This window comes from Gordionus sp. m RMFG-2023, chromosome 1, assembly GCF_954871325.1.
Source record: "Gordionus sp. m RMFG-2023 chromosome 1, tfGorSpeb1-WG-v2, whole genome shotgun sequence".
In the NCBI taxonomy this organism is placed as follows: domain Eukaryota; kingdom Metazoa; phylum Nematomorpha; class Gordioida; order Chordodea; family Parachordodidae; genus Gordionus; species Gordionus sp. m RMFG-2023.
The window spans coordinates 72100115-72204846 of NC_088775.1; the positions used below are offsets into that span (position 1 = coordinate 72100115).

General features: G+C 27.3%; 2 protein-coding genes across 2 annotated transcripts; one reads left to right on the plus strand and one right to left on the minus strand.

Annotated features, from left to right (window-relative positions):
- Positions 1-23246: 23246 nt before the first annotated feature.
- Positions 23247-76977, plus strand: LOC135929493 (homeobox-like protein HDP1). Its single transcript, XM_065466103.1, has 23 exons — positions 23247-23253; positions 24887-25266; positions 27853-28098; positions 28143-28225; positions 28351-28560; positions 28604-28894; positions 35289-35410; positions 35462-35544; positions 36026-36409; positions 37255-37316; positions 37406-37526; positions 37891-37999; positions 66443-67095; positions 67295-67665; positions 67831-67951; positions 68407-68543; positions 68647-68761; positions 69007-69255; positions 70801-70914; positions 71074-71207; positions 71376-71529; positions 76282-76401; positions 76534-76977. Exons 1-23 carry the CDS (start codon positions 23247-23249, stop codon positions 76600-76602), a joined length of 4335 nt encoding a protein of 1444 aa, XP_065322175.1. The 3' UTR covers positions 76603-76977.
- A 7920-nt stretch (positions 76978-84897) lies between these two features.
- On the minus strand, positions 84898-103855 carry LOC135931842 (corepressor interacting with RBPJ 1-like). The gene is made up of 7 exons (XM_065469150.1): positions 103737-103855; positions 103600-103694; positions 103280-103507; positions 102797-102960; positions 91286-91392; positions 89465-89580; positions 84898-85331 (listed from the first exon to the last, which is right to left on the minus strand). Exons 1-7 carry the CDS (start codon positions 103806-103808, stop codon positions 85055-85057), a joined length of 1059 nt encoding a protein of 352 aa, XP_065325222.1. The 5' UTR covers positions 103809-103855; the 3' UTR covers positions 84898-85054.
- Between the last annotated feature and the right edge of the window lie 877 nt (positions 103856-104732).

Sequence of the window (104732 nt, forward strand, 5' to 3'; positions counted from 1 at the left end):
GGTTCCAATTTAAAACGACATTTGATTTTAATAATTATTATTTGATTTTATATGATATAACTAAGTTAAATCATTAAATTTGAAGAAATAATGCATTTGGGATATTTGACCCCAACAAACCGATAGTTATTTTAAAATTAAAAAAATTAGCCTCAAATATGGTCAACCATTTATAGACGACGTATAAATGGGATTAATAAAAGGTATTTAACCTATTACTCTCAATTAATTACATATATTTTATTTTTTTTTAAGATTTGAACATATATATAAGGATCAATATGTTCTTTCTGCAATTATACATCCAGCATTCAAACTTAAATGGCCATGGATAAAACTTCCACAGAACGAACCTATTAAAGATAAAACTTATAGCGTTATTGAAAAAAATGCTTTGAAAACCCTAGAGAACTGTTAATTTCGAGATATCCTTTTTTTTATCGAGAGTAGAGAATGGATTGGAGGAGTATAACTTATCTCAATTTTTTGCAAATAACAAAACAATATATTTTAATTAATTCTCTACGTTAAAAGAGCTGTTTATTAAGTATAATACCGCAATCCCCTCACTGCCCCTGTAGAGCGCGTTTTTATTATAGCTAATGCCGTATTAGCTGCCAAGTGTTCCTGTCTATCAGATAAATATTTTGAAAACAATTGTTATTAAAATTTAATAAGAAAAATTTTTTTTAAATAAAAATATTTTTTTATTCGCTATATTATATTTTATTTATAATTATATTATCATAATAAAACTATATTATTTTTTAACATGCCTAAAATATATTGTATTAAAAAATATAAGTTTATTTATATTAAATTAAATTTAAAAAAATTTTATCATAAAATTTTGTACGGTTTTATGAACGTGAACGCGTTACTTTTTTTGAACATGAACTTGAGCGCGTTCGATTTTTGTCAATGAACGTTGAACGCGTTCGATTTTTTTATAAATGTTTACAGCACTATATATCATATTTTGCATTATTTATTTTTAAATATTTAATAAATAGTGTTCTTTTGATCATAATTTATAAGTGCTTGATTTATATTTAGTTTTAGGAAGAAAACTGCTAAAATGAAATTCACATTATTAATATTTTGTAAAAATATTAAATAAAATTACAATACCATATATTAGCTTTTATTAATAAGACAAAATTTTTTTTTTTTAAATTTGTCTTAACAACATTTTGATTATAAAAGTAAAATACTAGTTTCTTTACGAATGAAATTTTATTGAAATCAAAATAGAAGATGATTAATATAATTTTAGTACATTTTCTACTTTATAATTTTAATTTAGGTTTATATTAAAATACAAAGATTAAGATTTCCTGTGATACATTATTTTAAGAAAATTAACTTGGAAATATTTTTAAAACCCCAATATAAATATTTTGATTAAGCTATAAAATTGGATTAATAACTAAAAAGAATCCAAAAACTTTCAATTCACGTACCTGTAGTTCTTTAACTAAGATCAAATTTTGTATTTAAAAAATAATCTTGTACACCTATTAGTTTACAATAAATGAAGTACTTTTTTGCAACAAATTCTATTCAGTATTTAAGTATAAAAAAAATATGTATATACAAATAAAGATAAATATCTATTTAACATGGACATGATATGTATAATCTTTAATAATTATGTGATACACATTATTTGCAACTTTCTAACATCATGGGAAAATTTTTTTTGACTGGAATAAAAGATATCTCCTTGGTTATAGTTTCTACCAATGCATTGTAGTATCTTATATTTTAAATGTTGTTCAAAAATGTTAATAAGGCCTTATTATTCCTTAACTTGAGTATAGCTTTCTTTATCTCCAATGTAGTAAAATTTGAATCAGAGGGGGTTTTATTGTTCCTCATAGATGGTACCAGGTATTCGGAGTTGAACATTGTAGAATAGTGATCGAGCCATAGTTTCATTTATTCTTCTGGGTCACGGATAATATTATTATCTATTTTAAGTTTGGGAAGGCATTTAAAATTCCAAGATTTACAGATTTCCGTCTATCAGACGCTAGGAGCCTTTGTATAGTTTTTCTGACTCTTTACCATTAGTTTTGCTATCTTGGGTTCCGTGATCGGGGAAATTCATTCCTTAAGGGGAATGCCTCTGACTCTTGTATAGTTTTTACAATTAGATAATAATTGCTTAAAATCGCTCCAACACTTTTCCATAGTTGAGTTCCGATTTGTTTGTAGAATTGATTTATATCCAAGGAAAGCCTGATAGAGACCGCATTCTTAACCAGAGGGCATTAAAGATGTTAAGATTTTCTTTAAAGTTGGGTTGACTAAGCGATTTTCTCGTGTCGTACAAAATGTATTTTTATTTCTCCACATGTCACTTTTAATCATTACGTGCCCCTTAACCATTTGATGGTCCGAAATATTGACGGTAGTAATCGCTTTTACGTCATAAAACCAATTATGGATATTGATAATATAAAGTCAATCTACGAAAAATATTTATTTCTGTAGAGATTTTTATGTTGAAAGAACTTATTTTTAACCTTAAGGTTTTTATTTTTACATAGTTCTAGTAAAGCAAGAATATCTGAACCATTCGGGCAAGACACAGTAGCGTTACCAATATATTATTCTTTAAATAAGATTCGTCTCTTTCAATTTTAGTATTGAAGTCTCCTAAAATTATCAGGCTGTACCTCTTGGGTAAATATCAAAGACATTTTCCAACTCATTAAAAATAGCATTCTCTCTCTTAGTGTTGGGGGTGCATATACATTTAAGAGAATCATTGGTTTATAGGCTGTATTAATATACAGGGCATACATTCTTTCTGATATAGAAACAAATTTCCTAACAAATTGGTAAATATTATTTTTTATTAGAAAGGCAGTGACTGACCTATTTGTTTATTACCTTAATTTAGTAATGTATCTCTGAAAACTGCTTTCAAATCATTGATCATGTCCTGCAGGGCAATTATGTCTATATCTTCATTGGAGAGTAGTTTGGTAAGGATAGGTATTTTATTATAAAGACCATTAATGTTAGAGGTAGATACATATAAAGATCCCTTACATATTTGGGAAATAGAGTATTTTATGGAAATGAGTACTTAATATAATTTGGGACAAAAGCTTAAGAACAAAAATTTTATCGCAAAATTATAAAGAAAACGTTTAATTTATGATAAGTAATAATAAGAAGGAAGAGGAATTACTGAAAGATAATGAATGCATTAAAATAAATAAAATAAGATAGTTATTTCAGGATAATCAACCGGTCATAAAACCACAACTCACGAAAAATATTATTAAATCAAGGTTAAGAATTATTATTACATTAACAAATTAAGAATTAAATTTTTATAAAAATAAAACATGGAAGAAAAAATCAAAATAATTTAAAAGAAACTTCTCTCTCGTGCTTATTATTTCCGTTTCTTACTTAATTTTAAAATATTTCTCAAAAACAATTAATTTTTAATTCTATTGATATTAAGAGAAATTTTGTTTATGATTATCGAGTTTTCTTATTTACTTTTCATAATTTTTATTATATTAATAAATAAAAGTTCATCTAAATAAAATGTCCTCCCCAAAAGAATATAATAAAATAAAATGTCCGCCTTAAAAGAAAAGAATAAAATAAAATGGCCACCATAATGGTTTCTAAAAAATTAATTTAATTGCCATCATAAAATTGAAATATCAAGTTAGTAGCTAGGTAATTAAGTACTTTATTAAAGGAGAATCTCTTGTCCATCAATTCCTTTGCAATTCAGTGGGAGAAATTTACAATAGTACATTATTCTAAGATATGACATTAAAAGAAATACAATCTGGTAAGTTTAAGAAAGTATCTATGTGTGAAGCACAAAGTATACATAACATTTAAATTACTAAAGGAGAGTGAAAAAAAGAAACTTTGAAGCTAGAGAGTTTAGCATATTAACATTTTAAATTTAAAAAGTCCTTCAAATATTTTTGAGTTTAAGGAAATCTACAAGTCTAAACTTCCAATGCTTAAACTGAACATGACTACTGATACTAATGTTCTTTTATATATTAAATTCCTTTACATAAGTTTGCATCTAAAAGCATATTAAACATATAACCAAAATAAATGATAACCTCAATCTCGATTTTCATCTTTCATTAATGATTAGCCAAATTCATATCAATAATCAAAAATACCATTTATATACAAAATCATTACACCATAATCAATTTGTTCTCCCATACATTGAAAGTCCATTTATCAACATGACTAGTGATACTAATGTTCTTTTATATATTACATTCATTTACACAATGTTGCATCTAAAAGCATAAATATATAGCCAAAATAAATGATAACCTTAATCTTGATTTCCATCTTTCATCTAAAAAACATATGAAAATAACCTAACCAATAAACTACTCAATATTTCTCAACACGATGCGCTTTTGTCCAATTTTTCCTAAGTCAGAGACAATTTGAATATATTATTTCTCCACTTCACGAGTTAGTAAGTCGCCTTGAAGATAAGATGAAAGAACACCAAAGATAAGAGTAGTGTTGATAAATGAGTCGAATGTTAATTCTCTATAAAACAATTCTCTATAATTGTTTTCTCTATAAATGTTTCTCTATTTTCTAAGATCTCTCTTTAATGGAATTAACTTAATCTCTTTCATCTTACTCACTTTTTTAGACTTGACAATTTTTGATTATATTTTATTTAAAAGAAAGGTATCAACATTTATCATTCAAATTCATTATATATTTTTTTTTATTCTGTTAGGTAAGAAAAAAAAACCGATTATACATATCTATGACATCTATATTCACATAACTTATGATAAAATTGCAAATATCATTAATTGCACAGTTTGACAAAACATTATAAAACATAATTTTATGCATGATATATATTTTTTTATAAAGAAGTTAATGAAAATAAAATATATCACTAAAATAAAGTTAATTGAAAAAAATATAATTGACCTTTAATTAAAATCCATTTAGTTTTTTTTAACTAAAAATAACATTTAAACTTCAAACGAAATTAACCTTTTAACAACCTTTAATAAATTAACCTTGTAAAAATATTATTCAACATTTCCTTCTTTTTTTTTCTTTTTAGGTTTTCCCCATAGTTTTGTACATTGCTGATTGTTCTGCTTGTTAGTTGAATCTTTATTTGTTGATAGTTCGCTGCTTGATTGTGATCATTCTAAATTTCCATTATTCTTTAATTCGTTGACCATATTTCGTCAATTGCTATCCATGATCAAATATTCAATATTTCGTCACTTTCTAAAAATTTCTTACATATGTATTATATATATATAATATATATAAAATTATTTTGTATTTATTTATAAAAATATCTAGGTCGTAGATAATGTTTTCGATCTTGAACTTGATTTTGAATTTGATCATGATTTTATATTTGTTTTCCACTACTTCCCCCTCTAAAAACTTGCGTGTTTGTTGTTTTTATCGTTATGTATCATAATTTGTTTCTTTCAGATGTGTTGCCATATTTTTATTTGGAATAATGTTCATTGATCTCTTTTTTATCTGGACTAGAAATCTTCTAATAATGCTATTTCCAGTATTTATTTTGTATGATAAGTTCCCATCTGTATGTGTTACGATTCCTTTGTCTATAAATTTTCTTTGAAAGTTTTGTACCAAACGTTATCACCTATTTCGATATTTCTATTTGTTGATACTTTGCGATTTAATTCATTATCTTTGTCTTCAGCCGGTTTAATTAAGTTTAATCTGGTTCTAACTGTTTTCGAAAACATTAATTTTCTTGGTATCATGTTAGTTGTAGCGTTCAGAGTGTATAATTCAAAAAGATTATTTCTAAAGCTTCTAAGTCTATTTTCTTGTTATTTACATTTATCTTTTCATGTTCATTTTCATAGTTCTTACCATACGTTCACATTGATCATTAGATTATTGGTGATGAGGAGCGGTTAGTATATGTTTAATTTTGTGATCTTCACAAAACTTCTTGAACAGGTAGCTAGTAAAGTTAGTTCCGTTATCAGTTATTATCTTTTGTGGTATTCCAAATAAGCTAAATATTTTCATCAATTCTTTGATACTTGTTTCTGTTATGTTTCTCATTCTTTTAATTATAGGGAACTTGCTGTATGCGTATACGAATATCATCCAATTATTTTCTTCAAATTGAGCAAAATCTATGTGTACGCGTTCAAAAATTTTTGTTGTTATTCCCCATGGATTTTGTATATTGTGTGGAATATCTGCATATTTATTACATGAATCACAATTTTTTATTTCCTGATCTATTTCCGCGTTTATACCAGGCCATTATAAGTAATCTCTTGCTAACAACTTAGTTTTACCTGCGCCTAGATGTCCTTTATGTAACTCTTGTAACATCTCATTTCTCATATTTCGTGGTATATTGATCCTATTTTCCTTAAAAAGACAATCTTTTACCAGGCTCAATTCCATTTCCATATTTGAATTGCTATAAACTACGAATTGCCATGACTAAACTACGAATTGCCGTATTTAATGTTAAAATATAATGACTTAGCTACGAATTGCCATATTTAATGTTAAATTATAATGACTAAACTACGAATTGCGGTAATTTATAATGACTAAACTACGAATTGCCATATTTAATGTTAAAATAAAGTGACTAAACTACGAATTGCCGTTTTAATGTTAAATTATAATGACTAAATTACGAATTGCGGTAATTAATGTTAAATTATAATTATTAAACTACGAATTGCCATATTTAATTATAAAATAACTTAACTTTGCCGTATCTAATGTTAAAATATAATGACTTAGCTACGAATTGCCATATTTAATGTTAAATTATAATGACTAAACTACGAATTGCGGTAATTAATGATAAATTATAATGACTAAACTACGAATTGTCGTATTTAATGTTTAAATAAAGCGACCAAACTACGAATTCCGGTAATTAATGTTAAATTAAAATGACTAAACTACGAATTACCGTATTTAATGTTAAAATAAAATGACTAAACTACGAATTGCGGTAATTAATGTTAAATTATAATGACTAAACTACGAATTGTCGTATTTAATGTTAAAATAAAATGACTAAACTACGAATTGCGGTAATTAATGTTAAATTATAATGATTAAACTGCGAATTGCCATATATAATGTTAAATTATAATGATAAACTACGAATTGCGGTAATTAATGTTAAATTAAAATTACTAAACTACGAATTCCCGTTTTTAATGTTAATGACTAAACTACGAATTGTCGTATTTAATGTTAAAATAAAATGACTTAACTACGAATTGCCGTATTTAAAGTTAAAATAAAGTGACTAAACTACGAATTGCCATATTTAATGATAAAATATAATGACTAAACTACGAATTACCATATTTAATGTTAAATTATAATGACTAAACTACGAATTGCGATAATTAATGTTAAATTATAATGACTAAACTGATAAACTACCAATTTCGGTAATTAGTGTTAAATTAAAATGACTAAACTACGAATTGCCGTTTTTAATGTTAATGACTAAACTACGAATTGCCGTTTTAATGTTAAATTATAATGACTAAACTACGAATTGCCATATTAATGTTAAAATAAAATGACTAAACTACGAATTGTCGTATTTAATGTTAAAAAAAAATGACTAAACTACGAATTGCTGTAATTAATGATAAATTTCATAACTACGAATTGTCATATTTAATGTTAAATTAAATTGTCTAAGCAAAATATGTATATTTTGTAAATTTATGAACTAAATAAATTATTTATAATAAATATTGAAATTAAATAAGATTAGTCAAAAATTATAATATTTTCTAAATATATTTATATTTTTTTGATTCATATATTATGAAATTGTAAAATAAAATACATCTTTAATATGTTATTTTTAATAATGTTAATTTTTAGGAAGATATAGAGAGGATTATGTTTATAAACAATAATAATTGTAACAAATTTTATAAATAAAATAGGAAATATATTATATACTTTATAATAGGTGTTAATGTTTAAATTTTGTTTTGAGGCAAAGTATAGTATGAATGTAGGGTAATAGTTGATAAAATCTAATATTTTTGACTAATTAAAACGATTAGCAGTTTAGTGATTATGATCATTTTTTTCTATCAAAGTTATGTTATCTCAATGTAATGTTAATTAAGGCAATTCGTAGTTTAGTCATTTTATTTTAAATTAAACACGGCAATTCGTAGTTTAGTCATTTTATTTTAACATTAATTACGGCAATTCGTAGTTTAGTCATTTTATTTTAACATTAATTACGGCAATTCGTAATTTAGTCATTATAATTTAACATTTATTACCGCAATTCGTAGTTTAGTCATTTTATTTTAACATTAAATACAGCAATTCTTAGTTTAGTCATTTTATTTTAATATTAAATCGGCAATTCGTAGTTTAGTCATTTTATTTTTACATTAAATACGGCAATTCATAGTTTAGTTATTTTATTTTAACATTAAATACGGCAATTCGTAGTTTAGTCATTTTATTTTAACATTAAATACGGCAATTCTTAGTTTAGTCATTATATTTTAACATTAAATACGGCAATTCGTAGTTTAGTCACTTTATTTTAACATTAAATACGGCAATTCGTAGTGTAGTCACTAAATTTTAAGATTAAAACGGCAATTCGTAGTTTAGTCTTCCTATTTTACAGCATTTTATCATAATTTATCATTATATAGGGCAATTCGTAGTTTAGTATGGCAATTCGCAATTTACCTGGCAATTCGTAGTTTTTAGCAATTCGTATTTTAGTTATAGCCGTTTTGTTCTTTATAGGTTCACCATTTCTAATGTAGTCTATGATTTCCATCAATTGGTCGTCAAGACCAGTTTCTTTCATTATCCTTTTGAAATTTACTGGTATATCCCATAAATTATTATCAACTTTTTTTCTATCTATGTTTGTATCATCTCTTCTGTATTCGTCTGTGGTAATCTCGACAAACAATCTGGTACTATATCTCGTTTTCCAGGTCTGTGGATTATCGTGAAATCATGAGCTCCCATCGCCAAATTCCATTTTTGAAGTAACATTGATATGAAAGTGTTTTCTTTGAGCCTTTTGTAAAAATAAATACAAGTGGTTTATGGTCTGTAATTATTGTAAATTTTGTAACAATGAGATATTCTTGAAATTTCTTTATTGCATATACTATAGACAAGGCTTCTCTTTCAATAATTTATTTCTTATTTTAATAAAGTTTTTGAAGCGAACAATATGAAATAAAACGGCATTCAAACCTTTTTTTCGCAGCGTCAATAGCAATGTCTATAGGTAAATCTGGGTTGTAAAAATTTAACGTTGACGGACTACTTATTAACTTCTTCAAATCATCAAAGCTATTCTGATGTGTATCTTCCCATACAAATTTTTCTTTGTCAACTATTTTATTAAAGGATCTGCTAAGTTTGCAAAGTTACATAAAAATTTTCTATAATGTTGATATCTCGGATTGTAATTATTTTGATACCTATGGTTAAAATGATTTCCTTGATAGCTGTATCTCTGATAGTTGCTGAATCTTGGTGCTCATTGATGTTTGTTATGGCAATTTGTTGGTATATATGAATCCTTGTTATGGTTGTCGTATTTCACCATCTGTCTGTTTGAGCCCCCTTTTTTGTTCTTTCGCACATCTATCTGTTTTATCGACGAATTTTCACCTTCTATTTTTATATTTTCAAATTTTTTCACGAATATCATTATTTATAGATGATATTATTACTTTTTCTATCGCTCTACTATAAGTTGGATTTATATTTATTGTTTAGCATACATATTATACGTACCCAGTTGCCAAATGTCTCACTTTTATTTTGAAAAGCAGCATTGAACTCCTTTAAGGATGCTTCGTGTGATTTACCAGGGTGTAGTAGTTTGAATCTTTCAAGCAAGATTGTAAGATTGCTGAATTCTATCGGTGTGCATATTACTTCTAGATTCATATACTCCTCATCGAATAACCTTGTTGTGAAAGTGTAAGCTTTTTCGATGTCGGTGATTTGAGAATCTTTAATATATCTAAACAGGAGACTCAATTAAATTATTTTTATATTAATTAAAGGTTTTGAAGAAAACAAGTTATATTTTGTTTTAAATTAAATTTTATTTCTACTTTTAAAAAATCAAATAATAATAATGATAATATGTATAACAATCAACTGGTATATATACTAAAACATTTCAATAGATATTCAAATTAATACTCAATTAACATTAAAATAAATTATTTCAACTGATCACAAATTTAAATAAACAACACAATTAACATTTACCTCTTCGACAAAGTATCAAGTTGCTCCTCGGTGGGCGCATAAGTCTGTTTGAGTCGCGTGAGTCCATACGTTTTCGTAGGTTTGTTAAAATCGTTGTACGTTATCATTATCATAAGGAATAATTGATCAAATTTGAATATATGGAATACGGAATAAAATTTTAAATTTAAAAAAAAGAATTTGGAATAAAAATTTTGGAATATGGAATGATAAATATGTAGAATTATGTAAGAATGATTCTATAATATTTTGCGATTTAGAATAAAAATTTTGGAATATGGAATGATAAATATGTAGAATTCCGTAAGAATGATAATATAATATTTTGCGTTTTTTTTAAATTTTGCATTTTATATATTTTATTTTAATAATTTAAGTTGCGTTTTAATATTTTATTTTATTAATTTAAGTTGCGTTTTAATATTTAATTTATTTATATTTATTTTCAATCTCCGAGGTTAAAATATGCAAATAAAATATTATTCACATTTCCCTCTCTTTAAATAAAAAATTTAAATTTCACACCCTAGTTTTTATTCAAAAAGTGTTATTTTTAATAAAAATTCTTCATAAGATAATTTTTAGAAAATGATCTCATCACATCATTTAAATACTTATCTAAAATAAAGATGTTACATAACTTGTCTTCAAAAGCTTTATTTCAAAAACATTTTTATCATATTAAGTATTACTTATAAGGGTTATTTAAATCAATCATGTGGTTTAAACCTTTTAATTCATGTTTTAATTACATTTTAATATATTTAAAATTAAAGTTTTATCTTCTTGTTTAGGATTTTTAATGGTTTATTTTTAATTATATCTAAAAATTCATCTTTAGGTTTAGTTAATTCACTAAGAAATTAAGTAAATAATTTTTTAAGGCTTTTTATGTGTTCAAATATGTCCATTATTGATTTACATTTAAGTTATTTTAATAAGTAAATTTATAACATGCCTTTATCACGGCATAAAATTTTAATTTATAATAACTTTTCTTCTTACATGGATTAGAATAATAAGTAATCATCATTGGTCTCACAATATAGAATTCATAACCTAACGTCCAACTTCTATATCGGTTCTTTCTAGGTTGTCACATTAGATTAGGTGTTGGTCATCATATTCCAGTCCAACAGCCAGAGCCAGGACACCCTGAAGAAAGAAGCTTTTTGCATGAAAGAACGTGCTAAGGTTTGATTCTTGGTCATCTCAATAGATTAGGTAGTCATCTCAATAGATTAGGCATTGGTCTTATCAATAGATTAGGTAGTCATCTTAATAGATTAGGCATTGGTCATATCAATAGATTATAGTCATCTCAACAGGTAGTCATCTCAATAGATTAGGCATTGGTCATATCAATAGATTAGGTAGTCATCTCAATAGATTAGGCATTGGTCATATCAATAGATTAGGTAATCATCTCAATAGATTAGGCATTGATCATGTCAATAGATTAGGTAGTCATCTCAATAGGTTAAGCAGTCATCTCAATAGATTAGGCATTGATCATTTCAATAGATTAGGTAGTCATCTCAATAGATTAGGTAGTCATCTCAATAGGTTCGGTAGTCATCTCAATAGGTAAGGCATTGGTCATATCAATAGATTAGGTAGTCATCTCAATAGATTAGGTAGTCATCTCAATAGATTAGGCAGTCATATCAATAGATAAGGTAGTCATCTCAATAGATTAGGCAGTCATATCAATTCGAATTTAATTTTTACTTTTTTTTTTAATTTTAGGCAAATTTTATATATGTTATTTTTTTTTTACAAAAACGTACCGGGGCGCCATGAAAGAAAACAAGTTATTTTTGTGTTTTAAATTAACTTTATTTCTACTTTTAAAAAATTAAATAATAATAATGATAATATGTATAACAATCAACTGGTATATATACTAAAACATTTCACTAGATATTCAAATTAATACTCAATTAACAATAAAATAAATTATTTCAACTGATCACAAATTTAAATAAACAACACAATTAACAGGTTTCATTCAGAATTATTTTATTATTTAAATATTTATAACATCATAAATTTATAATATATGATAAGAAAAAAAAATATACAATACAACTTTAGTATTTTTATATCCTTTTGCCTTTATAATAAATAATTTTCCTTGACTGTCCATGCATTCTTTGCCTTGTATAAGCCTGTACGCAGTCAACATATCGTCCAATCTATCATAGTAAAAATGAATTCTTCTTGTCCTTGACATGTGAAAGTGTAATCACATTTAGTGTCATCATATATGCATGCGTCTAATCTAGTGTCTTATTGGTAATTTACGATTATTAAATATCTATGTCATGTTTAAGTAGCAAAAGTTCGCTGCCATCATAATATTTACTGAAGGCAAAGGAATCTATTAATCAAAATTTTCAAGTAATTTATATTAAATTTTAATAAAAGTTTATTTTCAAATCATTTATATATATGTCTTCTTTCTTTAACAATTTCGTCGACACATATGTAGAGTTAAAGAAAATAAAATATAAAAAGAAACCTAACTAAAATAAAGTAAATGAAAAAATATAATTTATCATTAAGTAAAATTCATTTAGTTTTTTAACTAAAAATAACATTTAAACTTTTTAAACGAAATTGGCCTTTTAAAACTTTTAATAAATAATAGTTTTATAAGTATCGGATTCTTAGATATTAAAATTCGTTGGTTTTTTTAAATTTTAAAAAAAATCAAGATGAGTAATTATAAATTAATTCATATTCTATTAAGTATGGATAATTAAGTATATATATATATGGTATAATTGAACTCTATAAAACAATGTTTCTTCTTGTTCTTCAGAAAGGTTGAGTTGTATATCATTATTATTTATTAATTAGAATGATATTATAATATTATTTCTATTAATTAGACATTACTAATATAATAAACACATTTGTAGAATATAAATTAATATTATTATTAATTTAATATATAATTGATATAGTTTGCTAAAGCAATAAATGTATTATTCCCTTGACCTACCCCCTTTGAATACAGGCCCCCTATCCCTCATAGAAAAATGGGAAGCAAACTGATCCACCCCCCTCACTCTGTAGACGCTGACTTGGACCACAAAGTTTATTATTAAAGCATATCTTAACCTCGTCTTGGATATAATTATAAATAGTTCAGTTAAAAATCAAAATCTCATTTATGTTAATATTCTCCAGTTTAAATCTTAACTTGTAGATAATTATAAATAATCTTAGAATTAAACAAATCTAAAATATTATATAGATAGTCAATTTAAGCAAAAATTTTAAAAAATATTTAAGCACATCTTGAAAAAATCAAATAATTTTTTGTTTGTTTTCTATTTTGCTTGTTTTCTTATTTTTTTTATATTTCTTTAATAGGCTTGAAACCTTACATAATATTTTGGCACAAAAATTTATATGCAATATTTAATTATTCTAGTAAATATAAATTTATATTTTATCGCCCGTAAAACGTGATACGTGATATATAGCTCTTTTGCCCTCTAGCATTGAAGGTTCAACAGAGCTACGCTAGGTTTTCCTCATATACATCTAATTGAAACTAATTTAATTTGGGTGTAAAAAATATAAGCCGCACTTACTTGTAGGCGCAACATTTCGAAAAATGTTACTTAAACCTCTATAGTTTTATTAAAAAGGAGTGGGACAGAAAAGAGCCTTACCCGAGAACTACAGTATAATTTGATTATAAGGGTGAGTGATGGCTGATTTTAAGTTTAAATTCTTTAGTGTAAGTCTAAAATGAGATTTAATGTTCTCAGAATCTGTAAATAAAGATTGATATATTTTGTAGCCTATCTCTTATGTATTTTTATAATTTAATATTTATTTCGTTTTCTCTAAAGATTTTTTTAGACACATTTAAATTCTTTATTTTTCTATTTTCGATAAAAACAAAAAAATTACAATTCTATACAAAAAAGTTAACTATAAAAAAAATTTCTTTTTTAATAATTCCTACGCGAAAAAAAAAATCAATATATTAAAAATAAATGATCTAGTTTTCCACTTTTTCATATAAAAATAAATTACAACCTTTACATTTTCTCTTTTACATATAAAAATACAATATATCCTTGATAACATTGCAATAACAATCAATTAACATAAAAATAATAAACATAATATTACAACACGCCCCCTTTTATTAGGAACAAAAATCCTGGGCAAAATTATTTATTTTTTCATCACTTTACAAAAAAAACAATCAGCGTATAAGCCTTCAATAAATGATTCACATATTTTTTAAGCATTATTTTTATGTTTGTATTTCTTCTTTATCGCTTCATACACTCGCTCAGATCTTCAGTGATAGTCATCTCAGTATTGTTTTAATTGAATAGGACCATTCTAACGTTGCTATCCTCCGTTCTTTAAGGCGATTTTTGTAGTAGCCGTTTTAATGTCGTTCCTCTTTTACGTTGGACATACGGTGTTCGTGGACAGTGGTTGCTTCTTGATTACACGATTATTTACACCATTGAAATCTACGTCTTTATTAACCCAAAACTTTCTTTAAATATTTTCCTTTTTACAATTTCCTCTTTCAACCATTTCTGTGCAACTCTCTTCCATAAGTGATCTGTGAGCCTGACCCCTTCACTGTTATCATCAAATTTTACCCTATTTAATTTGTTTCCCAAATTTTCTATTACTACACCTTTCTCCCATTTTTTTGCTTCCATATAATTAATCCACACTAACTGTCCAACCGCATATTCCAATTCCCTTCCATCGACCTCTATAGCCGGTTTACTAGGTACTAACATATCCAAAAACATCCTTACTTCCGGCCTATCATTTTTTCTGCCGGGGACAAGCCATCTTTTCCCATCGCATTATTATAATATAAATGTTTCACCCATATTTCTCCTTTTCCTCTTTTCGTCTTCTTCAACCATCCTTTAACCGTCGGTAGCGTTACCATCCGTTCCACTAGTTCATTGGAACTGGGATGATACGATGGCGCTACCATATGATACACAGCCGTTTTCTCACAGAACCTTTTGAATTCCCCACCGATAAAAGCTGGTCCTCCATCTGATACAACAGTTTTCGAAATACCAAACTTCGATCATATTTTCTTAAAATGTTTAATCACAATATTCGCAGTTAACCCATGAATTTCTTCAAATTCTATCCATTTGGAGAATGTATCTACACTTAATATATACTTTTTTCCTTCATATTAAAAAAAAACAACATGAATTCTCTTTCCTGGTTCTATAACTTTTGGTCATGCTCCATTTGTATCCTTACGGGGCATGTCGGACCATGTATTGCAAATCTCACATTCCTTTTCCAACTTAGCAATATCCTCGTTCATTTTCGGCCACCATACGTATTCTCTTCCCCATTGCTTCATACGAGTAACTCCTTGATTATCCGCATGTATAACATTTAAAAAAAATTTCCCTCAACCGTCGGGATATAACAGCTCGTGTCCCCTCATGAAACAATCGTCCACTACCGTTAATTCTGTTTCAATATTTTTGAAAACTTTATCATAATCTTTTCATGACCTTTTTCCCATTAGACATAATTTAACTACCGCTAATTCTCTATCTTTCCTTCTATTTGTATATCTTCCCATGTCGTTGGGCTATCTTTTATACCTCGCATTACCACACGTACCAGACATTCTTCCCGATTATCATATTTCAATTCATCAGATTTATCCACACTTTCCCCCTCTCCTAATCTCGATAAATTATCAGGTAATTGATTCTCCCTTCCCCTTCGATATTTTAAGTCCAAATCAAAACTTCCTACTAATAACAACCATCGCTGAAGTCGAGGCGACAGTATCAATTCTTTATTATCTTTTTTAAATATATGTATTGATGGCTTATGATCTGTAAAAACAACAAACTTCCCAACCTATAAGGTATTCGCGACACTTTGTTAACCCAAAAATCACAGCCAAAGCCTCTTGTTATATCACTGAATATCGTTTTTCTACCTCTCTAAATACTCTCGAGAAAAATAAAACAGGTCTTTCTATCCCATCTATTAAATGCAACATCGCCCCACCTACTCCTCTATTACATGCGTCTACAGCCAAAATTACTTCCAAATCACTACTAAAACATACCAGAATTCGCTCTTTTCCAATTCTCTCCTTTAATGTTCTGAACGCAATCTCTTGTTCCTCTTCCCATTCAAAATGTACTCCTTTTCTTAATAATTCATATAAAGGAGCAGCTAATTCCTCAAAATTCGATATAAACCGATGGTAATAATTCACCATTCCCATAAACAACCAAACCTCTACCTTACTGGTTTGCCTATTTGAATTCGCAATACTCAACTAATTTTTATAAAACGGTTTTACTTCCATTCCATTAATTTTATGACCCAAATATGTCACTTCAGTTACTCCCAACACATTCTTTTCACGACTAGCCTTTAATCCTTTATTTCCAATCCTAATAAACACTTATTGCCTATCACCATGCTGTTTATTCCTTATTCCAACAACCAAAACATCATCCATATAATAAAAAACACTCTCTAAACCTTGGAAAACAGCAGCCATTGTACACTGAAAAATAGGGGCTGATTACTTAACCCAAACGGTAACCGACAAAAAGTAAACAATTTCTTGAAAGTTGTTATCGTCAACAACTTCCGAGTCGTTTTTGCCATCGGATTGCAAATAAGCTTACGAAAAATCAATCTTGGAAAAATATTTTTCTCCTTTCAAACTGGCCAAAATTTTTTCTATTCGCGGTGACGGATATTTTACCTCTACAAACCAAGGATTCAATGTCACCCTAAAATCTGCGCACAACCTCAACCTTCCATTGGCCTTTCGCACCGGAACCAATGGAGTTGCCCATTCACTGTAACTAATAGGACAAATAATTCCTTCTCCCACCCAGTTATCCAACTCTTTTTCCATTTCCTCCCTCCATTTAATTGGAATTCTTCGCACCGGACAATAGCGGTATAAAGCCTTCTTTTAAAAGGAGATCAACTTCATCACTAAACTCCATTTATCCTCAAAAATTTCACTATAATTTTTAAAAATTGCCACGGCACTTAGCTAATTCTCCAAATTTGGCAATTGTTCCTTACCTTCCCCTACATTACACTCTCCACTTTTTTATCAATAATCCACAAATTTAAATAATCAACTATATCACAAACGGTATTTCACTTTTTCCTAAAACCTTTATTTCCGATCCATCAAACTGTCTAACTATCATCTCCTCTTCAATTATACTCTCTTCCGGCCAATATTCACAATAATTTTTATATCTTACAATCGATATTGCAGCACCTGTATCCAACGAAGATATTTCTCTTCTTCCTACAACTATTTCCACACGAGGACATTTATCCTTCTCGCTTTTGACCTCTAATTAAAATTGGAATTCTATAATTTTTCATATTTTCATCATTTACTAAATTTATATTTCTCTTATTTACTAAATTTCCTTTAATTTCTTTATCTCTACCCACTGGAAATCTCATGTCAATCTTTGATGTAATAACTCCCACTTTACTATTTTCTCTATCATTTAGTCACCTCTCCGGACATTCCATCGCCCGATGTCCTCCATTCCTGCATTTAAAACATATAATCATTCATCTTTACCTTCGTCCCCCTTCACAACATCATTATTTTGTACCATTCTTACATTGGATACTGCTGCTAAATATTTCCCTGCCGGAAATGCTCTCCCATTTATTGGTTCTTTTACATAACAATAGAATGTCCCATTTTTCCATATCTTTCACATTGACATGTCTTTTGATTATTTCCATTACTACGATACGTCGGAACAAAATATTTTCCCCTGCTATGCCCTACTCCTCCACATCTATTACATTTAATCGGCTGCTTGTTAAACGTTGCACAATTCTGAGCACAATTTCTACTTATATGCCCCAATTCCCCACATGCATAATATCTCACATCTTGCATATTCATCTTTTGTCGATTAAATTCGTCTCGAAAAAAATTCTCTCTTTCCCAATTTTCCTTTTCATTTCTCTATAAGCTCATTGGATTGGCGTATTATACTCGTTAAAATGATCGTATTCCCTATTATTCATTCGATCCTGTCTTCTGAAATCCTTTTCATACCTTCTCCCATAATTCTCTCCATGACTATCAGTATTTCGTTTATTACCTCTCATTCCTTGTTCATCTTTAATATCTATTTCTCTTTTATTATTAATACCTTTTCGTTCGTTCCCCGCCCTAACAATATTAACACTTTTTCTCATTCCATATATCATATTTTCATTTAAAATTATCCATATTTTATCTTTTAAATTTATCATTTCTGTTACAAGTCCGAACTTAACTTAGGGTGTTAATGTTGTATTGGGAGAGCTAATTAGGAATCAAAGGTATATTAAATAAAATAAAGGATTAATTTTAATAATAACGATTGCTAACCACTTACTTTTGAGCACACCTAAAATAATATAATGTAAACTCTTTTAAATAATTCCAATTTATTAAATTGTCGTATTACTTTTCTCTATTCAGAAATATTTAGAATCTCCCTGTCTATAATTAATTTCAGATACTATAATTAATGTAAAACAAATTTTTCCTTTTTTATAAAAATCCACTCTAACTAACTTTATTGAAAATTGAATCATATATATATACATAATTATTTGCATATTAAATATGATAATTTTTCGAAGAATAAAAATATAAAATTAAAATATTATCATTTAAATATAAAAATGTAAAATCTAGTACAACTATTACTAATTTTTCGCAGAATAAACATATAAAATTAAACTATTATTATTCAAATATAAAAATGTTAAATTTCGTACAATATTAAATTTACATAATACCACATCTCCCTCCTTCAGTTCTCCCTTACCCCCATTGTGTTCGCCGCTTCTACCATGTTCCTGCTCGGTACACTTGAATTATTATTCGTTGTTAACTCCAAGCAGGGACAAAACCGTAATTTATGTTCTCCACCACAGGCCCAACAATATAATCTCCTTCTTGCACCATATGGGGTTGTTCTTCGATCCCCTCTTGTTCTAGTCGGAACTTCTTGTAACCACTCCCCGTATCTTCGTCTGGCTTCATTCCTTGCCGCTTCTACCCATCTGTTTGATTCTTCTGAACCGTCAACGTCTCTTATCTCGATCCTCATTATCTTGTTACCAACTCTAACATATGAGGCCATCTAAATAAAATACTTTATAAACATATATATATATATATTCTTCGAACTCTTATTTCTCTATACTAGGTTAAAATTTCTTCTCTAACTCTTTAAGTCTATCATCCCTTTTATTTCCTTCAATTATGATTCTCCTACTTTGTATATCATCAATTTATTCCTTTCTAAATTATGAATCTCTTAATTATGTCTCATCGGTAAATTTGATTCTCATAATTACATCTTTCATCAATTTATTTCTTATAATCCTTCGTATATTTCTTATTTCTCTCTAAGGCCCTAAGCTTCTAAGCCTTACTTGCTTCAGGTGCCTTGTGAAAACTCCTTCTTGTCCTTCAATCTTTACTTCTACTTTTTTTTTCCCTATATTTTTGCTTATTACACCCTTCCCCCATTTAATAGGCCCATCAAACAACAATACCCACACCAAACTTCCTACTGGAAATCTTTCAATCTCTACTTGTTCTCTCCTTATCACTTTTTCCTTTAAAAAATCTAATTCTGATCTCGTCTTTCTTCCTAAAAATATTTCAGCTGGTGACTTTCCTTTTGCTGTTTCCGTACTGTTGTATGCTAACAATGATAACCACCATTTACCTTCTCCATATTTTTCCTTTTTCAACCAACTCTATACTAACGCTACCATTCGCTCAGCTTGTCCATTGCTTCTTGGGTAATAAGGTGGTATAATAAATGTCTAATATTCCACCTATCACAAAATTTATCAAATGTTCTACCTTTAAACGCTGGACCTCTATCTGATACTATCGTCTTCATTAATCCATATTTGCCTACAAAATCCTTTATCTTATCTAAAGCTACTCTTGTTGATAAACCTGAAACTTGTTGGCAATCTATCCATTTTGAACCTGCATCTACCATGATAAAATATCTTTTCTTCTCATATTCTAAAAAATCTACATGTATTCTTTGGCATGGAATGTCTGTCTTTGGCCATTTATTTTCCTTATTCTTTGCTGGAACATTAGCCCACATGTTACAGGTTTCAAAGCTCCTCGCTAACTCTTCTATTTCCTTATTCATCTTAGGCCACCACATATATTCTCTTGCTCTATTTTTCATTCTTTCTATGCCTTGATTACCTGAATGTATTACATTTAAGGTTTCCTTTCTTAATTTATTCGGTATCACTAATCTATATCCTCTCAATAAACAATTGTCTTCTATATTTAATTCACTCTTAACTTTTTTAAACGCTTTATCTTCATTTTTTCTACTATATCTCCTTTTAAACAAGCTTTAATTCTTATTAATTCTTCATCTTGTTGGGAGATCTTTTCTACTATTTCAAATGTTATAGGTTTTTCTCTTGTATCTATTCTCACGGCTCTTATAATATTACTATTTACATTTTCTTCTTCTTCTATATATTCTAAACTATTGATTACTGGCTCTTTGCCTTCAATATCTTATTAAACAATCTTGATAAAATGTCCGGTAAGCAATTTTGCTTACCTCCTCTAAAATTTATCTCAAAATCGAAATTACCAACTAAAATTAGTCATCTTTGCAGCCTAGGTGAAATCATAATTTCCTTATTTTCCTTCTTAAATAAATCTACCAACGGCTTATGGTCCATATACAATAAAAACCTTTTTCCTATCAGATATTCCGTGCATTTCGTAAGTCCAAATTTCACTGCTAAAGCCTCTCTTTCTATCGTGGAATAATTTTTCTCAGAGCTATTAAATCGTCTCAATAAAAACAAAATAGGTTTCTCAACATTATCTATCATCTGTAATAAAACTCCTCCTATACCTTCATTAGAAGCATCGACTGCTAAAATAATATTTAAATTCTCATTAAAACAACTTAAAATAGGCTTCTCTACCATCTTTATTTTCAAATTTTCGAAACTTTTCTCCTGTGCTTCTCCCCATTCAAACTTTTTATTTTTCTTTAATAAATCATACAACGGTGTAGCAATTTCTGCAAAATTTTGAACAAACCGATGATAATAATTTGTTGCTCCTAAAAACGCTTGTACCTCCGCTTTATTATTCGGGGCTCTCATATTCATGATCTTATCAATATTCTTTACAATTGGCGTAATCTCATTTCCCTTTATAACATGTCCTAAATACTTTATTTCTTTTACTCCAAAAACGCTCTTCTTCAAATTAGCTTTTAAACCATTTTCTAATATAATATCTAACACTTTAACTAATCTCGAATTGTGTTCTTCTTCTGTTCTACCAGATATCAAAACATCATCTAAATAATACATTATTCCTTTTATTCCTTGAAATAACGCCGTCATCGTTCTTTGAAATATTGGCGCTGATATTTTCAAACCAAAGGTAGTCGGCAGAATGCAAACAAACCTCTATGCGTTGTAATCGTTAGTATCTTACTTGTCTTTTCACTCACCTTAATTTGCAAATAAGCATTCGAAAAATCAATCTTTGAAAACAGGGTGTCTCCTCTTAAATTCGCTAGCAGTTGTTCTATTCTAGGTAGTGGATACTTTTCATTTATTACGAACTTATTAACTGTTACTCTATAATCTATACACAATCTTAAACTGTTATCTGGTTTTCTTATGGGCACTAAAGGTGTTGACCATTCACTATGCACTATTGGTTTTATTATTCCGTCTTTTAACCATTTATCTAATTCTTTATCTATCTCTTCTATCCACGAAAACGGTAATCTTCTTATGCCGCAAAACTTAGGTTTATAATTTTCTTCTAATCGTATATCTACTTCAAAATTTTTCAGAGTACCTAATTCTTCTTTAAAGATATCCTTATACCTATTCAAAATAATCTTTATTTCTTTTTCAAAAATATCCTCAACAACATTCTGGTCTACCATATTATTAATTTCTTGTTTAATTTCGACTGAATTTACCTCTATTGTCTTTATATCTCTTGTTTTCTTATTTTCTTCTAAGTTGCTTCTATATTTAATCAAAAATTCTGGTGTTCGATTTTTAAGTTCATCTAGAACTATCTCTTGATTGACTCTTAAACAAGGTAACTCATTCTTCTCTTTATCCTCACTTCTTATTATCTCTTTAGTTGTTTTGTTGTTCTCTTGTATATTTTCAAATAAAGACCACCACTTATAATCAGGACCTATCTTCTTAATGTCATTCCAACCTAAAATTGGTTCCATATTTAGTGTTTTTATCCATAACTTTATTTCCTTCTTTATATCTATCAATTTTATTATATAAAAACCAAGAATTTTAATCATGCTCCCATCTACCTGTCTCACTTTTATTTTCTTTGTGATGAATCTATCTTTTGAAAAATATTTATTAAATTCTTTTACACTCATTAAACTAATCTCGGCTCCTGTATCTAATAAAAAGCTAATTTCCATTTCACCTATCTTTATTTTAATCCTAGGACATCTATTTTTCCTTATAATATTTTCCAAATCAATCTTGCATATGTTTTCTGTCTCAAAATTTTTTTTATCATTTATCTTATATTTATTCGAATATTCTAAATCATTTATATTATTATCATTTATTCCTAATTTACAATTAAAATTATAAAAATCAGATATACTATTACTATTATAATTTATATACTTATTCTCTCTTTTATATAGTCATCTGTTACATGTTTCCTGAACATGTCCTTTTAGTCCACATTTTAAACATATTAAACTATTATCTGATAAACTTCTACAATTTGTTACTAAATGGCCTTTCCGTCCACATCTCGTGCAATTTAAATGTCCAGTTAAATCACATTGCCTCGAAATGTGTCCAAACTTTCCACAACTGTAATATTTAATTGTCCCTACATTATTTATTTGACTTATCTTACTTTCCTTTCTTATAGCGTTCTTTATTCTTTCTAAATCTTTATTTTCCAATCTTATTACCGAAGTATTTCTACCTATGATTAATCCTACCGAGAAACTTAAAATTAATAACAAAATTATAATTATACCTATATATTCAAAAACTAAACTTAATAAATTAATCTGTGTAATATACATTATAAAGTACTCAATAACCACTTAATTAATAAAATTTTAAATAATTTAAAAAAATTGCATACATATCTACTATAATAACTAAAAGTACTAATAATTTATATAACATAAAAATAAATTTGTTTTTACCTTTGAATTCCTAAGTGAATATCTAACAGGCCCTGATTTACTTCGGTCCAAATTGTTACAAGTCCGAACTTAACTCAGGGTATTAATGTTGTATTGGGAGAGCTAATTAGGAATCAAAGGTATATTAAATCTATATAAATAAAATAAAGGATTAATTTTAATAATAACGATTGCTAACCACTTACTTTTGAGCACACCTAAAATAATATAATGTAAACTCTTTTAAATAATTCCAATTTATTAAATTATCGTATTACTTTTCTCTATTTAGAAATATTTAGAATCTCCCTGTCTACAATTAATTTCAGATACTATAATTAATGTAAAACAAATTTTTCCTTTTTTATAAAAATCCACTCTAACTAACTTTATTGAAAATTGAATCATGTATATAAACATAATTATTTGCATATTAAATATGATAATTTTTCGAAGAATAAAAATATAAAATTAAAATATTATCATTTAAATATAAAAATGTAAAATCTAGTACAACTATTACTAATTTTTCGCAGAATAAACATATAAAATTAAACTATTATTATAAAAATGTTAAATTTCGTACAATATTAAATTTACATAATACCACAATTTCTTCCGTTATTTTTTCATTTTCATTTAAGTTTTTTAATTCTATTTCATTTTTTTCTTTTTTAATTTAATTGTTGCATGTGCGCTATTATATATTTAAATACTTAAATAATTTATATTTAAAATTCAGTTAAACTATTATATATTTAAATACTTAAATAATTTATATTTAAAATTCAGTTAAACTATTATATATTAAAATACTTAAATAATTTATATTTAAAGTTCAGTGAAATTTATTTGCATATCTCAAGGCAACAAAATATATATATAAATTAATATATATTTTCATTTTGCATCACTTGTTTTTCTTGTATGATAATAACTTGTTGTTTTCTTATTTTTAAATAAATTATAAAAAACATATTGGGAATTCCTCCGTAACTTCAATTTATTCTATTCTATTCGTATTCTTATATTATACTTTACAAAACCGGACACACTTGAGTCTTCCAGAGAGTATTTCGATAGACTGAAAGGGTATGGTTCGGGGCTCAATCCTGAATTTTTGTAGGTGCATTTTTTGTTGAATTGTCGTAATGAAAAGCTAAAAACAAGGTTGATTGAAGAAAATACTACAGAGATTAATATTATATAGGACATTGTTGTCAAATTTCAATCGTTGGAGATCAATAATAATAAAACATATGTAGAGAAAGATTCTTGGAGAAGAGAGGATAGAATCTATTGGCAAGGCTATTCGTCTTGGAAAGAGAACAAGCAGACTTTTAAGGCCAACACCAACAACATCAATTACAACAACAACAGTAGCAACAACAACAACGGCAGCAGCAACAACAACAACAGTAATTACAACAATTTCAAAAAGACGGAGATGATACAAACCCCTTATAACTTAAGGCCAAGAAATAAAATTAATTTTATTAATGATATTATGATTGATTTTCAAGTTAATAATTATGATTTTTCTTTTATGATAGATACTGGTTCTCCGGGGTCATCCTTGCCCATGAAAGAGTTTGAAAAGCTTACGAAGGATGAAGTTGTTAATACTAAAGAGATAAGAGATAGGGTTAATTTTTTAACTTTTTATAATCCGTTATCGCTTCGAATAGGAATCGGTTGATTGTTCAATGACAATGACTTTGATTATAACCTTAAATTTAAAAGAAATGACAATGACTTTGATTTACTACCTTAATTTTAAAAGAATTAAATTTTGAGAATTAACTTTACGCAACTCCGTTTTTTTTTTCAAAGTGAGCATCAATCAATTTGGCGTGGGGGTATTGTCACTGAGAGGATCAGTAATGTCATTTAAAATTCAAATTTTCTAAGGTCAAAATTATTCATTTAGATCATAATGGTTCATTAATTATAATTGTTTTCTATGATAATACGCTTTTCTTATATTTTTTTTTATCACCATCTCCAAATTTTATCATAAATTTTAATGATTATTTTTTCTTTTTTCATTAAATAATTTTCTTTATTATATAAATTTTATTCCAAATATATTTATTGTTTATTGGCCACCTATAGTGTGAATTGTACCTATTGATAGTGTAATTTATACCTTTTGTAAGGGTAATTACATAAAAAACTATCATGTACAACTATGGTGCCAATTCCCCTTTATACATATATTTTCATTCTTAAAAATAAATATAAATTACCTTGCATGCCAAACGAGTTATTTCCTTCCCCACATTTTAGTACAATGTTGTGTTTTCAAGTTTTAAAATTTTTTTTATATATATTTTTTTTTTGGAGGGAGTGCATGAAATTATTCATTTAGATCATAATGGTTCTTTAATTATAATTGTTTTCTATGATAATACGCTTTTCTTATATTTTTCATCTCCAAATTTTATCATATATTTTAATGATTATTTTTTTTTTGATTAAATAATTTTCTTCATTATATAAATTTTATTCCAAATATATTTATTGTTTATTGGCCACCTATAGTGTGAATTGTACATAGTGTAATTTATACCTTTTGTAAGGGTAATTACATAAAAAACTATCATGTACAACTATGGTGCCAATTCCCCTTTATACATATATTTTCATTCTTAAAAATAAATATAAATTACCTCTCGCATGCCAAACGAGTTCTTTCCTTCCCCATATTTTTGTACAATGTTGTGTTTTCAAGTTTTAAAATTTTTTTTATATATATATTTTTTTTTTTGGAGGGAGTGCATGTTGCATGTGCGCTGTTATATATTTAAATACTTAAATAATTTATATTTAAAATTCAGTTAAACTATTATATATTTAAATACTTAAATAATTTATATTTAAAGTTCAGTGAAGTTTATTTGTATATCTCAAGGCAACAAAATATATATTTAAATTAATATATATTTTCATTTTGCATCACTTGTTTTTCTTGTATGATAATAACTTGTTGTTTTCTTATTTTTAAATAAATTATAAAAAACATATTGGGAATTCCTCCGTAACTTCAATTTATTCTATTCTATTCGTATTCTTATATTATACTTTATTAATTATTTTTAATTTCAATTTCTTCCGTGATTTTTATTCTTTTTCTTTCTATAACTCTTTTCATTTTTCCCCGATGCAACAGTATACCCATTTAAAGATAACACTACTACACCTATAATATAATTATTTCTCTGTGGAACGATTTCCACATAGCTCTGCGTTTTAATATTTTTTTTATAATTAAACATTAATTCTTTATTCAAAAAAAATTTACAAAAAATTTATTAAAACTTTTATTAGAAATATTTTAATACTACTAAAGGTTAGAAAATATAGTTTACCTATTATTATAACACATATAAAAAAACACATAATTAAATATTTTTATAATTATTTTATTTTACCTTTTATTTAAAATTTTTTATTTATTTTTAATACGGTTTTATTCTCCTTATTTTTGCGTTGTGTCTCTGGTTTATTAGCAATAGGATTGTAGGCACCAACTTTTGTAATATAACTTATGTATTTTTATAACTTAATCTTCTCTAAAAAAATTTTTTAGACACATTTAAATTCTTTATTTTTCTATTTTCGATAAAAACAAAAAATTTACTATTCTATGCAAAAAAGTTAATAATAAAAAAATAAATTCTTTTTTAATAATTCCTATGCGAAAAAAAAATTAATATATCAAAAATAAACGATCTAGTTTTCCTCTCTTTCATATAAAAAAATTACATCCTTGACATTTTCTCTTTTATTCATAAAAATACAATATATCCTTGATAACATTGCAATAACAATCAACATAAAAATAATAAAAGAAAGAAAGAAAGAAAGAAAGAAAGAAAGAAAGAAAGAAAGAAAGAAAGAAAGAAAGAAAGAAAGAAAGAAAGAAAGAAAGAAAGAAAGGAAAGGAAAGGAAAAGAAAGGAACCTTCCTTCCTTCCTTCCTATACAAATACAGTACTATCATTTATTCTTCCAAAGATTTTTACACAGGATGAACCGCACCTCCGACCAGTTTTTTATTTAAAACTCAGGATTAATATCAGAATATAAAAATAAAGATAATTTTATGAATAAATATAATTTAATGAATCTCGTGAGAAATCAATATACTCCAATTCGAACACCATTTTATGGTTTATGCAGCTATTCATTTAAAAGCAGCTGATATATTTTTTTCGATAGATTTTAAGATGGGGACAAATACACAAAAAACATCTTTAGCCGAATCATTATCAGATTTAAATTCCTACGTCAATATCGAAGAAAATCTTAAAGGGAAAAGTGTAACTTTGATTCTAAATTCAGCTGCTAAAATATTTAATCAAGCTAAAGATTTTAATAGCAAAGGAGAGCTTGAACTTGCCTACATATCATTTATGAAATTTTTTCAATGTATTAAAGTGGTTCAAGATTCAAAAGAATATAGAAAAGAAAAAGTAAGTTATTTTAATGTTGTTTAATTTATATAATATTTATTTAGGTTTTCTATGATCAATTACTGGGTCATCAACAAATTGAATCTATCAAAAAGGCAGAGGAACTTTCAGAATATCTTAAAAGGGAGTAAAAAATTATTTTTTTATATAATTTTAATTATTTTATAATAAACTTTTTTAATATTAACTATAATAATAATACGTTAATTTTTTAAAAAATTACAATCTGATTCTAATTCCATTTATGTAAAGCTATGAAAAGCAAAGGAAGGAAAAGTTATCAAACATAAAGAAATTATCAAATATAGTATTGGATTTTAAAGATGCTAATTATTCAGATAAAAATGATCCTATATCTCCTAAAATTGCTCTAACTAACAAAGAGCCACAATATTACCTTACTGTGGATAATAATCATACACTAAATACATCTGATGAAACATTGTTGTCTGAGAATGATAAGTATGAATATAATGAACAAACATTCAATATAATAATTATTTAGTAATTGTAATATAAATGAATTTACAAATACTCAAAGGATGACAATTAATTGTAAGACCCAATTAGAAGTCATAGAATTACACAAATTATTTGATCTTTATGCATTATGTCCTCAAGATCCTGTAGCTTTATTTTATAAGCATAAAATACTTAATGTTAAAGATTATAATTTAAATGATACATTGGCTGATTATTTATTAATTATTGATGTTAGATCCTTCAAGGATTACAACATTTCTAGAGTTTTACACCCATTTTCTATCAATATACCACCGGAAATTTTAAATCAAAGGTTATTATATATAATATAATTTATATATCTTAGGCATAATAGCTTAGCTGATACTTTCAATTTTTACCTATACTAACTATTTTTAATATAGAAGTTGGAAATGTTCTTCAAAATAAAAAATTCCTTAAGATTTATGATCTCTAAAGATCAAAAAATGAAGATTTGAGAATGCTCAAGCAGGATTCATAATCAGATCTGACCTTCAAAAACTTTTTTGTAAAAAATGATTTAAAATTTAATCTGATGAATTCACAATTTTTTTTAAATTTAGATTTTTTTTTTCAATTTTGTGAAAATGCTTGAAGAAAAAATCTTCATTTGTCTTTCTTCAAATATAAATAATAATTTAGTTTCAAATAATTTGAATATTTATGAAATATAGCCCTAGAGCTTGAAATATATACAATGCCATAAAATATAAAATTCATTGATTTTATCTTGAAAGTTTTAAAAAATTCTTGTATTTTCTGCAAAATGATTACAAAGGTAAATATCTCTAGAAGAAAATACATGCAAATGATAATTAAAATTTTTTACAAAAATGTAGTTGGTACCAGAGTTGTTAAAGTAGCACACAAACTTTTTTGGTAGCTATAGCTAATAGCGGCTACTTTTTTTGTAATTATTTAATTTTTTAGCGTGCTACTTTTTTTGAATGTAGCTAAGTAGCCGCTATTTTGCTACTTTTAAAAAATATAATGAAAGTAAGTTTAAACATGAAAATTTACATATAATATCATAATTAATTATAATTTTTATGATTTATTATTTAATTTTGAAATTAAAATATAATTTCAATTTGTAATTTATACTTTCATTTGTATTATAAACCTAAATCACGTGTTAATAATTTAAAATGTCATCGCCTATGGATATCCAAATCGTTGAAAGTGATTCAGACAATATTAATGAAATGGAAGATACCAGGGAAGAAAATGTTCTTAAGAGTTATAATACAAATTTCCCATTCCCTAGATTTGAAATTTTTTTAAATAAATATAAAACCAAAACTGGTTTCAAATTTATTTGTTTAAAATGTAAAAAAAAATATTTCCTCAAATCATTCCAGTAGCTATAACCTCAAGAAACACCTAAAGGTAAATTGTCATTTTTACATTCTAATAATATTTAAAACATCTAAATAATTTTGGTATAGGCGACTCTACATCCAAAAAGACTAATTCAATTCAAACCAAATTAATTAATAATGCAAATGACAATATTTCTCAGAAATTGGCTGATAAAGTTATTGTTGATTTTCAGCCAATGTACTTAGTTGATAATCCATCATTTAACATGATTAAAACTATCCCTGGTACAAAAATTTAATGCCGTCAGACACTAATGAATAAAATAGCAGATAACTTTAAAATGATGAAAGATGCTCTAATAGTAGAGTTATCAGAGATATCATATATATGTGCCACAGGAGATAGTTGAACACATAACAGAAGGTAAAAACTTATTTATATTTATAAATTGATCTGATTAAATATTTTTGAGCTTATTTGGGAATCACAGGCTATTGGCTAGACCCTAGAACTTTAAAAAGAAGATCTGTGGCATTAGCCCTCAGAATGATAATAGGGATGCTAGACATACTATGTACTTGCAAATAAAATTATTGATAATCTATCTTATATTAAAAATATGTATATAAGATTAAATATGCCCTTACCTCAAGTGCTAGTGTCGAGAGATTATTTAATAAGGCAAAACTTATACTTTCTGATTGTCGCTCTAGTCTTGGAAATGATAATATTGAAATGATTTTATTATTAAAATGCAACAAATTACCATAAATATTTATTTTTATTACATAAAATTTTTTATAATCAAAACTAACTATATTTTAATATTTATAAATGTTGATTTTTATATATTTACTATACAATAACATTATAAGCAAAAAATTTGTTTGTAAATTTTTTTTTTTAAAGTAGCTTAAAAAGTAGCTTAGCTAATAGTGAGCTACTTTTTTTGACAAATAGTGATAGCCGTAGCCCGCTACTTTTTTTAACAAATAGCAATAGCGGTAGCGCGCTACTTTTAAAAGTAGCGTTTAACAACTCTGGTTGGCACATAAGAATATAAATATAAAATAGAAGATAATATAATGAAACAACAATGTAGTAGGGGTCTATTTTACAAAAATCTAACTACTAAGTGTTCCAAATGTAAAACCTATGTGTGGAAAATAAAACAAGATAAAAGGTTACATTATATCCAAAATGTGTGGAAACTGATTGAAAATTTTTTATTTTAAAATTAGATTGATTATCAATTTTTGTTTATAATTCAATAAAAATTCTTTGATGTTGAAATATATATTTTTTTATAAAATATACAAATTAGGTCTTAAATATTTTCAAAAATCATATTATTGTTAAAAAATACTGTCAATTGACTATTTTGGTGGTTTTAGGTTGAGCAAAATTTTTAGTATACTTCTACTAAAAGTCAACAATGATTGGTTTTAATTTAACTTAGAATTAAAAGTAAAATTTATACCAAAATTAAAATTTACATTTTATATAACTGCAGGAATTAATCTTCTTATTATAAAGTTACTGAATGCCAATATTGAAGTCAATATATGAATCATACAAATTCTTCTTCAAAATATAAACAATTAGTTAAAAACATTTTTATAGGAAACTTGATTAACCTTAGAAAAATATTTATAATAATTTAATTTAGCAACTAATTGCAACCTATGAAGTAGTGTTGTTAAACGGCTCGTTTTGAGCCGATTTTTAAAAACGGCTAATTCAACATTTCATCCAGAAAAATATTACGCAAGCCTAAAAATTTTGTTCATAGAAGGAACAAAGGTATAGACATATATTATCGAAATCTAGAGGCTTAGATAATATTTTTCTGGCTAAAAAATTGAGTTAGCCGTTTTAAAAAATCGGCTCAAAACGAGCCATTTAACAACAGTACCTATAAGCTATGTGTATAAAATCATTTTATTAACAAATAATTATATATTTGTAATTAAAAAGGAAGATTAATTTAAATTTTGATTTTTATTTAAAAAAATTAATTTTAATCATGAATTTAAATTAATTTGATTAAATCATGCCAAAGCCATACTAGCAGTGTCCAAAAATGTGTAAAATATAGTAGGATTTTATTCCAGGCCCTCAATGTATTAACTCTAATATGGGGAAAGTCATATAATGGAACATTGAATATTATATTAGTCTTCATAATTTCAATTTTTAGTCAAAATTATTCAAAATAATGAAATTTTAAAATTTTAAGCTGGTGTAGTATTGTGGAATCACTATTATAAAAACACTGCTTTAGTAATTCTACAATAGAAACTTAAATTTTTACAAATAATCACAAAATTTAAATTCATTATCTTTAAACTAAAAGAGGATTTTTGATGTTGTAAGACATTAGTACATTTAATTAAAAATATATTATTAATTTCTCAATAAATTATATATTTTCTAAAGCTAGGACAAAGTGGTTTCATTGGTGTTGTAAGATATTGGTACATTTAAATAAAAGGATATATTTAATGAAATCTACTACAAATACATTTTTAACAAATAGTTTTATTTTTATGAAATTATAGAACACATTATTTTGCTTGAAATAAAAGATGAAATACTATTTATTTCTTAATTGCTCAGCGCGTACCCAGAAATTTGCTATGGGGGGGGGATAATAATTTTTTTTTGGAATATTAATAATTTATTAGAACTAATCAATATAAATGGCTGCCAATTTAAAGCGATGAAATCTATAATGAATAAATTTTTTTACAAATCTAAAATGACTTCCAATATATTTGAAGGGATAAATATAAAACATAATTTTTTTTTAAATATCTAATATACAGCCTCAAATATATTCGAAGAGATGAATTTATGAAATAAATTTTTTTAAATCAGCAGGCTTACCTTTATCGAATCCCGATCACGTTCTTTTCAAAAAAGGGACGAAATATAAGATCGAACTTTTTTAAAAAAAAGAATCGTGATTGCGATCACAATCCCTTTCTTGTTTTATAAATTTCAGAAGAAAATTTATTGCCAAATTAAATAAATTAAATATAGTGTAAATTATTTTATAATAGAATAATATAACAATATTATATATTTATTTATAATCAAAATTAGCCATTAAATAATAAAAAAAAATTCTAAATTATTATCATTCAAACATCCACTTCTTTCATTAAGAACTTATTTAGCTTTACTAAACAAGCTCTCCAAGGACGTTATATTTTAATATTATTTTTCTTAATTTATTTCAGTATATTAAAAATATTAATTGAATCATTTAAATAAAAAATAATTAAGGGAAAGCGCATTTTGCGAAGAATTTTTCTAACATAAAATTTCAGTTTTATCTATACAATCATTTGAATAAGCGTAAGTATGTGATTGATCCTGCATGTTTTCCAAATGGGTAATTAACTTTTTTACCAACAGATTTTGCGGCAGATTGATACAAGGACAAATATGCTTAAATTTTGGGCAAATTATTGCTGTTTATATGCTACTGTCCTCACAGAGTGGTGAAGGAAATACATATTTTGTGAAATGATTTTACAATTATTATACGGAGCTGAGGAAAAGGAATGGATCTCATTTATATCTGTCACTTCAATAGCTATTTGTTTTATCTTTTAGATCCATATTAGATAAAGAATACTAAAAATAATTTATTTTATTTTTAATTCAATAAATTAAACTTGTAGATTGTAAATCATATTCATAAATGTTGTCTTGATAAAATTTATGAGAAAAAAATAAAATATGGTATAGGATGCTAAAATATGACGGAGATAGATTTTTCAAAAGCAATAATATTCTATTTAAAATTTTTTGCATTTTATTTATATACATTTTAAGTACAAAAATAATTTTTGAAAGGATCGAAGGATCAAATACTTAACAAAATGATCTCGATCACGATCCTCAATTTAAAGGAAAATCATAAATCCGGACGAATTGCCAAAATTAGGATCGAATCCAGGATCGTCGATCTTTTGATCTCGATCTTTTGATCTCGATCTTTTAACAACTCTGAATACCAGTAATATTCTATAGATATTATGGGTTAATTCATTTTTAAGAATATCATAAAATAGAACATGAAATAGAAAAAACAGTGTACAAATATGTAAAAATTATATAAAAAATACAAAATTATTCTAATAATTAGATCTCTTAAATATCACTACAGTAGTGATTCTACAATAGCAAAATATCACTACGGTATTGATTCTACAATGGATCGGGATTTCACAATCCTACACTGGGCCAAAAATCATCAAAAATAAAAGTGCGAGCCTGACAAATCCCTGGCTGGGCTTGAAAATAAATAAAAATTTAAATCCTGATTGGACCTAAATTTTGGTCTCTGCACATCTCTGCATATTAAAAACTTAAATTTTCTCAAAAAAATTTCTTATGAACAATATTGCAAAGGGAAAATAAGGGGAAGAAATTAAGATGATAAGGATCATTCCTAAGGCAGCAGGATTCAGTAAGCTTATAGTTTGCTTTGGAAATGGCTATAGTTAGCTTCTATCATGAGAAGAAGCCTTCTCGGGGTTTATTTAGCTTGCAGATGAAACCCCAGGTCCTTGAAAAAGGATAAGGCAAATTCACAAAATATGATGAATGTAGTGGATGGATGAAGGAATGAAAACGTAACATTCCTATATTTGCAAATATTTTACTAATTCCTTCTGCTCTAATAGGTTAATGTTTGGTTAGAGAAACCCAGTAAATTGATAAAAAAATAGCCCCAACCAAGAAATTGGGCACTTCTACATGGATTTCAATTATTCCACTGGAAAGCTTTTTATCTCTGAAAAGTCTTGATGGCTCTAGTAATATGGGTATTTGGGCAGATTTCAGGTCTCGTCGATAACAATCGCATGGTTATACCTAAGTATTCAGCTTTTACTCGACTTTAGCAGATAGGAGGTAAAGGGGGTCCTGCAGCAGATACCAATGGCATGAGATCCTACCTGAAAGCGGTATCGAGATCAATATACTTCATTCGCATTTATCTTTAATAAACTGGCCTTTTCCTTTGGTAAATCCGCAAACTCATATGAGACTCTCGAGAAGTTTTCTTCTCACAAAAGCGGCTCACATCATCGAAGCAAAATATACCCTACAATTGCAATCTGCTTTCCAGAGAGCCTTTATATATTTTCCTTACCAGCTAATTTTCTTCTCCTTACATTTTTATGTATTTTTCTTCATCAATATACACTATAATATAAAAAAATTTTTATTATGTAAATACTGGTGGTATTAGGTATCAGTATCAGTTAAACGTTGTAGCAGCAGTGCTGTATTATATTAGGAATTTCTATTTGCTTTATTATTATTTATTTATTTTAAATACCTAGTTTTAGTTCTGGAGATGTAAATGATTGGTACCAAAGAATTTATTCCAATAGAAATGAGGCCAAATTTTGGGATGCACTTAGCTGCTTTGATAATATAATCATTTTAGATGAATTTGGAAACGGTAAATTTTATTTTTTTAATGATTGATTACTTTTTTTATATTCATGAATAGAAAAGGAAACTCAATATGGTTCAGTAGCAAATCTTTCCCAAAAATTAGATCCAATAAAGCGCATTGTTGACATATTGTGGCCGGTAATATTTAAAATTTATAATGATATAATAAATTATATTATATATTTTTTTTTTCACCCATGCGCATTATATTATATTATAATGTAAATTAAAAATTTAATAGACCAAATTGGGAAGCATTTACATGCTTTTATGCCGTATGACCAAAATATTATAGGTGGTTCTATATCCTTTGTGTTAAAAAAAATCTTATTTCCTTTCCCCACTCGCCTTATTAAAAATAAAAGTATACTTTCTCTACCTGTTTTGCTTTTTTTGTGGTCTGGCTTTTGTTCAGAAATTCTTTAGACTAAAACATTAGTTTGTCCACACTTTTATATAAAAAAGTGTGGTAGTTATCTAATGCAGCAACCTTAATTACCACGAGACTTACATAATTTTTAAAGAACCTGGCTATACCAATATTAATTATTAAAGTTTTTAATAAAATTATACACGCATCGCAATTAAATCCAATATTTACTTTATTTCTAATGCCCAGATAAAAAAGGCTTATCAGAATCTGTATTATCTTAAAGGCGGGTTTAAAGCTTGGTCACGACAATATCCGATGTTAACTACACATGTTCCTAGCATAGCCGATGCGAAGGACATGAAAATGACCAATAATATAGAGAGTTCCCAATCCTCGGAATGTTCCTCAAAAATTTTTCCCGCAAATTTAAGGAAAGAAGGTCTATTTCACAAAAACAAGGACAATTGCGGGTTACCCAAGTCAAATATCTTACCCCCGAAAAAGCGATTGCCACAAAGTTTTGACAAAAATTTAGATAAAAACAATATGTTGGCGAAAAAGGAAGATAAAAAATTATACCCCGACACAGATGAACTGCTAGAATTCGCGTCGCAAAAGCAATACGTAAAAGTAATATATTTCTCTAATTTTCTTTAAATATGACATGATGTATTTACGATCAACATAAAATTGAGAAAATATGAAGTGATTGTGAGCCTAATTACATGTAATGCCTCCGCAAACCGCTCCGAGCGATGAAAACGATAGCATAGTTGTATAATTTAACATACTCATCCTTGAGTGACATCGAGATATTTCGCGCTACTATAAATGAGGTCTTAGGTAGGCCAAAAACGAATGAAAGGCGAGTGATTATTGGTATTTGATTAGGCTAAACGAAAGGAATGATTTATTTTTCATGCTAAAAATAAAAATTATTATTCATTATCGATATCAATATTTAAATTAAATAATTTGTAACTAAGAGAATTTTATAATATATTATATTTTAGTTAATAATTTATAAGAGGACTTTAAATATTGTTTGAGTTATAAATAAAAATCACTAAAGTAGGAATAAATTCAAAAAAGTTGATAAGCAGTTCTAACAAAAATGCCAATTTCCTTAAGTGAGGAAAGGATATTATGAAAATGAACAATAATAAAATATCGCAATTTTTAAAAAAATATAATTATGAATTTTTATTGTTATTTAATCAAACCCCAATTATATTCGAATAATTTATTATGCCTATATGTACTATTCGATTTGTTTTTGAATAAACCTTATATATTAAGTAAAAAAAAAGCATTAAACAGCATTCAAATTTTACTAATCAATATGCAATTTTATATTTTTACTTATTCTTGCCTAAGTATTTTATAAAACGAAGATAGATTTAGATTCGAATGATGGGCATCTAATATTTAGCTTATCAATTCTCTAAACATTTTATCATTAAATTATTTATTAGGCTAACAGAAAGCGATCATCACCGAGAACCAATACTAGATCAAATACGGACCATCCAAAAATGTTTGGATAGTAATATACATATTATATTTGTCTAAATTTATTCTAATATTTATAGTTAGATATATATCTTTCTAAATATTTATAATTAGGTCAATTCAAACTATCAGCGAGATGCCACATAACTCTTTTAAGGATGGTTATATGCAAAAATTAAAAACAAGTCAAATAGATGTAATCGATTCTAACCCTAAAACTACTATGTCAGTAAAGGTTAAATTTTTTATTTTTTTGAATATTTATCAGTAGTTGCTCGAATTATTAAATGACCTTAATTGCGATTTTTCGAATTTTTGATTTATTGATAAGATAAGGAATCAAGACTGTTTTATTAAAAGAAATTAAATTTGAATTTTTTTATTTCCAAACATCAATTTTTATCTTTAAGCATCAACTATTTCAAAATTCTGAAAAATGTTTATTATGACATTAAAAGTAGGCTTAATTCGTTTATAAAAAAAATTAGAATTTAAATAAAATAAAATAAAATAAGAGTATATTCTAACAATGGCATTTGATAGTATATTAATAATATATGGCACAAAATGTATATTTTTGTTGATTTTTAATTTTTAAGGATATCAGAGATCAAGATTTTTTATCAAAACACGGCGTTGAATCTTCCTTTACATCAATTCATCCTGAATCCTTGGCGATTCCTTTATCGGCTAACAAGAATCTAACAAGTTAATTTAATATCTAGACAAATTCATACATAATAAGGAGCGCATAATTGAACTCATTTAAAACGATCTCTCTTTTTCAGAATTTTATTTGAAGGTCAGGAATGGAGTAGAAGCTTACGACTACTGACTTTGACAAAGAAGCCATAAAATAACAAGATTTTGTTCCTCTACCACCCCCCCCCTTCCCCTCATCCCCCGCCGTTTTAGGCAACGAGTATGTTTATTTGATATTTGTTTTAAATGTTTTACTAAGAATAAAATATATTTCTATTTCACTGTCCAAAATTTTGTTGCCATTTGGATACGGAAGAATCAGGCTGAGCTCGAGTCTATAAAAAATATAGAAAATAAATGTTTTATCATTCAGGGAACATAAAAAAATGACTTAAAATAAGACATTTTTCATTCATTTATTATTATACTTCAATATACACACATTCATAATTTACAAATAAAAAATTTAAAAATGAAATAATTTATATTTTAAATGTTTTATTCAATCGCAAAATCATATTATCTTCTAAAATATCATCCTTGAGATTTCCACGTAAATTAGACAATATATATTTAAAACATGAAAATCGTTCTATTCTTACCTAAAATAGATAGTTATCTTTAAAATATATAAATTATTCTACTTGTGTCGCCGGTACAGCCATGACGATTCTAGACAAGATATATAATTCTGGATATATTGAAAAATTTTCTTCCCAGAATTTTAAAATATTTGTCTTATTTATTCTCTTAACTTCTGATTTCTATTAAAAATGCAAAAGGCATTTTTGATCCTCCTTTCTATCTGATGATAATTTGTTTTTTTTTCTCTATCTAAAAGTAAAATTTCAAGATCATCAATAGTGCTATCATTATCATTATTATCACTACAACCAGTAGATATTATTGTCGTAGCCTTCAATATATTGTAAATAATGGAGTTTTGTATATGCCATAAATCCTTATGGTCTTTAGCCATTTGGGTTTGCTCAATACTCAATAAAACTTCGAGAGTCTAAATATATAAAAGCATATACTACACTATTTTGTAAATATTGTTGCTATCGAATTTTCATGATTTCTAATATTTCGTATGAAAAAGGACTAGTTAATCTTTCTAAATCTAATCCATATGCCATAAAAATCAGATAAATATATTTGTTCTGATTGTAATCTTATTGTTGTTATTTTTAAAGGAACTAATACATTAGTAAGGTTCTTTATTTGGCACTACGACAAAATGACTTCACATGCTCCTTTAATAAAATCATTACAGAAATCTTTACAAACTTAATAATCGTTCTAGCATTATACAAATTGAAAATAACGTGTTGTGCTATCGTATGTTGCCATTTACCTTTTCATTGATTTTAATATTTTTACAATTCTGGGAGTTCTTAAATATTTTGCAACATTTCTTTATCAAGTTTTATAAAGTGATTATTTTTTGGGCTTTTATTCCTTGGATCCTTTACTTTTAAAAAGGGTCCGGGTTCGGGTACAGCCAGGGTTCAGCGGGTTCGGGTTCACATCCCTGCTTTATACTGGGTATATAAAAAATAATATTTGGGATTTTTTTATTTTTAATATCACTCAAACGAATATTCTATATTCTATATTTATAGTTTATTATATATTAAAATACTATCAAACAATATTAAATATTTCTAATAAAAATTTATATTACATTTGGATATATACAAAACAATCAGAGATGCACCAATACCAATATCGACCTATACTACCAATCAGGGACCTGCAAAATTAAAATTTTTCAGCCTAAAATTCGTCCGCGACCCGCTGGCAAATTTTTTTAAGATTTAGTCCTAAATCCGTTGCCTCTTGAATTTTGAAAATAAAATAAAAGAAATAAACGCAGAATATTTATTTTATTAGTAGGAATAAGAAGGAAATATAACATTGATATTTTTTGGCCCATGGACAGGGCCTATATTTTAGAGATGATGCTATCGTGCCCCAGCTCACGAACCGGCCCTGCAGGTCTCTACATTTTATACCCTTATAAGAATACCAAAATTAATAATGTGTATATTTATTGAAAGAAAACAAAGATAATTTATCAATTATCATTTTTTTTATATGCATATATATCATTTATAATTACAATTAATTTACATTGAAAGCAAAAATAGGAAAAAATAATGAACAGTACCTTCTTTTGATCTTATCAGCTCAGAAATTTTTATATAATAAATTTGTAGTAAGGAAAAAATTTTTAATTTAAGAATGTTACTTATTATTCTTGGTTATCTGTTAAAATTGAAAGCATAGGCGCATCTCTACAACCAGTATTAATATAAATAATTTTAAAGTGAGTATTTTGCTTATAAAATGTGAAAAGTTTTTAAAACGATTTCCCGCATAATTAAAATAACATACTCAAGTATAAAATTTCAGTCAACACAAAATTTATGTCTAATCGACCTATATTAAGTGACGCTAATTACCTTAAAAAAACTATACAAAATGCAAAGCGAGAAAATAAAGATAAACTTTTCTTAAGTAAATAAACTATAATGGAAGGCGAAGATGTTCCAACTATACCTTCAAAAACAACTGTTAATTTAAGTCATTTAAATTTATACCCCAAAAAAATCGAGTCAAAATAATACTAAGTAATCAGTGTAATCTCTTTATGATGGGGGAGTTATATAAAGAATTTTTGCTTAGGGGATGACAGAGTTGGGCAGTAACGCGAATATTTGTATTTAAAATACTATAATATTTATTTGAATATTTTAGAAGGTATTTAATATTTCAAGAAAAGGTATAGATCTTTTTAATTTCATACAAATACAAATACTTGTACTATTTTCTATTTATTAATTAAATTTTAATTGCAAATCAACGATTTATTAATTTAAATATTAAACATTTGACCCGAGTTAGCTAAATAATATCTCATCTCATCCTATTGATGGGTGAAAATTTTGGCTGTGCCGATCCATATATTTTCCACCGATCCGATCCGATATTGGTTTAAACCCGATCCGATATTTATATTGATTTTTCATCACCCCCCTTCGAACCAAATTTAATTAAGAAATCAATATTTTTTATGCAAAAAATCGAATTATGCAATTAATTTAATTTTTTTATTTCTAAAATAATTTAAAACAACGGATATTAGTAGTATTAAATGACTTTTTCATTATTCCTCCCCGTGAATTAGAATTCCGCAGAAACGCATTTTGCAAAATTATCTTTGTCTTTTGAAATATTTCCATAATTCAGATAACATATTTTAAAAAATTCTTTTATTTACAGGGTTGCATGTGTTTTATTTGGTGATATAATAAAAACAAAAACTATTAAGTGGTATAATAATAAGTTTGAAGTGTTTAAAAAAACAGAAATACCACATTTATATATTAGGAAAAAAATAGTTTAAGTGAATATTTTTTCAAATTTTTACAATAATTTTTTAAAAAAAAGTAACATAAGAATTTACCTATGAAATGTTTCTAGAATATCGTATGTAATTTGAAATTAATTTTTTGGAAGATTTGGAGATATAAGTGGTAATACTGTATTGTATAAATCATCAACAAAAAATAATACTATGTATTTAATGATCTTTATTTCAGTTCTATGAACCTTAAATCTCAATATTGATCATAAAATAAAGACTTACACTAAAGAATTTAAACTTAAAATCAGCCATCACCCACCTTTAAAGTAATTAACTTATATTGCAGATAAATGTGTTCTTTTTTTTCTATAGAAAGGCGCTTAGAAGAACGAAATATAAAAATTATCAACCAAAGAATATTTTGTATACATATATTATAAAAATCTATAATTACAAATACAAACACATAATGATTTAATTTTGTAAGAAAATATTATATTTTAAAATTGCATTCTCGTTTAGTTTTGAGTGTTCCGAAATTGGCATCTTTATTTTTATATAAATAGAGAAAAGATAAAAATATATTTAAAATATATAAATTTATATTACCTTTAATTGATTGGTTGTCCCCGAAAACCAAGTTCCAAAAAATCATGCATATGATTATAAAAGTTTGTAAAATCATACGGAATGTACTGATTTAATATCGAATTAACATTATTTATGATTTGACCTCTATTGTTTGGCCTTGGTATAGACCTATATTTGTTTTTCGTGACCCCGAAAAAGTTTTCAATAGGATTTAATTGAGGTGAATGTGGCGGAAGATATTCAATTCGATTTTTATAGCTGTCAATAAGATGCTTGTGTATTGCGGCATTATCCATAATGTCAAGGAAAAGCAACCCATTAAAGGGCCCTTTAATAATTCGATAGGTTATAAGGCCACCAATTCCTATTGTACATAAAATACTAAAATTCTTGCCTTTGGAAGGTGGAATAGGGGGCCCAAGCATACATAGGTACAACATGGTTTATGCCTGTTTAATCCAGGAAGAACATTTTTCCCATAGGAATGTTTAGTATTTTAAGGTAATAAGCCTGGCGAATGCGAATTGCTCCTGGTCTATTTCGTCGATCGAGCTCTAATCCAGCCATTTTTTTAGACCATCCTATTTTAAATATATTTTCGGATGGTCCCCTCATTTTTTGGGAAACCTGGAGGCAAATTTTCTATGATATCTTTGATAGTCGAGGTGTTGTTATCCATTAAAATATTTATAACCTTTCTTCCGATTTCGGATGTGTCTTTTTTTTGCATCCCTTTTTTTGAATTTGATTTTGCTTCAATGGCCCCTCTATTAACTCTGGAAAAGTTTCTTGCCTTAATTTGTTAACCGAGGCTATTGACATATCAATATGTTTGGCAATGTCCTTTATTTTCATTCTTTCCATTTCCGGCTGGGATAACAATTTGGTTACTATGTCAATTTTCTCTTTATTCCGGCAATTATATTTTCTTTTTGGGTTTTGAATTGCCGGTGAATTTATAGGGTTTATTATAGTAGAATTAGCACTTATAGCAGATTGCGAAAATGATGTGGAAAAGTAATGATTAGATAAGAAGGAATTATTATTATATAAAGAAGAATTTCTAAAACTATTATTGGATAAATTATTATTATTATTAAACATTTTAAATTTAAAAAATTATTTTTTGGTAATTAAAAATGAAAATTTTTTATTAATTGTTAAATTTTTTTCTTAATACATAAACGTGGTATTTCTGTTTTTTTAAACACTTCAAACTTATTATTATACCACTTAATAGTTTTTGTTTTTATTATATCACCATATAAAACACATGCAACCCTGGTATAAATAATAAAATTGGCATTATTTAAAAAGATTTAAAATGGTGTTCCTTTCTATTTTTATAAAAAAAACTTGTAAAATAATACTATAAATCTATTTTAAAAAATAAATAAAATTTAAGAGGTGTTGTGCATTTACATTGTTTAAAAAAAATTATTTAGAAAATATTATTAATGTAAAATAAATATATATAAAATAACAAAAAAAGAAAAGTAAAAAGATCGGATCAGGGTTTTTACAGGTATCGGCCCGATCCGATATTTTTGGAAAACTCGAGATATCGGTGCCGACCCGATCCGATATTTAATATCGGCACAACCCTACAAAATATAGATTAGTTCGGATAGTTTATTTTTATAAAGCTATTATATTTATAATTATAATATTTATCTTTACGGGAAATTGGCGAATAAAATATAGATTCGGCTGAGTTTTTTTTATTTAATATTAATTTTTACAGGAAATCTGTTACAACATCCTCTTCCAAATGTAATTTAACCATCATAGATATATTATTTAGAATCTCAAATAGTATATTGAACGCTAAATGTAATTTATGCTCAACTAAAATAATAAATTTAGCTCATTCATTCTCCAGCATAGTCTTGTTAAATGGCTCTATTTAAGCCTATTTTTTAAAATGGCTAACTTATTTTAGCCAAAAAATATTGCCTAGATTTAGCAAATAGATGTCCAAACCTTAATGCCATCTATGAGCAAAATTTTCAGGCTTGCGTTTTACTTTTTTAGATAAAATATTCAGTTAGCCGTTTTTAAAAATCTACTCAAATCGAACCGTTTAACAATAGCACTCCAGGAATTTCATTACCCATTTAAAAGTATCTAAATAACTATATATATCATACATGTATCTATTTTTCCTCCTAATTACTTTCCCATTTATTTTATTAATCAAGTTTAAGTTATGTAATAATGAAGACTGAGTCATATAAATAAATATGAATAAATTTTTATATTAATCAAGACAGGTGATTTTAGATTACTTATTGTTGTTAATATATCATTTTACTTACATTATTATGACTTTATATGGGGACAATTTTCCCTTAAATTTCCTGGCTAAAGGCTTTTTTAAAATGTCAGAACCAAGCATAGTTCCATTAGACAACCATGAAGGTAAATCCTCGTCTTAATTTTTATTCTTAATTCTGATTAGACGATGATAATTTGCATAAAATTTTATAAAATGGTAAATAATAAAAAAATCATTATTGATACTATAAAAATCGACTGACAGAAAGTATTCATCAAAGTATTTATATTTAAATACCTTATTTGAAATTTTTTTTGTGGGTATTTAGTATTTATATTTTAAATGCATTTGTTCAAATAATATTTTTATGTATATTCAAATACTTTTTTGTGTGTTTATATTAGAATACACATTTTTGAAAATTTGCCCAACCCTGGACGAAGGTCGAAAAATAAAAGAAAGAAAATTATAAAGACAACTTTATCTTAGGTTTTTTCGAAAAACATGAAATGCAGCTGAAAAATATAAAAGCGAAATCATTTGATGGGTCGGAAATCATATATGGACTGATTTTTTTGGGATTATAAGCTTACATAAAACTAGAAGTTGTCTTGCTTAATGTATTTGTAATAATATCGAAATAAATATTTTTGAATTATTTTTAGACTATTACTGTTTTAAGTTTACCCCCCTTCCCTCCCTCATGTGAGCTGATTTGAAATTCGTTATTGGGGGAAATAGCTGTTGACACATATGTTATAAACATGTTTAATTTTGGGCTACAAAATAAAGAATATATATGAAACTTGGGGAATTGCCTTCTAGTACATATAACTAGCCTGTCCCTATGGCACGCTTAAAATTACAAAAATTTAACTTATCTGGAAAAAGAGTATATTGCTAATTAAAAATTTTATACCACAATGCTTATAAAGAAATACAATTACTATTAATTTTTTTTGAAAATACTTTATTTGTATTAAGGTTATCATTATATGGTTTAAAAAATAATAAAATGCCTTATCAACCAAGGTTATTATATAAATTATTTTTTTATAGATATGATTTTGGTTTTACAATATTTCTTAATTTTTGGTCATTATCAATGGTCGTCTACCTTGGTTATCTATGAGCTATAGTTTGAAGCTGCAAGACATACTTCTTCTATACTTGGAGGAGTAGACAGGATTTATCTGCGCAAATTTTTTTTGGTGGGGTTTCATTGGCGGAACAATTGGAATAACTAATTATAAAATGTATGCCAATATTTTGTGCTTTATTAGTGCCTAGTGCATTAACCAGTAGCGTAGCCAATATATAGCAAAAAATTATTAGCAACAAAATTTTAGTCAACCTTATTAAAAATGGCTGAATGCATTTATTCTAAAAATTTCATTATATATTAATTTGATCTGTTTTGGTAGATAGTATAAGTAAAAACAGATATTAGCAAAAAAGAAAAATTGGCATTAAGCCAGAATAGAAAATATAGAATAACTAAATATTTAGTTTGCGCTATTATGGAGTACCTGACTAGTATTTATTAATTCCTCAAACATTAAGTATTTCTTATTTAGTCTATTTTATTGATTTAATCTGTTTTGTAGCTGATTTTAAGGGAAAATTATTGGTAAAATAAGAACAAATTGGCATCATGCCAGAAAGGAGAATGTAGAAGTTCTTAATATCTGTTGTTAATATTTAGGGCCTTATTTTTTAATTATTTTCTCCAACCACAAAAAAGTAATGAAATTATTAGCCAAATAATAACTATAATATCACGTTAGCATGAAGTCAGCCAAATTTTTGAAAGCATAAATTTTGAAATTAATTTTTATCTATAATTAGTGTATTTTAGTACTTCAACCCATTTTATAGATAGTTTATAGGAAAAACGCTATTGACAAAATAAGAAAAAATTGTTAAGATTGGCATTATGCCAGAACAAATATAGAAATGGGTGTGCCAATATATAATATGTAATGTAGAGATCTGCAAAAGTAGGCCCGGCCCTAAGGGGTTTCGGGCCGGGCCTATTTTTTAAAAAAAATTTGGGTTCGGGCTGGGTCGTGTCTAATATTTTTTTAAAAAATTCGGGGCGGGTCGGGTCCGGCCTTGAAATTTTTGTTAAATATATCTAAATTTATCAATTTTATGTTGAATTTTTTTATGTGAAATAAAAATATTTGATTTTATTTATAGAAACTAGAAGCCATATAACATATATCTTTTATTTTGAGTAATTATAAAAATGAATTTCGGCAAATTTTTTTATTTTGGGCTCGGGCCGGGTCGGCAAAACATTTTTAAAATAATTTCGGTCCTGGCCCGAAAAATTACGTCCGATGCAGATTACTAATGTAATGCATGATTAGTACTCCACCAGTCTTTCCAGTCAATAAACAGTAACCATTTATAAGCGAAACAAAAGCTATAACGGCGTGCCTTAGGCTAAATATATAATAAAGCGCGAATGAATAAAAAATAATAAAATAGCACAAAAATGGTTAAAGGGAAGGCTAATGCGAAATTTATTATCTAAACTTTATACCCCCCCCCCCCCATTAAATTAAAATTAGTAAATCAAAACTACTCTTTTAGTTCAATCTCAATTTCACCTAACCATTACGATATTTATAAAACAAATGATTTAGTTTTTAAAATGGGCCCTTATATAACCAATGATTTTTGCTTAGAAGAAACTGGAAGAGGCCGATATTTTTTGAAAATTTTTATTCATAAACAAATTCTTAAAATCAAAAGTACTAAATTAATTCTAAGCATTTCATATATTTTTCAGAGCGATTCATTTTTTAATCTAAGCGTTTTGTTTCAGATATCTGAGAAATAATAATTTTTTCTAGATATTTCAGTTTTTTATCAAAACATTGAAAAATAATTCTAAGCATTCAATATTTTTTTCTGAAAATTGAGTAGGGGGGGGGGTCATCGCCACGCCCCTCGTTTTGACTAGGCATGTGTCTTAGGATTAATGAATTTTTCCCCCATAAACTAAAGATAATATATTATAATTTAAGAACCTCCTTACCTTTTTTTCTTAATTATTAAATTAATTTTTTCATTATAGTATTAATTATGTAGAATTTTGATTGACATTTCTTTAAATAGAATCGTATATATATTTTTTTTAACTTTTATAATAACATGGAATTCTAACGCTATATTTATTGTAGCATAGATATGAATATCCTATTAAGCTTGTTGGTCATAAGTTTGAAATTAATATTGATAAAAAAAATTTAAATTTCCTGGGACTTTCTTATCCTAGAGGTAATTTTCTTAAATATTATTCAATTATACGAAATCTTTTCACCAAATATTTCATTTTATTTGTATATTTTTATATTTTTTTTTTAGTATGTTTATAAATTATAGATTTGCAGAGATCAAAATTTTAGGCCCGGCTAGGCCGGACTAATATGTGAGTACTAGGCCCGAACTAGAGGTCTGCAACGGACGGGCTAAAATTTTTTAAAGAACGAGAGGCCAGCGGGTTAAAAATTATTTAAACAATGGGCGGGCGGGTTAAAAAATTTTCAACTTTTATTATTTAAAATCATTTAAGTAAACATTAAAAGAGATATGCTCCATAAAATTTCAACATTTTTAATACCAAAGTTACGACAACTGAGGATGTTGTCGTCGGAAGAAATTAATTAAGTAAAATAATGTATCGAAACATGTTGGTTTTGATTTGCATGGAAGAATATAACATCGACGTGGATGAAAATCTGATTTTACTCGTTTCCCTAAAGGAAAAAGAACTCATTTAAAGGTTATTAAATTAAAAATGCAATGCTTGAAATAGATAGCATTCACGTCAAAATTAAGCCACAACAGATGGGAGGATAGAGGACCTTACTTACCTAATTACATAAAAAAAATTTTAAAGTAATGAGTTTGATTTGTATAATTTCGATAGATTTTAGGCTACTAAGTTTAATTTCGAATTTTTAATCAATTTAAATTAATTTAAAAAAATTTATTATTAATGGTTTCACTTTTTATTAAAATATCTTATTTGAGGAAGAGAATATGCTTCAACCGGATATTCTACTTTGGTGGGCACAACAAAAAAAGATTTATCAAAGCTGTAAAAATTAGCTAAAAAATATTGGCAATGCCAGCAAATAGTGCTCCTTTTGAACAAGGAATTAACATTGCTTGAGGATTTTTAGAACAATGAAGAACTTGTTTGAATCCAGAATATGTATATTCATTATTATTTTGCATTATAATAACAAATAATACCAATAAATCTTATTTTATATTTTTTTTCATAAATATTTTATTTAGAGACCTACAGAAATACTTTTTGCACGACCCGGCCCTGATTTTTTTTTATTAAAAAAAACTATCACGGCCCTTTTTTTTATTAAAAAAAATATTCAGGCCCGGCCCGTATTTTTTTAGAATATATTATTTTTCATTTTTAGCTAATGGTGATATTTAGTTTTAAAATATACAGCCCAGACTGCGTATTTTTTTTAAAAAAAATTCAGGTCCGACCCAGGTATTAATTTTTTTTGGGTATTTAAAATACTGCCTAGCCAAGCTTAGGGCCGGGTCTGCAGGTCTATGATTTTATTGAATTAAATAAATTCTATATCAGTAATTTTAATTTAATATTTTTTTATGCTTAATATACTAATTTCCTAAATTATAAAACTTTTTTATAGGGATATAGTTCTGAAACTGAATTTTTTTTAGATGCTTTAAAAAATTGAAAGAATGAAGAATGAGCATGTTTAAATTTTATATGGGCGAGCGTGGCTTAAATTTATTTTGTTGACTAAAAATCTACCCATAATAGACCTCTAGTCCGAACGTCTCACATAAATTAATATAATTTTTAAAAATATATTGTTATATATATATTAAATTAGTTATAAATTTCGGGTAAAGTCAGGATTTGAGAAACAATTTTTTTTGTATTTTTTTAAAAAAAAATAATGATATTAAAAAAACTTTTAAATAAAAAACATATTTTAGGGTTTTTAGAGCCCTATAGTTCAGAATTAAATGTACATATAATTTAATTATTAAAGTATTTCACCTGAACCTCGTAGTTTGGTAAAAACGAAAAAATCTTATTAACTACTTCGCTGCTCATTAGTCCAAAGCAGTAGCGTCACTAGGGGGCTCGCAGGGGTCGAGCCCCCTGAAAAATTTGAATAGCAGCTCCCTGAAGCGAAGAAATTTTTTTTAATGGCTCCCTAATATCCCCCTGAACTAAAAATAAATTTTTTTGAAAGCCCTCTGAACGATTTCTTTTATAATTCTATTAAGTATTATAAATAGATTTGATTTTATTATAAAAATAATTAAGACTATCTAAATTTTTAATTTTTATTAAATGAAGTGCTATTTTAATTATTAGATTAGATTAATATTAAACATATAGATTATATTTTCACTATGTCAGTTTGCATTTAAATTCTATTAAAAATGTAAATCATAATGTCTAAATATCAATTTAGCATTAACATTTGAAGCTTAATTGATTTTTAAATTATTTTATAACCCTAATTAAATAAATAAAATCATTTATTAATTGAAAATTAACAAATTTAATGTTGTAATTATCCGAGTTCAAAATCATTAATCCATTTTTAAATTTAATTATCATGCCTCTTTCTAAAAATATTTCCAAGATCCAAACAATTATAAGATATTTCTTTAATAAAAAGTATGCAGACATATAGTTGATAATCCTCTATTTTAATAGAATTGGTTACAAAATATTAGGTAAAATACCACTTTTACAGACATATTTGATAGTTATATGAATATATTACAATATTTTAGTGTTGTAAAAGAAGCGTTCAAAATGAACGCGTTCGTGAACGAAGTTCGTTTTTTTGAAAAAAATAATGAACGGCGGTTCCTTTTATTTTTGACGAACTTTGAACCTGAACGCGTTCCTTTTTTATGACGAACGCGTTCGAATTTAACGTTCGTTTCAATTTTAAAAATATTTTTATTTTTATTTATTTGAAAAATTTAATATTTCCGAATTTTTTTAAAAAATGTATTATTTATATTTTTAATCGGCTGTGTATTTCCTTTCACATTTCAATTTTTGTAACACATAGTTTATTAATTTGAATATTATTGTTTATATTTTAATTTAATAGATTAGCATAAGCATGGATATTATTATTTAATCCTCATCATCTGATTCTGAAAATCCATAATCAGATGAATTATCATTTTGGCCAAATATGATAAATGTTTTACATTAACATCCTATATTGAAGGAACTACCAAGTGTAAAATGTGACCAAAAAGTATTATATTGTCAAATTCTTCAGGTTCCAATTTAAAACGACATTTGATTTTATATGATATAACTAAGTTAAATCATTAAATTTGAAGAAATAATGCATTTGAGATATTTGACCCCAACAAACCGATAGTTATTTTAAAATTAAAAAAATTAGTGGCCTTAAATATGGTCAACCATTGATAGACGCCGTATAAATGGAATTAATAAATATTAAACCTATCACTCTCAATTAATTACATATATTTTATTTTTTTAAAGATTTGAACATATATATAAGGATCAATATGTTCTTTCTGCAATTATACATCCAGCATTCAAACTTCAATGGCCATGGATTAAACTTCCATAGAACGAACCTATTAAAGATTTATAGCGTTATTGAAAAAAATGCTTTGAAAACCCTAGAGAACTGTTTTAATTTCGAGATATCCTTTTTTTTCTCGAGAGTAGAGAATGGATTGGAGGAGGATAACTTATCTCAATTTTTTGCAAATAACAAAACAATATGTTTTTAATTAATTCTCCACGTTAAAAGAACTGTTTATTAAGTATAAAACCGCAATCCCCTCATCTGCCCCTGTAGAGCGCGTTTTTAGTTTAGCTAATGCCGTATTAACTGCCAAGTGTTCCTGTCTATCAGATAGATATTTTGAAAACAATTGTTATTAAAATTTAATAAGAAACATTTTTTATAAATAAAAATATCTTTTTATTCGCTATATTATATTATATTATCAAAATAAAACTATATTATTTTTTACATGGCTAAAATATATTGTATTAAAAAATATAAGTTTATTTATATTAAATTTAATTTAAAAAAAATTTATCATAAAATTTTGAACGGTTTTATGAACGTGAACGCGTTCCTTTTTTTTGAACATGAACTTGTACGTGAACGCGTTCGATTTTTGTTAATGAACGTTGAACGCGAACGCATTCGATTTTTTTAGAAATGTTTACAGCAGTACAATATTTTAATAAACTTTACTAAATGCTTTTCATGATAAATAATTAAAAAAATATTGTTAAAAATTAAACATCTTATTATTCATCCCTTAATGGTTGTAATCTTATTAGCTTCTCTTTTTTTATGTGTTATTAGGACAGCTATTTTTCCTTCTTTGTAAAACAGTTTTGAGTTAAATTTTTAATACGAGTATATTTTTGATATTATTACAAACTACTATTATTTTAAGATATAATGTACAACTAGAGGTGGGCGACAATAATATAAAATCTTAATTGCTTTCATCATATCACTCTAGTCCTTATTTTATAGTTGCAAAATGATTAATTTCTAATTGGCATTCTTACCGTGTAAATAACTCAAGGCTGCAATATATTTGTATAATTATTTCTTCTAAAAATTTTTAGTGTTTTTGTTTTATCAATTTATATAACATAATAAATTCTGATATGAGTTTACATCGTGAGTGTCATGGCTATGATTGCAAATTAATCAGCATCTATTATTTGTGTGGCTATGTAATTTAAGATTATTGCCCCTGCTGCTTAGAGCATTTGATTGCATAATTTAGATGAGCAATAACTGTCTAGTCGTTTATATATCATTAAAAATGGAAGATAATCTTTTAGAAATTTAATATCTGACAATAATTTCTCGATTACTTATCTAGCTTCCATACTGTCATCTAGGTCTAACCACAATATAGTTTTAGATTTGATTAGTCGTTTATATTCTCTTCTTCTAAAATTATTGATTTGGTTAGGCCTACAGATTTTTCCTTATTACAATTATATAAAACATTCTCTAAAATGAACGTTATATTAGTTTAATGACCTTTTGTCAATGTTGGTTGCTAAGAATTATATTGTCTTGTGTGGTTTTAAAACCATTAAATTCTTTCTACAAAATTTTTTTTTATATCTGCAATTAATATTGTAATAAATGGATAAATATTTTGTATTAAAAAATATTATCTTTGCAAATGCCTTGTATTGTTTTACCTTCTTATTTGTATGCATAATAAATGACTAATATGAAATTCAGAATAATTGTTAAGAGTTTGCAGATTTCTATTAAAAAATATAACATATTAATATAAAACCCGGCCAAGGCCGGGCAAAAGTAAGCCAAAGGCCCACAATATAGGGAGTATGGGGGCGAAACTCCCCATAATTTTTTTTAGTTGAGCCCACTGAGATTGCAAATACTAGTGACGGCCCTGGCCCAAAGTATCATTAGATTTTACCAAATGTAGTGGGTTTGGTGTTTAATAAAATGAGTATTTCTCCATATCTAATATAGACACCCATCTTTATTGCATAGGCTTAAGCTAACCCCTAATGTGTCCACAAGCTTATAAGACCTTAACCTATTCCTATTTTAAATTATAATATGGATTCTGATTTTATTTAGCATTTTTACACGACACTATTTATTTAAGGGACACATTAGGAGACTTCTATATAGTATAAATAGGATTTCTTAATAATAAGCAGGAAAGGATTTATACATTTAATCATTATAATTAGATAAGATATTATTGGATAATTGGCTCTTTTTTACTTGATTCTATTAGGTATTATAGAGGAACCTGATAATTTGACGATTTTAATCTGTGAATCTTTTTGGCAGAGATAAAAACTTGTCCGATCCTTCTCTGTCTTTTTTTAAAATATGAGCAACTATTTCGGTGAATAAATTTATAAATTGATCAAAAGCTTGGTTACTTTGTGAAATAAAAATGTACTAGTATTAATCAACATAATTTTAATAACTTATTTTAAATTGTTTAAAATTTTTAAATTTATTGTGCAATGAAAAATGTAAACATATTTTTCGAGATCGTCTGCTATCATCATATGTAAAATCGTGATTCTATATTATATGAATTTTTTTTAAATTGATATTGATATATATTAAAACAACTATATAAAAATATGTAAAAATTTTGATATTGATATATATTAAAACAACTATATAAAAATATGTAAAAATTTATAAAATGACTAAATAAAAATATATATTAAAAGTATCGAAGGCTCTAAAAAGAGCTTAATTTTATGATGAAAATGTACCTAAAAAGCAAGTATAATTGTGTTTAAAAATTTCTAATTGAAGTTTTTGTTTAAGAAATAAAGATTCGCGGTTTTCGTTTGTTATGCTAAAAAAATTTCGAGATAAAGTTTTTAAAAAAATATATGTAGACTGTGAAAAATTGCGGTTAGTTGAAATGACTATTGCCTGAAATATAAAGTTATTTAATTTTGAATATTTATTAATTTTTTTATTTTCCACACAAGTAAGAGGGTTTGTGTTAATTGATGAAGGAAAAGATGATACGCAGGTTACATCCCAAATAAGGGATTTCCCATTGGACCAAGGGGTACAGGTTAAGCCGTCGGGTCTAAGGCCGTCTTGTAATGAGAGGTTGGTAGGTTCAAGTATGTTGGGAATTTTATCCTTATTAAAAGGGTTATGTATGATTTTATTAATTGCTTTATGCCGGAGATGGCATCCTTGGCTACGGGTGCAGTTTAGACCGTGTCTGGCGTTAGGTTGAACGGGTAGGCTACATTGGTGGCAAGAGTGTGAATGTGTAAGCGAGCATCCTAGTCTAAAGCCTATAGTAACTCTCAGTTGGTCATAGGTTAAGAGATTATATAAGGTTTGGCTTGGAAGTGCTTCGAGCCATTCATGCCCGCCGTATTTATCGTTGTTTTGTAATAGTTGTATATCGCTGATTTCGGTAGGGTTAATACTATTTTGTAATTTTTTTATTAGGGGGTCGATGATATTGTTAGAGATTTCGGTAGGAAATGTATAACCGAATGGGGTTAAAAGATTCCATCTTTCTATTGCTGCTGAAAGAAGATCATCATGGGGAATTATCAATGAACAGATCGCAGAATTGAACGATAGGCGATTTGATATAAATAGAGAAAGGGAAAGTAGTTCTAAGGAATCAAGTCGATACCACCTAGTTTAGCGGGTAATTGGGCTAGGTGCCAATTAAAGTCTGATAATGATAGGTCGAGGATTCTTTCTATAAAGGACTTTAAGCGGATATTGTGTTGAATGAAAAATTTTGAAGAGGTAAATGATGAGGATGAGTGGAAGAGATGTGAGATTTTGGGAAGATATAAACACTTTTTTAATAAGTAAAAAAGCTGGTGCGATGGAATGTGGTTGATAAACTTTTCCAAGTTTTGATCTCAGAAAAAGTTTTATCGATATTTTTTTCTGATATATTATTATTAATTAATGGGGAGCCCAATAGTTGGATATCATCTTTTTCGATGATTGTGTATTCTTTAAATAAATATAAGGGAATCTCGGGGTTGAGAAAGCAAATTTCAGTTTTAGTTTTATTTAATTCTAAACCTATTTTAGGGCATTCTCTTTCAAGGTAGTTAAGGGCTTTGCGTATTTCATGTGGATTACCTCAAAGGGTGCCATCATCAAGGTACCATAGGTTTAGGTCGAGATCAAAATCAGATTTAAGATCTTTCATCATATTATGGATAGCTAAGCAGAAAAGAATAGGTCCGAGGGGGGTCGCCCTGTTGTACTCCCTCTTCAGAGTATATAACGCTATCATTAAAGATGTGGGGGGGGGGTGCTATTGTTATAGCAGATGAAGCGCGAATATTGGGGGAAATTATCGAAAAAAGATTCGAGTGCCAAAGAACGTGATATTGTATTGAAAGCGTTCTTAAAATCAATTTTACATAAAACGGAGTTTTAGTGGATGTTGGAGGTAGATTCGAAGGCAGTGAGAGTCTATATCTACGCCTCCTTTTGTTTCGCATCCTAATTGGTATTTGCCAAGCAGGGAATGAGTATTGGATTTTATTTTTTTTGCTATAATTTTTGCTATCAGGCGTCTGAAAAATGAAACGATTGCAATTGGGCGGATTCCACCATTAGGTTTTTCAAAAGCTATCAAGTTAGCTCCAAATATAATTTGATGAGCTAATGTGGGAATATCTTTAGTAGTTATATTATTAAGGAAGGTGGTAGGTGAGTTAAAAAAATTATTGGAATTATGAGATTTTAAAAATGTTTGGAAGTAAGAAGGTCTATAGCCATCCGGGCCTGCTGCTGAAAATTTATTAAATTCACTTATTGTATCGCGAATATCTTGGTTTGTAATTATGAATGGTGGGATATTGAGTGGTGGGTTTGGTAAGCCAGTTTAAGAGGCACGAGGATGAAGGGATTTTAGGTTTTTAAGGGTCTCGTCATTAGATGGGGCAAGTTTTGTTTGTGAAGAGATTAATTTTTATGCACCACAAATGTCACCTTCATTTATTTTTTGGAAATTTGCAGGTATTACTAAAACTTTCATTAGAATTATTGGGAGTGTTAAATTTTCCAAATTTTTAAGTCTGTCTTTAATTAGGTTAGGTAGTGAGGTAGATTTGTTATCTTTTGGGATTGAGAGGCATTTGAAAGGGAATGTGAAGAGATTATTCCAATGGTTTAAATTTGACAAATCTTTGTTAATATTATCAAATAATTTAGTTAGATCATTGATTTGTTAATTAACACTAGATGGGATGTGTTTTATTGTTGGTATTTTTTTAATAAAGATAATTTCTTCTAGTGATTTGTTATTTACTTGTATGTGTTTGGTATAGATTGGGGGTTCAATTAGTTTTGTGCAAAATGTATTAGAACCTGAGCAAGGGAGGGGAGGGCCATGTTTGTATAGATGGTCATCTTTTTTTAAATTAATAAGTTTGTGACAGGTTGGGCAGATTCCTTTCATGCTAATGATGAGAAGGTGGTTTAATACCTGAGAAGTTTGTTACTTTGAGTCTAAGGCAAAAACATTGGAGTTAAGTTATTTGCTGGCAAGTTGTTATATATGGGTTTTGATGTAGATAAGATCAGAATAATTAATTTATATAGTACATATGAGGGTTATATTTTTACCTCCAAGATAATGTGTTCCTAGAAGTTTCAATTGAAAGTGAACTTGTTATTAACTCTGAAATTATAGGTGCAGGTGGCATGGGAAAAATTATATTTCAATCCTTAATATAAGTATTGTCAAAACTTGTTCTGAGTTGAGTTAGTGTTTTTTGGGAATTGGTTGAACTTTTAGATAGTTTTTAACTGATTGCATATTCTTTAATACAAAAAATAGCTAACATTTTTAACCGAACTTATTTTTTAATCATAGCTTTGTTTAATTAAATAGTTATAATCAGAGACACAAAGGCTCATTCCAAAGCCTGACCTGATTGATCATTTATACATTCATGCCACTTCTTATGATTTCGACCGTTGAAAAGTTAAAACTCGAGCCAGGCTGAAAAATTAAAATTTGAAACCCAGGTCTGACCTGAAAATGTAACGAATAAAAATTATCGGAGTTGTTAAAATATAGTTTTTTAAATAGATTAAACTGATACAGAAATGTTTATTATACTTATATAAGGTGTACATAATGCCTAATTTAGGATTCTTTTGTTAAAATTCAAATTTTGAAGTGAGCTAAAAAATTTTATGGGTTGATATCTCATTATAAATATAATAATTAAATGATAAATAATAATTGTTAGATTTTAATAATAAATTTATAAAATATATAATTAAATTTTTATAAATAATAATTGTTGAACATTTTCAAAATTTTCTTCACATCCCCGTTTATCTGTTAAGAAAGTTTTAGCATTACTAATCATTATACTGGGGTACTTGACGACAGTATGGTATATGAATAACAATTTTATATTGAGATAATCTTTAAATATACAAGAATCTCGACACTCATTTTGGGAAAAATTATTCATAATTTGATGAGTGTCAAAATTTTTATCATTATTCATAATAATATCTTCTATAGGGTGCTAAAAAACGCTTAATAAGTAGGGGAGATCGGGGTTATATTGTCCATAAAAAATTGAAGTGCTATAAAAAATAGACAAAGCAAATTTTCTAAAATGTTTAAACGTAATTTTATTCTTTACATATATCTCTACGTTAAGAAAAAAATCATTTAGTTTTTAATTAATGCGATAAAAAAATGAAAATTTAAATTTTATGAGAAACACCCGGGGTAGCTACTATCCTTTCACGTTACTTGTCATATGCATATCGCTTCTTTATTTTTAGATTTTAAAAAAAAATTTATATAAAAGTTTGATTCTAAGTAAATAAATAAAAATAAATTGTCGAATATGTTAAATTTTTTAGGGTTCATCTATATCACATATGTCATCCGGAAGACTTGTTGTCACTTAAATCTGTTATATAATTATAAAAAAAGTCAATCATCTTCATATTGTCACTAGTGGTCCTAGACAAACTAGTGGCTTCTAATGTTTTTATAAATTTAGTTGGATTTTTTTTATTCAAAATAATCCCTGCTTAAAAATGGCTAATACGCACCCCGCCAAAACCTGTTCCAGATCTTCACAATTAATAAAATATAATTTTAAAATATTAAGTTACCATAAATTATTTCAATATTTTTATATATGATAAAATATATATTTCTTTATCATTTAGAATTAATATTAAGTCCAATCAACGTTTATAAAAAAAGTTATTAGTGAAAATGTAAAATTTTAAAAAGTTACTTTGGGTATGTTGAAATTTAAATTTGCATTAAAATTTTTCATGAGCAATTTTGTCAGAAACATTTTTGGACCTACTTAAGCACCTTATTAAATACATATTTGGCTTAAATTTCAAAATTTAAACTTTATTAATTTTTAAATTATCCGAGAAGGAAATACCTACCCCGGGAATACACTATCCCCGGTCTCCCTTTATTTGATTTTTTTTTAAAGTTATAGTTGTGATATTTAAATTTTCTTCTATTTGTATCTAAGTCCAATCAAGTTAGAAATAAATCATTTTAAAATAGGTTTTAATTTAGGGTGGTGGGGAACAACTTTCCTTCTTATATATATTAATCGGGCTTTACCTTTAGTGCATACAAATTTATATTTTACACAACTCTTTATTCAATTCCACAATTTAAAAAAAATACAATTTTTAAACGAAATAAAGAAAATGCAAATGCAATTTTTTTTTCTCGATATTTATGTCTTTTTCTTTTTACAATGATTTAATACGAAAACATTTATTTATTACTATATTATTTTTTTATTTACAATGATTTAAGCTTTGTCCTAAATGTTTTGAAATAAAACCTCAAAATTCATAAATTTTTGAATATTAATATAATTATTAAACATGTCCTTTTATTATTTTTTTTTACAAAAAAAACAAAAAAAAAATAGCGGTTTGACTAAACTCAAATGCCAAGGTAAACTGCAAATGCTTAGGTAAAAATAGGTAAAAAATTTTGTTATATTCTCTCTTAATTGGAGCGAGGTTCATTTTCTTATTCTATAAAAAACATAAAAAATTATATTTTTAGATATATTCAATAATAAATGAATAGACATTAATAGTTGTATTTCCTTTTATCTCATAATAAAGAGTTTAAATCCTTTAGTATATTTTTTTTTGTTGTAATTATATCTTTATTACGTATATTATCTTATTTAATTTACATAAAACCTAATTAAAAATATTATAATTTATAAATTTATAATTAAAAATAAAATTCTATAATTGAGTCCCCAAAAAGGAACCATAATTGTGTCTAAAAATTTCTATTTGAATTTTTTGCCGAATAAAAAGGAATTCTCTTAGTTCATTTGTAAAAAGTCATATTTTATTAGCAAGATTTTTTAAAAACAAAAATGTTGAAGGCGATAAATGCCCGTTAGTAGAAGTTACTACTGGAGTGAATAAAAAGTTTTTAAAATTTTTGTATTTGTTTATCTTTTTAATTTCAGCCTGTGTTATTAAATTGAAATTTATGTTTGAAGGAAATGATGAGACACACGTGTAGTCCCATATGAGTGATTTGCCGAGGGCCCAAGGTATGGTTGTCATACCATCAGGTCTTAAACCATCTACTTGAGATAAATTTGATGGTTCGAGATTGTTTGGAATGTGTGCAGCTGTTAAGCTTCTATTTATTATATGGTTTACAGCTGAGTGGTGTTGATGTCGCCCTTGACTAAAAATGCAATTTAAGCCATGTCTACCCTTTGAATCAACGGGTGATTTTCATTTGATGCAGGCATGAGGCTGTACTATATCGCAACCTAGACGTAAATCAATGGTTACTCTCAGTTGTTCATCTGATAAGAGATTACCAAGGTTGCGACTAGGGAGTGATTCTAACCATTCATAACCACCAAGTCTGTCAGATAATTGGAGGAGTTGAATGCAATCTAAAGGTGGATTGACTGATATATCTCTCTGGTATTTAGAGATTAAAGGTGTGAAAAATTTTTTGTGTGTGATGATTGATGGTAATACGGTGTTAATAGGTGTGTTTGCCTTCCATTTGTCAATAGCATCATCTAATAAACGATCGGTAGGGCATATGAAGCCAGGAATCATAGAATTGTTAGATAATCTAGATGATACGAATGGTGATAAGGATAAAAGATTGAGTGGAAAAAAATCTAAACCGCCTAATTTAGAAGGTAGCTGAGCAAGTGACCAATTTAATGAGTTTAAATTTATGTTTAAAATTTTTTCCAGAAATATTTTAAATTTATCCTGAATTTTAAATATGAATTCATTGTTTTTGAAAAAAGATGATGATCGAAAAATGTGCATAAATTTAGGTATGTACAGGCATTTGCGAATTAAAAATAAAGATTGATGAGCTGGTAGGAGACTTAGAATGTGCTCCATACTGTAAACGCTTTTAAAAATTTTGTGGAGAAAATCTTCCGACTTGGTCGCATTAGCTAATGGGGACCCAAGTAAAGTTAAGCTGTCAGGAGCAATGATTTTGTAGCCTTCCAACTTTTGTGGCTTATTGTTTAAGCAACATAATTCTGTTTTATTTATGTTGAGTACCAGGCCGATAGCTTGGGAATTGATTTCCAGGTGTTTTAAGGCGCTTAGTACATTAGCTGAAGGGCCACAGATGGTCCCATCGTCTAAATACCATAGATTAAGATCTAGGTTGAAATTTTGTTTAATTTGGTAGATGAGATGATGGATTCCAAAACAAAAAAGAAGAGGTCCTGATGGAGCCCTCTTGGGATAAAATCTGATAAGATCCATATGTCAAAGGCGTCTGAAAACTATATGAGGATTCAATAAATTTAGAATAACAGGGAAAAGTTTCATAGAAGAATTTTGCGTCTGAAAACTATATGAGGATTCAAAAAATTTAGAATAACAGGGAAAAGTTTCATAGAAGAATTTTAAAAATGAGGTACAATGTAGGCTATTGAAGGCATTTTTGAAATCTAGTTTACATATTACAGAATCAGGTGGTGGGTTTTCTAAGTAAATTCTTAAGGTATGAGCCGCTATTTCACAGCCACCCTTGATCCCAAAACCTAGTTGATAAGGATTTAATATGTTGACAGCATCATGTTTGATGTGTTCGATGTTGGCTAATAATCTTCTGAAAAAGGAGCCTACTGCAATGGGACACCAAAAAGGTGAGTTTGTATTGGAATATCATCATTTATTATGTTATTACAAAAAGTTTTTAAAGCCTTGATGACAGAACTATGGGAAGAATTTTTTGAATTAATTAAGTATTGAAAATAGGAGGGTCTGAAACCATCAAGACTACCTGCTGAGTTTTTATTGAAAGAATTGATAGCATTGACTATTTCATCACTGTTAAAAATTACAGTGGTAGATTATCTGTAGAAGCTTCAGGATGTAGTTGTTTCAATAGTTGTAATGTTTCTTTATTGATAGGAGAAAGATGGTTATCTGAGGATATGAGTTTAATTGCACCACTTATGTCACCTTGATCTATTTTATTTGATATTATTTTGCATTTGTGTGTTATATCATCTTACTTGCTTTTTAACATTATGATTGTAGTTAATCATTTTAATAGTGTCAAAATTATCAATGTTTGATTTTATTTGTTCATGTAATGGGGTCTCTTTGTTAGCGGGACGTATAAGACATTTGTGAGAGAAGGTTAATAAGTCTTCCCATGATTTTAAACAATTTAAGTTATCATTAACTTTTGTGATAAGTTTAATAACAAAATTTAAAATTAGGTTTCTAAATTTATTTGGTAGATGTGTTAAAGTGGGTCCTTTTTTCCATTCAAAAAATCTTTCAAGAAAATCTGTGTTAATAGGGGGAGGATGAGGCTCAATAATATTTAATAAGGGTTTGGGTATTGTTATAATTTCATTGGTTGGAGATTTTTGAGAGGAAGGACATGTTGACCCTTTGTAACTATGTTTATATAAAAGATTGCCCTTTGTCACTTTAATTAGTTTAGCACAGATGTTGCAAATTGTTGACATTGTTTTATATTATTTTTTAACATAAGAATATTTGTATTATAAAAATTAAAATTTCTTAGCAAAACTATGTATATAGGATTATGAATATTTAAATTGATGTTACAAAATTGCTTGTTACAAGTTTGAGGGTTTGTGTAATGTGCAAGAAAACTATGAGAGGTATTGTTTGTAATTTTGATCCTGCACCTCTAGGCAATGATGGGCCAAAGAGACTGTAATGATTTTCACGTTTGTCGGCAAGTAATTGGATTAATTTTATGAATGATAAAAATAATTAAAAGCAAATTAAAAAATTAATATTTTCGTTTCATGGATAGATGATAAAAATTAAATAATAATACGCCAACTAGCCGATTTTATATTAATACTTTTTTTAAGATAATTATATTAATAGATTTAAACTATTTATTATGAGATAAAAGAAAATACAACTATTAATGTCTATTCATTTATTATTGATTAAATCTAATAATATAATTTTTATATGATATTCATATCATAAGAAAATGAACTCACTCCAATTAATAGAGAATATGTCAAAAATTTTTACCTAAGCATTTGCAATTTACCTTGGCATTTGCAGTTTAGTCAAACACCTTTTTAAATAATAATATAATATGATTTTAAAATATACTAAAACAAAGAAAATTTTTAATTTATTTCTATTAATAGATTTAAACTATTTATTATGAGATAAAAGGAAATGTAACTATTAATATCTATTCATTTTCTATTGATTACATCTAATAATATAATTTTTATAAGTTATACATATCATAAGAAAATGAATCTTACCCCAATTAATAGAATATATATCAAAATTTTTTACCTAGGCATTGGCATTTGCAGTTTACCTTACCATTTGCAGTTTAGTCAAACCCAAAAAATAGCGGTAATAAAATCGAAAAATAACATACTTTAATATTATTTATTAGTTTTTTCATAAAAATTACCCAAATAAATATTCATATTGTTTTTGAAAAAAATTTTAAATGGCGAAAAATGATTTAAAACAATGTTTTATTTTAACATAAAATAACATGTTATTTTTTATTAAAAATTAATGGCCCCTTAAAGTTTTTTCTTCTTTTTTTAAAACTAAATTAAATTATAAATTAACATTTGTCAGTTGTATTTGGAAGACTTTAATCAGTATTTTTCTAAATCAAATTATTTACTATAATGGTACTGGGTTAGTTCCACTCATAAATTTAGTTTCATCTGGGTTAAAGGTTTGTCGGTATCCTGAGAAAAAAACTGGCATAATTATATGAAAGATAGGCCTTCATATAATTTACGTTCGCTTTTGGCAGGTCTATGACCAACGTGCAAGATAAGATAAGAGATTTTTTAGATTTAGGACACAGCCTTAACGTTAACACAAATGTCTTTATTTATTACTATTATTTATTTATTAATAGTCACGTTTTTTTACTTATAACATGTCCCACTAACATAACTCCTATGTACCCCCCCCCTCCCACAGGCTCTCGAATATCTCCTCTAAATATAATCGGTCGGACCATCCTCCAAATTTCCTCATTCAAATCAATTTCCATTGTCTACAACCTCTATGGTTAGCCCGCTATCTATCTTAGCTGATTCTTCGGCTACATCCTCATCTCCCGTTAAGTCTATCTGCAAACTATTCGATTCTATACCACTTGCAACGATTGTCCCTGTAATTCCAATCTCTTCTCAAGGATAAACTGGCCCATAATTATTCCCGCGCATCTGCCACAGGCCTCCGATTGGTACCTGCTACAAAGTGCATGGGTGACCCTCTTCGGCTTTGACGTCGTCCCAAATCTTCGCTTGCCTTTCGGGGCATCAGTTCACTGTGTCGGTGGGAGTTACATCTAAAATATATCCTGTGGTTCACCGACAGGTGGACTATAAACTTCAGAAAATCCCATCTAGTCGTGGACAAATTCTCTTTCGAATCTCTATATCACTCATATGCCACACTTTATGAGTCGTCATTAACTGAGAATAAGTATATTATCACTATTTCTGCTATTTTTATTCCCGGTACTGTTCTACCTCTTGGGTATACTAACTTACTCGTCATCCATCGATGATAACTTTTTCCTTCATTCTCCTCTCATAGTTCTAGCTCTATTACTGATATATTAATATCGTGGGCTCCTTAGTTCCCTAAGTCTGTTCATTTTTGTCCGTTTGTAGCCGCAGATAAGCTTTGCGTCGGTGTTGGTAATAACCATATCCATAACTTGGGCCAATATTAAGCTTATTCATATTAGGTCGCTCCATTAGATTCCCCCTCCCCCAATCATTAGCAAATTCTTTAATACTTACGATGGTTAAAAGTCAGTACCTGGAACCGATCTCAATCTTCTGGGATTACCCTCTTACGTATTTGGTCCCGGTGCGTAACTCCTCCATCGGCATATCTCACCCGACATAATTTTCCAATATTCTCAACACCCTAGACACCAATTTCTTAGTTCTTCCAAATATCCTTGCCCACACCGTCTGTTTTACCATGAATTCCGACGTCTTAGCTGTCTACCGCTTAATCCAGAGTTTTTTTCAGTGAATCAAATAAAATTCGGGTTTGCTGCCCAGTGAATTTTTTCTCTGAGGACTGTTTTTCTCCCTTCCGACTATTTTTTGAATAAGCTACTGCTACCCAAATCTCTCTTTCACCACACTACGCCTTTCGAAACCAATTTTTGACCATTGCCACCATTCTCTCCGCCTGACCATTCGAGTTCGGGTGATATGGCGGGGCTAAAATTAGTCTGTCCCAGTTTCTGCACAAAATACTTTGAGATGCCTAATTACGAAGGCTGCACCCCTTGTCCCATACAATTATTACCACCACGAACCGGGTCCATAGATTCTTTAATGTTTTTACTATCACTTGAGTCTCCAATCCCCTCACTTCTTCATACTCTTCCCATTAGCGTCCAAAATCAAAAAGGTCTACGTGTATTCGCTCCCGTGGCTGTATAGCTCTCGATCATGCACTTTTTTGTCTTTATGCGGCATATTTGCCCATGAATTACACATGTAAGAGGTAGAATAGTACCGGAAATAAAAATAGGAGAAATATTGAGAATATACTCTCAAATTAATGACGGTATATGAATGATATAGAGATTCGAATAAGCATTGGTTCGCCACAAGGGGTTATTATAAGGATGCGCGGTCAAAGAGCCGGAGAACCACATGAAGAGAGACGGCGAATTAGATGTTATAGATGTAACTCCCTCTGACGTAGGGTAAACTGATGTCCAGAAAGGCAAGCGGAAGGTCACCCATACATAGCAGCTAACAATCAAAGATCTATAGCAGAAATGCGCGGGAATAATTAAGGGTCAGTTGCACCTGGAGAAGAGATTGGAATAACCGGGACAACCGTTACAAGGAGAATAAAATCAAATAGTTTGCACATAATCAACTTAACAAGAGATGAGAATGTAGCTGGATCCGTCAATGAAACCGAGATAGATAGCCGGCTAATTATCAAGCCAAACGGTTGGGATAGAGAGCTCAGGGAAGTAATGACAGAAAATGAAGAGGTCGGAGAGATAATGGAATTGGATCAGAAGGAATTTTCGAAGACTAGTTGGAATGTTGTCTGACCAATTCGGATTTGGAGGAGATGTTCAGGAGTCTGGGAGATGCTTAGGAGTTATTTTGGTGGGACACGTTATAAGTAAGAAAAAAACCTGACTATTAAATGAATCGTAATAAATAAATAATTGTATTTTTATTATTTTTTTCGTTTATAAATTGTATTTTTTTTTAAGTTGTGGGATTGAATTAAGAGTCGTTTAAAATAAATAAATTTGTATCCACTATAAATAAAAATTCCATTATGATTTAATTTAATAAGAAGGAAAGTATATTATTTGTTAATAGCCAGGTTTTTTTTCTCTTACTTATAATAATTGGCTTTATAAATTGGCCAAGGAAATTCAATCTTTGAACCCAAATTATATTAAAGTGTATTTAAAAATGGATATAACTCATACAAATACTTTTTATCAAAGTGTATCTAGCACAGATACCACATTTTTGTATCTAGATACTTTGACAACTCTGGAAATTATGAACACACGAATAATATTTTATTCCATTTTAAGATCAACATAATATATTGTATTATAAAAAGATAATAATATAATAAATTTTGGATTTGACCGCATCAATAACTTATTTTGATCGGTTATTTTTATTGCATTTATATTATTTTATCCTTCATTTCACTATAATTTCGGATGGATGCTGCAAAATAAATAAATTTTTTAATAGTTTTGCTTTTATGCCAGTAAATTTATATATATGTTGAATTTATTAAAGGTATATAATAATATATAAGATCAAAAATAGTTATACATTTCCTTACACATAAACAATAGCCATTAAAATGAGCTTTAAAAAATATTATACGATAAATTTTTATTTTTTACTTTGCTCTAAATATTCTCCATATTATATTATGTATTTTTAAGATCCTTTTTTTTATAATTTATGATAATATATTGGTTTTATAAAGGTCATTTTACTTCTCTATATATTTTTCAAAAATATATTTATAATAAATATTAATAAAAGATTTCCCAAATATCCCCCCATTAAACGATATCCATATAAATGAAGCGAGTAGCTATCAAATGCCATATAATGTTCCGATCCAGTCCGCACCTTATCTTCTCAATAACGACGCCAAAATTTCACAATACACTTATCACGCTAGTCCCTACGTAAATAGCCAGGCGGTTCCTTACAAATATGATCCCTATTTAACTAATATTAATTATTTTAGTCCCAATTATAATACAGATGTTCTTGACCGCAGACGCGATAATAACTTAAACTCATCTAATTACGCGCAACCGGAAATACCCATATCAAATCCTCATTACAACACTTTTGGGAACGAGAATAATTCTATCAACTCTCAATTCAACACTGCTTATCATATAAACTACCAAAATCATAACCCCAATTATACTCGTTTTTCCTATCCTACCAACAACTCGCCATTTTGCAGAACCAGATCTAATCCCGATTTGCTTAACACTTGCCATTCAATAGTACTCCCCAATTCGTTATTGGGGACGGATGATTTCGATTGTGGGAGTAGGCCCCAGCAGATTTCCAACTTAGATGCCGGCATAAAATATTTTAACAAATTGAAAATCTCCTTGGGTCATGATCAGAATGAATGTATTAAGGATGATAATCATCCAGTCAAACATACCAAAGTTAATTTAATGAAATGATACTACGTCTTTTTTTTCACGCTAGATTATTTTAAATAATGAAGGTAACCAGAGCGGTTTAGACCGCTCCACAATCCTAATTTTTTTAATGAAAAAATCGGCTAACCTTCACTGGTTTTAAATCTAATATGAATTTTATTAACATTATACATTTTTTATTGAACACGCATTCTACTTCTAGAACGGACATTCGTTGTTTTCACCAGATTATCAGCCGAAATATAAAGCGGTGAATATTCAAGATTATTCCTCCTCTTCTACCCTCTCTAATTTTCCGAAAATTGACCGGTCCCTAAAGCCTTATAAACCTTCCAATTCCTCTCTTAAATTGTCGACAAATACCCTCGTGGGTGGAAATCGATATTACGACTCCGTAAACGACCAACACAAAGACCCGGAAAACGTAAATACTGGTTACTTAATAAATCGCGCATCGTCATCCGAAGAGGATTCCCCTTTGAAGTACAAGAATTACCCACCGTTAGAAGCGGATAATGAAGCCACTGAATCTGATCGGCACAAAGATCACGCGGCAGAAGAAATTAATTCGAGGTATATGTTTCTAATTAAATACTAGGTGATCATAATATTTTAAGTTGCATATATGCTTAATTATTTATTTATCAAACTCTTTTAACTTGAGAGGGGAAATGAATATTTTAAAAAAACGATATTCTTTGATAACAAAATGTTATACACACTTTTTTCCCCTCAAAGATCATATTCCTACGAAAACCTTGATACACCAACTTATAGCTCAAGAGTACCAAACTTAACTAACATTAGTAGCCATTCGTTAGCTTCTGCCCAACAAAATAATTATTCCCATTCTATCCCGGTATTCATTTTACAAAATATATTTAGAAGTAGTGATTATTTTAAGAGGCTATGACTATGATTAGCGAGAACGAGAGGGTAGGCCGTGCTTCTGCGAAAACTCTAAGGTCGGGGGGGGGGGGTTTAAATCTAAGATCGCATTAATTTCTATACTTTTCATCGATTGATTGCTATAAGGCTATGAAAAATTGAGTGTATTCCTTCAGGTTCTAATATAATTTCTGCCGCGGGAATGAGAATTATAAGAGGAAATATTTTGATAGAGAAAGGAAATATGAGATAAATATTATTTGGGGGGAATTATAAAATTTTAATTTAATATTCCGCCAGTAAAATATTTAAATTCACCCGCCCTTCCACTCTTTTTGTGCCCCCCTATTGCAGGATTGTATAATAAATTACACATACATATATTTGTAATTTTTTAAATATGTTTTACATAATTTTAACTCATAGAACTATGGTTTGACAGGCATATTGAACACCGGGAACTCTTGTTTCATCAATTCGATCTTGCAAGGCCTATCCCACACTACACCCTTGGCCGAATACTTTGTTAATAAGCGATACCTCAAGCATTTAAATTATAATAAGTTTTTAAAAAATTGTCATACAAAAATTTTTTTGTTATAAGTTCCTTTTTTGAAGATTAGTTTTATTCATTTTACATAATTTTTTATATTTTCATATTGTAAGGAAAAACAAAAAGTTTAACCAATCACAGCAAAGATCATTAGCTGCAGAGTTCGCGGGCGTTGTTGGAGCCCTTTGGAGGGCGGAATATCTTTCCATAAATCCCATCAGTTTTTCTGTAAGGAATGTTCTTTCTTTCCTAATTTATTGTTAATATTTCTTACTTGCCGATAAAAAAAGATTGTAAATAGAAGTTATATTTTGAATTAATTTACTATATATATTTTTTATGTAGCCTTTTGATTAAAATTGTTTATATAATAGATATTTTATGGATTTAGGTATAGGAGCTATTTTTGTAATTAAATTAAGAATATTTGGAAGACTTTTGCAATTACTATATATATTGTACATCCTATTCAGAACACGATGTCGCAATACGCCCCCTTAATAGAGATCGGGACACAGCAGGATAGTCACGAATTATTAACGTTTCTAATAGATGGACTCCACGAGGATTTAAACATAGCCAATACCTCGGTTCTTACTGACACGCAAAATCAAAATAATGAATCTCAAACAAATATGAACATTCCCGATTCTCTCGCCTCATCCAAAGCTTGGAAAGCCTATCGAAAATCTAATGACTCCATTATAGTTGATTTGATGAGTGTAAATTTATAAATTTTTACGTTTTTTTCCTATATTTAATATCATTATAAAATAAATCACTGTAATCGATTTAAGATCGCTGGGTATTTTTTAAAATAAGTTTTTGAATGTATTAAATACTATTATGTAAAGTATAGTATATAGTCAACCTGAGTATTATTTGCAGTGTTTAACCTGGTCTAATAAGGGTTTCATTTCGAGGGTTTTCTGTTCTGATTTCCAACTCTGCTTATAATCATCAGCAATAAGGAAATTTTTTTAAATATAATTTTGAAAACAAAATAAAACGTTATAAAATGAATCAAAAAAATTTGAACAATATTATGCACATAAATAATTCGGATTTTATTTTTTGAACCAGTTTCTATTCGAGTTCCTGGAGATTTTAAAAGGGACTTTGGTTTCGATTCCTATAATTTTTTTAAAAGAAGATCAGGTTCCAGTTCATAGATCTAAGTTGCTGATTTAAACTCTGGTATAATTTAGAATTAAGTTAATCGAGCTTGAAATTTTAATAAACGTGATAGAACTAAGTAAAACATTGATAGAGCGAGACCAATTACCTGAAATATTATGACACGAAGGCCATTCCATGTCAAATCAATCACTATTCGGCCGACCTCTTTAGAATTTTACAAAATTTTATATACAAACTAAAGTTCGTGGACTACATTTGAGTAAAATTTTAGCCTTCTGGCTGTTATACTTTTGAAGATATCTGGGAAAGACGCATAAGAATTGGCCTTTTTATATGCCTGCTTTCACTTAATTAATGATTGATTAAAAATACACGCTTGTAAATTATAAATTTTTTATTAAAATATAGAAATTTTTTGGGCGTTTTTTGCCCAGAACTATTTTTAAATACCGAAAAATGGGTCACTCTTTTGATTAAATTTTAAACAAGTATTACTATTATCATTCTATATGAATACAGAAAAAATTAAAGATTCGCCTTTCGAAATTATAAGTAAAATCGATAAAGCTAGTAAAAAAAGATGGGTAATTTTTTATTCTACAGATGACATATTTTATTTTTTTCGCGTTAAATGATTAATATTGTTTAAATTTTTTAAAGATTCCTTGACCACCTGAGGAGGACTTGATATTTTTAAATTATTTATATAATTGTATATAGGTACTTTTTGTCTCTGATAAATTTGTAATTCATGTAACTATTTTATTTTTTTAAATTTGAATTTTATAAAAACTTGTTTTTAAAAAGTATAGGATTTTACAATTTAATAATTTGATTAAATTGTTTTTTGTTAACAGCTTTCGGATATTTTATAAATAATATATTTTTTAAAAATTGTATTAAAAATTTCATCATAATATACACAAGATATAAAATAGGTTTTATTGATCTAATCTCATGAATTTTTATAATTTTGTTGTTGTTTTTTTTGCAGGGCGAATAAATTAATATTTCTTTAATCAAATGCTAATAACTACCATTTTAGTCATGAAGTTTTATTGCCTTATTTGATTTTTTTTAAAAAGTTTATTTTTTTATTTTCAAATAATTTATAATATTTTCTTAAGGGTCAATTAAAATCGGTAGTTCAATGTCAAAAATGTTCGAAGGAATCAATAACTTTCGATACATTTCAAGGGCTCTCGTTGCCTCTGCCCGCTAATGGCAGATGTACAGTACAAGTATACAAATAATATATTGGTCTTTTCTAGTCTTAATTCATTTTCTTCCCGCTTTAGCATCCTTTTAATTCTTATAAAAGAAGAGAATGAATATGGCATTCTCTTTATCTTGATAATCTATTGAATGAATTAATATATTTTTAAATATATTATTAATAGGATTGTTTGAGGCTTTTTTTATCCCCGGAACCCATTTCAGACTGGCGATGTCCAAATTGCAACAAAAGAACTCGAGCCTGCAAAAAATTATTTCTTTGGAGCATACCTCCCATACTCATTATTCATTTAATGAGGTTACTTTTAAAAATAATATTATAATTTGATTGAGTTAAATAGAAGTAAAAATAAGATTTTTTTAATATTAACTTCAAAAAGTCATTACAAAATAGCATTCTAATATCTAACTGCTATTTGATAAATAAAATTATGAAACACGTGTTAAAATAAATTTTACAAAACAGGTTTAAAAACGAGGGACAAACACACAAAAAAATTACGACTTGCGTCGATTTCCCTTTAAACGGTTTCGATCTCTCTAATTATTGTTCTTCCAGCAGGGAGGATTTAAACGCAGATTACAAGACGCTTTCGGAATACTCGCTCTACGCAATTTCGGTAAAAAATTAGAGAAATAATAAAAAAAAAATTTATAAGGAAACGAAAAGAGCGAACTATACATCTGTTTTAATAAGTAAATCGTATGCCGGATAAACTGTAAACTTCTTTAAGTTAACAAATTACAATTAACAAAAATTAAATTTATTAAAGCTAACAACTATATATGAACAAAAACGTTTTCTTTCTTTAAATGCAAAATTTAATACATTTAAAAATTAATTATCCTTCATTCAAATTAATATTGTTAATGATTTAATCGCAATATATATTTATTTATCCTTTTTTCTTTTTTTCGTCTTTATTATTCAAATTTTATCAACAATCACGACATCATCGATTACGTAAAATGTTGTATAACATTTCTTAATAAAATGGCAACAATATATAAATTACATAATTTATCCACTGCTAAACCGAATTTGGATAAAAGCATTGAAAAATGAAGGTATTAACTATTAACATAGGCATATATTTAAATATTCCTTAATTTTAAGTGATATCGTCCTTGAATTTTCATGCTAAAAATCAGGACTATTATCCTTAAAAGATCAAAAATTCTTTATACAAAATACATTGAATATTATTAAATTTATATGAAGAATAAATCTCTTCAATTTAAAATACAGTAAAACTTGTCTAATTTGTTCTCTTAATAATTTTGGTTTGACATAATTTGACCAAAATTTTATACCAATCAAATTCCTATCCCTCATTTGAGAGGAGAGAGAAATGTTAAATTTGGGTATTCATATCAAAATTTTAATCATAGAAATTGATGTAATTTATTAGATAAATTTATTTACCGATATTTATCATTTATTGAAGGACTAAGACCTTTTTCTTTGCCATTTTCCACCCTTTCTTTTTTGAGCTATGGGATTTCGCCTCATTAGGCAATGTATTAATATTACATCAACAGCTAATACTGTTAGATATTCAAAATTATGTTTTTTTAAAAATTTTGTATATTAACAATTTTATTTTTCATAAAAAACCTTAAATTTTAAAAACAGAATAAAAATTTGCTGTTATAAATAAAAAAATTGCAGTAAGTTTAAATTTTTAATAAAACCAGTGAAATTCTTATTTTTAAGTTTAAGGTCGAAAACACATTTTTTAACATAAATGTTTATCATTTTTCATAAAAAAACCATTAATTTTAATAATAAAATTAATTTACCTAATTAACATATCTTAAAGTAATATTTTCAATATGTGACTATTTTTACAAGTTCTATTCTATATCACCTAGGTTTAGTTTTGTTTCCATAATGAAACGATTTAACCTATAAAACTATGTAAGCCTATTAAATATTTTTATTTAAAATTGTCAAACATTTTTTTATATTTTTGATAAAAAATAATATTTATGAAAGAAGATAAAGATATACAACATTTTTTTGTTTTTATTTTATTAAAGAATCGGATGTTTCCTAAATTTGAAAATAATATTAGGTGTATTATTAAATGGTAGGTCATATAAGCAAACCGAGATCTCGCGATATAAGAAAAAAATTTAAACTAATGCAGATGTTCTAAAATTTAGGTTTTTAAAGCTACTCGAACCAAGCCTAGATACATCTTATCAGATTTTTTTCTTCAATATGATGCTTTAGTAAATTAGAATAGCGTAAAATAAATTGGCTAAATTATATAATTAGGTAAAAAATTAAATTATAAACCGATGCTCATTGTTACTTTAATTCAAAAATTTCAAAGTTTTCTTTTCAAAAGGCTTTTGTGTCTTAATTTCCCTTTTGATTTTTTTTTTCTGAGATGACTTTTTAGACTGCTCAACGATTAAAAAAACGTCTTTAAAATAATCTCCTTTTGCAAAAGAGTAACCTTTATTTTAATAAGTCTATGTTTATAATGATTTAAAGGTTAAATAATATTTCATATATTTATGAGATTTTATTTGCAAGATATAAAATTCAAAAAGATATAATGTAAAAAAATAATTACATAAACATTTTTTATAATAATGTATAGTAAGAAAATAAAGTACCAAGAAAATTCCTTAAGATGGATTTTTTAAAAAATTTTGTAATTTTTTATATAACAAAAATAGCGATTTAATTTACAACAGAATATGAATATATATTTTATAATACAAAATGATATAAATTTAAAATTCATTTAAAAGTTTTTTGATATTTTTGGAAGAAAAAATAAATTACAAAATGAAAGGAAATTTAATATAACCCCATATAATTCATGAAAACATAAAAGTTTATAAAAAAACAGGAAAATATATTTTATATAATGAAAAAAATTATTGGCCTAAAAATATTATATTTTTAACTAATTTATTTCTAATATATATTTAAATTTAAGCTTTCTTTTCTCGCAATGATGAAATACAATGTTTTTATATCTACGAACTATGAGTTTAATTGTTATTTGGAAATGACTAAAAGATCCTAATTCCTGATCTAGCATGCTGTGCCAGATCTGGAAAAATAGACATCAATTATATTAGAAAATATATAATTCTCTCACATAAGGGCAGCTTAAGTTTTATTAAATTCTTGTACAGATACATCTCCTAAAAACATATCTAGAGACAGATACAATTTTTATCATACTTATATACAGGGTTCGCCTACTCTTATTATGAGAGCACAAAAACGTAAACAACATTTTTATATTTTGTTTTCATTCAATTCGAACACCATATAAAAAAATTTAACACATATTTTTATTGTTCTTTAGAATTCTTATATAAAACGAGCATATAATCAAAAAAATTTTTTTACATTAAACTTATAATTTATTCATTAAAAATTAGCGGAATATATATTTAAAAAATTCTAAATAAATTTATTTGCTTAAAATAATTTTGTGCATCAATGGTATTATTTTTAATAATTAATGGGCATCAAAGCTTAGCAAGGATTTATATAAGATAAAAATATCCTTCAGGGTCTTTAACTAACTATAGATTTAATGGGAAAAAATAATATTTAATGTATATTTATATATTTTTTTTATATTTAAGTGTTGTGTTTAATAGTACTATAAAAGAAATATGTTTCTTTTTTGTTTTGTTCCCACTCAAAACAGTATTATACTTTATTTTGTCTTACCCTAATCGTAATTTATAGACAAAGCCTTTTTTTATATTTTATTCACTTAAAACTGGTCCTATCCAGTTTCGAGATTGGCCATTACATGGGAAAAATATTATAACAATACGTCGTAGGTTTTTTTTTTATTGTTGTTTTGTTGGAAAATGTATAGTATATAAAGACCACCTAAAAAGAATTATAGATCATTAAATATTTACGTCTTTTTTAACTATGTTTTATTATTTTAGTCTTAAAGATATTGTAATAGTTTTTTTGGAATACGGTTACCATTTTAGTTTAGATAAATATACGAGTTTCGGCTTAAAATCCAGTTTAATACGATAACAAAAATCCCCGCTAAGTCCGGTACCCCAGTCCTATTCTCCGACAATCTCGGACCCTCGAACTCCGTCGACCCCTCCCCGATGTTGGACTTGACTGTCCAACTATTTCACTGGCTCCCAACGTGCATTCGATAATCTTCCAATCTCGAAACTGGCTAGGGCCAGGTTTAAGTGAATAAAATATAAAAACAGGCTTTGTCTATAAATTACGATTAGGGTAAGACAAAATAAAGCAATATACTGTTTTAAGTGGGAACAAAACAAAAAAGGAACATATTTCTAACAATAAGTTATAATATTTTATATATTTTTTTTTATTATTATTATATTAGTCTAAATATTTTTTAATATATATTTATTTAAATTATATGCTCATATGAAGATAAAATGAATTTTGCATTCTAATATTTTTATTTTTTAGATAAGTTTTAAATAAAAGTATATCAAAATGTAACTAAAAAGTATCTAAAAACAGATAGAGATACCTCTACAATAGTATTTTAGATACGACATTTTTATATCTAGACACTTTAACAACTCTCATAATATTAATTAAAATTATATTTTTAGCTTATTTTCATTAGATTAAAAGTATAGGAAAATTTCAGAATGTAATTATTAATTAAAAATATATAATAAAAATAAATGCTTATATATATTTCAGTAATTATTAATTAGTTATGATAAGATACATCCGTATTTCTTGCACGTCTATTACTATAAAATTTGCTGAACAAAAGGACATTATCCTACAAAAGAGTTATTTTATATATAGGCCATTAAGATATAGCTTGTAAATATTTTATTAATGGAAGAATTTAAAAATCTCCTAAAAACATATTTAATTGATAAATTAAAATATCCAGGATTATGCTAATTTGTGCATGTTAGGTAAAATGATCCTTTTGAAAAATGTGCACTGCAGAGATATGAGCATTTATTTGGCTTAAAAAAAATTTTCTTTTAACTAAATCGGATGGGTCAACCTACTTAAAAACGTTTTATTGTTAATTGGAAATCTAGATAATTAAAAAAGATACCATTTTAATTCAAAGCCACATCCTATTCTATATAATGATGATCAGGAAGAAAAATAATAGAAAAAAATAAGTCAGAATTAGCTTATTAAAATAAATATATAATTGAAATTATTGTTTAATAATTTATTTGTAAATTCTTTTGCAAATGGCCATCAAATGAATAATGTTTTTTTTAACATTATATAATTGGGCGTTGACAGTCAGATCCAAAATCTATTTGATAACAGTTGAATGTTTAATTTAGTTGAAATCAATTATTATTTTGAATCCTTTCACAAATTAAATTTTGAATAGAATCATTATGGAACATTGGATGGGGGTCATTATACAGCCTTTTGTAAAAATCCCTTTGATTTAAAATGGTACAAATACGATGATCAACAAGTCACTCAGATAGATAACGCCGACGTAAGGGTGAGTTGCCTTAAATTTTGTATACATTTGTAAGTTATTTATTCTATAGTTATAGTAGTAGTTTTTATTCTTGATAATTAATCATAATTAAATATTTATCACTTTTATAAGATGTAATTTTAAAAAAATTAGACATCAGCTGCATACATATTATTTTACACATCTTTGGGTACACATATTCCTGACTTTCTAACACAATAAATTATAAACAAGCTAATGAAAGAAGTAATGACACCTAAAGGCTCAAATATATTCCATTAATTTTTATGCGCGCACATAAATAATATTTATATAATAAATTGAAATATAAATAAAGAATAATTATATGCACATGACTTTATTATCATTATATTTGTATTAATAATAATAAATGTTTTGAATTTTAATAAATTTGCTTGGTCAATGATTCAAATTTATTTCACATATATTGAAGAGATGAACTAATCTACTTGGCATCTACTAATCAACGGCTTCTACACCCTCTTAAGTCACTGACGATTTAGCCCCCTCAAAATTTCCCCCCCCCCCCTTCACTCTTGAAAATTATATACACAATACCTCTGAAACCTTAAATAATTGCTATTGCTACAACAAGATAGTATAATATTAATTTATTTACATACATAAATTATATATAAATATGAAACAAAATTATATTGCATGAAAAAGGAATATAATGATAATATCGCATAATAAAAATAAGACGATTATGACTACCTATGGATTAATTATATATCAAGGATAAATTTTATTTCTTACAAAATATTCAAGATTATAAAAAAATTTAAAAAACGTATTGTAAATAAAATACATAAATTATTAACACTATACTAATTAATATATGAGATCACCAAGTTTAATAATTGCAAAATGTAATAATATAAATTTTATTCCATACGTGACTGAAATTAATAGTAAATATCAATATTATTCAATTACGCCCTCCTGAGAATTTGAATTTTACTGGCGATCCTGCCTCTTATCACGTCTTGATATAAGTCACTGCTAAAAATAAGAGGTCTGTGTGGTGTTTATCATGTTTACAATAAGAAAATAAATATCCATATATACTTTTACAAAATCGTTTATCTATTTAATCTATTACAATAAATTGTAGCTTAAAATTAACAAAATACAATTTATATTAATACATTAAAGTTCTCCCCACTACAAATTGAATTCATCATGATAACGTAATGGGAGTTTCGAAACTTTTTTTAAGAGTTGTATTTCCATTATGTTCTGCACTGTCCAAATCCTCAGTCATTGTTATGGGTATTTCCTTAGCTTATACATGAGCATCCCTCAGTTGGTCGGCATTGCTTGTTTTTAACAATACCCTCAGATTCAATATCATACAATATAGCACTTTATTATTGAACCACTGTCCCTTCATGCCATCCCGCAGTCCTTTCGTTTTCTACCAAAACCGGCTTCCCTTCAAATTCCCGGGGCTCAACGTTCCTATCTTTATAATATTTTTGTTTCCATAATGCGTTTTCAGTCTTTCTCTCGTAGATAAATTCCTTTGATCTAACGTCGTCCTGAGCGGCTTTTCAAACATCATTTCGGCAGGGGATTTACCGGTAGTTGCATTTGTAGTATTTCGGTGAGTAATTAAAACATTCGCTAAATTTAACTGGTCCGGAGTCTTACATCTCCTTCCAGCATAAAAAGGCGTCTTAATCGTACGTATATAACGCTCAGAACCATTCGATTTGGGGCTATAAGAGGCCAATCTAAAATTTTTATGTTGTTTTTAAAAAGAAACGTTTTGAATTCAGATCCAGTAAACTGAGTACCGTTATCTGAGATAGGTAACCCAAATCTAGCAAAATAATTACGCAGATTATTTATTACACTCGCCGAATTAATATGTTAAAATTGCAACTTCAACCCATTTGGTGAAAGCGTCTACGCAAAATTAACCAATAATTTCCAAATATGGGGCCTGTCAAATCAATGTGTATTCGTTTCCAAGGTCGGTCCCACTAGTTTATATGCAGGCAATCATAATGGTTTGCCTATGCGACTCCTGGTAACCTCATCTATCACACAGGCAGCACCGATATCAAATTCAATAGTAAACTGCAGCCCATTTATCTTCGCATTTGTAGCTTTATAAGCAGGCGAGGTGTCTGTGGTAGAATTATTTGTATGGAATGCTTTCTACTCTCGCTATGTGGTTTGCTTTTCTGCACCGAAAGCATTTTACTTTTTTTGGCTGAAATTAGGTTTAAAACTTGATTTATAATTATTATGGTTGAATTTGTTAGCATTATGATAATAATAAATATTATTGAATTTATTTACGTTATTATTATTTCTAAAATAAGTATTTTAGGAACCTTGTGTAGGCTTATGTTTAATTATTTTATTAACTTCTGCTGGGTTTCCTTCTCCAATGAAGACAGTGCGATCGTTAAACGCATATTATCTTCAAAAGTGATATTTTATTCGGTATATTTTGACCGAAGTTCTTTGTTCAGCTCAGGTAACCCTACTCCTAAGATTGAAATATCTCAAGTGCCGGAGATATAAAATTACATAAATAACAAATACTTTTCAATTTGATTGAAAAATCGATAATAGTTTCACCGCCTCTTTTTAAAGTATAAAAATTATTGCGATGTAGGAAAATACTAGAAATATCCTTAAATATTTTTTCTATACTATCAAGTAAAGTTAAATATAATTAATGCTCTCTAAATTATTTGGGTAGTGGAAATTTTTTAATTAAATTATCAGTACCTATGTATGCTAATAACAAATTGATCAATATTTTTTATTATGATGAGTTCTATATTATATATATAGTCCTGAATATTTACTATTTCTTTGATGAATTCTAGAATATGGAATTGAGTAGAAGTTGATGTTTCTTCGTTTTTCTTCAGAAATATCTTTTCAAGTCTTCGTTAGGCATAGTATAATTTTAACCTTTTTATTTAATACGTCTCTTTTATAAAGAAAAAAATAATCGTCGCCAAATCTGTTTATCAAATAGTATTTATTTACGTATAAAAATATATTATGTTTACAATAAGAAAATATATATCCATATATACCTTTACAAAATTGTTTATCTATTTAATCTATTACAATAAATTGTAACTTAAAACCAAATTAACAAAATACAATTTATATTAATACATTAGTCTTCAAACCCGAAAATCCCTGACCCAAAAATTTTTTCAGGTAGTTCGGGTTGGAGCGCGTTTTGTATATTTTTATTAGAATTTTAAATTTAAATTTCAATAAATTATGATTTGAATTATAAGTTCTCTAAAGTATCATAGTTACTAATCACATTACCTTTTTAGAAGAAAAGGAACGCCATTCGTTACCTTCTTTTAGAGGTAACGGTAACGTGTTTCTTTTTTTTGAGTAATGATGAAGCACATTTTATTGTATTATAAAATTGCTTATATTTATTTTTTAAATTTTATAAATAATTTAAGCCCAGTTTTTAATTCACATCAACCACCAAATTCCTTCATTTTTCAAAAATTTGTTTCTCATCACTAAAGGTCTTTTTTGTAAAAAATATTTGCATAAAATATATTTATCTTCAGTTTTACAAAATATTTTGATAAATTATATTTGAGTAATTTACAATTAGAATTACGCATATTGGGGGCTAAATCATTTAACTAGGATAAATGATTTAAAAGATGAAAATAAATTTATATATAATAGATTCCGGTACCCTGGCAATGCAAAAATATAAAAAATTTAGATCCAGGGAGCAATTTTTTTTAAATAAATGATATTAGCCAGTTGAAATATCACAAGATGAGAACCTTTACTTGCTTCTCATATTCTTAATTTAATCTTGAATTTTTATAAATCTGGCCCAGGTTGGAAATGGATTTTAAAAAATCCAAACCAGACCTAAAGGTTCCATATTTGCAGGTCCCTGATATAAATGTTGAGCTAACATTTTAGATAACTATAATATAAATTTATTTCATTTCAGTGTAGATTATAAATATAAAACCAGATATTTGTTTGAATAACAATTTATAAAAAATTAATGGCAGAGAGAAAATTTAGAATTTTATTAAAAATTAATCCGTTTTTTAGGACGATTTTTTTTGTATAAGAAGGGGAGGGTTATCTTATCACGGCTCCAATGCAACATGATCCGTTACTATTCTAATAAGTTCCTTGGATGTGATAGATGACCTTGTTATACACCAAGTTGAGACAGAAGGTAATTAAGGAGGGGAAAATATATCAAAAGAATAATATTACTCATCAAATTTAATACTAGATTCATTGCTTGAGATATTATAGCATATTTTGAAAATTTTAAGATTTTCAAAACCAAATCGATTTATTGTGAATGCGAAATAGAAACATGGAACGAAACTTTGGAAAATTCGAGCGACTCAAATCGATCAATAGTCGTAAAATGACTAATTTAGTTGACTAAAAGGATTAATTTACCATCTTGATCGACCCAGTGACTACTTAATAAAGTGGTCATATGAAAAGATTTTTTTGTCAAAAATTATTGAAATTATTCTTTAAATATTCTTTGCAATTATAATGATAGAAGTGACCTCCTAATAATGAGCAGCGACCTGCAGAGGTTACATTTATACGGCCTGACCCAGATTTTTTTTAAATTTATTATATTTATTTTTATATTTAATAATGGCGATTTAAAATATTCAGTTCGGCCTGGCTAATTAAAAAACAAAATATGGCTCAGTCAGGGGTGTATTTATTCTTTATATTGTTTTAAAAATTATATTATCTACTATAGTGACCACTTTAAAAAGTAAGTGACCCTTTTGAAAAAATTTTTAATTGTATTTAAGCTGTTTTTTGCAATGATATCTGCTAAAGTGAGTGCTATTTATGTTATTTAAGGCTGTATTTAGTTTTCTTTAGCTGTCACTTTAGTAGATATCATTATAAAAACAGCCGAAAATATAATTTAAAATTTTCAAAATATAAATAATAAAAATCTTTTCAAAGTGGTTACCAATTATTAAGTGCAAAGAATACCTTAAAAAATAAAAAAAAATTCATATGGTCACGTTATTAAGCAGTCACTAAATGGATCGGCTAGCCAACGACATTGTCGATTAACTATTTGGTCGACTAAATGTAGTCGTTTAACATTAGTCTTTATAGATTATTATGAGTAAATTAAAATATATTAATTAATTTATAAAAGCTTAGAACCATAATGAACTTATATAAATTTGCTCAAAAAAACTCAAATAGAATAACAGTTCCACACTGATGGAATGAGAGATAAAAATAAACTGATAATTAGTACCAAATTGAAATTTGCTTTTTACTAGGCAGTGTTGTTAAAATAGCGCGCTACTTTTTTCAGTAGCGGTTGCTATAGCGCGCTACTTTTTTAAAAAAATAGCGATAGCAGTAGCTCGCTACTAATTTAGAAAGTAGCGAAGTAGCGCGCTACTTCGCTACTTTTAATTTTACATAATAAATACATCTAAAAATTATTAAATATATTTTTTATAAAATCAAAATTATTAAATATATTTTTTATAAAATCTAAAATTATAATCCTTTTATTTAATTTAATTTTGAAATTTATATTTATATTTAAAAATATACATTATTGTTATATATTAGATATAAACAGTTGTTAAATAGCAATCTGTATTTAATTTATATTTCGCGCATTCATTAAATTATATATTTTTGAAATTCCGTTATTGATATGTCCTTGCTTTTATCTTATTTTATATTTCATTTTACATTTTATATTAAGCATTATAAATCTTATTATGTGTGAGATTGTTGAAGATATTGAAATTTCTTTGGAAAATGAGCAATATAGATGATCCTTTCCCAAAATTCAAGAAATACTTTAACCTTGAAGAAAAAATTAATACTGGATATCGGTTTCGGTGCAAGATGTTCCGCAAAATTATCTCTTCAAATCATACGAGCAGCTTTAATTTGAAAAAACATTTAAAGGTAATATATTAAACAAATTTAATATCAATGTGTAGGCTAATCTTTAATTTTTAAAATAAATTAAAATCAAAAACCATCATTTTTTGTATATATTCATAAATTTTATCTAAATTATTTAAAACATTTTAAAATAGTTATTTTAATCATTTTTATGTACTTATCTTTTACATAATTTTTATTCTAAGTATTTTATAATTTTAGACTGTGCACACTTCAAATTATAAAGAGATTGAAAAATATCTCAAAAGTTTTGGGGTAATGGAAGAAGATAAACCCACTTCCAAATCAAATTTAATACAAACAAAATTAACCAATTTGGATTCATCAACACCTGGTGTATCCCAAAAATTGGCTGACAAAGTCATTATGAACTTTATAATAGATACAGTTCAACCATTATCCTTGGTGGAAAATGATTCTTTTATAAAGATGATAAACACTTTTTCTCCACGGACCAAGATATTTTGCCGGCAGACATTGATGGCAAGAATTTTGGAGAGCTTTAAGGAAATGAAAGAATCTTTGATATTAAATCTATCAGATGTCTCCTACGTCTGTACAACGGCAGATTGCTGGACTCACAATAGAAGGTAAAAATGTTTATTTTCTGATTTATAATATGTCATATTTTTAGAGCTTATTTAGGAGTAACTGCACATTGGATTGATCCTAAAAATCTTAAACGAAAATCTGTAGCGTTAGCTCTAAAGATAATAATTGGCTGTCAGACTTATGACATTCTAGCCAATATTATTGCAGAAATCCATAGGTCTTACAAAATTCAAAACAAGGTTTGTAAGATGATTACGGATAATGGGTCTAATTTCCTGAAGGCCTTCAGGTTTTAAATTTATTATAATTTTTTTATAATATGATATAAATAATATAGAATATTTGGGGAAGATAATAATAATAACAATACTAGTAATATTCCTGACAAAAATATTGAAGATGGAAAACAAGAAGAGGATGATGAAATGGAGTTTGAGATAATTGATGTTCATGACATCCTTGGTTTTAAATTATTTTATATTTAATTTTTCACCAATATAAAATAAAATTTATAATATTTAGGATCTTCAATAAAGTCGTCTATGTTACCTAGCCATCATCGTTGTTCCTGCCACAACCTAAATTTAGTTGCGACAGTGGATGCTGAAGAAGCATTATTAAATGAGGATTTTAAAAGAGTAACAAGATCTACATTTTCTAAATGCCAAGCTCTTTGGAATAAACAAAATAAGTCATCAAAGACGTCTGATATTTTCAAAAAAAAATTAGGACGTTATTTATTGACACCAAACACTACAAGATGGAATAGTGTTTACAATGCTATGAAACTTTTAGCATTGTTTCTAAATGAGAAAAAAATGGAAATGAATTATATATTGGCTCAAATGGGAATACAGTATTTTAATGTGGAGGAGCATACTTTTATTAAAGAATATACTGAAGTATTTTTAATTAACCTCTAGATGCTTTTTTTAAATCTAAAAATACTAATTTAAATATTTTTGATGATTTTTTTCATATAAAAAGTTTGTTTATTAAATTTAATACTGTGTTGCCCTCAAGTGCTAGTGCTGAACGATTATTTAGTATGGCAAAGCTTATACTTTCTAAACGTCGCTCTGGGGATGACAGTACCGAAATGTTATTATTATTAAAGTGCAATAATAAATAAATTATATATATATATGTAACAAATTATAGTCATGTTTTTATATCAATATTTTATTTGTGGAAATAAAGTTACGTAAAAAAAATATTTAAAAAAAAAATCAAAGTAGCGTTAAAAGTAGCTAATAGCGCGCTACTCATTTGAAAACGATAGCGGTAGCGATAGCGCGCTACTTTTTTTATAAAATAGCGGTAGCGATAGTGCGTTACTTCTAAAAGTAGCGTTTAACAACACTGATACTAGGAGTCGGTGTAGCCTGCCCAAGGACTGGCAACGTGCCAAATATTTTTATGCTGATATTTAAAAAAATTTACCAGCCAGGGTGGACAACTAGCACAAGGATATATTTTACGCTAGACCGAGTAAAAATTATTAAAGGCTGGGCCAAAAAACGCATAAAAAATTCCCACTGACTATTTCCAGAAGCCTTTCTCTACTTTATATCCTCCCTCCTCCAAATTCTCCTTAAAAATTTCTCAGTCATCCATTTATACTTTTAAAGGGAAGGTGCCTATTTTAAATTTTAAATATTTGTCATTTAATATTATTTAATTTATCCTCAATAATATAGCAAAATGAGACAAACATCTGCCTAAGGCAAAACTTAAGTCGATTTTTAAAGCTTAGCTCAGAAGTTTAAGCCATTTTAGAGTCGGCCCCGGTGAAAAGATTTTGCAACACTAATCGGTGACTTAAAAACTGCCCTATTATGATGATAGATTGCAATAATTTTATAAACGCTTTTTATTTAAAACTAAAATAAACAAAGGAATCAATTATAGCAAAAAATAATCAAATCTAACTTGGACCAATCTTTTCTTGAATAAATTCATATATACAATCTGTATTATAAGGTGTGGTGTATACTTTTAATTATAACCAAAAATGATCATTTTATTTCAACTTTATCTATTTAATAAATTATATTCTAATCCCTAGTGCATTCTATCCCGTATGTCTAAAAAGTGAATACTCGTTAACTAAATAATCATATATAAAATATTAATAATTCTTCTTTCTCTTGTATTCTCTTCTCTGCCTTTCTGTTACTTCATAACTACCACTACTAATGCTCGTGTAGCTATCGACCTGTTTATGCTGCTTCTTTCTCGAGATTTTTGCTTGAGATGATAAATTGTCAACGTATCCATGCCTTTCTTTGCTCCTAACAACTTTTGATAAACTTATGCTAGGTGATTTAAATTTATGTTCTTTGGCGTAGTTTTTACGTTTTTTAGCATGGTCGGAAGAAAACTTCGTAACTATGTTGGATATCGTTCTAATATTTTAGGAATTTCATATATTTAATAAAGAGATGCAAAAAGAAATTATTAAAGTTTAGAGATCATTTCCAAAAGTTCTATTACTGATAATAAGAAGTGTAATATAAATATTAATGCAAATGGTAAGATTTAAAATTGATTTAAAATTATAATCTGCTTACGGGTAATTCCATACCAAATCGATAACTTTTCGGCTCGACCTTTTTAATTTCGATAAAATTTGTATACTGAGAGAATATCATTAGAAAGCATCGAATCCAATATTTTAGCCTCCTAGTACTCATAGTTCCTGAGATATCAATGGTCAAAAGTGCCAAAAATGACGTTTTTTCGAAAAATGCGATTTTTTAAAGATAAGTTAAAAAATAATGATTTTAAAAATATAAGTTATATGTCAATTTATAACTCTATTAAGGGCCTTTTATTGAATATTAAAAAAATTTTCAAAATAATATTGTTGCGGTTTTTATTTAAGTTATAAATTTTAAACATGAAAACTCCAAGTGTTTCGCTTTCCAAATTTTTTTGAATTTAATATTTTCTTATTCTCTAACCTTATATCTATTCATAAAAAAATTTAAACTTGGGACAGCCATGGGTTTTTTAGTTATTGCGATTTAAAAAATCAAAAAATAAATATTATTTTCAAAAATAGATGGCGCGCCTTTATAAAATTACGCGTTTTGTTAAAATTATTATTTTTTTTAAACTTTTTTCCATTTTAAACATAAATAATAAGATTTTCCAGCATTAATAATTTTAAATTTCGTAAAATTATTTTATTAATTTGTAAATATAATAGATAAATAAAAATTCATGAAAGATATTACTTATTTTCGGGTTTTCCTTAAATTTAATTGTTTTGACGCCATGATAATTTCGTTTTGCGATAGATTATATGTACGCCCAGTAGCCGTTGATGGGTTAACTAAATAGTTAACCCATCAACGGTAAAATATTATTTTTTGGTATGTAAAGGAGATCTTGTGCCGCTGGATAAACAAAAGAATTTGCTGGTCCTTTAGGATGAAGAAAATTAATTTTTATTTCATCTCTAATTACATTCACCTCTTGTACAAATCCTAACCACCAATCGTTATCATACACACATGTTACATATCCTCTAATCTCATCGATTAACAGATCCTCAATCAAAAGATCTTCAAGTTGATATATTATATTCTCCACAACAAATGTCTGCGAATTAGAATATAGTTTAGTTTTGAGCTTAGTTAAACCAATCGGAAACACTGCGTGAATTTTTTATGTCCCAGGTATTGAGATAGCTTTACTAAATCTCTCACGTAGCCTCATCTCTTCTTCCTCATACTCTGGTATGGTGGCATAAGAAAAATTTATACCTTTTATATGCTCTTCCACATATTTATAAAATTGTAAAGCTTTGGGGGGGGGGGGGGTGTAATTATTTGATCAGTATAAGGTCTTTGTAAGCTTGCCTTGGCAACTAACCTTTTTACTGTGCCGCCTATGCCGTCGCAGGCACTTTACCATGTGCCGTAGAAAAAAAATGCCATTCTGCTTGGACACCAAAATCGATTTCATGGTAACAAACATTGATGAAGTTTTTCCTATTTTTATATTGAGCTGCTGAACCATGAAAAGTAGTAAATTTTTTCTGGTGGAGTGTCGAATTTATTTTTTAAAAAATTAATCAAATGCGATTGGAATAAATGGAATGAAACAGTATTATGAATTAAGGATTCCGATATTACCACAAAACTTAGGTTGTTAATTAGATTGCCTATTTTATAATAAATTGAGAATGGATGCAGCGTATGCGAAGTTGTCCAATGATGACCCCGAACTTCGTCTTGGACAATAAAGGAATAATTTTCTGAAAAGTCACAAATAATTAGATAGTGATTATTTTCTAAACTATTTTTAAGGTTATTGTAAATGAACTTTGTTGTTCACAAATAAATGAATGGCGTATGAGAATATTCATTTTATCGAAAAAATAATTAATAAATTCGTCTGAAGATTGAGAAATAGTCTCCAGAGTTGTTCTATCTACCGAAACCCATTGTTTAAACGTAATAAGAGCTATATCATTTTTTATAAATAATTTTTCAATGCGTTCTTTTAAGAGTGTCGATCCAGGACACTCGCTACAGTCACCAAAATAACAGGTTGGTAATGGGGGGTTGCAAATCATTCTGCCTATAACATCTCTATAAGTTGTTAATATATCCTCACCATTTTTAGTCAATGTTGCTAATTCACAGCCTAAAATCATTAGTTTAATATTCTGGTGTATGCTACAAACGCATACACTATGTGTTCCGCTAGCCCCTGCCAATATGCAATTTTTTGGTCTTAAGCTTGCGAATTTCGAAAATCCAATTGTTATGCTTGAATTACTCTCCTTAAAATGATTATATAATTCTTTTAAATTATTAAGAACTAGCCTTTTTTGAGCGTTCACTCGTTCCCCCTTTTCAATGATAGATATGCAATCTTTTTTTCCTGGTAATACCCTGCTAACTTCATCACTGCAAAAAAAACTTTTAACAATATCAACTGTTTTTTGATTGAGATATTGCAGGCTTTCGATTTGGAGTTGAAAGAATCCCCTTTTCTTCTAAAATGATTTTGGAATTATATGCCATATGATATGTAGCGTTGAATTCCGTTTTTATTTTATTTGCACTCCAATTAGGAGGCAGAATGGTCAGCAATTGATATTTTTTTATTTTTAGATAAATTAGGATAATGTAATTTCATATTGTTGAGTATATCATTATTGTCTTTTGTGTCCGATTCTGGATTGTTAATTATTATATCTGAAAGAGCTTTTGATATTTTTGCTATCTTTTTTTTGGATAATTTTTTTCAGTTAGTTTTTTTTTCTTAATAGGAGATATTCCAATTTCGTTTAAGGTTAAATTGATTGTATCTATTGATGCGGATGCTGTGGGGATATTATTTACATATTCGCTATCAGAATTTATATTTTCAATATTTTTTTGTGATAAATGCTTACGACATTTATCACAAATATAGTGTTCCGCCTATATGTTTGGAAATTGGGTCATCCACGTCGTGACTTTACGCAGGTTCTTTTTACAATTAAAGTGTTTAGATTCTTTAAAAGGATTTGCACATTTATATTTATACATTATAAATAATTTTAAGAAAAAATTAATATTGAAATATTTGTAAAATAAAAATTAATTAATATCAAGGCAGGTGCATGAAAACTTGCTATTATCTTTCAAAAATTAATTATATTTTCTTATATAGGAATTGTAACTATTTTTTTAGTAAATTAATCATTTATTATAAAAACTAATAATTTTTACAGGTTATCAATAAAGTAATAATAATAATAAGTAAGTCTATCAAATGATCTAAATAATATATTTTCATAATATTAATGCTGGAAAAACTTATTATTTATGTTTAAAATGGAAAAAAGTTTAAAAAAAATAATAATTTTAACAAAACGCGTAATTTTATAAAGGAGCGCCATCTATTTTTGAAAATAATATTTATTTTTTGATTTTTTAAATCGCAATAACTAAAAAACCCATGGCTGTCCCAAGTTTAAATTTTTTTATGAATAGATATAAGGTTAGAGAATAAGAAAATATTAAATTCAGAAAAATTTGGAAAGCGAAACACTTGGAGTTTTCATGTTTAAAATTTATAACTTAAATAAAAACCGCAACAATATTATTTTGAAAAATTTTTTAATATTCAATAAAAGGCCCTTAATAGAGTTATAAATTGACATATAACTTATATTTTTAAAATCATTATTTTTTAACTTATCTCAATTTTAAAAAATCGCATTTTTCGAAAAAACGTCATTTTTGGCACTTTTGACCATTGATATCTCAGGAACTATAAGTACTAGGAGGCTAAAATTTTGGATTCGATGCTTTCTAATGATATTCTCTCAGTATACAAATTTTATCGAAATTAAAAAGGTCGAGCAGAAAAGTTATCGACATGGTATGGAATTACCCTTACATTTCTCAAGAAACAAGAAATTAAAAATGTTTGCGAAAGCTCAAAAAAATATAAAATTCTTAGAACCCGAAATTAAAACACTAAAAAATGGGAAAATAATAAAGGGGATCGTTATAATAATATTTTCTTTTACTTGTACAACAAAACTTTTTGAGACGAGGATAATGTTTTGATGTAATTCAAATCTCGTAATATGTTATCGGCGGATGATATATCAAGATCCTCTTTGTCATCGTAAGGTATCAGGTCCTTTAAAAAATAACAATTGAATAGATAATCAGTATAGTTAATTTTTTATTACCGACGGAAAAAACGCATAGCCAAGAAGTCATAATCTCTATGAAAATTTTAAAGAGCAAAAGAACATTGAGTTATATTTTGAATAATATAAGAGCTAAAATATTTATTTGGTATTTTTCGCAAATTCTTATATAATAAGTGGAACCAGAACTCTCTTTCTAATTTATTGGAACCAAAGCCCATAAAATTTAAAGAAACAGATTTTAACAAAAAGAATATGAGTAATTTTTTTTTAATGATCAGACCAAAGTTAAGTCCTAGAGATACAGTATCGCAACAAAAATATAGTGGGTCTCGATGTACACACTTTAAATTTATATATTGTTTAATGTGAGATGAGTATTATCTAAATTAGAATTGTTAAAGGATTGTGATCAAAGGATCGACGATCCTGGATTTGATCCACTTTAAAGTTGATCTTTGATTGAGATTCTTTTATTAATGAACGTTCCTAAGATCCTTTTAAAAAATTATTTTTTACTTTTATAAAAAAAATTTTTAATCAAATTAATTAAAAATAAAAAAAGTATATAATATTTTAGCATCTACCAGAATTTCTATCAATTTCCCGCTGATTTTTCGTTTATATTTTAATAAAGACAACATTTATTCACAGAAGAATTTTCTTACAAATCAACTGCCGAAGTAGTAATGAAGAGGTAGAATTGTGAATCTATATTATCTACACCACCTTCAAACAATACATTAACTATAGTATAGCAATCCTAATAATTCCATTGGTAAATTTTTTTATTTTTAAATATTTCGCTATCTTTATAAAATTATAGTTTTGATTATAATACAATATCTAGAGGGGAGCTTACATTACTCAATATTAGAGGCTAGCGCCAGTTCAAGCCCTGGTAAAAATAGTATTGGGCTAGGCAACTTGTGCAAAATATTTTTACCGGCCAAACCGTAAGTTAGAAATTTTTTAAGCTTAAATTTGGACAAATTTATGGCTTTTTTTCATAAAAAATATTATACGGGCCAGGACAAAATTAATTTTCAAAAATTTCTATGGGCTGATCTGTCGACCTCTGCTCGATGTATATCAGATCTGCAATGCCCAGCCCATGGAAAAAAATTTTTGAAGCTGGACTGGGCAAAAAAATTAATGGGCCAGGCAAAAATTTTTTGTATATATATTTGATAAATTCCGATATTTCATAAAATGATATTAATGTTTTTAATTTAAACACTCCTCAAGATTATAAATAAGTGTTTATTTTGGTGTTCAACAACATATATTTTGGTTTAGGCCTTGTATTGTATTTAAAAAAAAATTCAAATCGGGCTGGGCAACCTTAGTAAAAAAATGAAACTGGATTGGACATTAACTTAATTCCCTCTGGGCTGGTAAAAATTTTGCCACTTGCAGACTTCTGATAAATATTACAACCATAAAATAATTAGTAATAATATTTTTATTTTACTAGTAGTGTCATTTAAAATTTATAATAAACAATCACTTTTAATCCAATACCAAAAACGAAAGTTAAGTATTTTTCAACATTATTATTTGTTTGCAAAAATACCAAATAAATAATACCAAATACCCAATGTTAGCTTCTCACAGAGATTATGACTCGTTGGCAATGCGTTTTAGTTGGAATTTTAATTGCGAAGATGATTAATTATACTATGTACAAACTTGATTAGCATTAAAATCTGTCAATCTTTTATCTAGGGCGTTATTCTTCAGACCAAATCCTTCCTTTTGCATATCATTTAGTAATTTTTGATGTTTTTCTTCAGAAACTTTATTATGATTATAAAATTTATTAATAAATTTTCAAGGTTTGGAAGAAAAATTAAATTTGTATTTAGTCTTTGTTGATTCTCAAATAACTATCTAATTAAAAATGATTATAATCCTAATCTGCCCTAGAGTGTTGAATTTATGCATATTTATTATTGATCCATACATCTTAATTTCTAAGCATTTTTAGTTAAAAAGCATTCAAAAACTTGTCTTCTTAATCTAAAAGAATTAAATGTGTAAAAATTTGAGAAGATCAAAAGCCTCATTGACAATCTATTATTTGTTAGTTAACAAATAATTAAAAATATCAGTATTTTTACCAGAGACATATGCAGGCCCGAATCAAATCCCGACCTGGTTATATGGGCCAAGTCTTAGATATGCCGCCCAGTAATAACCTCTATAAATCGTTTACCGAAAGAAACAATTTCGCAAAGAAATATGAAGATTGGACCTTTACCAAATCGTCAAAATTTGTTTTTAGCGACGAGTCTAAGTTTGTATCGGAACTTGAGAAAGATAATAGCCGTTTCTCTCAATTTTTAAGTCAAATGAACAAGGTTTGATCAGCGATTTTCTCCGATAATTCGTTACAAACTGTGCTCGTGTAGTTTTAAATTTTATCATTTTTATTAATCGTTGCACGTAAAATTTTGCATGCAGTTATATTTTGACCCAAATGATTTCAATATGATAATTTAAGTTAATTTCAAGATTCCAATGATGATTTAATAATCTATTTTGAATTACTAATTTCGAAGTTATGGCAATTTATATAAAATTATTATAATTCAAAAATCAAGTTTTTTTAAATTTCGTGTTTTAGTCAGTTTTAAATGGTTATAATCATAAATAATGTTAGAATGAAGGTAAAATCGTCTGCTTTTGAACATCTGCAAAAACAAGGTCATACTTAAATTCTTGATTTACATAAAGAAGGATAAAATTTAGCTACAGCTGAAAAACTCCATATAAGTAGAAAAATGATCAGACAATATTAATAAATTTATTAATTCCGTCAAATCTGCCTACATTGTGCTCAAAGGTGACAAGATCTATGGATAAACGCAATTTTCAACAAATTATCAGAAAAAATCTTGGATCAAATATTCATTTGACTCAAACGATAAAAAAAAGAGATTATATGTATCTCTAAGTGTAATTGAATGATTATTTAAGTTTTAAATTTTATACACTAACTGTGTACTTTTGTTTAATGATAGGCTAAGAAATCTTTATTAACAGTTAACTAAAATAAGAAACTGTAAAATGTATTTGTTGTAAGAGAGTCAGTTATTTATTTGGGACTTGCTCAATATTGCATTTAGAAATAAGTAAAATATATCGGAACCATGTCCGAAAGTCAAACAATCAATTGTTTGTATAAAAATGTGTATTATATTAACCCATGAATGGTCAACGTACCATATCTGCAACAGTTGTTATTTATTGATTTTTCACATATAAATTTTTTAAATTGAAATAATTTCTATAGCTCGAAGATTGTACTACAACATAAAAAAAGCATTTTTTAAAAAATATTTATTTTTGAGTATTCGGGACTATTAAAATGGCAAATGTTCTAGGCTCCCTCGTTGAAAGAGTATTTATTTTTTTAATGCAATTGACATAAATTTATTTCTTATAGATGCCTTAACATATTCTAATTAATTTTGGCCCATCATTCTATCTATTCTCGGATTTGTAATCATATGTTTTTTACTGTAGCATTTATGCAACGTTGACCACATAAAGGCTCAAAAAAGCAATTTTTCTAAAAAAAATTTGGCATAATATTTAATTATAAATTTTTGTTTATATTCTTACTAAATAAAAATACTATTTTTTCATCATAATATTTTTATTATTATAAAAAAAAATCAGAAAATTCATAATTTTATTCTTATTCTCATTATATTTTTCCATTTGAATATAAAAATTATTTGTAAAGTATTATCTCTAATTATACCCCAATGCTGCTTTAGTTAGCGATGAAGAAGATTTCGATGAAAACGATCTAACTAAAACACCAAATCTTCAACTAGATACAGCCGAGGAGATCGAAATCCAATATCTAGCAGACATTGATATTGTCTCAGAATCCTCAATATCTACAAATAAGAAAGCAAATTACAGGGTTTCCCATTCAAAAAAGGAAAAGTCCCAATCAAAAAAGGAAAAGTTCATAAAAGGAAAAGGGTTAATCATAAAAGGAAAAAGTTCAATCAAAAAAGGAAAAAGTTCAATCAAAAAAGGAAAAGTGTTAATCAAAAAAAGAAAATTCTCAAAAAAGTGTCAAACAAAAAAGGAAAAGGTTCAATCAAAAAAGGAAAGGTGTCAAACAAAAGTGGAAAAGTGTCAATTGAAAAAGGAAAATTCCTAAAAGGAAAGGAAAAGTGTCAATCAAAAAAAGAAATTTCCCATTCAAAAAGGAAAATCGTAATTTTTTCAAATTTTTATTTATTTTTGTTATTCCTTCTTAATTTATTTCTAAATTTTTTACTATTTCTTTACGTTTTTTTCTTACTTCTTTTCTCAATTTATTTCCAACTTTTTGCGATTTTCTTTACTTTTATTTTTCATACTATATCTTCTCTCCATTTATTTTTCTTCTCATTTTTGATAATTCTTTTGTATTTTTAAAAATAATTTATAAATTTAGGTCCATTTTTTTAACAATTCTTTACGTTTTTTTTCCATCATACATACAATATTCTTTTTATGATTTTTTCATTGTAATCTTTTACATACATTTCTAACCATTTCAATCTCTTTAAGTCATTTTTAATCTTTATTTTTTTGAGCATTCAATTTTTTCTTCTCATTTTTGATAATTATTTTTTAAAATTATAATTAATGTTTTTGGCAGACAATATAATTACAATTGCTAAATTAAATTAATCGTTTGGTAATAATGTACCTTTTTAAAATTAAATAAGTTTGAACTGTAATACCAAACGATATGTAAATTAATAAAATACAATCTTTTTTAAATTCTTATTTTTAAAATTATCAAAAATGAGAAAGAAAAAAATTGAGAAATGCTCAAAAAAATAAAGATTAAAAATGACTTAAAGAGATTAAAAATGTATGTAAAAGATTACAATGAAAAAATTATAAAAAGATATTGTATGTATGATGAAAAAAAAACGTAAAGAATTGTTAAAAAAATTGGGCCTAAATTTATAAATTATTTTTAAAAATACAAAAGAATTATCAAAAATGAGAACAAAAATAATTTGAGAGAAAATATAGTAAGAAAAATAAAAGTATGGAAAATCGCAAATAGTTAGAAAAAAATTGAGAAAAGATAAAGTATGAAAAAAAACGTAAAGAAATAGCAAAAAATTAGAAATAAATTAAGAAGGAATAACAAAAATAAATAAAAATTTAAGAAAAATTGACAAATAATTTTAAAAAATTACGATTTTCCTTTTTTGATTGACACTTTTCCTTTCCTTTTGGGAATTTTCCTTTTCCTTTTTTGATTGAACCTTTTCCTTTTTTGTTTGACACTTTTCCTTTTTTGATCGGACTTTTTCCTTTCTTTTTGGGAATTTTCCTTTTTTGTTTGGACCTTTTCCTTTTATGATTGACCCTTTTCCTTTTTTGATCGGACCTTTTCCTTTTATGATTAAAACTTTTCCTTTTTTGATTGGAACTTCTTTTTTGAATGGAAAACCCTGTAAATTTAAATAATTTAAAATGGAGAAAGATCCAATTTACACATCGAGACCTACTGCTAATGATAATGAATTATTATAGAATTTCAATTTGATTTAATAGGAAAAACTAAAATAGAAATATTTGAATTATTTTTTTATCAAAAAATGTATTCCCTGCTTGTGGATCAATAACATAATTAAACAAAACAATAGACCAAATTTTATTACAACCGAGTCAGAGATGAGAAGATTTATAGGAATTCTTTTACTGACTGAATATAATTCCTTACTAAGAAAGAATGTATTATTCGAATGACAATGATACCACCATACCAATCGTTAGGAATTCAATGACATTATATTTGGCAATATCAAAAGGAAACATTTATCTAATAACTCAACTCTTGATGAAGATGATAATATTTATAAAGTCCACCCATATTTAAATTTATTAAATAAAAGTTTCAACAATTCGGTATATTTTTATATAATTTATAACAAGACATTCCTGTAAAATGTTCAAAGATAAACCCATTCGATTTGGATATAAATCACTAGCCCTTGCTCCCTCCAATGGATATATATGTATTTGCATTTAATATATATCAAGGTAAAAATAAAAGCCCAATGGCTTCGAATCTTGGATTAGGAGGTATGGTTGTTACAAATTTACTCAAATTGTTCAAGTACCTTCTTTGCATTCTATTTACTTCGATAATTTTTTTACATCTCTAAGCTTTTATCGCATTTGAAGCATCTTGGATTTTTCAATGGGACTATAAGAAAAATAGACTTGAAAATTCTCGCCTAGAAACAATGAAGTTATGGCAAAAAAGAGAGGGGCTATTACGACTATCAATTTGAAAAGACATATGATTTGTAGATCGATAAAATGATAGTTCAGTGGTGACAGTTGTATCAACATATAAGGTTCTTAGCCCTCTATGAAACGTATCGAGATTCTCTTGAAAGATTTTCTCAAAAATAAAAATTACACAACCGAATATATAAATTCCTATAGTTCCCACATGTGCGATAACCTAGTGTCAACATAGAGAATAAATATATGAGGTAAAAAAATGGTGGTGGCCTAAGCAATTTTATTGATGTAGCAGTAGTAAATTCATGAAAGTTATGGAGTCGAGTGATTTCTGATGATAAAAAATCATTACTGACATTTCGGCGGGCAATAACTATTGCACTTTTGAAAACTCCCCAAGTAAAAAAATATATGAGTACAAGAATCCATCCTAGTCAATTTTCATCACTACACCTGAAAATTCTTATGGTCATCATGTTACAACTATTATCGGTAACAAAAGGCGACATTGTAAGCTTTGTCATATTTAGACAAGATATATATGTAACATGTGTCAAATACCAATACATATTGATTGTTTAAAAAAATTTCCTAAAATATAAAAATTACAAAATTGTATCTTATAAATATAAAATATGTAAATAAATTTGAAATATCTATCATTTCGATTTTTCGCAATAAAATAATTATATCTTATTTTTATACCCCTAATGGTCAACGTTGCTTTCCTATTTAGGATGATTTTTTTTGTGCCGATTTTTTAGTTAGACTAAAATTTGAAAAAATCAAGAATTTTCATCGGCTGGAAAAAATGTGACCATTAATTAAAATGGAAATACTTAAAATACAAAAAAGTGAAAAATATATTTTTACAAGAATTATACTATTTCGCCAATCATATTGCTGACACAGGCAATAATAAAATTTTAAATGATATAATTTATAAAGTCTACAACCACCCATTCTTAAAAGACCAAAAGCATACACATTTGATTATTAATATATATTTATAATATATAAGAATCTACATAACAATTTTAAAAAAATCTATATATAATCGTATCTAGGCAATATCAATCCCTGAGCAATAATGCCTCCCATAATATGTCATACAGAATTCAGAATTTCATTAGTGAATATTAATCTCTGATCTTGGTTTATGGCTAATTGTGGATCTTGGCCAGGGGCGGACTGGCCATAAGACCCAGTGGGCATTTTGCCCACGAGGCCGCGAGAAAATGTCGATTTTGAGGCCGATGAGAGGAAAATACCAAAAAAGAGGCCGGTAGGAAAAAAAATATTATGTTGTTCACATTATTTTCTCTTATCATTTATTTATTTTTAATGATATCTATTATTTGAATATAAACCTTCCCTGAGAAGAATTATCATGTCGTTTACTATATTTGAATGCATAAAATATCAATTACGTCGCTTGACGCTATATATCATTTATTACGTGCTTTTCGTTTTTTTTTCAAAGGAAGTGAAAACGCTTATGTTTGAATAGAGTGAAAGCTAAGTTTTCATTAATTTATATTATATTTATATACATTAATTTATTGTATATAGGAAACTATCTTCTTCTTAATTTATTGATCCTTTTGTGAGTTGGGCTTGAGTAGAGTGAAAGCTAAGTTTTCATTTATTTATTATATTATATTTTTATACATTAATTTATTGTAGAGGAAACTTTTGTGCGCCTAATATTTGTATTACAACAATTTACTGATCATTAGCAAACAAACATAATATAAGAAAAGAAACACATAAATTGAGATGTATGTAAATAGTCAAAAGTAAAAAACTTATTTATATTTCAAAGATAGTAATGTTTTTTTATTATTATTACTGGCTGGTAACATAACAGATTACTTTATGCTTTATATTAAAATACAATTCTTGAAAAAAATTATAATAAATTTTATTTTAGTTGAATTGATATATTTTCATATATGCATGAGCTGAAAAATTAAGAAAAAAAAATTCTGCTGGTCTCAAAGCAGCTGGTGCTGATCCAAAACAACTTAAATTATCTTTTTTTGATAAATCAATACCAAGTATTTCAAATACTATTACTTCATGTAAATAAACTATTTTTTTAGAGATATCAACAACTGTCTCCCATTCACCACTACCTGAAACAACTACCTTATCTACAACATCTTCATGTATTATGGCATCAGTTCAATCATTGCCACTATCCTCACACTTGTCAGAAGCAACTACATCAATAATGCCTTCAGATATTTCTCAAAGTGGATTATCAGAATTGGATATGCATACACATGAAAATTTTAAGTTGCAATTAACAGCCACTATATCTCAAAAACTTAGATTTTTAATGCAACATCCTATACAACCAATAAACATCAAATATGATAAATTATATTATCGAATGGTAATGAGTGAAAAAATACCTAGAAAATGGATTACCATAAAAATTATATGCAATAAAGCCCAAGCTGTGTACTGCTCAATCTGCCTGGCATTTGCAGTATGTGAAAACACTTTCACAACAGGCTCTACAAATTTTCGTCACATGCACTCAGTTATTAAAATACATGAAAATTCAAAAGTGCATATTAGTGCTGTCGAGGCCTACCTCAGAGCTTCAAAAAACCAGTCGTTTAATAATTCAATTAGCGTTAAAATATTAAATGAAAAAAATCGACAAATTCATAACAATATCCACATAATAAAACAAATATTTGAAATAATAAAGTTTTTAGGTAAACAAAACTTACCATACAGATGATCAAATGCTACCGAAACACTTAGCCTCTTTGATAATGAAAATTTAAATCATGGCAATTTCCTGGAAATGATCCGTATTATATCAAAGAATGATCAAATACTTAGAGATCATTTAGAGAAGGCTATTTTAAAAAGCAAACGTAGAAAAGATACGCTTAAACTATCTAACAAATCAAAATCGAAGGGAAGAGGTTCTCTCATAACCTTGTTGTCAAAAACAATGTCAACAAAGTTATTGATGTTGTTCTTGATCAAATCAGGAATTTAATAAAAAGGAGATTCGTAACAAACGGTTTAGTTTGCAAATGGATAGTACTCAAGACATTTGCGTTTATGATCAAGCAACCATTTGCCTACGATACATATATAATGGTAAAATAACAGAAAGGCTTTTTGCACTTACAAAAGTTACGAACTCTTCTGGAAAAGGATTTTTTGATATCTTGAGTGAATGCTTTTTAAAACATGGAATTCAAATGAGAAATATAATTGGAGAATCATTTGATGGTGCTGCAAATATGCGGGGGGAATTTGTTGGGTTGCAAGCTCTTATTAGACAAGAGGCTCCAGGTAGCTTGTATATTTGGTGTTATAGTCACATATTAAATCTCTGTATATGTGATTCATGCGATAATATTGAAGGCAAAATTTTATTTGGATTATTGAACAGACTAGCAACTTTCTTTGGTGAATCATATAAAAGGATGGACGCTTGGGTGAAACAGAATAACTCAACTGGCCAAAATAAACTGAGAAGGCTGCAAAAAATAGGTGAGACAAGGTGGTGGGCATGTGAAAAAGCCTTTAAATGGATATATGGCAAAGAGAACTTACTTCCAATAACGATAAGTGCACTTCGATTTATAATAGATAATAAATCATTTGAGGCAAAAACCTCATCAGAAGCGCAGTCGTTGATAGATAATTTATGTAAATTTAAGACTCTTAGTACAGCTGTAATATATTTAGAAATTTTTAAAATAATGGGGCCATTGTCATTGTATCTTCAAACCAAAAATTTAGATATTTTGTCGGCATGGAAGATGATAGATGATGCTAAGTCTTCTGTGTCATCGATTACTATTACATCAATTCAAAATAAAGCAATAAAAATGGCTTCTGATTTAAATGAAACACTTTCATATTTAAAGCTTCCGGAGAGTATCTGTGTACAGACTGCTCTGCCAAAAATTCTAATAGGATGAGCAAAGAGAATATATAGTGATGAAGGCCAGGATGAACGTCCTCAAGAATCGATTGACCTTTATAGGGTTGAAGTATTTCGTCCTATAATTGATCAAATTATAAACAGTTTGTCGGAACGCTTTTCTGCAAATAGAGAGCTTATTTTGAATGTGCGATATTTGCATCCAAGGCATTTTGATGACATAAATAGTAAAGGTATTTCTGAAATGGCCTTGGAAAAACTGGCGCAATTGGCAAATATATCGAGTGATAAATTACATAACGAATTGTGTTCATTTTCTAGTGTATTCAAAGATTTAATAGCAGAATTAAATGAAACGGACGATAAAATCTTATGTACAAGTGAGGAGTCGAATGAAGAAGATGGAATATTACAATATGATAATAACTCGAAGTGTGATAAATGTAACAATTGTTTAATATGCGTGTATGAAATTCTTAAGAGGTATAATATGCATACAAGTGCATACACTAATTTATTTTTGGCGTATGAATACATTTTAACTTTATCATTTACGCAGGTTAATTGTGAGAGAACATTTAGCAAATTGAAAATTATAAAAAATAGGCTGAGAGCTAATATAGGCCAAGAAAAATTAGAAGCGTTTTTAATGATGTCAGTTGAACGAGAACTATTATCGCAGATTGAAATAGAAGATATTCTTGTTTATTTACGCAAAGGTTCAAAGTTAATGAGAGATTTATTAACATAAAAATTATATATTATTAATTCATTTATTTAAATCTTATTTATATCTATTACAATACTCTAATTTTAAAGTGCAACAATTTTATTCTCTGTGCAATATTGTATAATTGTTATAATTTTATATGTGTAATTAATTGATTTTATATATTGAGTATGATGTATTATATTATATTTAACATGTGATGTATGATTTAATTTTATAGTGCAATATCCTTGTAAATCTAATATAAAATATATATGTGCAATGAATATTTTTTTATATGTGCAATGAAAATTTTTTAATATGTGCAATGAATATTTTTTTATATGTGCAATGAATATTTTTTTATATGTGCAATGAATACTTTTTTATGTGTTCAATGAATATGATTTTGGATGTGCAATTTTTTAAAATAAAATATATGATTATCGTGTCATTATTCTTTTCTTTTTTTAAAATTTAAAATGTTTGAACCTATAAAAAATAACAAGTAATAAAAATTTCCCACGAGGCCGTAACGTCACCAGTCCGCCCCTGATCTTGGCCTATGGATAATTGTGGATCTTGAAATATGGAAAATCATGGATGTGATGGTATAACCACAATATTTAATGGAAAGGGGGGGGGGGGTTCAAAAGAGGTCAATCATGTCTAGATATTATGCCAACAGTATCATACACGGGAGCTGAGTAGGGTGTATTTTGTTGTTAAAAATTTCTCTAGATCTTTTCAGACTTAATCACATCTTGACCAATTAGATGCTCCAGAATTGCATCTGAAATATCTTAGTCAAGATCCACAATTAACCATAAACCAAGATTAGAGTTAATATCCATTAGTTCAAGAATTGATATTCCCTAATTACGATTATGTAATGATATTTTTAAATTTTTTATAAATAATTTTTATAATCAACTGTGCATAGGGTGGAAATAATGTAAATTTTATAAGTTACAACACATATATAATCCTCAATAAATGTCAATCATATTTAATTTATCCAATGGTATTCTTTATAGGAATATTCATCCAATGGTATTCTTTATATCAGTATTCTTACAATGATATTTATATACCAATATTCATCTAGTAGTATTTATTTCTTTCATATGACTACATTAATCTATTTTGCTTTTTCTTGGGTTTATAAAATTAGATATGTCCAATATAGGTATCAATTGATATATAATCAAAACCCCCCCCCTACCCCTTAATGGGCGATTCTAGATCTGGGGTTAGGAATATTTTTACTAACATAAAATATCGATATGGGTATCAATCAGATAAAAGTTAATTAAATAGTTTTTGACTGAAATAATAATATTCAAGCTTGTGTTCATAGGTTGGACTTAAAAATGGTAATTTATATTTTTCAATTAAATAATTTAAGCTGGGCTTAGCTAAAAAAATAAAATATACATTTAATTTTTGCTAGGCACATGCAAAATTTTTTAAAATATTTAGAGCTCTACCCTATAGACAGCATGCCACTCGTCAATATTATTTAAAGAATGGGTGGAGGAATAAATAGGAAAGGTATTAAATTCAACATTAAATAAATGGATCAAACTATAATCATGCGATAATATGCATAAGTCAAAATTTAATGCCTGGTATTGAAAAAAAGAATTAATTTCAAGCCCAACTAGAATTTTTATTTTTTGGCCTGGCCTTGTCCCAATTTCTTAAATTTTTGTTATTTTGAATAATTGCATTTTGAAAATTGTTTCAAAGAGCAATTTAAAATATGAAAAGTATATGAATATTAAAAATACTCTAAATTTTTTAAAAATGGGTCTGATCTAGATTTTAATTTTTAAGAATGGCATAAATTACTAAAATTATATCTTTTATAGGCTTGATCCAGGCCAGGATCTAGGACCTCTGATAAATATTATTTTTACAGGAATATTGATAAATTCATCTTGATAATATAAAATAATGAACTTTATATGGGCAAATAGTGATGCAAAGTTGGCCCATTTGAGTTGATTTTTTAAAATGGCTTACCCAATATTTTATCTAAAAAAATATTACGCAAGCCTGAAGATTTTGCTCACAGGTGGCACTTTGGACTTATATTAGCAAATCGAAACTTTCTGGCTAAAATTATAAGTTTGTCATTTTTAAAAATTGGCTGAAATAGAGCAATTTAGCATCAATATTGGCAAATATAATATCAAATGTGAGTAGTTACAACAAGCCTCATTAAGTTATTTATTTATAAAACATAAAATATATATATTATTTTAAAAAATTAAACTTTTTTCAAAAAAATCAGCCAGATTAGTATTTGATTCCTTGTAAAGAGGGCATTCCCTATCTGTGTTAATATGGCCCCATTTCTGACATTTTAAACATCTGACATTCCTAACACAAATTCCAAATGGCTGATCTATTAGCAAATCTGTTTTACCTTTGAGATAGCTAAGGGGTGAAAAAATAATTAAAATGCCATATTCAAGCAAAAAAACAAAGGAAAATAATGTATACTTTGTTTAATAATATATTACCTGCAGTGTTATATTAAGATAAAGGTGGGGGGGGGGGGGGTTTAAAGGAGCATTTTTGCCTCATAATTCTTTGTAACATTTGATTTTATTAATAAAAATTATTTTTTTCATATTGTAATTTTTTTGAACCCATTAAAACAAAATCTTAGATACATCACTGATAATCTGTCAAAGGTTGACTAATAAAGAAATTTGATAAATAATATATAATTTTTTTATGAATTTTGATTTACCTTTCCCTAGGTGCACCTCTCTGCCATTCAAATTTGTATTCAACTTTTTTCTTTTCCTCTCCTTTATTATCAACTTGAACAATGTCTTTAGAATTTGCTACTGGTATAGGATTTAAACTAACTAATTCATTTTCATTTGGAATTTTAGCAGCTTGTTTAGGAGCTCCAGGAGGTAGATCATACATAAAACTTAAACCCAACTTTGCTTTATCATCACCCAACAATTGTCTAAGTTTGATTTAAAAAAGAATATTAAATCATAGTAAATCTATTATTTCTTATAGTTAAATATATTATCTATTATGACGATAATTATCTACCTGTGTTCAATCATCTGCTGTTCTTTTTGATATAGATTTTTCATATCATTTTCATAGGTTACCTTCTCTTCATTTTTTTGTTGAGCCATGAAGACCTTTATTTGTAAATAAATATATAAATCATCGAGTCAAATTACTCTCTTTAGGTTCCATATGGCCCCAGGATGGAAATCCTTTTTACACATATAATTATTATATCCTTTTCCCATTGCTTCTTCTATCTAAAATCGCAATTTAATAAGAGGATAGGTTACTAAGATATATTTATAGGTATAAAGATTAGTGCTAAACCCTGACCAGACAAAAAATAGATAAATATAGTGTTGTTGAACGGCTCAATTGGAGCCGATTTTTTAAAAACGGCTAACTCAATATTTTATCCAGAAAAATATTATGCAAGCCTAGAGATTTTTCTTATAGAAGGCACATAGGATTGAACATCTATTAATCGAAATCTCTACACTTAGGCAATATTTTCCTTGCTATAATGTTGAGTTAGCCCTTTTAAAACTCGGCTCAAATCGAGCCATCAACACTAGAAAAATATGATTTAATAAGGGAGTGGAAGTCATTTGTTTACCAAAATCTTGGGAAGGGGGTAAACTCCTATAAAAAGAGTGAGAGTTGGAAGTAAATCTAGGATATTTTATTCTCTCTTGTAGACACTGTAGAATTTGATATATGAGAGTCTTCTAATAGCCGGAGTGTCTGCATGAAGTTTTATAGGGGAGGAAAAAATATTTTGGCTAAATGTAGAAAATACTAGGACATTTTTGTTGGAGAAAATTTCACATAATATATTAGGTTTTTTTGTTTTTGTTATAAAAATATGCATTTAAATTATTTATATACACCATGAGCTATAAAACTATAAGCTAACACAGAGTTTGGGAGTGGGGGGGGGGAGGGGGGGGGGGTGTTATAATTGCCTCTAAATATCGTATGATTATATATGGTGTCTTCTAGTAATTTGGAAATATTATAACTGAAAATAGGAGATCAATTATTTATTTTTTTTCTTTTTCTACATTTCATATCAAATGTTTGCATCTTCCAGGAATAGGTCTATATTATAAAAATCAGATAATTTTGCTACCATCTTACAAAACTCATCCTGTGATATCTTTTTGTTG

Bases quoted from the DNA above. Each gene is read 5' to 3' on its own strand.
- LOC135931842 (XM_065469150.1), bottom strand. From the start codon at position 103,808: ATGGGAAAAGGATATAATAATTATATGTGTAAAAAGGATTTCCATCCT. The intron at 103,508-103,599 runs GTAGATAATTAT...AATCAAACTTAG, and splicing joins CAGCAGATGATTGAACACAG to ACAATTGTTGGGTGATGATA. The intron at 89,581-91,285 runs GTTTGTACATAG...TATTTTTTAAAG, and splicing joins CAGATTTTAATGCTAATCAA to GACCTGATACCTTACGATGA.
- LOC135929493 (XM_065466103.1), top strand. The intron at 37,317-37,405 runs GTTTGGATAGTA...ATTTATAATTAG, and splicing joins AATACGGACCATCCAAAAAT to GTCAATTCAAACTATCAGCG. The intron at 71,530-76,281 runs GTAAAAAATTAG...AATTTTGAATAG, and splicing joins ACTCGCTCTACGCAATTTCG to AATCATTATGGAACATTGGA.